The sequence below is a fragment of the Macaca fascicularis genome, chromosome 1 (genome assembly GCF_037993035.2).
Source record: "Macaca fascicularis isolate 582-1 chromosome 1, T2T-MFA8v1.1".
NCBI lineage: Eukaryota > Metazoa > Chordata > Mammalia > Primates > Cercopithecidae > Macaca > Macaca fascicularis.
Window position 1 is genome coordinate 199790030 of NC_088375.1, and position 144179 is coordinate 199934208.

At 43.3% G+C, this 144179-nt stretch overlaps 2 protein-coding genes across 14 annotated transcripts; one reads left to right on the plus strand and one right to left on the minus strand.

The window, feature by feature from the left end:
* Positions 1 to 1040: 1040 nt before the first annotated feature.
* SFPQ (splicing factor proline and glutamine rich) lies at positions 1041 to 65646 on the plus strand. 5 transcript variants are annotated; one of them, XR_012422768.1, is made up of 13 exons: positions 1041 to 1964; positions 2652 to 2840; positions 3195 to 3496; positions 3591 to 3686; positions 4795 to 4991; positions 5103 to 5187; positions 6405 to 6522; positions 7202 to 7250; positions 7332 to 7453; positions 16460 to 16507; positions 17104 to 17188; positions 51262 to 51424; positions 64609 to 65646. XR_012422768.1 is itself a non-coding variant. In XM_074012587.1 (10 exons), exons 1-10 carry the CDS (start codon positions 1137 to 1139, stop codon positions 10010 to 10012), a joined length of 2124 nt encoding a protein of 707 aa, XP_073868688.1. In that variant the 5' UTR covers positions 1041 to 1136; the 3' UTR covers positions 10013 to 10876. The 5 variants fall into 5 exon arrangements, 1 of the variants encoding a protein (XP_073868688.1); XR_012422767.1 differs by lacking the exons at positions 51262 to 51424; positions 64609 to 65646 and adding an exon at positions 17337 to 17789; XR_012422765.1 differs by lacking the exons at positions 51262 to 51424; positions 64609 to 65646 and adding an exon at positions 17695 to 17789.
* ZMYM1 (zinc finger MYM-type containing 1) lies at positions 63281 to 101235 on the minus strand. 9 transcript variants are annotated; one of them, XM_074012582.1, is made up of 11 exons: positions 101176 to 101235; positions 85376 to 85545; positions 83131 to 83203; positions 81462 to 81711; positions 74254 to 74428; positions 73954 to 74166; positions 69983 to 70152; positions 68913 to 69066; positions 67460 to 67600; positions 66929 to 66972; positions 63281 to 66166 (listed from the first exon to the last, which is right to left on the minus strand). In XM_074012582.1, exons 7-11 carry the CDS (start codon positions 69983 to 69985, stop codon positions 63884 to 63886), a joined length of 2625 nt encoding a protein of 874 aa, XP_073868683.1. In that variant the 5' UTR covers positions 69986 to 70152; positions 73954 to 74166; positions 74254 to 74428; positions 81462 to 81711; positions 83131 to 83203; positions 85376 to 85545; positions 101176 to 101235; the 3' UTR covers positions 63281 to 63883. The 9 variants fall into 9 exon arrangements, with proteins under 9 accessions (XP_073868683.1, XP_073868674.1, XP_065381362.1 ...); XM_074012573.1 differs by lacking the exon at positions 69983 to 70152 and adding an exon at positions 79227 to 79323; XM_065525290.2 differs by lacking the exon at positions 69983 to 70152 and adding an exon at positions 86019 to 86140.
* Positions 101236 to 144179: the final 42944 nt, after the last annotated feature.

Below are 144179 nucleotides of genomic sequence, written 5' to 3' on the forward strand. Positions count from 1 at the left end.
TCCCGAGTAGCTGGGACTACAGGCACGCGCCACCACACCCAACTAATTTTTGTATTTTTACTAGAGACGGGGTTTCACCATACTGGACAAGCTGGTCTCGAATTCCTGACCTCGTGATCCATCCGCCTCAGCCTCCCCAACTGCTGGGATTACAGGCGTGAGCCACCGCACCCAGTCAAATTTTTGTATTTTTTAGTAAAGACGGGGTTTCGCCATGTTGGCCAGGCTGGTCTCAAACTCCCGACCTCAGGTGATCTGCCCGCCTCGGCGTCCCAAAGTGCTGGGATTACAGTCGTGAGTCACAGCACCCGGGCTAACATTGTAATTTTTTTTTTTTTAAGTACCTTAGTCTGTTCGTAAAGTGTTGAGTGGAATATTTACATTCCTCCGGTGATTGGTGTTTGTGTGTACACACACACACACACACACACACACACACACACACGGCCTCTTTTTGAACAATGCGCGCTCCCACAAAAGCCTATTGAAAAGTTTATACTGCTACAACAAATCTGTATTCCTATGAGGTTCCATAATGAAATCAGTTAGGACTGTGTGTTTTTGAAATAGGTAAGATTTTACTTCTCTACTTTCATTGACTTGGCACTAGGTAGGGTAGATAGTAGGCACTAAATTTCTGACTTTGAATCGGAAAACATCTGTTTTTCTGGGCAAGGATAGCAGATTGCTCCTAGGGGAAATCAAGAAAGAAAAGAGACCTCCAACGCTTCTCCCCAGGAGCGGATAAGGCCCTGGTTATTTGCTTGCAAGTGAAAATTGCCCTGGCATACCCATTCAAATTTCTCCTAACAAATCATAGTGGTCTACAGTCAACGCCTTCTTCGCTTATTGGCCAACTGGAAACTTCAGTCCCTCCATGCCTCCCGCCTCTCACTCAGGGGCCAATAGGAAAGATGAGAGTTTCGCAACTCAGTGTCATCAAGCATAGTAATTGCAATTGGCTATTGGAGCTGTCGATCGAGGGGTAGGCGGGGCCGTGCCCACTGGCCTATATAAGAAGAGGACAAAGGCGGCGCGCCGCCTGTGTCATCCGCCATTTTGTGAGAAGCAAGGTGGCCTCCACGTTTCCTGAGCGTCTTCTTCGCTTCTGCCTCAACCGCCCCTTGACCACAGAGATGTCTCGGGATCGGTTCCGGAGTCGTGGCGGTGGCGGTGGCGGCTTCCACAGGCGCGGAGGAGGCGGCGGCCGCGGCGGCCTCCACGACTTCCGTTCTCCGCCGCCCGGCATGGGCCTCAATCAGAATCGCGGGCCCATGGGTCCTGGCCCGGGCCAGAGCGGCCCTAAGCCTCCGATCCCGCCACCGCCTCCACACCAACAGCAGCAACAGCCACCACCGCAGCAGCCACCGCCACAGCAGCCGCCACCGCATCAGCCGCCGCCGCATCCACAGCCGCATCAGCAGCAGCAGCCGCCGCCACCGCCGCAGGACTCTTCCAAGCCCGTCGTTGCTCAGGGACCCGGCCCCGCTCCCGGAGTAGGCAGCGCGCCGCCAGCCTCCAGCTCGGCCCCGCCCGCCACTCCGCCGACATCGGGGGCGCCGCCAGGGTCCGGGCCAGGCCCGACGCCGACCCCGCCGCCAGCAGTCACCTCGGCCCCTCCCGGGGCGCCGCCACCCACCCCGCCAAGCAGCGGGGTCCCTACCACACCTCCTCAGGCCGGAGGCCCGCCGCCGCCGCCTGCGGCAGGCCCGGGCCCGGGTCCAGGGCCTAAGCAGGGCCCAGGTCCGGGCGGTCCCAAAGGCGGCAAAATGCCTGGCGGGCCGAAGCCAGGTGGCGGCCCAGGCCTAAGCACCCCTGGCGGCCACCCCAAGCCGCCGCATCGAGGCGGCGGGGAGCCCCGCGGGGGCCGCCAGCACCACCCGCCCTACCACCAGCAGCACCACCAGGGGCTCCCGCCCGGGGGGCCCGGCGGCCGCAGCGAGGAGAAAATCTCGGACTCGGAGGTGAGTGTCTATGGGAGCGACGCGTCGGCTCCCCTAAGATGGCGGCGGCCCCCTCCTCGCCCCCGCCCCCGCGCTGGGCTTCCATTTTGTCGGCCGCCGGAAGGGGCGCCTGCGCGCGCCGTCGTGGGGGCGGAGCGGCCTCGCGGGCCCGTCAGTTGGCCGGGGATTGGCCGCCGCCGCGCCTTGCTCTCCTGGCGGGCGGAAGGCTAGGGGAGGTCCTCTTTCGGAAGGAAGCGCCGGGCTGCTGTGGTCTACCCTGCGGAAGGTAGCTTGTCCGTGGAACTGGCGTAGTGCAGAGCATGCGGCGTTTTGGAGAGAACGGGGAGGTTCCGTAAAAGCGCAGGCGCATATCGTGTAGGTTACAGTGGCATTTGGACTTAATGCTGTTTTCTTATTTTCATAATACGATTTAGATTTTGTTAGGGACTCTCAATATATGTGGCTGACAGTTGCTGATGGACGTCTGCTCTTTGGGGAAGTGTCTGTTCTCGAGCATTCTGGATGACGGGGCTCCTTTTTCGGTGTTAAGATAGTTGCTCATGTTAGAAATCTCACATAGTAAAACCTTGATTGTGACCAAACGGAACAGAAAGGCGACTGATAAGTTTCAGATAAGAAAATACTATCTTGGGGATTTTCACTTGCAAAGGTCTCTGGTGTTTGTAAACTTCTTTCCTTTTTCATTAGGGGTTTAAAGCCAACTTGTCTCTCTTGAGGAGGCCTGGAGAGAAAACTTACACACAGCGATGTCGGTTGTTTGTTGGGAATCTACCTGCTGATATCACGGAGGATGAATTCAAAAGACTATTTGCTAAATATGGAGAACCAGGAGAAGTATTTATCAACAAAGGCAAAGGATTCGGATTTATTAAGCTTGTGAGTGTAGTTTAATTTTATGTAGAATTAGAAGGGGTGGGGTGTTTTTGTTTTTGTCGTCACTGCAAACGCTGAAGGCTTGGTTTTTAAACTGGGGAGAATAAATTGGTCTTTTTGATTTTCACCATTCTTACAGGAAAAATATTCCTGTGGTATAATGCATTATTGTTGCTACCCAAGAGAAAAGAGGGGTAGGGTGGGTAAACTAAGTCGTGTTAGCGGGTGCTGCCTAAAGGTAATGCTCGAACTGAGCTGGAAGAAGAAAAGGAGTAGGAAGTAGGCTTATGACAATTTAAGAGTGTAGACATCAACCAATTTTGAGGTTATTAATATGAGTGTCTCTGATACTTACAGGAATCTAGAGCTTTGGCTGAAATAGCCAAAGCGGAACTTGATGATACACCCATGAGAGGTAGACAGCTTCGAGTTCGCTTTGCCACACATGCTGCTGCCCTTTCTGTTCGTAATCTTTCACCTTATGTTTCCAATGAACTGTTGGAAGAAGCCTTTAGCCAGTTTGGTCCTATTGAAAGGGCTGTTGTAATAGTGGATGATCGTGGAAGATCTACAGGGAAAGGCATTGTTGAATTTGCTTCTAAGCCAGCAGCAAGAAAGGCATTTGAACGATGCAGTGAAGGTGTTTTCTTACTGACAACGTAAGTTGTTTATTGTAATAATTTCTATCGACTTATATGAGACGGTGGCAATAAAAGTGAAACAAAGCTAAGATGGAACCATTTTTGTTACTAGAACTCCTCGTCCAGTCATCGTGGAACCACTTGAACAACTAGACGATGAAGATGGTCTTCCTGAAAAACTTGCCCAGAAGAATCCAATGTATCAAAAGTAAGATTGATGAAACTTTTTGGCAGTTTTTAATTTAAGTGTAAAGGAGAAAATTGTTTTAGTAATTTTCCAATTTTGCTTAAAATATGCAAAATTATTTGATGTAGATATGCTTCTTAGTAAAAAATCTGAAGCTGAGAAAGATTTGAAGCTGTTACTCAGATGGCTGTTTGTTTCTGAGGTGGGTACATTCACATGCAATCCTGTTTTGTCCCTACAATGATGGCATAAAGTCGTGTGTGTGTGACTAAAGTCTCTGTTGCCCAGGCCAGAGTGCAGTGGCATGATCTCACCTCATTGCAACCTCTGCCTCCCGGGTTCAAACGATTCTACTCCCTCAGCCTCCCAAGTAGCTGGGATTATAGGCATGCGCCGCCAGTCCCGGCTCATTTTCTATTTTTAGTAGAGATGGGCTTTCACCATGTTGCTAGGCTGGTCTCGAACTCCTGACCTCAAGTGAGTCGCCCACCTCAGCCTCTCAAAGTGCTGGGATACAGGCATGAGGCGCTGTGCCTGGCCGAAGTACTTCCTCGCCCCCGAGCTGGAGTTTCGCTGTTGTTGGCCCAGGCTGAAGTGCAGTAGCTTGATCTCAGCTCACTGCAACCTCCGCCTCCCGGGTTCAAGTGATTCTCTTGCCTCAGGCCTCCAGAATAGCTGGGATTGCAGGTGCCTGCCTCTGTGCCCGGCTAATTTTTTGTGTTTTTAGTGGGGACGGTGTTTCATCATGTTGGCCCAGTGGGTCTTGAACTCATGACCTCAGGTGATCCACCTGCCTCGGCCTCCCAAAGTGCAGGGATTACAGGGGCGAGCCACCGCACCTGGCTTGGAGTACATTTTTATGGGTGGAACAAATAAGCCTCAGTAAGGAATTTGGCTAGAGGAAAACAATTAGAAAATGAGGAAGGTAGGATTTACCTCCAGTGCCTGTATTCTCTTTTGCTGAGTATTCTGAGTATTTTTGCTGTGAAGATATTTTAAGATGAATCAGGATAATTTTTGCTTTTTGTACTCTTAAAGAAATAGAACAGGAAAAAGACCAGTACGAGGGCAAGTATTTTCTGGTGTGCATTCACAAATTGGTTCATGTTTAAATTTTGTGTATTGTTAGGGAGAGAGAAACCCCTCCTCGTTTTGCCCAGCATGGTACGTTTGAGTACGAATATTCTCAGCGATGGAAGTCTTTGGATGAAATGGAAAAACAGCAAAGGGAACAAGTTGAAAAAAACATGAAGGATGCAAAAGACAAATTGGAAAGTGAAATGGAAGATGCCTATCATGAACATCAGGCAAATCTTTTGCGCCAAGGTAAAAAGATACCCGCATGAACATCACTGCTACATCACTGCTAAGGTCAATTGTTTTTTCACCCTGTTAGAACCTTGTTAATGAGAATCCAAAATATTTTCCAATGTTCAGATCTGATGAGACGACAGGAAGAATTAAGACGCATGGAAGAACTTCACAATCAAGAAATGCAGAAACGTAAAGAAATGCAGTTGAGGTAAAATTGTGTTTAAGGTTTAAACCTTCATTTCTTTTTTTTCCTTAGAAATGTATCACTCTGGGCACAGTGGCTCACACCTGTAATCCCAGCACTTTGGGAGGCTGAGACGGGCGGATCTTGAGGTCAGGAGATAGAGACCATCCTGGCTAACATGGTGAAACTGAAAATACTCTACTGAAAATACAAAAAATTAGCTGGGCGTGGTGGCAAGTGCTTGTAGTCCCAGCTACTTGGGAAGCTGAGGCAGAGAATGGTGTGAAGCCGGGAGACAGAGCTTGCAGTGAGCTGAGATTGCGCCACTGCTCTCCAGCCTGGGCGACAGAGTGAGACTCTTGTCTCAAAAACAACAACAAAAAACCTGTATCACTGTTGCCCAGGTTGGAGTGCAGTGGTGCAATCTCAGCTCACCACAACCTCTGCTTCCTGGGTTCAAGCGATTCTCTTGCCTCAGCCTCCCGAGTAGCTGGGATTGCAGGCATGTGTCACGACACCTGGCTAATTCTTTCTGTATTTTTAGTAGATAACGGGGTTTCGCCACATTGGCCAGGCTGGCCTTGAACTCCTGACCTCAAGTGATCTGCCTGCCTCTGCCTCCCAAAGTGCTAGGATTACAGGCATGAGCCACCATACTTGGCCATTTTTTTCCTTCCTTTTTTGAGATGGTCCCAGGCTGAAGTGCAGTGGCGTGATCATAGCTTACTGTAGTCTCAAACTTCTGAGCTCAAGCAATCCTCCTGAGCAGCTGGGACTTCAGGCACAGGCCACCACCCCCCAGCTAATTTTTTTTTTTCTTCTTTTTTGTGGACATGGAGTCTAGGCTGGTGTCAAACTCGTGGCCTCCTGAAGTACTGAGATTATGAGATTACAGGCATGAATTACCAACCCTGGTCTTAAGCCTTGATTTATGCACTAACATTTATATTCTGACATTTAGGAAAAAGATGTACTTAGTTTTTCAGGTCAGGCAAAATACAAAGGTTAAATATTATGTCAGTGTTGGTTTAACACTTAAAGTGGAATACAGTGTGAGATTTTCCTTAATAAAGTCTACATTCTTTGCCAGAATGTCTTTAGTACTATGCCCCTAGACTCATTCTAAGCCTTTGTGTTTTTTAGCTCTAACCTAGTTCTTAGGCCAACTGCTATGTTTCTTCACATTGAATTATAAAAGATGTGGATAACACTTCAGTTATGTGCTTGATGGGTATTTCTAGGCAAGAGGAGGAACGACGTAGAAGAGAGGAAGAGATGATGATTCGTCAACGTGAGATGGAAGAACAAATGAGGCGCCAAAGAGAGGAAAGTTACAGCCGAATGGGCTACATGGATCCAGTAAGTCAACCTTTACGGCTTTCTAATTGGAGTTGTCTATAGAACTTGCAGGTACCTAGAAGGAAATACAGGAAATTTAAATATCAAATTACAGTGATTTTCTGTTTTATTTTTCTTTTTCTTTTTAATCAAGTATATTATGTTTGTCTTGTATAGGTCAGAGGATTTAATTGAATAGGAAGTTTTTGGTGTTTGGAGACAGAGTTTTGCTCTTGTCACCCAGGCTGGAGTGCAGTGGCTTGATCTTGGCTCACTGCAACCTCCATCTCCTGGGTTCAAGTGATTCTCTTGCCACAGCCTCCCGAGTAGCTGGGATTACAAGTGCCTGCCACCACGCTTGGCTAATTTTTTTACTTTTAGTAGAGACGGCGTTTTGCCATGTTGGCCAGGCTGGTCTCGAACTCCTGACCTCAGATGATCTGCCTGCCTTGGCCTCCCAAAGTGCTGGGATTACAGGCGTGAGCCACCGCTCCCGGCCTTGAATAGGAAGTTTTATAGGTCTTTGGATAATTGAGTCTAACTTAGTTTCCAGAATATTGATTTCAAAAATAATTCAGATGATGAACTTTTTGAACTTTGCCATGTTTTTTTATTTAACTCTTGAAAATTTTTCAGTTCTTCAGAATGCTTGGTATGGGTGTGGTACTGGTATATTGAAAGGAATATTTTTTTCTTGCAGAGGGAAAGAGACATGAGAATGGGTGGCGGAGGAGCAATGAACATGGGAGGTAAGTATGAAATTTAAATTTAACGACATAAGTAGAGAGTGGTGTTCTGGTGGAGTTGTAACCACCATTTTTGTTTTCTAGATCCCTATGGTTCAGGAGGCCAGAAATTTCCACCTCTAGGTGGTGGTGGTGGCATAGGTTATGAAGCTAATCCTGGCGTTCCACCAGCAACCATGAGTGGTTCCATGATGGGAAGTGACATGGTAATGTATCCTGTGGGACGTAGTACCAAGGAAAATCTCGTTTTCACAACTTAGGTTTTTTTGTTTTTTGTTTTTTTTTTTTTTAAATAGTAGGTGACTGGACCTCTTAGTTTCCCCTACCAATTTCATACATAAATATGTAATATTGAGGAATACTTTGGCAACATAGAAGAACTCGGTGTGTGGTAACCTAAACAGGTTGCCAACAAGGAGTCAATGCTGTTAGTAGTATGTGGAATTACCTTTGGCAATAAGTAGATTTAGGTGCTTTTGAACTGTAGTGCATGGCAAATCCAAATTCTAGATGCTAGATAATGTATCTGATTATTCTACATCCAAGTGAGAATAATCAAATGGCAAACTGTCATTCTTTAAGCTGGTATTTGCCATAAGTAGGAATCAGACTTGTAGTTTGAAGCTTTAGGCATGTTTTAGTGATGTGTAGGACTTTGACCTATATTTGGTGTGGCTTCTACCCTATGAAAAGGGAATTGAGTGTTTTGACTCGTCGTTTCCCACCTGTTGGGCCTGTCTGTAGGTATACCTTCTAAAATCAACTGACATCTCCATTTTGCTACAGAGTAGCAAAAATCAACAATGATTTTTAAGCATACTAATGGTGTGCATTTGATCTGAACCTTCTTGATGCTATCATGTTTCAGCTGTAAATATAGCCTGTCAGATGTTTAGAATAATCAGTTGAACTGGTGTGAGTGGCTGCGTTAGGGCTTTACAAATCGCTAGGACTGAATTTTGGTGGGTTTAGAGAGTGCATTTTTATAGCTGAATTGAATGTGATGAGTTCACTACAGGCTTTTGGCAAAGGAGGGGAGCTGCAGTGTGTAGCTCATAAGATTCATTTTATAAATAGAAACATAAGGATTTAGTAAAGGGCCTCACCTGTTTATAATCTACCTAAGACTTTTTGGGAATTAAAGTTAGAATTATAAATGGCTGGTTGGGTAAAATGTAATACTATGGGCTTTCTTCAGATTTTTCAGAGTATGTGGGTAACATTTTGGTTTAATAATAATCTTCCTAAAGACAGATTGTTAGGCAATGTGTAAAATCTAATTTGACCTTATGTTCTCACAATTAAAGGTTTATATTCTAGGTAACAGGTAGCTGATAGCTCCTGGGTTCTCAGCTGTTGTAATTAACATAATTATGAAAGCCCCAAATTTTTCTTTTTTTAGCTCTTAGAGGTAGAATACAGAACAATGAGCCAAAAACCCTGTAATTTGTAAGATTTTGTAAAAAATCTTATAAAAAAGATTACGGTTTAGTCATTTTGAGTAGCTCTATAGTATTTTGTTTTAAAGAAGTTGAAATTGTGTATAGGAACAGTTAAACCCTGCTGCCATTTTAGTTTTTTATTTGGAGTAATACTCACAGTAACTGGTCTGTTATAAATGGAATGAGAAAAACAGTGTAGGCTGCTGTGTTTGCATACCTGAGGGGTCTGCTGTTGAGGCACATATGTTTCTATTGAAAACTTCTGTCTCTAGAATTACGTAAAACGAGATGGGAATAATAAAGTCACTCACTGCTTTATTGCAGTTACTTTAGCTTGGTGTTTCACTGTTTGGGAAGTATCTAAAACATGGAATTACAGCAAAGTGTCTGTACTTTTCAAAGACCTAAGGGAAAAGATGGACTGATGAAGGTGGGTGGGGTTTGTTCATTCAGTTTGCAACAATATAGGATAGTGCTGAGAACGTAGTTGTCTCTGGTTATATAGTGATGGCTCTGAAGGTAGTATGCCTGTGAGAATTCGGCAACACAAGTTTTTTGATCAAGTTATTGTGCCGGTTAAGTGACTAAATCTATTAGTCTTTTATGCTTTTTCTTTTTGTAGTCTGGTAGCATTTTATTAAAACTTTCAACCTTTTAAGTTTTCTGCAACTTAGCAGATGTGTCTTAAGATCTTGAAAAGCACAAGGTTTCTTAAGCAGCACATGCCACTAACTGGTGAGTAGGTCTTTGTCACTTCATTGAGTGAATTGAATCTCTGGTTGGGCTTGTTAGGCTTACTTGGAAATTAAATTTCCTGTTCAGATGTTGAAAGTGAGAGTTTGCAAGCTTTTCATTGGGTTAATCTGATGTGAAATTTCTTAGAACTCATTTTGGAATGGATTTTCACATCTGCACTAATTCTTAAATTTTTTAGCACTACAGGGAAGATCTGTTCTTTGAAACAGGTGTATGAGAATGGCTCAAGTGGGAACATACCACAAGGCATGTATTATCGTAAACTAATTTTCAAATTACCCTTTTTTCCTTTCTATGTTCCCGGTACCTGTGGATCGACTCATTGGTGATTGTATCGACGAACGTTGACTACGGAACCTTCTAAAATATTTACTTAACACACATGGACATCAACTACTTATAATGAACTGTTAATTACTGTTCCAATAGCGTACTGAGCGCTTTGGGCAGGGAGGTGCGGGGCCTGTGGGTGGACAGGGTCCTAGAGGAATGGGGCCTGGAACTCCAGCAGGATATGGTAGAGGGAGAGAAGAGTACGAAGGCCCAAACAAAAAACCCCGGTTTTAGATGTGATATTTAGGCTTTCATTCCAGTTTGTTTTGTCTTTTGTTTAGATACCAATCTTTTAAATTCTTGCATTTTAGTAAGAAAGCTACCTTTTTATGGATGTTAGCAGTTTATTGACCTAATATTTGTAAATGGTCTGTTTGGGCAGGTAAAATGATGTAATGCAGTGTTTGGAACAGGAGAATTTTTTTTCTTTTTATTTCCTTTTTTTTTTTCTTTTTTACTGTATAATGTCCCTCAAGTTATGGCAGTGTACCTTGTGCCACTGAATTTCCAAAGTGTACCATTTTTTTTTTTTTTTTTTTACTGTGCTTCAAATAAATAGAAAAATAGTTATAATATTGATCTTCAACTTTGCCATTCATGCTTCTATGCACATTAGGCTAGGTATTCCACATTGAAAGCATGAGAGTGTCTAGGCCTTTGAATGGCATATGCCATTTCTGGGAAATTTATCTGGAGGCTAAGTATTGCTTTCTACAAATAACTGCCCCCTTTGTTTTAAAAAGAAGAAATGCATATTGAAGTAGTTTCATGATTTGTTTGGCATATAGGAAGCACGCTGGTGCTAAGTATTTTTTAAATGGTTATGTAAGCAAAGCTGAACTGTAAATCTTCATTCAGGAATATGTATTAAGATTGTGGAATGGGTGTAAGACAATTGGTAGGAGGTGAAAGTGGGTTTGATTAAATGGATCTTTTATGGCCCTATGATCTATCCTTTACTTGAAAGCTTTTGAAAAGTGGAAAGATCATTTTGTTGCATTTCCCCATTTCTTGTTTTTAAAAGACCAACAAATTTCAAGCCCAATAAATGGCTTGTATTGAACTTTTACATTTGAATTAAAGATTGTTAAACATGAAGCCTTTTCATGTATTCAAGTGATTTATAAAGATGGGGTGTAGTCTAAAAAATGAAACTTGAAAATAAGAAGGTTTAGTAACAGGGCTGGGCGCGGTGGCTCACGCCTGTCATCCCAGCACTTTGGGAGGCCGAGGCAAGTGGATCATCTGAGGTCAGGAGTTCAAGACCAGCCTGGCCAACATGGTGAACCTCTGTCTCTACTACAAATACAAAAAATTAGCTGGGCGTGGTGGCAGGCGCCTGTAATCCCAGCTACTCGGGAGGCTGAGCCAGGAGAATTGCTTGAACCTGGGAGATGGAGGTTGCAATGAGCTGAGACCGTGCCATTGCACTCCAGCCTGGGCAACAGAGCGAGACACTGTCTCAAAAAAAAGGTTCAGTAACTGAAGTAGGTTTAGTTATATATACATTTGTACTCTGTAACTTTTACATCTCCTTGTCCTACTTCTGTTGGGCAAAATCTATAGGACTATAAAAGTCTATTGGTTCTCTTCTAAGAGCTAGTGGTGACTGTTAACAAATAGGGTTGCAGATAATCATTCTTACTGTAAATTTGTTAACTTGTTTTTACTTAGTTTCCTTTTGATGTAGCACTAAATCTGGAGAAAGTTGCTCATGCTACACAGTACAAATATCCCTTCCTACCACCTTAAAGGCTTGGAATGTTTCCATGGTGTTGTCAGTTAATTGTCAACTTCATTGAACCCCCTTCCATTAGAACAAGAGACTTTGACTATTAAAGTAGATGGTTTATTGTTGCCTGTTAGTATAATAGGAGCCTGATTTACCAGTGTAAATATGTTAGAGGGACAACTTCCTAACAGTAGGTAAAGTAATTGAATGGTTTGGCTTTGTTCTTAGTTATGTTCCATTCAAATCTGTACATTATAGAACTCTTACTATGGAATGTGTCTTCCTCCTTTTCACCTCTGTTCTTGGTGCTAATTGGCAAAAGAAAAATTCTAAGTCAAACCTTTATTAACATGCTGAAGTTTAGTATTGTGTCTGTGTACAAAAGAAGACATTGTTGGAACAATCCGAGCACTTTCTGCATAGGAAACAGGATAATGCTGAAAGTAAACACTAGTGTATAAAAGCATCTCACTAAATTCTGGTTGTATGACTGATAGGTACATGGTGTGCTAAGGGAGAGAATCTCATTAGAAAATAATGCTCATTATTTCATTCACCAACACACTTGGAAATATGAGTAGTTTTACCATGGTTATATCAATGAGGAAGTTTTGTCCCAAAACAGATTATTAATTGGTGATACATAAGAGATTTTCTGTATGGAAACAAGGGTCTTGATTAGAAAGGAATCCATTACAGTTTGGTTGAATTATATAGTTAGGGACTCTACTAAAGACAAGGAAATAAGGGGTGTTCATGGGACACCCACAGAGGGTGAACTTTTTGAATGTGTGGGTGGGGGCTGGTTGGGAAATGGGAAAATCTGCCTATAAAATTAATGTTTCAGTTTATTTTTCAGATTACATGCCTTTCTTTATAAGGGATGCTGGCACAGACCCCCTAAAATAAGCTTTTGGTAGTACTGTACCTTTGAAGAGTGGTGAAGGATGCTAATGGATAATCTCCTGAAAGTTGTGGCTTTTGATACCCTTACTGTGGACTGTAGAGTTGCTAAACGTTGTTTAGCAAATAATGTTGCTTAGTTTCAAATGACATTTGACTTTCATCACTGAAACAGCAATGTACCCAGGGTTGTAAGCTTACTCAAATAGACTTTCAATAAGTCTTCAATGTATATATGATAGTTTTTAGCCTAATGTGAATTTAAATAATCTTAATAAGTAGTTTATCTGAAACTTGGGGTGGGAAAGGGGAGGTAGCAATTTTGAAGTATTTTAGCCATTTTTCTCATTTAAAGAAACCACTTGTCCCCATTTCCTCTTCTCCACTGTCTCATAATTTTAAGAGGAACACTGGTTGTGTTTTATACTACTTCTCCCAATCTTTACAAAGTACATACTCTTAAGACCTCAGTGTATTTAATAGGTATTTTATAAGCATAGCCCATTGGCTCATGTTAGTGAAACCATAATCCTCTTTGCTTAGAACATTAATTAAACTCCTAAGAAGTACTACAAAGCCCACCACTCTTTTTAGATGTATTGTACGACTAATATAAACAGTTAAAAAATGGGGAAATTGTAATGTTACGCCTGTGCAATTTTTAAGTGGCATATTATGGCAGATTAAAATTTAGATACTTGGCTTTTCTTGGGCAAGCCACTAAGTTGTGGCAGAATGTCTTCTGGTGTTCTTGGACTGCAATCATGCACTATTAAAGTAGTGGCCTGCTACATAACTGCATTTAGCCAGCATTTCTGCAGTGCGTAACTGTGAGGAACGTAGTACCGCAAATGGCAATGGACATTAGGACCCGGATGTAGTATTCCTGCTTGCTCCAAGATTCTCATTGCCGACTGCATACAGGTAGGTAACAAGCAATATAATCTAACTTGGTGACTTGCTATGTACTTTTATTCCGTGGGCATTCTGGCATCACACTTCTGACAATGAAATTACAGTGCAGCACCTAACACTTGTATGGTAAAGCTAGCTTACATCAAAACTGTGTGGGTGTGGGGTTAGAGCTGTAATTTGTTAGGCAGAATTCAGTGCTGTTGCAGTTCTCAGATAAAAAGTGCAAACTTGATTCTTTGGTATATCTGACTCAGTTGTGTGGTTTCCTTTAGTTGCATTGTAACTGAAGATAACATGGAACACATCAGTGGTGTGGGGGAGAGGGAACTAAACTACGTGGGAACTAGGGTGCTTTTAGCACCTTGACATGGGCCGTATAGCATGTGATAATTAGTCTTTATTGTAGCAAACTGACCTGCCCATAGATCGGCAATATCAGTAATTTCAGTATGCAATCTTGGTAATTCTACGAGTTGAGATGAACTGAAAGTACAGGTATTTTTGTAATGCGATTTAAAATTTTTAGAAACATGGGCTTCATGAAAACACCATTGTTACTAACTTGGGCTTAGATGGGAATCTAATGTGAATAGTTCAAGTTATGGGACTTGTCTAAATATGTCTATACTCTAAACCTGGGGGAAGGTGGTGTGGAACATTGACTTGACTACAGTCGAATACATTTTGGGAATCATTCCCAATCATAAGACATCGTCGTTTCTGTAGGATGACTGCATATGTTCAGAGTAGCTTTTTGAATTTGGTTCCCTTAGCTTTAGGGATGTGATGTTATAGTCCAAAATGTTTACAAGAAAACCTAAGTCTTCAAAAGCACTTCTTCTGTTGCTTAGGACTTTGCATCAACTGTTGTTCCAGACCTCACTTCAACTTTTTGGTCTCTGAACTGGTTTTTAGCTAGCATACATGAGAGACAGCTTTCATGTATAATGTTTCTGCTCTGTAACTGGAAAGCGGTTTACTTTGCATAAATGCTGATGAAACCTTCATGACTATGATAATTTTCTTCTGTGTATCAAGAAAAAGAGCTTGCTCGTTGGCAAGCAATTCACAAGGTGGGGACAGACTTGTACTTTAACATGTAGTCCATTCAAGCCAACGACTTTGGACTCTACTGATAGATGAAAGAGCAAATGATGACTAGTTTAGCTTCTGCATATCAATAATATAATGCAGATCAAGTATAATGCTCAATATTAGTAACATGAGTATCACTAAATTACATAGAACCCTGATTGGGGTTTCCTGTGTCGTAATCCATTAAATCGGTGGCCAGTGCTTGCTGCCGTGGTTTAGTGATTGGGTGTTAGAAATAAAAACTCAGGCCTATTTCTTAACCAGTCAGTAACAATTTTTAGAGAATGTACTTGCTATAATATATGGACTTCAGGAACTTCATTGGGGTGGGGGGTTAATTTTGCCTTATCCTGTTCACTTTAAGATGATTAGGCTTTTGCACTTTAGAATGAGAAACTTGTGACGTTAGTGTGTTCTTACTAGCTTTAATTTGTATCTATCAATGAATTGTGAATCTTAGTGCAGTGGGTTTTTCACAAAAACTCAGTCAAAAAGCTGGGAATTAAGTGGGTTTCAGTAATAATGCTATACTGAGGTGCTTGCATTGTGTTTCATAATCTTGTTACAAACCAAAATTATTTTTAATGAGAGCAGTCTTGGGTTCAGAGGTGTGATGCCAGAATGTATTTTCGTACTGTTAGGCCCTTGGAACAGATACCGGTGCTTTCTGAAAGATGAAAGAAATGCAATGGGTGCTCTTCATGCAAGGTTGCAGACCTACCAAGAATGCATAATAGTCTCACTTTTCCCCAATAAAGAGATGCGTGTGACTAGTTTTGGACTTTTAACCTTAATGGGGGTTGCATGTCTCCTATTGTTAATCATTGTCAGCTGCAGTGACATGATCCACAGTCCTGCATTTACTGCCTTTCCCTTAATGATTTTGGACAGGTTTTAGAGAGCCAGGATGTTGTTCTGGGCCTTTATTTGGTTTTGGCTTTAGCTGATAATGTTTTAGTGATGTCAGCTAGTGCAGTTCTCAAATGGCTGCCTATTAGGGAAAGAATTCAGAGGATTTGACTGCTCCTAATCATCTGTCATTGCTGCTAGATAATGATTGGCAATTTTTAAGACTCAACTGGAAATCTCAACAGTTGCTGGTAAACCATTAAACCATAAAAGCGTTGCTTTTCAACACCAGTGCTGAAAAAAAGATTGATTTTTTTTTTTTTTTTTTTTTTTTTTTTGAGAGTGAAAAGGGCTTGGACGTAGGATAGGATAATGTGGAGAATGGGGGGAAGAATGCAAAACGATATAGTATCCCTTATGGATGGTACATGTGCAACAGGGAACTCTTATTTCATATACCCTTTGCAGTAATCATTCAGGGAGGAAGAAAAACCTGGAACTTGAATGAAGGCTGATCTTTGTTTTGTGCACTGTGGCCCTGCCAGGCATATAGTGAAGGTGAATGAATGTCTTCTTCCTCAGAAAATAATTGGTTCCTTGCTGTCCCAGTAAGGCATAGCTTTTCCGGCCCTAACTTTAAAACTCAGTGAGGACTTAGACGGGAAAGAATGAGGTAAATACAAAGGATTGCAGGACAACTACTGCAGCATTGTGTACTGTGGGAAGGGGAGTTGGGCACTCTTGGAGGACTCCTGCTGAAGGTGGTCAGCCCGCCTGACAATGGAAGACATACTTGAATGGGGAGCAGGGTATGTGCTTTCATATGAAAGAGCTGATGTTAAAACTCATTTGGTGAGGTCAACGTTGTCACATACCTTCACATAAGGGATAGTATATTTTGGGTTGCAGTCAAACTTGTGCTCAGACTGGTGAAAATAAGAGTTAGGCTTTTACATTTTAAAGAAAATGCAGTTTTCATTCTAATTCAAGTGTCTACTTATTTTATGTAAGAATAATTTTAGATTTCCCCCCCATGAAGTTTCTTCCTATTTTTTTTAATGCTGTAACTTACCCCCAATCTTTATCTCTGGAATTTTACTCTTTAAATTTTGAAGTTGACTAGCATTTTCAGACCTTTATTTTTATACCCTTGTCTTTTATATTAACTTTTTCTCATTATTCTTTAGGTAAGAATGATTGATGTTGGCTGATACTGGAGTGCTCGTTCACATGAAGTAAGTTTCCTTAGAAATCTTAACCCCTAGAGGCTTTTGAGTTTGATTTAAATAATTTCATTTAGATATGTGGGGTGAAATTTTGGTATTTGAGATGTTTACCTTTTCTAAGGTAATATCTCTGTGTTTTGGTTTGAAAATAGGGATGTATGTGAGAAAGCAAGTGAGGCATTATACAAATGTCAAACAATGTAATTCAAAAATGGTGGATGGTTATATAACAATCATAGAACAGAAAAGAAAGCTTGACTTAAGTGGAAAGGCCATATTCTCAATACTCAATTCAATTTTAGACTCTATCTAAAATTCCCATGATTCTTTTTTTACTTACACTTAAGATGTAAAGAAAATACAGGAGAAGGTCAGGCATGATGGCTTTACACCTACATTCCTAGCACTTTGGGAGGCAGAAGCAGGAGGATTGCTTGAGCCCAGCCTGGGCAAAATAGTGAGCCCATGTCTCTACAGAAAAAAAAAAATAGCCAGGTGTGATGGTGTGTGCCTGTGGTCCCAGCTCCCTTGGAGGCTGAGGTGGGAGGATTGCTTGATCCTGGGAGATTGAGGCTGCAGTGAGTAAGTTACATTTTTTGTTATAGGTGGATAGATACTTCTCAAGACATCACACAGCGTGAGCCAATCAAGGAGGGAAGCCACAAGCAGTTAGACTGACAACGTTTCTAGGTAAGTTGAATGATTCTTAGCCCTGTTAAACTGTCTTCAGAAAGAAAGGCGCTTGGGTGGAACAAAAATAATATTAATGTGGGAACCTTTATTTATTTATTTATTTATTTTTTTGTTTTTGAAACGGAGTTTCACTCTTGTTGCCCAGGCTGGAGTGCAATGGTGCGATCTTGGCTCACTGCAACCTCTACCTCCTGGGTTCAAGCGATTCTCCTGCCTCGGCCTCCCGAGTAGCTGGGACTACAGGCGCCCACCACCACGCCCAGCTGATTTTTAGTAGAGATGGGGTTTCACCGTGTTAGCCAGGATGGTCTCGATCTCCTGACCTCATGATCCGCCCTCCTTGGCCTCCCAAAGTGCTGGGATTGCAGGCATGAGCCACCATGCCTGGCCAATTAATAAGATTTCTTTGGTATTAGTTCACTTGACAGTTATATAATGTTATGTTTGAGAATTTGGTAACTCTGATTCTTGTATCCTTTGGAGTAATCATACCCTTTAATTAGCAGGATCAGGTGAGCTGTGTCCAGAAAACCAACAAGAAGGAGTGGAAGGAGGAATGAACGTTTCATTCTCATTAATAAAGACATTATCCTAATTATCCTATGGTTTTGTTTTTGTTTTTTTTAGTACTCATTTTCTAGAATTTTCCTGACTTCAACGTATTCAAAGTGACATTTTTAAAAAAAAAGTCTGTATTACGGACACAGAACCAGATTAAGTATAATTCAGGATCCTATTGTGACTTGGCAGTGCTGCTCTCAGTCTCAATTACTGATCAATTTTTATGGTCCTTTTTAAGTATTTGCCTTCACTCTGTAATTTTTATTTCTAAAATTAGCATGTTATAATTTAGCAATTACTACCTACATACTTCTCCTTGATTGGATTTCAGACATAGCATTTTGTATTTCCAACTTCTGTATGTGCAAACTATCAGATGATGGTTATGAGATAGTCACACATCGCTTCACAAACAAGCATAGTCAAATAACAATATAGTCATATCCCCTTATCTGCAACCATGGTTAACCACAATCTCAGAGTTATTAATTTTTAAATTGTGTGCTTTTCTGAGAGGCATCCTGTCCTTCCCACCTTGGATGGGATACTGGGAATGTTGGATACAGTATATTCATGCTGAATATGCTATTTGCCATCCAAGAAAAAAAAAAAGGCCATGTAGGCTAGGCCAGGCTTTGGTACCATTTGTGGTTTTGGGTATCCACTGTGGGGGGATCTTGGAACGTATCTCCTTGCAGACAAGGGAGGACTCTACTGTGGTTTGATTGACCTGAGTAGTAAATGAAGGGCTGTCAATTTCTCGAAGTCAAAATTTGATAATGGAGTGTGATCTGGGTAATTTTTGAGAATATCTAAATGTAAGGAAAAATCTGGAATTGACTATAAAAACTGCTTAGTAGAAATTGTAGACAAATTACCTGTCCCCTTCACTCTTGGAGACCTTATACTAAAACTTGCCAAGCTGTTAGTCTCGTACACTAATTTTTTTTTATTTATTTGGGTTTTTTTTTTTTTTTTTTGGAGACTAAGTCTCCCTCTTGCCCAGACTGCTGGAGTACGGTGGCACCATCTCAAAAGGTTCAGTGCAACCTCTACCTCCCGCATTCAAGCAATTTTACTTCAGCCTCCTAAGTAGCTGCGATTACAGGTGTGCACCACCATACCCAGCTAATTTTTATATTTTTAGTAGAGATGAGGTTTCACCATGTTGGGCAGGCTTGTTTCAAACTCCTGACCTCAGGTCATCTGCCCAACTCGTCTCCCAAAAGTGCTGGGATTACAGGTGTGAGCCACTGCGCTTGGCCTCACACAAAACGTTCCAGTTTTACAGTATGTTCTGCCAAAGCAAGCGCTCACTAAAGCATTTGTTCAGGATCAGGATGAGATTTGAGGCTCACGCTTAAAGGTATTTGTGTTGCTGTGTTTACCTGTGGACTTTAATTTGGGGCCTCATTACTAATGTTGCAGAATTTCAGACAATTGTTTTGCTTCAGTTGAGCAAAATTCAGGTTTGCTTGAGATTATTTGAAATAGCCACAAAGGAAGAGTTAAGGTACATCATCCACTCATCCCATGAAATTTGAGAAGCTGTGTACCGTTACTCCCAGGAATGAGACCAAGATCTGGTCAATTTTTTTCATGCTTTGTATTTTTTAAATAATCAGGTCAGCTTACACCCAAATCAAGAATCTTCTTGGAGTCATTGGGCTCAATTCTGGGTTTTTTCTGTTTTGTTTTGTTTTTGAGACCGAGTGGCTCTGTCGCCTAGGCTGGAGTGCAGTGGTGCAATGTGGGCTCTCCGCAAGCTCCGCCTCCTGGGTTCACGCCATTCTGCCTCAGTCTCGAGTAGCTGAGACTACAGGCGCCTGCCACCACGCCCAGCTAATTTATTGTATTTTTAGTAGAGATGGGGTTTTCACCGTGTTAGCCAGGATGGTCTCAATCTCCTGACCTTGTGATCCGCCTGCCTCGGCCTCCCAAAGTGCTGGGATTACAGGCATGAGCCACCGCACCCGGTGGCTCAATTCTGTTAATACTTAGTTTTCCCTGTGGGTCTGAAGCCTTGTGGATCTCAAGGCAAAAACAATATGAAGTATATTATACTGGTTAGGGGTATGTGAGATCATACTACCAGAATTAATATATTATTTCTGCAATTTGCCTAGCTGTATTATCTCACAAATTTGTTTAGTTGTAGTTTGCTCATCTGCAAAACACCTTTTTCACAGGGTCATTGAGAGAAAATGATGCAAAACATTTAGCAGTGCCTAAGGGTGCAAAAGGAGCACATGGTATTTTCAAGTCTACCAGTGACCAAGGTTCACAGGCAAAAAGGATGTTTCCCTTAGTATACCATGTAATTAGAAGAGCCTGATTAGCAGTTTTTTGATAGCAAGGGAGGAAATTTAACTTTCAGATCATGTAGTCCATAGGGAACAATTAGAAAGAGCCTAAGTACTGAATGGCATGGAAATCCCAGGAGAGGCCATTCATTTGTTGCAAGTGTACTTAACCTCAAATGGTAAGTAGAATTAAGTCCAAGAATTGCTGCTTAGCAGGGTTGTTGATTAGTTGGTATGTTAAGTACTTGGCAATACCTCACTCAGGTGTTCCAGAACAATAGTCTTTAAGGGTGGAGAAGCCTAGAACTTAAAACATGGCAAAGCCCACATTTTAACAAAATGGCACATAATGTTTTGTATCTAAAACAGGTTTAGTTCTAAACAGACTTGAAGCAGCACAGCACTATTGAAATAACTAAAAGATTGAGAGGAAAAGAAATTGTGGAAAGAACACACATAATTGGGGAAATATTCCATAACAACATTGTTAACATGGTAATACTTCACAAACTAGTAGGCTACAGATTTCAGCGTAGTCCTAGCTGATTTCTTGAAATTGATAAACTGATTGTAAAAATCACATAGAATTTTAACAGCCAGAATGGCCAAAACAATCTTGGAAACAAATCTTGAACAAAGTCGAATTCACATTTCTGATTTCAAAACTTACTACGAAGCAATGGTAATCAAGGCTGTTGTATTAGCACAAGCATAGACTTACAGTAATAGAATTGAGAGTCCAGAAATAAACGCTCACGCATATGGTCAGCTGATTTTCAACAAGGGTACCAAAATCCGATGGAGAAATATGGTCTTTTCAACAAGTGGTGCTGGGAAACAAGGTAGCCACATGTAAAATAATAAAGTTAGACCCCACCTCACACCATACACAAAAATTGAAAAATGGATTGAAGCCCTCAATATGAGAACAAAACCCATAAATATTTGCAAATCATGCAGCTGATAAGGGACTTGTATGTAGAATATATAAAGAATACTTAGGACTGGCTGGGCATGGTGGTTCGTGCCTATAATCCCAGCACTTTGGGAGGCTCAGGCAGGAGGATCACTTGAGGCCAGGAGTTCAAAGCCATCCTGCACAACATGGCAAGACCCTGACTCTACAAAAAAATTTAAAAATAAGGTGCACGTGGTGACACCCACCTGTAGTGGCAGCTATTCAGGAGGCTGAGGTGGGAGGATCACTTGAGCCCAAAAGGCTGAGGCTGCAGTGAACTGTAATAGCACCACTGCACTCCAGCCTGGTGACAGAGCAAGACCCTGTCTCCCTGTCTCAAAAAAAATGAAAAAAATAAGAATATTTAATAAACACACTTAAGACATAGGCACTGATGCCTGTAATCCCAGCACTTTGAGAGGCCAAGGCAGGCAGATCACTTGAGGCCAGGAGTTCGAGACAAGCCTGACCAACATAGTGAAACTCTTGACTCTACTAAAAATACAAAAAATTAGCCAGGTGTGGTGGCTGGTACCTGTAATCCCAGCTACTTGGGAGGCTGAGGCAAGAGAATTGGTTAAACCCAGGAGGTGGAGGTTGTAGTGCACTCCAGCCTGGGTGATGGGAGTGAGACTCCATCTCAAAAAGAAAAAGGCAAAGAAGGTGAATAGATATTTCTCAAGGAAGATTAGTAAGTGGCTAATAAGCACATAAAAAGATGTTAGACATTATTAGTCATAGGGAAATCCAATCAAAACCACTTTACAATCACTAGAAAGGCTAGAATCAAGACCAGGCATGATGGCTCATGCTTGTAAAACCAGCACTTTGGGAGGCCAAGGTGGGTGGGTCACTTGAGGTCAGGAGTTCAAGACTAGCCTGGCCAACATGGCAAAACTCCGACTCTGCTGAAAATACAAAATTAGCCAGGTGTGGTGGTGCGTGCCTGTAATTCCAGCTACTTGGGAGGCTGGGGCAGGAGAATCATTTTATCCTGGGAGGTGGAGTTTGTAGTGAGCCGAGATCGTGCCACTGCACTCCAGCCTGGGTGACAGCGTGAGACTCCGTCTTGGGCCAGGGGAGCATGGGGCAGAAACGGAAACCCTCATATACCACTGGTGGAAATGTAAACTGGTGCAGCCATGTTGGAAAGCAGTCTTGCAATTCGGCAAATAAACATAGAGTCACCATGTGACCCAGCAATTCCAATGCCCAAGAGAAACGAAAACATATTTGCTTAATAACTTGTATGCAGATGTTTATAACAGCATGAATAGCCAAAAGGGCCAGGCTTGGTGGCTCACATCGGTAATCCCAGCACTTTGGGAGGCCAAGGCGGGAGAGTTGCTTGAGCCCCAGAGTTTGGGAGTAGCTAGCCTGGGCAGCATGGTGAAACCCTATCTCTACAAAAAAAACAAAAATTACCCAGGCATGGTGGCACTGTACCTGTAGTCCCAGCTACTCAGGAGGGTGAGGTGGGAGGAACACTTGAGCCTAGGAAGTCGAGGCTGCGGTGAGCTGTGATTGTGCCACTGCATTGCAGCTGAGGTGGCAGAGTGAGACCCTGTCTCAATGATAATAATATAATAATAATAATAACTAAAAGGTAGAAACAACCCAAATGTCCATCAACTGATAAACAAAATAATATTTTTAATCCATAACATGGATTAAAATAATGGAATATTATTAATCCATAACAAGGAATGAAGTACTGATAACATGCCACAATATGAATAAAGCTTGAAAACATGCTAAGTGAAAGAAGCCAGTCACAAAAGACCACATATTGTATTCACGTGAAATGGCCAGAACATGGAAATCTACAGAGACAAAGTCCATGAGTGGAAGTGGCTGAGAGAGTGATGGGGAATAATATAGGTGGATCATAGCTGAATGATGCAGAGTTTCTTCTTGAGGTAATGAAAATATTCTAGGCCAGGCACGATGGCTCATGCCTGTAATCCCAACACTTTGGGAGGCTGAGGTGGGTGGATCACCTGAGGTCAGGAGTTCAAGACCAGCCTGACCAACATGGTGAAACCCCCTCTCTACTAAAAATACAAAAATTAGCTGGGTGTGGTGGTGCATGCCTATAATCCCAGCTACTTGGAGGCTGAAGCATGAGAATCACTTGAACCCAGGAGGTAGAGGTTACAGTGAGCCAAGATCGAGCCACTACACTCCAGCCTGGGCAACAGTGTGAGACTCCATCTCAAATAAAAAAAAAGGAAAGTATTCTAAAATTGAGTGGTGATGGATGCACATACCTGTGAATATACTGAAAACGATTAAATTGTATAAATGGATGAACTGTTAGGTGTGTGAATTATATTTAAGTAAAGCTTTATTGAAAAAAGACTTTGGAGGCCGGGCGCGGTGGCTCAAGCCTGTAATCCCAGCACTTTGGGAGGCCGAGACAGGCGGATCACAAGGTCAGGAGATCGAGACCATCCTGGCCAACACCGTGAAACCCCGTCTCTACTTAAAAATAACAAAAAACTAGCCGGGCATGGTGGCGGACACCTGTAGTCCCAGCTACTCGGGAGGCTGAGGCAGGAGAATGGCGTGAACCCCGGGGGCGGAGCTTGCAGTGAGCCAAGATCGTGCCACTGCACTCCAGCCTGGGGCACAGAGCAAGACTCCGTCTCAAAAAAAAAAAAAGAAAGAAAAAAGACTTTGGGAGTGGTGTAAGAAGAGGCCTTGGCAGGGCATGGTGGCGTGGTGGCGCACACCTGTAATTTCAGCTGTTCACAAGGCTGAGGCAGGAGAATTGCTTGAACCTGGGAGGTGGAGGTTACAATGAGCCAAGATCGTGCCACTGCCCTCCAGCCTGGGCGACAGAGTGAGACTCCATCTCAATAAAACAAAAGAGGAGGTCTTATAGGCACAGGTGAGATCATAAAAGGCCATGTAGGCTATGCTAAGTATTTTGAACTTTATCTGAAGAGCAGTGGGAATCCTTTAACAAGAAGCACTGAGAGCACCTGGATTATTACAATCACTTCCTCACTGGTTTTATCCCCTGCTTTGCTGTGGTCTGTTTCTTAGCACTACCTCTAGTTCAGTTACCTATTGCTTCCTAACACATTACCCCTAAACTCAGTGGCTTTAGACAACTCATTATTTTTTTGAGGATTGGCTGGGCTCAGCCAGGCAGCTCCAGGTCAGAGGGAGGCCAGGTCTGAAGTCTTCTGAAGGCTATTGGTATCCAAGTTCAAGATGGCTACTTCTCTTGCATGTCTGACAACTCTGCTGAGATGGTTGGAACACTTTCTTTTTCCTTAAAGTGATTAGATGTGTCTCAATTCCTAAAGGAAAAGGGACTGGTGATTGTTTTTCAGGACAGTGAGGAAGGGTGCCTTCAGACCGGGTTCTACCCTGAAACTGTGGCATGGAGAGGGAAAAAACACCTGAATGACAGATTCTGTGGTAGTGATCACAATGGATTGGAAAGCCGACTTGCATCAAGAGAAAAGGGGAACAAAGGAAGCCAGTCTGTGTCTGAGAAAAGGGCTTTGAACTGAGCAGTAAAAAAAAATTTGTGTGATGACTTCTCCTTTGGCAAGACCTAAAGAAGAAGAATTCTTGCATCTGAGAATTTATCAATATTTTATCTTATGTCTTAGGTACTCTCCATTTACATTGGTTTGGAACCAGGAGTTTCTTTTAATCAAATATTAAGACAAAATAAAAACCTTTGGCTGGTGAATTTAACAAAACGGTGGTAGTACCACAAGGACTGCTGGAAAAAACTAAAGATCATCCTGATGATATACACCCAGTTTATTTTGTTTTCTTATTTTCTGTTTCAAACTTTTTTTAAATTTTTTGAGACGGGGGTCTCACTCTCTTTTTTTTTTTTTTTTTTTTTTTTTTGAGGCAGGGGTCTCACTCTGTTGCCCAGGCTACAGTGCAGTGGCATGATCACAGCTCACTGCAGCCTCAACTTCCCCAGCTCAAGTGATCTTCCTACCTTAGTCCCCCAAGTAGCTGGAACCACAGGCATGCACCACCACGCCTGGCTAATATTTTTATTTTGTAGAGATGGGTCTCACTGTGCTGCCCAGGCTGGTCTTGAACTTCTGGGCTCAAGTGATTCTCCCGCCTGAGCCTCCCAAAGTGTTGGGATTACAGGTGGGAGCCACCACACCCGGCCCTTTTACTTTTTTTTTTTTTTTTTGAGACCGAATCTTGCTCTGTCACCCAGGCTGGAGTGCAGTGGTGTAATATCGGCTCACTGCAACCTCCGCCTCCCGAGTTCAAGCAATTCTCCTGCCTCAGCCTCCCGAGTAGCTGGGACTATAGGCGTGCGCCAACACGCCTGACTAATTTTTGTAATTTAGTAGAGACAGGGTTTCACCATATTGGCCAGGCTGCTCTCAAACTCCTGCCCTCAGGTGATCCACCCACCTTGGCCTCCCAAAGTGCTGGGATTACAGGCGTGAACCATTGCAGGTGGCCTCCTTTTATATTTCTTAAATATCTTTACCTTGAGCATTTTTTGTACCTGCCAGCACAGTTTGAATTCAGTGTCTCAGTTTATATAACCCCAATGGACTCTACCAGTATCCCTTATCCCAGTTTTCCTGCCTTTTCTCTCCCTCTCTCTGCTGACAAATAAAAATTATATATATTTATGGCATACAACATGATGTTCTGAAATATGTATACATTGTGGAATGGCAAATTGAGCTAATTAACATATGCATCACCTCACATACTTATCATTTATTTGTATGAGAACAATTAACATTTCATCCTCTTAGTGATCTGCAAGTATGCAATACATTGTTATTAACTGTAGTCACCATGGTATACAATAGTAGAACTCTTGAATTTATTCCTCTTGACTGAAATTTTGTGTCCTTTGACCAATATCTCCCCAATCTTCCTTCTCATCCTCCATCCCCTGGTAAACACCATTATACTCTCTGCTTCTATGAGTTTGACTTTTTTAGATTCCACATATGAATGAGATCATGAGATATTTTTCTGTGCCTAGCTTATTTCGCCCAGATAATGTCCTCCATGTTCATCTGTGTTATCAAAGATGACAGAATTTCCTTCTTTTAAAGGCTGAATAGTACTCCACTGTGTATGTATCTTACATTTTCTTTATCTGTTCATCCGTCAATGGACACTTGGATTGATTCCATAGCTGCCTTCACTCCTGCACCTTTTGCTCATGACATAGTTTCCTTCCTAAAACACTCACCTGATCATTTCTCTTCTGCTTGGAATCACTTTCTCTTGTACAACAAAGTTCAAACTCCTTATCAGGTCACACAAATCTGGTTCTTTCTTTAGTTCATCTTGCGTTATGCCGTTAAAACTATGCTCTATGTAAACCAAACTCTCTCTCTTTTTTTTTTTTTTTTTTTGAGACAGAGTCTTGCTCTGTCATCCAGGCTGGAGTGCAGTGGTGTGATCTTGGCTCACTGCCACCTCCGCCTCCGAGGTTCATTCAAGAGATTCTTCTGCCTCAGCCTCCCGAGTAGCTTGGACTATAGGCGTGCGCCACCACACCTGGCTAATTTTTGTATTTTTAGTAGAACAGGGTGTCACCATATTGGCCAGGCTGGTCTGAAACTCCTGTCCTGGTGATACGCCCACCTCAGCCTCCCAAAGTGCTGGGATTATAGGCGTGAGCCACCGCGCCCAGCCCAAACTCTATTTCCCCGAGTTTATCTTGGGTTTTCTTCCTCTTTGCCTTTGAACACATTGCTCCAGCTTTGCCCTTCATTTGTCAGACTGGCAAAAGCCAACTTTTTTATGTATATATATAGACTTTTATATATCTATATATTATTTTCTAGGGTACTTTTGTTATAGCAAATGCCAACTTTTTTCTTCTTTTTTTTAATTGTAAATTGACAACTTGTAATTGTATAGACTTACGGGTTCTGTGAAGAGGGTGTTGTGTGGGGAAAACATTTATGGGGTACAAAATACTGTTACAATTTATGAATGCAATGTGAAAGAATTAAATCAAGCTAGTTAATATATCCATCACCTCAAATACTTAACATTTTTTGTGGCAAGAACACTTGAAATTTACTTAGCAATTTTGAAATTTGTAACACTCTATTATTAACTATATTCACCAGGCTGTGCAACAGAACACATAAAAAGAGAAAACATTCTCCTTGTTTGAAATCGTATACCCTTTGGGCCAGGCGCGGTGGCTCATGCCTGTAATCCCAGCACTTTGGGAAGCTGAGGTAGGTAGATCACATGAGGTCAGGAGTTCAAGACCAGCCTGGCCAACACAGTGAAACCCCGTCTCTACTAAAAGTACACACACACGCACACACACACACACACAAATTAGCTGGGCGTGGTGGTGCATACCTGTAATGCCTGTAGTCCCAGCTACTCGGGAGGCTGAGGCAGGAGAATCACTTGAACCTGTGAGGCTGAGATTGCAGTGAGCCAAGATCGTGCCACTGTACTCCAGCCTGGATGACAGAGCAAGACTCCCTCTCAAAAAGAAACAAACAAAAAAAAAACCCAGGAAATTGTATACCCTTTGACCATCACCTCCCCATTTCCCCCATCCTCCAGCTTCTGTCACCACTGTTCTAGTCTCTGCTTCTATGAGTTCATTTTTTTAATTCCACATATAAATGAGAACATGTGGTATTTGTCTTTCTGGGCCTGACCTATTTCACTTAGCATAATGTTCTCCAGTTCCATCAATGTTGTCACAAATGTCAGAATTTCCTCTCCTTTTCTTTTTTTTGTTTGAGGTAGAGTCTCACTCTGTCGCCTAGGCTGGAGTGCAGTGGCGTGATCTTCACTCTCTGAAACTTCTGGCTCCTGGGTTCAAGCAATTCTCCTGCCTCAGCCTCTGAGTAGCTGGGATTACAGACGTGCACCACCATGCCTGGCTAATTTTTGTACTTTTTTTTTTGAGACGGAGTCTTGCTCTGTTGCCCAGGCTGGAGTGCAGTGGCGTGATCTCGGCTCACTGCAAGCTCTGCCTCCCGGGTTCATGCCATTCTCCTTCCTCAGCCTCCCGAGTAGCTGGGACTACAGGCACCCGCCACCACGCCCAGCTAATTTTTTTTTGTATTTTTAGAAGAGACGGGGTTTCACCGTGTTAGCCAGGATGGTCTTGATCTCCTGTCCTCGTGATCTGCCCGCCTTGGCCTCCCAAAGTTCTGGGATTACAGGCGTGAGCCACTACGCCTGGCCTAATTTTTGTACTTTTAGTAGACAGGGTTTCGTCATGTTGCCCAGTCTGGTCTCAAACCCCTGACCTCAAGTGATCTGCCCACTTTGGCCTCCCAAAGCATTGGAATTACACACACGAGTCACTGCACCCAGCCAGAATTTCCTTTTTCTTTCTTGGAGACAGAGTCTCACTCTGTCACCCAGGCTGGAGTGCAGTGGTGTGATCTTGGTTCACTGCAACCTCCACCTCACAGGTTCAAGCCATTCTGTCTCAGCCTCCCGAGTAGCTGGAACTACAGGTGCACACCACCATGCCCAGCAAATTTTTTGTATTTTTAGTAGAAACAGGGTTTCACCATGTTAGCCAGGATGGTCTCGATCTCCTGACCTCGTGATCTGTCCACCTCGGCCTCCCAAAGTGCTGGGATTACAGGCATGAACCACTGTGCCCAGCCCAGAATTTCCTCCTTTTTTTAAAGGCTGAATAGTATTCCATTGTGTATATGCACTACATTTTTTTTTTTTTTTTTTTTAATTCTTTGTTTTGAGACGGAGTCTCGCTCTGTCACCCAGGCTGGAGTGCAGTGGCCGGATCTCAGCTCACAGCAAGCTCCGCCTCCCGGGTTCACGCCATTCTCCTGCCTTAGTCTCCCGAGTAGCTGGGACTACAGGCACCCGCCACCTCGCCCAGCTAGTTTTTTGTATTTTTTAGTAGAGACGGGGTTTCACCGTGTTAGCCAGGATGGTCTCGATCTCCTGACCTCGTGATCCGCCCATCTCGGCCTCCCAAAGTGCTGGGATTACAGGCTTGAGCCACCACGCCTGGCCTGCACTACATTTTTTTAATCCATTTGTCTGTTGATGGGCAGAGGTTGAATCCATAACTTGGCTACTGTGAATAGTGCTGCAGTGAACATAGGAGTGCAGATATCCCTTTAACAAACTTATTTCAAGTCTTTTGCATTAATACCCAGAAGTGGGATTTCTGGATCATATGATAATTCTATTTTTAGTTAGTTTTTTTTTTTTCTTTGAAATTTCCATACTGTTTTACCTGTTTTTGTTTTTGTTTTTGAGATGGAGTCTCGCTCTGTTGCCAGGCTGGAGTGCAGTGGCGTGATCTCGGCTCACTGCAACCTGACTCCCCAGTTCAAGCGATTCTCCTGCCTCAGCCTCCCAAGTAGCTGGAATTACAGGCACGTGCCACCACACCCAACTAATTTTTGTATTTTTAGTAGAGACGGGGTTTCACCATGTTGGCTGGGATGGTCTCGATCTCCTGACCTCTTGATCTGCCCACTGCAGCCTCACAAAGTGCTAGGATTACAGGTGTAAGCACTGTATGAGATGATATCTTATTGTGGTTTTAATTTGTATTTCTCTAATGATTAGTGATGCTGAGCGTTTTTTATTATCTGTTAGCCATTTGTGTGTCTTCTTTTGAGAAATGTTTTTATCACTGGAATGCAAGGATGGTTCATCATATGCAAATCAATAAATGTGACATGCCACATAAATAGAATGAAAGATAAATACCATGTAATCATCTCATTAGATGCCAAAAAGCAGCAAATACCAACTTCTAAGATACTCACAGTTTTCTTTTTCTTTTCTTTTTTATTTGACAGAGTCTCACTCTGTTGCCCAGGCTGGAGTGCAATGGCTTAATCTCAGCTCATTGCAACCTCTGCCTCTCAGGCTCAAGCCATCTTCCCACCTCAGTCCCCCAAGTAACTGGGACCACAGGGGCATACCACCACACCTGGCTTTTTTTTTTTTTTTTGTATTTTCAGTAGAGACAAGGGTCTCTCCATGTTGCCCAGGCTGGTCTCAAACTCCTGTGCTCCAGGGATCCACCCACCATGGCTTCCAACAGTGCTGAGATTACAGGCTTGAGCCACCATGCCCAGCCTCTTTGTTTTTTGTTGTTTTTCTTTTTTTTTTTTTTTTTTTTTTTTTTTTTTGAGACGGAGTCTCGCTCTGTCGCCCAAGCTGGAGTGCAGTGGCCAGATCTCAGCTCACTGCAAGCTCCGCCTCCCGGGTTCCCGCCATTCTCCTGCCTCAGCCTCCCGAGTAGCTGGGACCACAGGCGCCGCCACCTCGCCCGGCTAATTTTTTGTGTTTTTAGTAGAGACGGGGTTTCGCCGTGTTAGCCAGGATGGTCTCGATCTCCTGACCTTGTGATCCGCCCGTCTCGGCCTCCCAAAGTGCTGGGATTACAGGCTTGAGCCACCGCGCCCGGCCTGTTTTTCTTTTTTTTAATTTAAATTTTTTTTTTTTTTTTTAGATGGAGTTTTGCTTTTGTTGCCCAGGCTGGAGTGCAATGGTGCGATCTCAGCTCACCACAACCTCCGCCTCCCAGGTTCAAGTGATTCTCCTGCCTCAACCTCCCTAGTAGCTGGGATTACAGGCATGTGCCACCATGCCTGGCTAATTTTGTATTTTTAGTAGAGACAGGGTTTCTCCATGTTGGTCAGGCTGGTCTTGAACTCCTGACCTCAGGTGATCCATCTGCCTCAGCCTCCCAAAGTGCTGGGATTACAGGCATGAGCCACCACGCCCGGCCAATTTTTAAATTTTTAAAATTTTTATTTTCCCATAAGTTATTGGGGGTACAGGTGATATTTAGTTACATGAGTAAGTTCTTCAGTGGTGATTTGTGAGATTTTGGTGCACCCATCACCTGAGCAGTATATACTGCACCCTATTTGTAGTCTTTTATCCCTCACCAACCTCCCACCATCCCTCACCCCCTCCCACTTGTTTGTTTTTTTGATGTTCTTTCTAATTTTTACCTGCTTAAGGGGTGCACGCACACCCACACAGATACACACAAATAGAAATGATTATTAGTTTTTAAATTTTAAGAAATGGGGCTAGATTCCAACTCCTGGGCTCAAGCAGTGCTCCCACTTCAGCCTCCCAAGTAGCTGGGACAACAGGGCCTCGCCTCACTGCACCTGGCTGATTATTCTGTTTTGTGCTCCTCATTGTTAACCAGTCATTCTCTATTGGATTTATTTTTACCTTTTTTTTTTTTTTGAAACGAAGTCTCGCTCTTGTCCCCCAGGCTAGAGTGCAGTGGCGCGGTCTCAACTCACTGCAACCTCCACCTCCCGGATTCAAATGATTCTCTTGCCTCGGCCCCCCGAGTAGCTGGGATTACAGGCACCTGCCACCACGCCTGGCTAATTTTTATATTTTTAGCTGAGATAGAGTTTCACCATGTTGGTCAGGCTCATCTCGAACTCCTGACCTCAGGTAATCCACCTGCCTCAGCCTCCCAAAGTGCTGGGATTACAGGCATGAGCCACCACACCTGGCCTTATTTTTATCTTTCTTTAACAAATATATTTATATTTTTAAATCCATTTATTATATACAGTTATATTAATATATATTACTATATTATATATAGTTTATAAAACTAAACACATATTATATTCTTTTTTCTTTTTTGATTTACAACTTTAACTTTTTAAAAAATTTATTCATTTTTTTTTTGAGAGGGAGTCTTGCTCTGTCGCCCAGGCTAGAGTGCAGTGGCATGATCTTGGCTCACTGCAACCTCCACCTCCTGGGTTCAGGTGATTCTCCTGCCTCAGCCTCCTGAGTAGCTGGGATTACAGGCAACCCACAACCACATCCGGTTAATTTTTGTATTTCAGTAGAGATGGGGTTGCACTATGTAGGTCAAGCTGGTCTCGAACTCCTGACCTGAAATGATCCACCCGCCTTGGCCTCCCAAAGTGATGGGTATTACAAGCGTGAGCCACCGCACCTGGCCACAACTTTTATTTGAAGTTCAGGGGTACATGTGCAGGATGTGCAGGTTTGTTACATAGGTAAATGTGTGCCATGGTGGTTTGCTGTACCGATTATCCCATCATCTAACCCCAGTATCCATTAGTTATTCTTCCTGATGCTCTCCCTCCTCCCACCTGCTATATATATACATATAAAATAGAGACTGGGTGGGTTTTGCCATATTGTCCAGGCTGGTCTCAAACTCCTGGCCTCAAGTGATCCTCTTCCCTCAGCCTCCCAATGTGCTGGGATTACAGGTGTGAGCCACCGCTGGTGGCTCCCACTAAACTTTAGATGGCAGGAAGCATGTATCATTGGACTTTATATCCCTTGTGGTACACTTGACATTTAATAAATTCTAAATAGCTGGCCGAGTGCGGTGGCTCAAGCCTGTAATCCTAGCACTTTGGGAGGCCAAGACAGGCGGATCACGAGGTCAGGAGATCGAGACCGTCCTGGCTAACATGGTGAAACCCCGTCTCTATTAAAAAATACAAAAAACTAGCCGGACGAGGTGGCGGGCGCCTGTAGTCCCAGCTACTCAGGAGGCTGAGGCAGGAGAATGGCATAAACCCAGGAGGCGGAGCTTGCAGTGAGCTGAGATCCGGCCACTGCACTCCAGCCTGGGTGACAGAGCGAGACTCTGTCTCAAAAAATAAATAAATAGATAAATAAATAAATAAATAGATAGATAAATAAATTCTAAGTAGCCATATGATGAAAGAGCCCCTACTTCACTGAGGAGATAGCCTGAGAGAATGTGGATTATCCAAAGTCTCAGAACTAGTAAATAGCAGTCATACTCAGAGCTAGGATTTTTTATTCCAAGTTTAGTATCCTATCCTTCATGTACCTGAGATACTCTTTCTTTTTTTTTTTTTTTAGATGGAGTTCCGCTCTGTTGCCCAGGTTGGAGTGCAGTGGTGCGATCTGGGCTCACTGCAACCTCCACTTCCTGGGTTCAAGCGATTCTCCTGCCTCAGCCTCCCAAGTAGCTGGGATTACAGGTGCGGGCCACCACACCCGGCTAACTTTTTTGTATTTTTAGTAGAGACAGGGTTTCACCATGTTGGTCAGCCTGGTCTTGAACTCCTGACCTCAAATGACCCACCCACCTCAGCCTACCAGAGTGCTGGGATTACAGGCATGAGCCACAGTGTCCGGCAATTTTTTTTTTTTTTTTTGAGACAGAGTTTAGGTCTTGACGCCCAGGCTGGAGTGCAATGGTGCTATCTCAGCTCACTGCAACCTCCACCTCCCTGATTCAAGTGATTCTACTGCCTCAGCCTACCAAGTAGCTGGAATTACAGGCACCTGCCAACATGCCTGCCCAAGTTTTGTATTTTTGGTAGAGACAAGGTTTCACCATGTTGGCCAGACTGGTCTCAAACTGCTGACCTCAGGTGATCCACCCGCCTCAGCCTTCCAAACTGCTGGGCTTACAGGCATGAGCCACCACGCCTAGCCAGTATTTTTTATTTTTAGTAGAGGTGAGATTTCTCTATGTTGCCCAGGTTAGTCTCCAACTCCTGAGCTCAAGCAATCCTCTTGCCTTAGCCTCCCAAAATGCTGGAATTACAGGTGTGAGCCACTGCACCCAGCCAGGTTTGCATTATTTCTAATGAGAAATTAGTTGTCATCTTTCTAGCTGCTTGTAAAGTTTTACCTTTGTCTCTGATTTTCAGCATCCTTATTACGATGTGCCTTGGGATGATTTGCTTTCTGTTATTCTGCTTCAGAATTGTTGAGATTTTTGAATCTATGAGGTTATAGTTTCATCACATTTTAAAAAGTTTATCCCAGCACTTTGGGAGGCTAATGTAGGCGGATCACCTGAGCCCAGGAGTTTGAGACCAGCCTGGGCAACATGGTGAAACCCCAACTCTACAAAAAAAAAAATATATATATATATATATAAAATTAGCCAGCCATGGTGTTGTGTACCTGTAATCCCAGCTACTTGGGGGGCTGAAGTGGGAGGGATCACTTGAGCCTGAAGAGGTCGAGGCTGCAGTGAGCCATGATTGCATCACTACCCTCCAGCCTGGGTGACAGAGTGAGACTCTGTCTCAATACAAAATAATAATAATAATAATTAAAAAACAAAAACTGGCCATTACTTCTTGGAATATTTTTCTTGCCCTCTTCCTTTTTGTAGACTCCTATTACATGTAAGTTAGATTGCTTGACATTTTCCCACAGGTCACTGAAACTCTGTTCATCTTTTTTATTTATTTTCTTTTCCTTAGGTCTTCAGTGAACTTGAAGACATGGCAGTATGATTTGCTATGTCTTCAAGTTCATTAATCTTTTCTCCTGTAGTGTCTAATCTTCTGTATCCCCAGTAAGTAACATTTTCATTTCAGATATTCTATTTTTCATCTCTAGAAGTTCAATTTATGACCAGGCACGGTGGCTAACGCCTGTAATCCCAGCACTTTGGGAGGCTGAGGCAGGTGGATCACCTGAGGTTGGGAGTTCGAGACCAGCCTGACCAACATGGAGAAACCATATCTCTACTTAAAAAAAAAAAAAAAAAATGCAAAATTAGCTGGGGTGTGGTGGTGCGTGCCTGTAATCCCAGCTACTCAGGAGGCTGAGGCAGGAGAATTGCTTGAACCCAGGATGCGGAGGTTGCGGTGAGCCAAGGTCATGCCATTGTACTGCAGCCTGGGCAACAAGAGCAAAACTCCATCTCAAAAAAAAAAAAAAAAATTAAAAGAAGGTCAATTTATTTTAATATTTTCTCTTCACTATGTTCACGTTTTCCTTTGTATATCTGTATATAGTCTTATTAACTGTTTTTTGCATTATTGTCTGCAATTCCATCATCTTTGTTATCCTGGGTCTTTTGTTTTTGTTTTTGAGATGGAGTCTCACTCTGTCACCCAGGGTGGAGTGCAGTAGCACAATCTTGGCTCACTGCAACCTCCACCCCCTGGGTTCAAGTGATTCTCCTGCCTCAGCCTCCCTAGTAGCAAGGATTAGAGGTGCGTGCCACCACGGCCAGCTAATTTTTGTATTTTTAGTAGAGATGGGATTTTGCCATGTTGACCAGGCTGATCTTGAACTTTTGACCTCAGGTGATCCTCCCACCTCAGCCTCCCAAAGTGCTAGGATTATAGGTGTGAGCCACCATGCCCGGACTTTTTTTTTTTTTTTTTTCCCCTATTAGCTGATTTTTTCTACTGCTATGGTTCACATTTTCCTGCTCCTTGACATATCTAATAATTTTTTATTAGATGCTGGACATTGTGAATATTATGTTGTTGAATGTCTTACTTTTAAGAGTATTAGTTTTGTTTGGCAGGCAATTAGATTTGATAGAGCAAGTCTGGAGTGACCTTTTCTCTAGGCCTAATTCTAGTATTTCCACTGGATGCCTTAGATGTGTAACAAGGTTCTTCTATTCTGAATAGTCAGAATGTGAATGTCTCCCCAGCCCTTGTAAGCTCTAGGAATTGTTCAACATAAAACTCTCTAGTCGTTGTTCCTTTTTCAATCATTGTTTTTTCTCTGACCTTGTGGAGTCTCGTTCTATACATGCCCAACTTAGTATTCTGCCAATAACTCCAAATCATTTTATGCAGATTCTTTTTCTGTATAGCTCCCTTCTTTCTAGTATTTTGTTCTGCAAGTTCCAGCTGCTTCAGCCTTATCAAACTCCAATCTCTGGCTGAGCTCAGTGGCTCATGCCTGTAATCCCAGCACTTTGGAAGGCCAAGGTGAGTGGATCACCCGAGGTCAGGAATTTGAAACCAGCCTGACCAACATGGTGAAACTCTGTCTCTAATACTAAAATTAGCCAACTATGGTGGCATGTGCCTGTAATACAAGCTACTCAGGAAACTGAGGCAGGAGAATCACTTGAACCTGGAAGGCAGAGGTTGCAGTGAGCTGAGATTGTGCTGCCACTGCACTCCAGCCTGGGCAACTGGAGACTTCGTCTAAAAAAAAAGAACAACTCCAATCTCTGTCTCCTCAATGCAGCAAGAACTCCATGCTCTTGTTTGGGTCCTCTTCTCTATGCCATGGATCAGGTAAAGCTTCCAGGCAGATATCATGTGACAATCAGGAGTTTCACTCTTTCACCCAGACTGGAGTGCAGAGGTGCTTGCCTCATTTACTATCCTTTTTTTCAGGAATCACAATCCTGTATAGCCTATTTTGCAGTGTGTTATGGACTGAATTGTGTCCCCCCAAAATCCAACTGAAGTCTTAACCCCTAGTGTACTGCATCTCAGAATGTGACTATATTTGTAGATAGGGCCTTTCAAGAAGTAATTAAGGCAAAATGAAGGCATATGGGTTAGGCCTTACTCCATTATGGCAAATATCTTTATGAGAAGTGGAAGAATCACCATGAATGAGTGGACCACGTGAGGACCAGGAAAGGACACAGCAAGTAGACAGCCCTCTGCAAGCCAAGGAGAAAGACCTCAGAAGAAATTAAACCTGCCAACACCGCCATCTTGATCTTCTACCCTCAAGAACTGTGAGAAAATACATTTCTGGTTTTCTTTTTTTTTTTTTTTTTCTTTTCTGAAACGGAGTTTCAGTCTTTCACTCAGGCTGGAGTGCTGTGGCACGATCTCAGCTCACTGCAACCTCTGCCTCCCAGGTTCAAGTGATTCTCCTGCCTCAGCCTCCTGAGTAGCTGGGATTACAGGTGCCCCCCACCATGCCTGGTTAATTTTTGTATTTTTAGTAGAGACAAGGTTTCACCATGTTGGCCAGGCTGGTTTTGAACTCCTGACCTCAAGTGATCTGCCCTCACCTCGGCCTCCCAAAGTGCTGGGATTACAGGTGTGAGCCACTGTGCCCAGCCTATTTCTGTTTTTTTTTTTTTTTTTTTTTTTTTTTTGAGTTGGAGTCTGGGTCTGTTGCCCAGGCTGGAGTGCAGTGGTGCAATCTCAGCTCACTGCAAGCTCTGCCTCCCGGGCTCATGCATTCTCCTGTCTCAGCCTCCCGAGTAGCTGGGACTACAGGTGCCCGCCACCACGCCCGGCTAATTTTTTATATTTTTAGTAGAGATGGGATTTCACCGTGTGAGCCAGGATGGTCTCGATCTCCTGACCTCGTGATCCGCCCGCCTCAGTCTCCCAAAGTGCTGGGATTACAGGCGTGAGCCACTGCGCCCGGCCCCTATTTCTGTTTTTTAAGCCACTAGTCTGGTATTTTGTTAGCAGCTCTAGCAAACACACATACCATGTATGAACAGCAGTTGTTTCATATATGTCATGCAGTTTTCTAGTTGTTTACAGCACTGAGGAAAATCTGGTACCACTTTTCTGTCTGAGCTGGAAGCTGAATACAACAGATTTGTTTTAACAGAGACAGAACAAGTTAGAAAAAGTTATAAATAGTCACACAAATCTCTGTTTTTCACAGGAAAACATAATGAACATTTTAAAAAACAGCTTAAATGAAGTAATTGATATACAATAAACTGCACATATTTAAAGTACAAATTTGATAAAGTTTGACATATGTATACACGAATAAGATCATTACCACTGTCAATCTAAATAATAAACAGAGAGAGGCTCTCTAAAAGAAAAAGAGATTTATTCAGGAGTTAGGCATTGCAATGGGAATATGTGTGCCACAGTAAACTATGTGTATGTATTGAATAGGTAAAGAAAGACAAAGGTTTTGACTGGGTGTGGTGGCTCATGCCTGCAATCCCAGCACTTTGGGAGACTGAGGTGGGTGGATTACATGAGGCTAGGAGTTCGAGACCAGCCTGGTCAACATGGCGAAAACCTATCTCTACTAAATATACAAAAATTAGCCAGGGATGGTGGTGCGTGTCTGTAATCACAGCTACTCAGGAGACTGAGGCGTGAGAATCAAACCCAGGAGGCAGAGGTTGTGGTAAGCTGAGATCACACCACTGCACTCCAGCCTGGGTGACAGAGCAAGACTCTGTCTCAAAAAAAAAAAAAAAAAAAAGAAGAAAAGAAAAGAAAAGAAAAAAAAAGAAAAATGAGAGACAGAGAAACGTTTTCAAAGGAAAAAATGAAGAGGATTACATCATTGTTTTGAAATGATATCCTTGGCTATAAAAATCCTTAACAAGGGTGTTGCCTGGCTGAGGTTGGACAGGCAGTTGCTTGGTAGATGTCTTTGCAGATGAATTTTATTATTTTTTTGAGACGGAGTCTCGGTCTGTTGCCCAGGTTGGAGTGCAGTGGCGTGATCTCGGCTCACAGCAAGCTCCGCCTCCCGGGTTCACGCCATTCTCCTGCCTCAGCCTCCCAGGTAACTGGGATTACAGGAGCCCACCAGCATGCCTGGCTAATTTTTGTTTCTTTAGTAGGGACAGAGTTTCACCATGTTGCCCAGGATGGTCTCGCACTCCTGGCCTCAAGTGACCCACTTGCCTCAGCCTCCCAAAGAAATATCTAGTTTTTGTATATGTGTAATGCAATGTATTGTAATAATTTTTCTCTTTTTTTTTTTTTTTTGGGACCAAGTCTTACCCTCTCACCCAGGCTGGAGTGCAGTGGTGTGATCTGAGCTCACTGTAACCTCCTCCTCCTGGGTTCAAGTGATTCTCGTGCCTTGGCCTCCCAAGTAGTTGGGATTACAGGCACCTGCCACCACACCAGGCTAATTTTTGGTATTTTTAGTAGAGATGGGCTTTCACCATGTTGTTCAGGCTGGTCTCAAACTCCTGACCTCAAGTGATCCACCCGTCTCAGTCTCCCAAAGTGCAGGGATTACAAGCATGAGCCACCACGCCTGGTGCTCTTTTTTAAATTTTAAATTTGGCGATGTCCGAAATTTAAACATTGGTTATAATATTCAACATAATATTAAATTTCAATCCCGAAAAGCTCTATGAAAGAAAGAATCAATACTTAATAGTCACATTTCTATCTAATGCTGTTTTTCCTTCTAGTGAGAATAAAGCTTTTTTAAAGCTCTGACCATAGCTGTTGAAGTTTCTGGTTCTGATTGTTGATCTCTGCTCACCTCCTGGGGGCAAGTGATTCTCCTACATCAGCCTCCCAAGTAGCTGAGACTACAGAGGTGTGCACCACCACCTCTGGCTAATTTCTGTATTTTTAGTAGAGATGGGGTTTCGCCATGTTGCCCAGGCTGGTCTTGAACTCCTGAGCTCAAGTAACCTGCCCTCCTGTGTCTCCCAAAGTGTGGGATTACAGGCATGAGCCACCGTACCTGGCCTTGATTGTAAAATTACCTTTCATTAGGCACTCTGCTTATTACAGGACTGGACTTTTCAGCTCTTCCATACTGTGGATTACTGAGCAAATTTCATCTAGCAGGTCACCACCTTCTACCAAGAAAATTTGCCCAAGCTGCTCAGAGTGAAACAGAATTCCAAAGTCTGTGACTATTTCTTCATTTCTGTGTATGTAGTTCTTAGAGCATTAAGTGTAATTTTCTACATTTCCATGTTCCTGAATTAATGTCACTTTAGAATAATATGTTACTTCCGCTTTCAAACTTCTTAGATTTCCTCATAAAGACCTTTTAATTGAGGAGTTTATAGATTCTAAAATTCTAGAAGCTTCAATTTTCTTCAAGGCTAAATAATGTGAGTAGCTACTTGAAAGAACATCTGAAGGCCGGGCGCGATGGCTCATGCCTGTAATCCCAACACTTTGGGAGGCCGAGGTGGGCAGATCACGAGATCAGGAGTTCGAGACCAGCCTGGCCAATATGGTGAAACGCCGTCTCTACTAAAAATACAAAAATAAATTAGCTGGGCGTGGTGGCACATGCCTGTAATCCCAGCTACTTGGGAGGCTGAGGCCGGATAATAGCTTGAACCTGGGAGACGGAGATTGCAGTGAGCTGAGATGGTGCCACTGTACTGCAGCCTGGGTAATGGAGGGAGAGTCCATCTCAAAAAAAGAAAAAATATGTAGTATAGAAGATTCTATTATGCCTCGTTCCTGTAGACAACTACTATTTAAACATCATTCATTATTTTACAAAGACCAGACCAGGTCGTTTTCAAAGCCTCAAGAAAAAGCAAGTTATCTTTTTTGTTTGTTTTTGTTTTTTTGAGACGGAGTTTTGCTCTTGTCTCCCAGGCTAGAGTGCAGTGGCGCAATCTCAGCTCACTGTAGACTCCGCCTCCCAGGTTAAAACGATTCTCGTCCTTCAGTCTCCCAAGTAGCTGGGACTACAAGCGTGCACCACCACATCTGGCAAATTTGTTTGTATTTTTAGTAGAGAGGGGATTTCACCCTGTTGGCAGGCTGGTCTCGAACTCCTGACCTCAGGTGATCCACCTGCCTCAGCCTCCCAAAGTGCTGGGATTACAGACATGAGCCACGGCACCCAGCCCATGCCTGGCTAATTTTTTTTTTTTTTTTTTTTTTTTGAGACAGAGTCTCGCTCTGTCACCCAGTCTGGAGTGCAGTGGTGCGATCTTGACAATCTCACTGCAAGCTCCGCCTCCCGGGTTCACGCCATTCTCCCGCCTCAGCCTCCCGAGTAGCTGGGACTACTACTATGTGGGAAGTTATTTCTATTTTATTTTATTATTATATTCTATTTATTTTAGAGATGGGGTCTCACTCTGTCGCCCAGGCTGGAGTGCAGTGGCAGGACCACCGCTCATTGCAGCCTTAACCTCCCAGGCCCAGGTGATCCTCCCATCTCAGCCTCCCGGGTAGCTGGAAACACAGGTTTGTGCCACCATGCCCAGCTAATTTTTAATTTTGTTTTGTAGAGACAGGGTCTTGCCATGTTGGCCGGGCTGGTCTTTAACTCCTGGGCTCAAGCAGTCCTCCCACCTTAGCTTCCAAAAGTGCCAGGATGAAAAGCCTGAGTCACTGCACCCAGTTGCTATTTCATTTGAAAAAAAAAGAGCTTTACGTGTCCCAGGTGTGTGTATTGATTTTTCCAACACTCCTGGACATGATTACCGTAGATAGTTTTATTGCTGTCTCCTGTGTAAGGACACTTTGATGTGGTAATGTCTTCACTAGAGTCACACACTGAATTTGTGAAGAGGATCCATGAGCTCTCCTCATGCTGAAATGTTTGAAGATCTGGTGTAGTTTGGGTCTTTAGTATCCTATGGTAGACATTAGAAATTCCCAGAATAGCGTATGTAGTCAGGGGTTAATAAATAGGAATAGTTTTTAAATGTTCTTGGTCAGAACAAGAAAATAACAGTTTATTTCACCCCTCAATAAACCTATCCAATATTTTTTTTTCTCTGCTTGCTTGGTTGTATAAGGTTTCTTATATTTAATATTGGCATTAAATATGGAGTATTTGGGAGGGGGGAGGGATTGCATTGGGAGTTATACCTGATGTAAATGACGAGTTGATGGGTGCTGACGAGTTGATGGGTGCAGCACACCAACATGGCACAAGTATACATATGTAACAAACCTGCATGTTATGCACATGTACCCTAGAACTTAAAGTATAATTTTAAAAAAAAGTAAAAAAAGTAAAATAAAATAAAATAAAAATAAAAAATAAAATAAAAAAATATGGAGTATTTTAGTACAACTAGATATAAAAGTGGTTTCCCCCTATTTTTTTTTTTTAAAGAAAATTAAATATGGCTTTGTTCTTAAATATGCTGGAAACATATTACTTAAAACAACATTTTATTTTGTTTCGGTCTCAATAAATTGAACGAATAGGAGACTTTTTTTTTTTTTTTTTTTTTGAGACGGAGTCTCGCTGTGTCGCCCACGCTGGAGTGCAGTGGCGCGATCTCTGCTCACTGCAAGCTCCGCCTCCCGGGTTTACGCCATTCTCCCGCCTCAGCCTCCAAGTTGCTGGGACTACAGGCGCCCACCACCTCGCCCGGCTAGTTTTTTGTATTTTTAGTAGAGACGGGGTTTCACCATGTTAGCCAGGATGGTCTCGATCTTCTGACCTCGTGATCCACCCGCCTCGGCCTCCCAAAGTGCTGGGATTACAGGCTTGAGCCACCGCGCCCGGCCGGAGACATTTTTAAAAAGATTTTTGGGCCAGGCTCGGTGGCTCACGCCTGTAATCCCAGCACTTTGGGAGGCCAAGGCAGGCGGATCATGAGGTGTCAGGAGATCGAGACCATCCTGGCTAACGCGGTGAAACCCCGTCTCTACTAAAAATACAAAGTAGCCGGGCGTGATGGCGGCGCCTGTAGTCCCAGCTACTCGGGAGGCTGAGGCAGGAGAATGGCGTGAACCCGGGAGCCGGAGCTTGCAGTGAGCAGAGATCGCGCCCCTGCACTCCAGCGTGGGCGACAGAGCGAGACTCCATCTCAAAACAAAACAAAAAAGATTTTTGATGTGCTTCTCTCTCTTTTTTTTTTTTTTTTTTTTGAGACGGAGTCTTGCTCTGTCGCCCAGGCTGGAGTGCAGTGGTTACATCTCAGCTCACTGCAACCTCCACCTCCCAGGTTCAAACAATTCTCCCTGCCTCAGCCTCCCAAGTAGCTGGAATTAAAGGCGTCTGCCACCATGCCTGGGTAATTTTTGTATTTTTTAGTATAGAGGGGTTTTGCCATATTGGACAGGCTGGTCTTGAACTCCTGACCTCAGGTGATCTTCCCACCTCGGCCTCCCAAAGTGCTGGAATTACAGGCATGAGCCACCGTGCGTGGCTGGTGTATTTCTTTTATAGTATTTAAGAATTATGATTAGTCTTAAAAGTACTTAGCTTGATTTCCTTATCCAGGAACCTACTTTTCTCTCAGACTAGCCACTTTGGTCAGTCTCCTTTTTCTGTCCAGTAAAATTTTTGTACCCTATGATTTGCTTTTGTCTTCAAAACCCACGATTAATTTGGTAAGAATATCCTGAGTGATGAGGAAACTTTGCCCTTTGAGGGTAGGTAAAGTTATCTGGAATCTTCTCTGATGAATAAAATACATAATTGAGTTGATTGTTACCATGTGGCAAATACTGTGCTAAGCACTTGATATGCATTATCTAAATTATTGTTGCGGTCGGGCGCAGTGGCTCATGTCTGCAATCCCAGCACTTTGGGAGGCTGAGGCAGGTGGATCACCTGAGGTCAGGAGTTCGAGACCAGCCTGGCCAACATGGCGAAACCCCCTCTCTACTGAAAATACAAAAATTAGCTAGTGTAATGGTGGGCGCCTGTAGTCCCAGCTACTCGGGGGGCTGAGGCACGAGAATCGCTTGAACCCAGGAGACAGAGGTTGCAGCGAACCGAGATTGCACCACTACACTCCAACCTGGAGAAAGAGTGAGACTCCATCTCAAAAAAAAAAAAAAAAAAAAAAAGTTGCTTAGGCTCAAAGTACAAAATGATGGAACTGAGATTTGCATTAGGGTTGAATGACTCCAGAACCTGTGCTTTTAATCACTTTTATAGTCTTGCCTCATCCACTTAAGAGGCTCACTTGAGTGCAGCTTTGATCTCTGTATGGAAATTCTCACGTACTTATCATCATCCCACATCAAACAAGGGCTATGGGGGCATCTCTTTTCCTGCTTCGGGGGTACTGCTTGCCATTTGGAGGCACAACCTGTAAGTGTGGGGGAATTAATATCCCAGGGGAATTCTCAGTTAGAATTGGTGGATAAATGCCCCAACCTCCCTGCTCTTCAGTAGGACGGTCCAAAGTACTGTCTACATGGTTCCTTAGAGAGTCCCAGTAAGATTGAGCCCCAGTTGTTCTTTGCATGGTGACCACTTTAGTAACACCCTTTATTGGATTTTTTTCCCCTTTCTTATTTCTTTTCCTTTTTTTTTTTTTTTTTGAGACAGAGTCGCTCTGTCGCCCAGGCTGGAGTGCAGTGGCGGGATCTCAGCTCACTGCAAGCTCCGCCTCCCGGGTTTACGCCATTCTCCTGCCTCAGCCTCCCGAGTAGCTGGGACTACAGCCCCGCCACCTCGCCCGGCTAGTTTTTTTTTTTTTGTATTTTTTAGTAGAGACGGGTTTCACCGTGTTAGCCAGGATGGTCTCGATCTCCTGACCTCGTGATCCGCCCGTCTCGGCCTCCCAAAGTGCTGGGATTACAGACTTGAGCCACCGCGCCCGGCCATCCCTTTCTTATTTCTTTTTTGAGACGGAGTCTCGCTCTGTCACCCAGGCTGGAGTGCAGTGCCCGGATCTCAGCTCACTGCAAGCTCCGCCTCCCGGGTTTACGCCATTCTCCTGCCTCAGCCTCCCGAGTAGCTGGGACTACAGCCCCGCCACCTCGCCCGGCTAGTTTTTTTTTTTTGTATTTTTTAGTAGAGACGGGTTTCACCGTGTTAGCCAGGATGGTCTCGATCTCCTGACCTCGTGATCCGCCCGTCTCGGCCTCCCAAAGTGCTGGGATTACAGACTTGAGCCACCGCGCCCGGCCATCCCTTTCTTATTTCTTTTTTGAGACGGAGTCTCGCTCTGTCACCCAGGCTGGAGTGCAGTGCCCGGATCTCAGCTCACTGCAAGCTCCGCCTCCCGGGTTCACGCCATTCTCCTGCCTCAGCCTCCCGAGTAGCTGGGACTACAGGCGCCTGCCACCTCGCCCGGCTAAGTTTTTGTATTTTTAGTAGAGACGGGGTTTCACTGTGTTAGCCAGGATGGTCTCGATCTCCTGACCTTGTGATCCGCCCGTCTCGGCCTCCCAAAGTGCTGGGATTACAGGCTTGAGCCACCTCGCCCGGCCCCCTTTCTTATTTCAATCATATTCTCCACTCCTTCACTTCCACTTCCTGGGGTCACCTCCCAAATAAACAACCCCAACCATGTCTTTGTCTCAGGCTCTGCCTTTAGGGAAAAAATACCTAAGAAATCTATGAATTCTGCCTCTAAGAAATGAGACTTAAAAAGTAATTGAACATGAATATAAAAACAAGAAGATGGAACAAGATGTTCTATATATAGATGTTCTTATATTACTTGTCAGTTGTTCCTGAAATGTATATCTGAGCCTCTATAGAATTCCTAGTGTCTGTGAGTCACTAATTCTACCCACATTTATTGAGGGATACGTGATACACAATAAAATGCATATATTTAAACGGTATAATTTGATACTTTTACATTTTTTTTATTTTTTTAGAGACAGGGTCTTTCACTTTATCACCCAGGTTGGAGTGCAGTGGTGCAAAGATAGCTCACTGCTGCCTTGACTTCCTAGGCCTGAGAGATCCTCCTGGCTCAGCCTCTCGAGTAGCTGGGAGTATAGGCATGTGCCACTATGCAGGGCTGATTTTTCTTTTTTTTTTTTTTTTTTGAGACAAAGTCTGGCTTTGCTGCCCAAGCTGTAGTATAGTGGTGTGATCTTGGTTCACTGCAGCCTCCGCCTCCCGGGTTCAGGCAATTCTCCTGCCTCAGTCTCCTGAGTAGCTGGGACTACAGGCACACACCACCATGCCTGGCGAATTTATTTATTTATTTATTTATTTAATTGGTTTTTGAGATGGAGTCTTGCTCTGTTGCCTGGGCTGGAGGGCAGTGGACCGATCTTAGCTCACTGCAACCTCTGTCTCCTGGTTCATGCAATTTTCCTGCCTCAGCCTCCCAAGTAGCTGGGACTACAGGCACCCGTCACCACGCCTGGCTAATTTTTGTATTTTAAGTAGAGACAGGGTTTCACCATGTTGACCAGGTTGGTCTCGAGCTCCTGACCTCGAGTGATCTTCCCGACTTGGCCTCCCAAAGTGCTGGGATTATAGGCATGAGCCACCGCACCCGGCTGTGTTTATACTTTTTAGACAAAGGATGATGAACTTGAGAAGCAATGACAGAATAAAGAAAATCTGGCGAGGGGTAGTAAATTTCTAGGGGAGTCACTAGGCAATGTAGGGGAGGGTGTAAAACTAACAGAAGACAAGAGTTACTTGGTTGAGTATGTTTATTTGGGTCTATGGCAGCCTCACCGTGTGTCTCTGATAATGAGGGCCATTTTCTCACCCTGGTATGGGGAGGGTACTCCTCCTGGAGGAATCCTTATGGCTTGCTGCGTGCAGGAAGGGACAGGTCAGCTAGTTCTTCCCGAAACTACAATTTCGCTAACATTTTGTTTTGTTTTTGTTTTGAGACAGTCTCCCTTTGTTGCCCAGGCTGGAGTGTAGTGGTTTAATCTTGGCTCACTGCAACCTCCACCTCCCGAGGTTCAAGCAATTCTTGTGCCTCAGCCACCCAAACAGTTGGGATTATAGGTATGCACCACTATGCCAAGCTAATTTTTGTACTTTTTGTAGAGTCAAGGTTTCACCATGTTGGCCAGGCTGGTCTCGAACCCCTGGCCTTAAAGTGTTGGGATTGCAGACGTGAGCCACCACCTCTGTCCTCACCAATGTTTTTAGCTAGAAATAATCAATATACCAATCCAGCATATTTTGGGATGGCATGTCCTTCACTCCTTCAACATCAAGGTCTTTAAATTTGTACCAGACGTCCAGGTATCTGCAGAGGGCCTCCCTCAAACATTCAGCAGAGTGCTGATCAGTGCATGTGTGAGAGAAACTTCTGAAACTGAGATAAAACCATTAGAATGGATTGGAGAACAGTGCCTGGCACTCATACAGGACTGAGAATAGTGCCTGTTCTCAGCAGCTAGACTAGGAAAATTCGTAATTCACCAGGCACTGGGAAGATACTCAGGTAGGGCTTGCTTTGTCTAATTAGCCCCAGCTTGAGCACTACTTCAGACCTGCTGGACAAATGACAAAAGTAGTAACAAAATGATCAAACTCTTTCCATGTAAGTTAACTGAATCCCCGAACAAAGAACAAGAAGTTGTATAAGAATAGAAAATAGGCCGGGCGCAGTGGCTCAGCCTGTAATCCCAGCACTTTGGGAGGCTGAGGCAGGTGGATCACGAGGTCAGGAGTTTGACACCAGCCTGGCCAACATGGTGAAATCTGGTCTCTACTAAAAATACAAAAATTAGCCAGGCATGGTGGTGCACACCTGTAATCCCAGGTACTCGGGAAGCTGAGGCAGGAGAATCTCTTGAGCCTTGGAGACAGAGGTTGCCGTGACAGAGCAGGACTCCATCTCAAAAAATATATATATATTGTATGACTCCACTTATATGAGATCTCTAGGATAGACGATAGAGACGGAAAGACGAGAGATTATCAGACGTTAGGGTAGGGATGAATGGGAAGTTTCTGTTTGGGGGTAATAAAAAATATGTAAATAGATTGAAGTGATGGTTGGATAACATTGTGAATGTAGTTAATGCCACTGAACTGTATACTTCAAATGGTTAAAGTGGCAAGTTAAAAAAAAAAACACTCAATAAAAGAAGAGCTCCCCCAACACTTTAAGGAGCTTAGAGGGCAGATATACATGCAAATAATTACAATACAGCGTGCTAAGGTTATAATTGTGATGTATACAGAGTGTGATGAGTTTTGGGAGAGAACTCATATGTTTGTGGGTGTCGGGAATTTGGAATACTCATGGTGAGTGCCGGAACCTCTCTCAGCTCAGTGTTAACAGGGTGTGGAAGGAAAATATCTTGGGCCCCCAAAATTACTGAGCTAAAGGGAAAAGTCAAGCTGGGAGCTGCTGAGGGCAAACCTGCCTCCCATTCTATTCAAAATCACCCCTCTGCTCACTGAGATAAATGCATATCTAACTGCCTCTTTTGGAGAGGCTAATCAGAAACTCAAAGGAATGCAACCCTTTGTCCCTTATCTACCTATGACCTGGAAGGCCCCTCCCTACATCGAGTTGTCCTGCTTTTGCTTTCAGTTGTCCCACTTTTGCTTCGAGTTGTCCCGCCTTTCTGGACCAAACCAATGTTCATTTTACATATGTTGATGGCTGTCTCATGTCTCCCTAAAATCTATAAAACCAAGCTGTGCTCTGACCACGTTGGGCACATGTCATCAGGACCTCCTGAGTCTGTGTCATGGGTGTGCATCCTCAACTTTGGCAAAATCAACTTTCAAAATGAACTGAGATCTGTCTCAGATTTTCGGGGTTCGTTTTGGTAACCATGAAGGGATTCTGAGTGGAGGTGCCCCTGACCTTGACAAACCTCCTGTTGGTGCCTGGTACCAGCTTGATCTATCTTTATGGCTCAAACCAATAGGACAACTTGCTGAGGCCTGGATCACCCACTCCAGAGAATCCCTGATTTCCCAAGATTTGGTTGAGATCTAAAGGATTATTTTGCTGTACAACTTCCTTTTTTTTCTTTTAGTTTTACTTGCTTCCAACAAGGCAGGCAAGTTTTCCAGCTTCCATGATGATGGAATGCAGGTTAACTCCTCTACGGAGTTTGAGCTTGCTTCCAATAGGGAAGGTGAGTTTTTTTTTTTTTTCTTCTTGCTTCTAGGATGGTAGGGAGCAGTCTTCAGCCTGAGATCCATCCCTAAATAAGTAGATGAATTGGAGTTTTGTCTTGTCTAAAGGTAACAACCAGCTGCTCTTAATTTCTCCTTACCATTAGAGCACTCAGTTGTGCGGTCGTTTGTTTTGCTTAACTGTTTTTTGTTGTTGTTGTTTGTGTCCATTTTTGTTGCTGTTTTGGTCCTTTTCCCATTGGGTTTGACCAACTTTATCTGTCTTGATCAAATCCGAAGGAAAGTTCCAAATTATGGGGAACAAGGCCCTGAAATGGTTAAATTCCCCCTCCACCCCCACAACACAAAAGTGGTATGGTGGGGGAGAAAAAACAGCCAACAAAAGGAAAAAAAAAAAGGAAAGATTTTTTTATTTTGACTACTAAGGGGTTTATTTACATAACAAGGACACCTTTTTGCTAGCCAGGCCAAACTGAAAGAGCAATGACTATACTTCCGAAATAGCAGCAATTTGTCCTAGCTGAAATATGGTAATGAGGTTAAAAAATTTTTTTTAAAGGAACTCAATAGTTAAAAGTCAGCTAATTAAAAGCTAGCATCCAAGATGTCTGTGTGATGGCTGGGTGCAGTGGTTCACGCCTGTAATCCCAGCACTTTGGGAGGCTAAGGCAGGCAGACCACCTGGGTCAGGAGTTTGAGACCAACCTGGCCAATATGATGAAACCCCATCTCTACCAAAAACACAAAAATTAGCTGGGTGTGCTGGCGGACACCTGTAATCCCAGCTACTCAGGAGGCTGAGGCAGGAGAATTGTTTGAACCTGGGAGGCGGAGGTTTCAGTAAGCTGAGATTGCGCCACTGCACTCCAGCCTGTCAACAGAGGGAGACTCCATCTTTAAAAAAAAAAAAAAAAAAAAAGTTAAGTGTACTTTAAAAGCATCGCGTGGTCTAATCTCATAACAAGTCTCCCTTTTTAGAGACCCAGGATTCACTGCTAGCACTGCCCAGAGCTCAGAGATCCAGTTAAAAGATATCCCTATCTAAATAAAATTGACCTCCTTATACAATCCTATGATAGATTTCTAGAATTTTATGTTTGATTTGATATCCATCTTTAATTTCCCTCTAGCACCACCAGACTTTTTCTTTCTGTACCTTATGATGTACATTTTGCTATTTGATTTTCACCTGAGTTGTTTCCTTGAATATGCAAATTTAAGGCTATTTAGCTGACAGCTGCTTAGGGTTGTGAAACAGGTTATTAAGAATCTGAAAGTTTAAGATGGCAAAAAGAAAGGTTTTTATAAATCAAGATGTACTTCTATTGGCATACCTAATACAGCTGTGTATTCATGTATTGTGTACACAATGTTTCACTCCTGAAAATATATAAAATAGTTCTATTAATTGGCTTAAAGAAAAACAAAAGTGTATAAATCAAATACTTTATCTGAACATGGAAAGACTAGTCAAATGGTTTTTCAAGTTTACGTGACGTAAGTAAAATCTTTAATAAATAAGGTAGCTTTAAAATTATTGGTAAAGTAATATCAGAAATGTCTTAAGATTGCCAGCATACTTTTTTTTTTTTTTTTTTTTTTTTTTGAGACAGAGTCTCGCTCTGTTGGCCAGGCTGGAGTGCAGTGGCATAATCTCAGCTCACTGAAACCTCCATCTCCCGGGCTCAAGCAATTCTCCTGGCTCAGCCTCCTGAGTAGTTGGGATTACAGGCGTGCGCCACCACACCTGACTAATTTTTGTGTTTTTAGTAGAGACAGGGTTTCACCATGTTGGCCAGGCGTGGTCTCAAACTCCTAACCTCAGGTAATCTACCTGCCTCGGCCTCCCAAAGTGCTGGGGTAACAGGCGTAAGCCACTGCGCCCAGCCCAGCATATATTTTTGTTCACATTTATTAATCAAGCAATTTTATACTCATCCCTGCCAAATACTATAAGATGTCAAAATTTGGCATAGGGTTACAAAAGTATAAACATAGCCCATAACAGAATGATCTTTGCTTGTGTATTTTTAAATAAATAACACATTGATATTGGTTTAATGAAAATAGCTACATCTTGAATTTACTAAGATTACCATAACTTCTAATGCTTGGCTTTAGGCAGTCTAGGCTTTAGGCAGTCTAGTCCATAGGTAGTAAGGAGGTTTGCTCTGGGAAAGGACTGTTCGTCTTTTCTTCAAAGCTAAACTATAAACTAAATTCCTCCCAAAGTTAGTTTGCCTGACACCCAGGAATGAACACGGACAGGTTGGAGGTTAGAGGCAAGATGGAGTCAGTTAGGGCAGATCTTTTTCACTGTCTCAGTTATAATTTTGCAATGGCAGTTTCATAACTTTAAATGATGACAATTGCAATTTTCACAAATAATATAGGTAAATGATTAAAATAAAATAAGGTAAATGTAATGGGATAAATACTTGTAGACAAACTTGTCATAATTTAGAATCTAAAGTTATATTAAATAATACATATTTTGGCCAGGCATGGTGATTCACACCTGTAATCCCAGCACTTTGGGAGTCCAAGGTGGGAGGATCAACAGAGGTCAGGAGTTCAAGACCAGCCTAGCCAACATGATGAAACCCCATCTCTAAAAAAAATTAGCTGGGCGTGGTGGTGGGTACTTGTAATCCCAGCAACTTGGGAGACTGAGGCAGGAGAATCGCTTGAAACCGGAAGGCGGAGGTTGCAGTGAGCTGAGCTTGTACCACTGTACTCTAGCCTGGGCAATAAGAGCAAAACTCCGTTTCAAAAAAAGAAACCAAAAAACAAAAACAAAACAAAAAAAACCAACCAAACAAAAAACGTTGCTGATTCTTTTTTTTTCAGAGTCAGTAAAATTTTTCTTTTAAGCTATTTACAGCTTTTAACAACTGAGTAAAGTATACTCCTATGAACAAAATTTGGAGCATATTTGTTTCTCTCTACCTGATTTCTACAGAATTTGGAAAGTGTGAGTATTCTTAAATTATGACAATACAATTATTTGCATAAGTGCAATAAGAATCTGTTTTCATTTGTAACAGGACACAATTGGAGAAACTGGATATTTTACCAAGGCTTTGACTGGAATGGTGTGCTTTCCTTTAAGGAACTGAACATGACTTATGGAGCCAATAAAAGCCCCTTGGAAAAAACTGGCCTCATACTTTTGTCTACACAGTCCCTGTACAGGGTTCCTGACCTGTGGTAAGTAAAGAATGTCACTTTCTGACAGGCCCAGGAGCCCCAGGTTTATCTTGGAACCTCAGAGGAGATGAATTCACCCAACTCATAGGTATTTGATGATACAAATCCATGGCTGGGCTCACCTTTAAAAAAGTCTTATCTGAGATTCCTTCTATTGAACAAAGTTCCATCAAAGCCACTTTAAAAGCCTATGGAAAAAAATAATTATTATTCTTGCTGCAGTGTATACAAATAATCAGGCCAAGTATAACAAAGCACATCAGTCCTGAAACTGGAGAGAGAATAATTGTGTTTCAGAAACTTTACTACACCTGTTGTTAGATTCTAGTCTTGCCTAATGTTTACCAATTTTTATTTTTTTCTACAGTTTGGACTGAATTCTAATTTTCTTGACTATGAGCCTGCAAAATAATATTTTCAATTTTTTTCTCCTTCTTCTTCTCCATTTTCCCTAATTTGGAGTCACTGAAAATTAAGCTGTGCTTTCTTTTCTTTTATTTTCTTTTTTTGAGACAGAGTTTCGCTGTTGTTGCCCAGGCTGCAGTGCAATGGCACGATCTCGGCTCACCGCAACCTCTGCCTCCCAGGTTCAAGTGATTCTCCTGCCTTAGCCTCCCGAGTAACTGGAATTACAGGCATGCACCACCATGCCCAGCTAATTTTGTATTTTTGGTAGAGATGCAGTTTCTCCATGTTGGTCAGGCTGGTCTTGAACTCCCAACCTTAGGTGATCCGCCCGCCTCAGCCTCCCAAAGTGCTGGGATTACAGACGTTAGCCACTGCGCCTGGCCTAAGCTGTGCTTTCTTAAAGCCCTGAGAACTGAAGCTAGACAACTTAAATTTCAGAAGAAAATAACAGCAACCTATTTACATAGATAACCCACTTTCATACCTGCCTACTGATGTACTGACTTCAGAGTATTGTGGCCTATATTGATTTTCCAGGATAGTTCTTTGTTTGTTGTTTTTCTCCCTTCCTCCTCTATTTTCTCTTTACAGGACATGAGACTTCGCAACCTTTTAAAAATAAGCTTTCTGGCCAAGTGCAGTGGCTCATGCCTGTAATCCCAGCACTTTGGGAGGTCTAGCAGGGTGGATCGCTTGAGGTCAGGATTTCAAGACCAACCTGGGCAACATGGCAAAATCCTGTCTCTACTAAAAATACAGAAATTAGCCAGGTATTGTGACATGAGCCTACAGTCCCAGCTACTTGGGAGGCTGAGGCATGAGAATTGCTTGAGCCCGGGAAGTAGAAGTTGCAATAAGCCAAGATTACACCACTGTACTCCAGCCTGGGTGACAAAGCAAGACTCTGTCTCCAAAAACAGTCTGGGGGGAAATGGAATTGTCATTTTATCTCTGAAAGGATATTATATTAAACAAAGAAAAGGGGATACAGAGCTGCTTTACAGCCTCCTTGGAGGACTGAACAATAAGGAATATCATAGGCAACAGGAAGAGCTGAGATTTAAACAAAGAAAGAACTTTCCCAGGCCCTGGAACTAGTGGACAGGGAGATTTGAAGCATCTACTTCCCCAGGGCATTTCACTTCTTCTTTTACATACTGTGAATGGAAGCAACATTTTTTTTTTTTTAAAGCAGCCAGATGGATCACCTGAGGTCAGGAGTTCAAAACCAGCCTGGCCAACATGGTAAAACCCCCATCGCTATTAAAAATACAAAAATTAGCCAGGTGTGGTGGCAGGTGCCTGTAATCCCAGCTACTTGGGAGGCTGAGGCAGGATAATCGCTTGAACCTGGGAGGCGGAGGTTGCAGTGAGCTGATATTGTGCTACTGCACTCCAGCCTGGGCGACAAGAGCAAAACTCTGTCTCAAAAAAAAAAAAAAAAGAAAAAAAGAAAAAAGAAATAGGAAAGCAGCCAGAGAAAAAAGACACAGCATGTAGAGAATAAAGATAAGAATGACAGCCAAGTTCTTGAAGAAAACAATGCAAGCAGAGGTAGTTAACTCCTTTAAAGTACTGAAAGAAATAAAAAAAAAAATCCAAAAACTATTAACCTCTAATTCTATATCCAGCAAAAATATCTTTCAAAACAAAATGCAGGCCAGTTGCAGTGGCTCATGCCTGTAATCCTAGCACTTTGGGAGGCCGAGGTGGGCAGATAACCTGAGGTCAGGAGTTCAAGACCAGCCTGGCCAATATGGCAAATCTCTGTCTCTGCTAAAAATACAAAAAGTAGCTGAGCATGGTAGCTCGTGATTGTAATCCTAGTTACCCAGGAGGCTGAGGCAGGAGAATCGCTTGAACCTGGGAAGCAGAGGTTGCAGTGAGCTGAGATCACACCACTGCACTGCAGCCTGGTGACAGAGTGAGACTCCATCTCAAAAAACAAACAAAAAGACATACCTGTTCTAAACACTACACACTTAATAATAAAGATTCAAAATAGGCCGGGCACGGTGGCTCAAGCCTGTAATCCCAGCACTTTGGGAGGCCGAGACGGGCGGATCACGAGGTCAGGAGATCGAGACCAGCCTGGCTAACACGGTGAAACCCCGTCTCTACTAAAAATACAAAAAACTAGCCGGGCGAGGTGGCGGGCGCCTGTAGTCCCAGCTATTTGGGAGGCTGAGGCAGGAGAATGGCGTAAACCTGGGAGGCAGAGCTTGTAGTGAGCTGAGATCTGGCCACTGCACTCCAGCCTGGGTGACAGAGCGAGACTCTGTCTCAAAAAAAAAAAAAAAAAAAAAAGATTCAAAATACACAAATCCAAAACTGCTAGAACTGCAGGAAAAATAGAGAAGTTCATAATTAAGGTTGGAGATTTGGTATCCCTTCATAATCAATATTATGTAATTATTGAGAAAATCAGCAAGGAATAAGAAAATTGAGCAACACTATCAGCCAACCTTATCTGATATTTATTTATTTATAACTTTTTTTTTGGCTGGGTGCGGTGGCTCACGCCTGTAATCCCAGCACTTTGGGAAACCGAGCTGGGTGGATCACCTGAGGTCAGGAGTTCAAGACCAGCCTGGCCAACATGGTGAAATCCCATCTCTACTAAAAATACAAAAATTAGCTGGGCCTAATTTTTTTTTCTAGAGACTGAGTCTTCCACTGTCACTCAGGCTGGAGCGCAGTGATACGATTATAGTTCACTGTAACCTCAAACTCCTGGGCTCAAATGATCCTCCCAGCTCAGACTGCCAAGTAGCTAGGACTATAAGTGCATGCCACCATGTCCAGTTAAGCTTGTTTTTGTTTGTTTGTTTGCTTTTGGTGGAGAGGGTCTCACTATATTGCTCAGGTTGGACTCGAACTCCTAGCCTCAAGTGATTTTTCCAGCCTTAGCCTCCAAAATCATGCGGATTATAGGCATGAGCCACCATGCTGGCCTAATTGATATTTATAGACTACTCTACCTAACAACAACAGAACACATGTTATTTTTAAGGGCAGATGAAAAATTTACTAAGATAGACCACAGTCTGGACTGTAAAATAAGTCTGGTGATAAACATAAATTTTAAAAGATTCAAATCATCCAGTGAATGTTCTCTGACTACAATGGAATTACATTAGAAATTAATAACAAGATACCTGGAAAATACCCCCAAATTTGGAGATTACATAATATACATTTAAATAACTCATAAAGGAGAAATCAAAAGGAAAATTAGAATTTTTTATTCTTTTGAGATGGAGAAATGGCCAATTTTTTTTAAAAAAATATTTTTTATGGTTAAATATTACTTTTATGTTTTAATTAATTTTTTTTATTGAGATGGAGTCTTGTTCTGTCACCCAGGCTGGAGTGCAGTGGCGTGATCTTGGCTCACTGCCAACCTCTGCTGCTGGGTTCAAGTGATTCTCGTGCCTCAGCCTTCGGAGTATCTGGGATTACAGATGCACGCCACCAGACCCGGCTAATATTTTTTATTTTTTATTTTTTATTTTTATTTATTTTTTTATTTTTTTTTGAGATGGAGTCTCACTCTGTCCCCCTTGCTGGAGTGCAGTGGCCGGATCTCAGCTCACTGCAAGCTCCGCCTCCTGGGTTCAGGCCATTCTCCTGCCTCAGCCTCCCGAGTAGCTGGGACTACAGGCGCCTGCCACCTCGCCCGGCTAGTTTTTTTGTATTTTTTAGTAGAGACGGGGTTTCACTGTGTTAGCCAGGATGGTCTCGATCTCCTGACCTCGTGATCCACCCGTCTCGGCCTCCCAAAGTGCTGGGATTACAGGCTTGAGCCACCGCGCCCGGCCAATATTTTTTATTTTTAGTAGAGACGGGGGTTTCGCCATGCTGGCCAGGCTGGTCTCAAACTCCCGACCTTGGGTGATCTGCCCGCCTTGGCCTCCCAAAGTGCTGGGATTACAGGCGTGAGCCACCGTGCCCGGCTACTTTTATTTTTCCACCTATTTTGGTTTAGGACAGATGCCTCTGACTTGAACAGACCATCAGAGATGTGCAACATGAATTTTAGAAAACCAGTCAGAGAGTGCTGAGCTCACTTAGGAAACAACACAAGTTTCTGCTTTCCCACCACCCATGCTTTTGGGCCTGTGCTCGCAGAGAAGTCCTCTGTTATCAGGCTGGCTTCATAAGTCAGTCCCAGCATCTTTGAAGGCATATTGATGCTGAAATGGAAAGGGTTTCAGTGCAATCTCTTCCAGTTTCATAGATGAAGCTCTAGGACAGAAGTAAACTTTCCTATTTACAGAAGGTCTTTGAATAATGTTTTTTTTCAACATCATTTGGTTATAACATTGATGAGAAAAAAATCTGACTCCTGGCTGGGGCCACTGTCTGTTTGCATGTTCTCCCATGTTGGCGTGGGTTTTCTCCGGGTACTCCCACATCACAAAGCTGTGCATGTTTGGTTAGTTGGCATGTGTAAATAGTCCCAGTCTGAGTGTGAGAGTGTGTATGAGTAAGCCCTGCGATGGGATGGCGTCCTGTCCAGGGTAGGTTCCCACTTTGCACTCTAAGCTGCCAGGATAGGCTCTGGCCACTCATGACCCGACCCTGCACTGCTTATTCATTTCTGTGATGTTTATTCAGACTTTGTTCAAACTCATGTCTCCAGATCCTATCTTCTCAAGTTGTTTTTGCTTGCTGAGTAGTTTTTCATTAATTTTGGGGATTTCTTGGAATGAGTTTTTCTGATTAGATTCCATTGTTCGAAATTTTTCCTTGAGGGCATCCAGATCCTCCTTGAGAGCAACCTGCATCCACACCAAGCCAACATAGGCCACAACACAGGCAGCGAGGATGACAGAACCACAGAGCAGATAACAGATCTTGCAGCATCCTAAATAGCCTCCCTTGGCAAAGCGAGAGCCATTTCCAACCACACCGAATTCCTCTTCCTCCTGGGAGCTGGACTCAGAGTCTGAGTCAGGAGGCTCAGGGCGATGACTGCTTGGACCTTTCTTGGGCTTCTTTCTCTGGCTGTCCCCAGCCAAACCAATCAATGCATTGAGCTCTTTGGGCATTTTCATTTTCTTGTGTGGGGTAAGTGGAGCCCCGACTCCTGAGCTGCCAGGTGCGCATCGGATGCCCCATTCTCTTCCTGCCTTGGCAGCTGCCTTCCAGGGTTGGGGATCCTGGGCCAGAGGCCCCTGGTCACTCCCACCTAGGGGTGGGACTGACCGGATCCGCCAGGGACTGGAGATTGAAGCCCAGAGGAAGCTGGATGGGGGAAGACACATAGAAATGGCCAAGGAGCTGATGACCCCAAAGGATAAGGCCTTGGGCGCAGAGCGTTAGTAAAGAGGGTGGAAAGGGACCTTTATCTCCCAAAGCCGGGAAAAAAGCCAAGTCAAAAATGAAGGGTTCTCAACCCTGATAAGTAGGCAATACTTCTAAGGGTGCTGCTCCAAGAGCTGGGGAAGGGCACACAAAATAGATGTTTTGGACCTCCGGGGCAGAGTTTTCAATGGAGAGGGAAGAGAAACTTATTCTTGAGTGGGAAGAGTGGGGAGGTGTAGAGCAAGAAGGTGGGAACGCGTCAGTCCCTTCCTAGCAGGAGAGGTGGCGGCAGGAGGGAGCTCCCAGCGGCTACAACCCCAACACTGCTTGGCCGCGGAGAAAATGCCCAGGCCAGGAAGCCGGACGGGGTGTGTGATGATCACCGTTCTCTGGCCTCTGGCCTGAAAGTGAAGGGGGCCCGAGGCCGAGGAAGATCTCGAGCCGGGCTCTAAGGGCTCACTCTGAGAGAAGCCAGTCCCGCGCCTGCTAGACCTTCGCCCCGCGGTCTGGGCCTGGGGGGCGCCGCGCCGCGGGCGACGGCTGCTCAGCCCACCAATAACGCTTCCGCCTGGAGTTTGAGGTCTCCGGCAGGGGCAACTCTCGGCCACTCATACGCGCAGGCCCCACGCTAGCCGCAACTCTGGCCCCTGCTCAGTCTCCGGCCGCCGCTACTCCCTACACGTTGTTGTTGTTGGCGGTGGCGGCTGCTAGCTCCAGACCGGGGCCATCGGCCCCGCCCCCTATTTTTTAAATATTTATTTATTGAGACAGTGTCTTACTCTGTCATCCAGGCTGCAGTGCAGTGGTACAGTCACAGCTCACTACAGCCTCGACCTCCTGGGCTCAGGCAATCCTCCCACTTTTGCCTCCCAAGTAGCTGGGACTGCAGGTGTGAGCCACCATGTCCAGCTACTTTTTTTATTTTTTGCAGAGACGGGGTCTCACTATGTTGCCCAGGCTCTTTTAGCTTGTTTTGAAACATCATGTTAATTTTCACCTGTTTGGTAGGGATTTACTTTGCTGTTTTCTATGCAATTTTGTATTATATTTCATAATCCTTTTTTGTCGCTTACTTTCATGTGAAATGCATTTTCCTGTACTTATTGGGAGAGACGGGCCAGAATAGCTTTTCTAGCCTCAAGGCTCATGAAGTTCCATTATTTTCACAAAGTGACTAAAATAGCCTAATACTTTGAGATGTTTCCTCTGCTTCTCTCTCACTTCTGTCTGTACCTTTTCTTTCCTTTACCTCTTACTGTCACTGTCCTGCTCAATTTGGAGTCTACAACCTCAGAGGAGTTTTGTTTTGGAATGAAGCTCAAATTTGTTAGTTTCAAGACTTCATGAGAACCTAGACCACTACAACATCTTCAGAACTTAGCACTGTCGGCCGGGCGCGGTGGCTCAAGCCTGTAATCCCAGCCCTTTGGGAGGCCGAGACGGGCGGATCACGAGGTCAGGAGATCGAGACCATCCTGGCTAACACGGTGAAACCCCGTCTCTACTAAAAAAAATACAGGCCGGGCGCGGTGGCTCAAGCCTGTAATCCCAGCACTTTGGGAGGCCGAGACGGGCGGATCACGAGGTCAGGAGATCGAGACCATCCTGGCTAACACGGTGAAACCCCATCTCTACTAAAAAATACAAAAAACTAGCCGGGCGAAGTGGCGGGCGCCTGTAGTCCCAGCTACTCGGGAGGCTGAGGCAGGAGAATGGCGTGAACCCGGGAGGCGGAGCTTGCAGTGAGCTGAGATCCGGCCACTGCACTCCAGCCTGGGCGACAGAGCAAGACTCCGTCTCAAAAAAAAAAAAAAAAAAAAAAAAAAAAAAAAAAGAACTTAGCACTGTCCCCAAACTCACGGGCAAATTGGAGTCGATAGAAACTTTCCGTGTTTCAGCTGTTGCTAGATTTTTTTTTTTTTTTGAGATGGAAGTCTCGTTCGTTCTGTCGCCCAGGCTGGAGTGCAGTGGCAGGATCTCGGCTCACTGCAACCTCCACCTCCTGGGTTCAAGAGATTCTCCTGCCTCAGCCTCCTGAGTAACTCGGATTACACGCGCCTGCCACCACTACCTCTGGCTCATTTTTGTATTAGTAGAGATGGGGTTTCACCATGTTGGCCTGGCTGGTCTCGAACTCCTGACCTCAGGTGATCCACCTGCCTCTGCCTCCCAAAGAGCTGGGATTACAGGCATGAGCTACCACACCTGGTTCCAATTTTTTAAATTTTATTTTTGGCCTACCATGCTTTCCAGTGAAAACATGTTGACTTGGGGGCTCTCCTATTCTTAAGGCCATCAGATGTCCCACTGCCTTTCCTCCATGGCTTTCTACACAGATGTCCCAAGCAGATCTTTTTTTTTTTTTTTTTTTTTTGAGACGGATTCTTGCTCTGTCTGGAGTGCAGTGGCCGGATCTCAGCTCACTGCAAGCTCCGCCTCCCGGGTTTACGCCATTCTCCTGCCTCAGCCTCCCGAGTAGCTGGGACTACAGGCGCCTGCCACCTCGCCCGGCTAGTTTTTTTTTTTTGTATTTTTTAGTAGAGACGGGGTTTCACCGTGTTAGCCGGGATGGTCTCTCGATCTCCTGACCTCGTGATCCGCCCGTCTCGGCCTCCCAAAGTGCTGGGATTACAGGCTTGAGCCACCGCGCCCGGCCCCAAGCAGATCTTATAGCTGCTTTTGAGTTTGTCACTATCTGATCATATTTTGGAATTGTGGATACCTTGTCACAAAGATTAGCAGTAGATGCCGTGCATGGATTTCTGCTTTAAGTCTCCTAGTTGCTGTTTTTATGAAGGGATTTGGGGAGATTAACAAATGACACAACTATTTCTGACATCTACTTTTTTTAAAATTTTTTTCTGCGCCAGAGTCTCGCTCTGTCACCTAGGCTGGAGTGCAATGGTGCAATCGTGGCTCACTGCAACCTCTGCCTGTCAGGTTCAAGCAGTTCGCCTGTCTCAGCCTACCAAGTAGCTGGGAATACAGGTGTGCACCACCACGCCTGGCTCATTTTTTTGTATTTTTAGTAGAGATGGGGTCTCACCATATTGGTCAGACTGGTCTTGAACTCATGGCTTCAGGTGATCCACCCGCCTTGGCCTCCCAAAATATTGGGATGACAGGTGTGAGCCACCATGCCCAGCCATCTATTTTTTAATGGACTTCTGGTAATCTTTTATTTAGGAATATTTATAAGTGATAATGGTTGTCTAAGAGGTAGTACAGCATGGTGATTGATAGGATGGGCTTTGGAGTCAGGCTACCTGGGTACAAATCCTAGTTTCCCCCGTATTAGTTATGTAATCTATAATGTCTGTTTTTTTTAAAGTTTCCTCTGTAAAATAATAGGTTGTTGTGAGAACTAAATGAAATAATATATGTAAAACACTGAGGGAAGTACTAGGTTACTTAATAGGCTAATAGGCATTCAACAAAGATAGCTGTTATACTTAAGTTTATTTTTTTACATTATTGGCTTTATAATAGACTACAAAGAGTAGAAAACACTTGAAAATGAAAATAAGAACACCAACCTCTTGATTTTATGACAAGGTAGAAACTACAACTAAAAACAGCTGGAAAATGATGAAAAACACACATGGTTGACCAAGGTGACTTTAGAGGAAAGTTCATAGTCTAAAGCACTTCCATTAAAAGACTGAAAATATATGCAATAAGCATTCAATACTAGAGTTAATTGTCTTCTATTTTCTTTTCTTTTTTTTTTGAGACAGAGTTTCACTCATTGCCCAGGCTGGAGTGCAATGGCGCGATCTTGGCTCACTGCAACCTCTGCCTCCTGGGTTCAACTGATTCTCCTGCCTCAGTCTCCTGAGTAGCTGGAATTACAGGCACCCACCACCATGCCCGGCTCATTTTTTTTTGTATTTTTAATAGAGATGGGGTTTCACTATGTTGGCCAGGCTGGTCTTGAACTCTTGACTTCGTGATCCGCCTGCCTTGGCCTCCCAGTGTTGGGATTACAGGCATGAGCCACCATGCCCAGCCTATTTTATTTATTTTTACCTTTTTTTGAGAATTTCGCTTTTGTCACCCAGGCTGGAGTGCAATGGCACGATCTCGGCTCACCACAACCACAGTCTCCGGGGTTTAAGCTGTTCTCCTGCCTCAGCCTCCGGAGTAGCTGGGATTACAGGCATGTGCCATCACGCCTGGCTAATTTTGTATTTTTAGTAGAGACGGGGGTTTCTCCATGTTGGTCAGGCTGGGCTCGAACTCCCAACCTCAAGTGATCCGCCTGCCTCGGCCTCCCAAAGTGCTGTGATTACAGGTGTGAGCCACTGCGCCAGGCCTGTTTTCTCTTTCTTAAGGTGGAAATCAGTTAGTTAGGGCTGGGCATGGTGGCTTATGCCTGTAACCCCAGCACTTTGGGAGGCTAAGGTTGGTGGATCACTTGAGGTCAGGAGTTCGAGACCAGCCTGGCCAACATGGTGAAACCCCATCTCTACTAAAAATACAAAAAAATGAGCCAAGTGTGGTGATGGGCACCTGTAATCCCATTTACTTGGAGGCTGAGGCAGGAGAATCGTTTGAACCCGGGAGGTGGAGGTTGCAGTGAGCTGATATTGCGCCACCTTACACACTCCAGCCTGGGCAACAGAGGGAGACTCCATCTTTAAAAAAAAAAAAAAAGAAAAGAAAGAAAGTAAAACAGGTATATAGAAGATACTAAGAGAATTTTTTCTACAACTCTAGGCAAATGCATTTGAAAGAAAGCCTCAATGAAATGGATGTTCTCCTAGAAAAAGTATAAGTTTTCAAAATTGATGAGAGGGTAAAGGAGAAACAGCTGGAGAAAAGTGCCAGAGAAATAGTCTTTAAAAAAAAATTCCAGGCCTAGATATATACACCATTTGATTCTTTCAAATCTTTGAATAACACATTTTCTTTGTTATTTAAACTTTTCTGGCCAGGCATGGTGTCTCATGCCATAATTCCAGCACTTTGCGAGGCCCAGGCGGGCGGATCACCTGAGGTCAGGAGTTCAAGACCAGTCTGGCCAACATGATGAAACCCCATCTCTACTAAAAATACAAAAATTAGTTGGGCATAGTGGTATGCGCCTGTCATCCAAGCTACTTGGGAAGCTGAGGCAGGAGAATCGCTTGAACCTGGGAGGCAGTGGTTGCAGTGAGCCGAGATCACACCACTGCACTCCAGCCTGGGCAACAAGAGTGAAACTGTCTCAAAAAAACCCCTCTTCTCTAGTATAAATAGTCTTTTCTTTTGAGGTTACTTAAATATAGTTATATTTTCATAACGTGGCTTAGTAATTTATTGTGTCATCCAGCTGAGATGTATAAACCAAAAACACAGCAATGACTTTAACATTTAAACAGGACAGTTTACAAAAAAGGAAATACAAATGGCTCAAACAAATAAATAGATACCTAATTTTATTCTTGTTTTTTTAATTTATTTTTATTTTTATTTTTATTGTTTTTGAGACAGAGTCTCGCTTTGTCGCCCAGGCTGGAGTGCAGCGGCGCCATCTCGGCTCACTGCAAGCTCCGCCTCCCGGGTTCACGCCATTCTCCTGCCTCAGCCTCCGAGTAGCTGGGACTACAGGCGTGCACCACCACGCCCGGCTAATTTTTTGTATTTTTAGTAGAGACAGGGTTTCACCGTGTTAGCCAGGATGGTCTCGATCTCCTGACCTCGTGATCCGCCCACCTCAGCCTCCCAAAGTGCTAGGATTGCAGGCGTGAGCCACTGCGCGCGGCTCTTGTTTGTTTTAAAGAGATAAGGTCTCACTCTGTTGCCTAGGCTCTGGAGCATAGTAGTGCAATCATGGTTCACTGCAGCCTCAAATTTCTGGGCTTAAGCAATCTTCCTGCTTCAGCCTCCCAAGTAGCTGGGACTTCAGGTATGCACCACCACACTTTGCTAATTAAAAAAAAAAAAAAAAATTGTAGTTTTGGGGTCTTACTATGTTGCCAAACTGATCTTGAACTCATGGTCTCAAGTGATCTTCCTTCCTGCGTAGGCCCTCAAAGAGCTGAGATTATAGGTGTGAACCACCATGCCCAGTCCCCAACCTTATTCTTAATATACAAAATTCTACTGAGATTAAAATGCCATTTTTAAAGTAAGAGATTGGGAAAGATCAAAACATTTGATAACACTTATAAAAATTTAATAGGCACTCTCATGCATTGTGGGTGGGACTGTAAATTGGCACAATACTTATAGATGGCAACTTGCCAATATCTATCAAAAGTAAAAATGCACATATCTTAACCTAATAATTCTAACTTTAGATTTCCAGCTTACAGTAACTCACTCGAGTGCAATATGACCTATATAAAAGGTTAAAAAATGAATCATTATTTATACTAGCAAAAGGTTAGGAAAAAACATGTCTGTCAGCAGGGACTGCTCAAATATATTATGGTACATTCATACAATAACATCTGCAGTTATAGACCAAGAATCAAGAAACTCTTCATGTAACGACATGGGACAATCTCAAAAATATGTTACACAGAGAAGACAAGCTAAAAACAGTATACACTGTACAATACCACTTAGGAAAAATATCTCTAGAGGGATATTTAAGGAAAAGATAACACTTTCTGGGATGAGAAAATGAGTTCTAAAGGAGGGAAGAAAACTTCACTGTATATCATTCTGTGTCTTTTGAATTTTGAACAATTTTGAAATAAAAACATTCCAACAGATATACAAGTCTTTTAGGTAAGTTCAAATGAACAAGTATTATATTTCTTTCATCTGACTGATAAACTTTTCCACAATTTCATTGAGTCTTTCAGGCTCCATTAGTTTATTTACCAACTCCTGCTCAACAGCCATTAGGGCTGGGCCAGTAAGCTTCTCTTGTCCCAAGGTATTACATAAATATGTCTTAAGACGAGGCAGGGTAGAAAATGAATTCTCAGTACTTGCTGAAGTAATTGGCCAAGACAAAGCAATATACAATAGCTTTGAGAGACAAGGAATATTACTGTGAAGACCATGCTGAATAAACAAACAGCCGAGACTGACGAAGTTTATGCAATTATCATCTATGACAAAGTTGAGCTTTGCATAATGTCGATAAAATCTAAGTTCTGGGATAATGTCCTCATCCAGTTTATAAAATTCCTGAACATGTTTTGCTGTTGATTCATTTAATGGCTCATTCCATTTAAATAACAGTTCTGAAATTTGCTTTATTTTGCAATAATCAAACTCTGAAAAACATAACTTTAAATTTTGTAATATAGTATCTAATCCTTGGTAATAGATATTAATTTTATATTGTTCTTCTGTTGAAGTAGGAAAAAACGTATTATCTGAATTGCCAAGATCTACTGATTTCTGAATTTTTCTTCTTTTCTGAAGAGAAGGTTTTTCAACTTTAAAACCTTTACAGGTTATTTTTTGACATATTTCCTCTGCTCCATCCCAGATTGTTTTAAAGTATACATCATTTCTTTCAGATGATAAACATTCCAAAATTGCTTCTATTTTTGAAGACAAAGAAAAAATGTCTATGGTTTTATTTTGAAGCTCTTTGGAAAGAATTCCTGTAACACTCAGCACTCGATACAGGAATTTCAAACAAAAGACAAATTCAAATTTGGAAACCAATGTCAGCAAATGACTCAATTCATCAGCGAAACTTGTATTTGAAGAATGGCTTGCTATAACTTCCAATGTTTCAATAATCTCTGGAAGAGTGTCAATCACAGATAGTAATGTACGATCATGGACTGTCCAACATGATTGTGATATATGTTTCTTGCATGTTTTGTTTTGACTTAGCCTACAAATGTTTCGAAAATTTGCCAACATTTCTCCAGACATACAAATAGTGTTGAACAAAGAACTGAGAGTTTTTAGAGCACTTCGGAGTTCTTTTACTTCTTTACAAAACCTAATTATTGATAAATCCAAAAAGTGTGCATAACAATGTATGTATAAAGCTCTTGGTTCTTCTTTCTTGAATTCTGCTGCTACCTTATTAAATTTTATTCTCAAATTAGTGGTGCTATCATAGGCCTGGCCATGTATTTTATCCATATCTATTCCAATTTGCTGCAGATAAGTTTTGATGGTGCTATGTAAGTGGGTCCCAGTCATCTCCTCAGTATCAACAAAACCCAAGAATCTTTCCTTAATTAAGATAGCCTTTGATGATTTTTGTGGGTATCTTACACAAATTGAAAGCTGTTCTTTCATGGCACTGTTGGTTGTCTCATCACATATTATTGAAAATGCTGAGGAGTCATTGATCTCATTCACAATATCCTGCAACATTTCAGTCTTTATTATTTCAATAATATCACTTTGAATTTGTGTACTGTTATAGAAGTCAACTTGTGAATTCATAAGTCGAAATGTTTCTTCTCCTTTATCTTTTGCTCTCATTTCTAACAATTCTAAAAAATTGCCTTTATTCGCAGATGAAACTGACTGGTCGTTTCCTCTTAAGGGTAAACACTGCTTTCCAAGAAATAAAATATTTTCAATTATAAGCTTTAGGTACTTTTTATTTCCCTCAATCTGTTTCGAATGAATAGATAAATCATCAGTGACAGCTCCATCACAAAATTGGTATTCTCTCCAAAATTCCAGTGACTTCAAATGCATTTCACTTTTTTCATGCTTTCTGAATTTTTCCAGAGTTTTTTTCCAATTAGAGGTTCCATGCGTTGCAAATGACTCTCTTCCACAGCTAAAATATTTTTGGCAGAACAACTGGCATGAATAACAGAATGCCACATCTTTTTTACTGTTTTCCAAACACTGAAAATCTGCACAACAAGATTTTTTAATACTTCTTGATTTACCTTTAACTTTTTGTACTTTGGATGTACATTTTGGGTGACATAGTTCATCACTTATTTTCATAGATTTCATATTGTCTTTTTGTACTTCTATACTGGAACCAATTGCATGCTGACTGAATACTGATGAAGATGGTGAAAGGCTTGGCTGTTCCATACTACTACTAGCAATAGCACTGCTGGGTTCACTAGGTGAACTCTTAGAAAGCTTTGGGAGAAAATGGGAAAAGAACATTTAAGAGTTTTCAAATATTAATTAAAATATCAAATATATCTACTCTAATAACATAGTAAAATAAATGGCTGAGTTACAGTATGAGCTCCACTAGGGGGAAACATTAACAATTACGTATAACTTATTTATTTGCAATCTAGATTCAGCATTAAATGTTTGAAGGACCTTTTGGTATGTAATTGTCATAAAAATAATTTTTATTGCTCAGATGACTCAAATTGCATAGTATTTTTTTAAACGAAGAACCCAGAGGAAAAAAATCCTTCTGTTTAAAACAATCTACACACATATAATACATATATTTAAAAACATATAAGAAATATATAAAATATAGAAATATATTTAAATATAGAAATATATATTAAATATATATATAAAAAACATCTGGGCCAGGTGCAGTGGCTCACGCCTGTAATCCCAGCACTTTGGGAGGCTGAAGTGGGCGGATTTGAGACCAGCCTGGCCAACATGGTGAAACCCCTTCTCTACTAAAAATACAAAAATTAACTGGGCATGGTAGCAGGTGCCTATAATCCCGGCTACTCAGGAGGCTGAGGCAGGAGAATCGCTTGAACCCAGGAGGTAAAGGCTGCAGTGAGCTGAGATCATGGCACTGAACTCCAGCCTGGGTGGCAGAGCGAGACTCTGTCTGTAAACAAACAAACAAACAAACAAAAAAATTCTGCTTATTAAAAACAGACAGTGGTAAAAAAAAAAGGTTAAAATAAAACCTACCTCCACAATGACATCTGCTGTTGCTGTTACTGAAGAAACTGTATCTGTTAAAATAGAGCATAAATTCAAGATCTTACATACTATAACCTATAAAATAGCATCATAAACTATAATTGCTTATTTCATACAAGAAACAAAAAGGAAATTTAGCATATAGACAGATTTATCAAGTGTGACAAAACAATATTTATGTCAAATATCTTTTTTTTTTTTTTTTTTTGAGACGGAGTCTTGCTCTGTCACCCAGGCTGGAGTGCAGTGGCGCGATCTCGGCTCACTGCAAGCTCCGCTTCCCGGGTTTATGCCATTCTCTGGCCTCAGCCTCCCGAGTAGCTGGGACTACAGGCGCCCGCCACCTCGCCCGGCTAGTTTTTTGTGTTTTTAGTAGAGACGGGGTTTCACCGTGTTAGCCAGGATGGTCTCGATCTCCTGACCTTGTGATCCGCCCGCCTCGGCCTCCCAAAGTGCTGGGATTACAGGCTTGAGCCACCGTGCCCGGCCTATGTCAAATATTTTAACGTCAACTTTTACCTTGCAAGACATCAGTGTTCATGATGGGCAAGGCAACATCGGTGTCTGCCAATGACACTATATTGCTTATAACTGGAGTCGTATCTTTCTTTGGAGAGAGAAGCTCTGTTGAAGTATTGTGCACCACGGAAACAACATTTACTGACAAAAACAAAAAGATTTCTTATAAACTAAGCGAAAACAATCATCAGAAAGTACTGTTATAGTAATACTGTTTCAAGAAATAATGCAAGCATCTAATAGCTTAAGGAATTGGTAGTTACTGAAGTAATTTTTATTAGGGCTTAGGAATAGCCAGGTTCTTTAGTATCATATTTATAATTACAACACTACACTGAAAATTTACACTTCTCCAATATTTTATGTCTTTTACCTTTGTGCACAATTTCCCAGTCCTTTTAAACAATTTAAAAAGTTTAAATTATGAGAAAATTTTTCTGTGAAATTTCTCATGAAGAAAAGAGATTCTGATAGAATCTCCTAATGGGCATCAATTTCAAACTCTTTCAGGATTCATAAACCTTAACATCAATAGAGTGCTAGGTTGGTGTCCCAGCTATTATTGCAGAAATTTCTGTAACAAGCCAGTTTGTATGACTTACAAATCCCAGAGGCAGCAGTCACTCTATGGTCTATGTAAATAGCACCACTGGTCCTATCCTGGGGCTTTTTGATGGAATACTTAGTTGGCTCAGATTATTTGTGCTTTTTAATTATTAAGTCCTAAAGCATTTACAATCACCTCTATTTCATGTGAAAAATGTAATGAAAACTCTTTTTACAAAGCAGGGCTAAGTAAAACATTCTATATTCTAATAAAAGCAGTCTTGTAAATGGATTAAACTCTATATTGAGTGTCTCCTATGTACCATGTTTTGCAGTAGTTGCTCAATATATATTGATGTAAACATACATATGTTCATTTACTAAAGAATCTAAATAAAGACATGTATCTTTTAATTTTTATTATTATTATTTTTGAGATGCAATCTTGATCTGTTGCCCAGACTAGAGTGCAATGGTGCGATCTTGGCTCACTGCAACCTCCACCACCTGGGTTCAAGTGATTCTCCTGTCTCAGCCTCCTGAGTAGCCAGGACTACAGGGACCCACCACCACGCCAAGCTAATATTTTTGTATTTTTAGTAGAGACGGGGTTTCACCATGTTGGCCAGGCTAGTCTCAAACTCCTGACCTCAGGCGATCTGCCTGCTTTGGCCTCCCAAATAGGCATGAACCACCGTGGTTGGCCTACAAATATTAACTCTCTGGTGGTAAAGTAGCCTTCCTTTTATACAAAAATACTGAAAAATAGTTCTTTGCAACAGGTTTAGATTGTTTTGACTTTTAAAAGTCAGTTTAATTTGAAAATGAATCAAGGTTATAAATTAAAGCCAAATAATAGTATTTATTAATAATTACTAAACCCCTACAATTGCTAAACAAACATTACCTGAAGAAGATTCCATCTTAGCTTTACTGTATGCAGAGAAACAATTAATAGAGCAGAAAAGCTCTGTCTTCCCCAAATCACTGGTAGTCTCAATCATTTCATCTGAGGGCTTCAATGGTTTGCAAGGAACAGATATAAGTGGTTTGGCAGGTTTCTGTTTAGAGATTAAAATAATATTCATATTTCTGGTATGTGATATATTGTTAATGAAGAAGAACCTATCACCACTGCTTTTAGTTGGAATATTAAAAAGAATAACAAGATATTTTTTACATTTTCTTAAAAAAAAAGACACTACAGATTGCAATAACTAAAATGAAGAAAATTGGCAAATTTGAAAATGATCTTTATTATTTATCAGATATATTTAACAGCAATTATAATAATAATACCTATGAAAGCAATAAGGCCGGGTGTGGTGGCTCACGCCTATAATCCCAGCACTTTGGGAGGCCAAAGCAGGCAGATCACCTGAGGTCAGGAGTTTGAGACCAGCCTGGCCAACATGGTGAAATCCCGAGTCTGTACTAAAAATACAAAAAATTAGCTAGGTGTGGTGGTGAGCACCTGTAATCACAGTTACTCAGGAGGCTGAGGCAGGAGAATCACTTGAACCCGGGTGGCAGAGGTTGCAGTGAGCTGAGATCGCACCACTGCACTCCAGGCTGGGCAACAAGAGCGAAACTCCATTTCAAGGAAAAAAAGAAAAAGCAATGAAGAAAGTGGTCACAGAAGAAGTTAATCATTTCAGGCAGTCAAAGCCTATTGGATAAACAAAGGCCTTTTATAGTTATAGATCTATCCTCAATGGTAGCTTGGGAATTAACTTGGGAAGATGTCTACTGATGCTGAGGAGGAGCCAGGAAGGAGTGCTTAACACACTTTATAAGATACTGTGGGATAACTGTTTTTCTAGGCTAACTTCATGGTAAAAATTACAAGCATATTGTAAGAAAGCAGCATACAAGCAATAGACAGTATAGAGTATTCTGAGTTGAGTAAGTAGTAACTGTGCAAAAGAAAGGATATAAGCTTTGAAAGGCAGGCATTACTGCAAAGATTATGCTCACCATCTATTCTTTCTAGTCAAACAGGAACCAATATTCCTGGATTTCAGAATATGTCAGAGCCTAGGCACAGTGGCTCACGCCTGTAATCTCAACTTTCAGAGGCTGCAGCGGGAGTATCACTTGAACCCAGGAGTTTGAGACCAGACTGGTAAAATAGTGAGACCTCATCTCTAATAAATAAATAAATAAATAAAAATAAAAAATTAGCCTAGTGTGGTGGCCTGCGCCTGTAGTCCCATTTACTTGCGAGGCTGAGGTGGGGAGGATCATTGAGCCCAGGAAGACAGAGGTTGCAGTGAGCTGAGATCATGCCATTGCACTCCAGCCTGGGCAACAGAGTAAGCCTCTGTCTCAAAACAAGAAAAAAAGAAAAATTAAACATCAGGCTGGGTATGGTGGCTCCTGCCTGTAATCCCAGCACTTTGGGAGGCTGAGGCAGGAAGATCACTTGAGCCCAGGAATTCGAGACCAGCCTGGGCAACAAAGTGAGACCCATCTCTACAAAAAACACAAACATTAACCAGGTGTGGTGGCGCATGTGTGTGATCCCAGCTACATGGGAGGCTGAGGCAGGAAGATTGCTTGAACACCTGAGGTTGGGCCTCCAGTGAGCTTTGCTCACACCACTGCACTCCAGTCTCCAGCCTAGGTGGAAAAGCAAGACTCAGTCTAAAAAAAAAACAAAAAACAAAAAAAGTCACTGATGGAATAAAACTGCTTTCGGAGATACAAAGTACACAGACAGGCTGGGTGCCGGTGGCTCATACCTGTAATCCCAGCACTTTGGGAGGCCAAGGCAGGCAGATCATCTGAGGTCAGGAGTTCAATACTAGCCTGGCCAACATGGTGGAACCCTGTCTCTACAAAAATACAAAAATTAGCTGGGTGTGGTGGCGGGCACCTGTAACCCCAGCTACTTGGGAGGCTGAGATGGAAGAATTGCTCGAACCTGGGAGGCGGAGGCTGCAGTGAGCTGAGATAGTGCCATTGCATGCCAGCCTGGGCAACAGAGCAAGACTGTCTCAAGAAAACAAAAACAAAAACAAAACAAAAAAAACTCCACCAAAGTACAAAGACAAAAAAATACATATATGTTTTTCTGTGAGAGAACGGGATATTGGCAAAGGCACAACAAAACAAAAAGGATAATTTTGAAAATTTCTATTTTTATCCTTTATTAGTATGAAAAACTTTTATATTTTGAGAAATCTTAACAATTCACTAATCTTTGACATTAATCAACAATAGTGGCGTCATTTATTTTTATTTATTTATTTATTTTTGAGACAGAGTCTTGCTCTGTTGTCCAGGCTGGAATGCAGTGGTGCGATCTCGGCTCACTACAGCCTTTACCTTCCCCAGGTTCAAGCAATTCTCCTGCCTCAGACTCCTGGGTAGCTGGGATTACAGGCATGTGATACCATGCCCAGCTAATTTTTGTATTTTTAGTAGAGATGGAGTTTCACCATATTGGCCGGGCTGGTCTTGAACTCCTGACCTCAAGTGATCTTCCTGTTTGGCCTCCCAAAGTGCTAGGATTACAGGCATGAGCCACCGCTTCTGGTCCAATGTATAATTTATAATTAAGTTAGTTTATTATTCATAAGGGAAGGCTAACTTAATATACTCTATTAACATATGGCCAAAATAATTATAATTGCATCTAATAATCCACTTTTTAAAAATAAAAAGCTATCCCATTTTTAGATTCACATATTTGGACATTTTTCTAATTCTGGATTATAGTTCCCTAACATTGTAGATTTACTCCAGTATCACTGTCACATGATGTCTTACATTCAGATGTAAGAAGAAAGTGTTAGGTTGTGCTTGTTAACTAACTTGTTTACCCAAATCAGTCCTGCCCCATCACATAAGCTGAACAACTGGGTACTCAATACAGGCTTTTAAAAACAGAACAAGGCCTATTTATTGAGTGTCAAAAATAAAGAAAAAAAAAAGGAGTATTATTTCCTGCCTTTGGGAGAAGTCTTCTGTGCTTTCCATTCTGGTCCCAAGGCAGGATACTCTCAAGATGGGGGCATTCTGCCATAGAAAAGATGTGAGTCACAAATGATCTATTTGAATTATGGCTTGTTTTCACTCCCATCTTCAACTGCTTTTTTTTTTTTTTTTTTTTTTTTGAGGCAGAGTCTCACTCTGTCGCCTAGGCTGGAGTGCAATGGTACCATCTCGGCTCACTGCAATTTCCGCCTCCCGGGTTCAAGCAATTCTTCTGCCTCAGCCTCCTAAGTAGTTAGGATTTCAGGTGCCCGCCACCATGCCCAGCTAATTTTGGTATTCTTTTTTTTTTTTTTTTTTTTTTTTGAGACGGAGTCTCACGCTGTTGCCCAGGCTGGAGTGCAGTGGCGCGATCTCGGCTCACTGCAAGCTCCGCCTCCCGGGTTCCCGCCATTCTCCTGCCTCAGCCTCCTGAGTAGCTGGGACTACAGGCGCCCGCCACCGCGCCCGGCTAATTTTTTGTATTTTTAGTAGAGACGGGGTTTCACTGTGGTCTCGATCTCCTGACCTTGTGATCCGCCCGCCTCGGCCTCCCAAAGTGCTGGGATTACAGGCTTGAGCCACCGCGCCCGGCCTAATTTTTGGTATTCTTAGTAGAGGCAGGTTTTCGCCATGTTGGCCAGGCTGGTCTCCAACTCCTGACCTCAGGTGATCCGCCCACCTCAGCCTCCCAAAGTGCTGGGATTATAGGCGTGAGCCACCGCACCAGGTCAACTGCTTGTTTTTAAGGAAATCTGTATAGCGAAAGAGTTGGGTCTCAAAACATGATATGAACAAGCAACATATCTAAGAAGTCCCACCTCATCTCATTTGCTCTTTCTCTGTTCTCAGAAGCACCCACCCAGAGCTCGTCTCATCAGAAATAGGGACAAATAATCCAAATCTCATTGGATTATTTCCTCCTATGACTGATTCAGAAAAAGCATGTGATATTTTTTGTTTGTTTTTTTAAAGATGGGTTCTTGATATGTTGCTCAGGCTGGTTCTGAACTCCTGGCTCAACTGAACCTCCTGCCTTGGTCTCCCAAAGTGCTGGGATAACAGGTGTAAGCCACCATGCCTGACCACATGTGACATTCTTGATTCATCTTTGCATTGTTTGGTATAAGAGTTAAACACGTGGAATTAAAAACAAAAACATGGCTAGGTTCACATCTGTAATCCCAGCACCTTAGGAGACCAAGGCAGGAGGATCAGCTGAGTTCAGGAGTTTTAAGACAAGCTTGGGCAACACAGTAAGAGCTTGTCTCTACAAAAAATTTAAAAATTAGCCAGGTGTGGTGGCGTGTGCCTGTAGTCCCAGCTACTCGGGACGCTGAGGTGGGAGGATCACTTGAGCTAAGGAGGTCAAGGCCACAGTGAGCCATGATTGCCACTGCACTCCAAGCTGGCTGACAGAAGAGAAAGACCTTATCTCAAAAAAATAAAAATAAATAAAAAAAAATAAATAGCCGGGCACGGTGGCTCATGCCTGTAGTCCCAGCTCCTTGGGAGGCTGAGGCAGGAGAATTGCTCGAACCCGGGAGGCAGAGGTTGCAGTGAGCCAAGATTGTGCCACTGCACTTCAGCCTGGGCAAAAGAGTGAGACTCCTTCTCAAAAAAAAAATAAATAAAAATAAAAACAGAAATACTTTCATGTTTGGGTTTTATTGACCAGCAGACTTGTTATTTTTGCTATACTTATTTGTAGTTTATAAACTGGCTCCAGCCTGCTTGCCTTTTCTTTAAGATAACATAATCAATCTGATATTATTTAGGAAAATCTCCATATAGCATTTATCATGAATTCTTATGCAAGAAGAAACTGTTAAAAAGTCTTCTATTTCATCTTCATCAACTTACCAACTGACATTATTCCAAAGGGTACCAAAAACTACTTCCCACATTTTCCTAGAGTGAAACCATTCATAGGCCAGTTAATAGAAGAAACCATAGGTCTTTATTCATACCTGCTTATATGCTGTAATGCTCTTTGAACTATTAAAGTAATGAGACTGTCCTTCCATCTGAAGTATGTGAGACAGACTAGAGCTGGTGTAACAGTAAGTGCCACAGTTCTCACAGCAGTTCATGATGAAGTTGTTAGCAGAGTGAAACTTTGAAAGGCAGGCATTACTGCAAAGATTATGTTTCACATTCTGGTATTTTACTTCATACTGAATCTAGGATTTAATAAAAAGATTCAGTAAAAACTCTGATATTTAAGCAGAATCATCAGAATCCCTGTAAAGGTTATAATTGGAACTTACAGTAGCAGTCTTCTGGCACATGCTGCACTTGGTCATAATGCTATTAGTACATATGGTAACAAATGGTTTTCTTTTTTCTTCATATGATGAAAGACAAGATAGGCTGCAAAAAGTTTTGCATGAGGTAGTGTCTTCCAGTTGAACACTGATCACATCCTTTGGATTTAAAATGTCTCTAAGAATAAATAACAAGGACACCATTAAACAGTTTAAACACAATTATAACTTCTTCCTCTTTATAAACAAAATAACCTCTCAAAATAGAGTAAGAACGTTAGCCTTGAGATGAGAAAACCTGAATTTGGTATCCAGTTCTGTCACATTTATACTCCCTAAATTTTAATTTTCTCATATATAAAGCACATCTAATAGTGCAGTTTTGTTTTTTTTTAAGAGATAGGATCTTGCTATGTTGCCCAAGCTGGCCTCAAATTCCTGGGCTCAAGAGATTCTCCCACCTCAATCTCCTAAGTAGCTAGGATTACAGGCACATAATGTCACCATGCCTGACTTTGATGGTGCAGTTTTGGAGACTAGCCAGCCTGTAGTATTAGGTGGTGCTAGTGAAAACCGAGGGATCACATATTCACACGAGCAACTCTAGAATCTACAGGACAGATAATCTCAAAGAATAGTCTTCAAATCCCTGGGCGGGGGGAGTCCCCAACATCAAAACTATTTTCATAAGATGTTATTTGCCTTTTCACTGTGTTGATGTTTGCAACATCACTTTGCCACTGATGTTGCAAAGCTAACAGTAGGACCTTGCAATCCCGCTCCTTGGTAAACACCCAAAAAAACTAAAAACAGGTACTTAAACAAGCACATGTACATGCAAAACAGCACTATTCACAATAGTCAAAAGATGAAAACAGCCCAAATGTTCATCAGTAAGTGAATGAATCAATAAGCACATTGTGTTACATACGTACAGTGGAGTATCATTCGCCTATTAACAAAAAGAATAAAGTACTGATACATGTTACAACATGGACAAACCTTGAAAATATTATGCTAAGGGAAAGACCCAGACACAAAAAGTCACTGCACTCTAGCCTGAGCAACAGAGTAATAATACCCTGTCACAAAAAAAGTCATATATGATTCCATTTATATGAGATATTCAGAATAGATGAAATCTATAGATATAATGCATACTGGTGGTTGACAGGCACTGGGGGTAGTGCGAACTTGGGAGAAACTGCTTAGTGTTTAAGGTGTTTTACTTTGAAGTGATGGAAATGTTTTGGAACAAGATAGAGGTGATAGTCACCCATTATGAATATACTAAATGCCAATGAAATGGTTAATTTCTTGGTATACAAATTTCACTTCAATGAATTTGGAAAAGAAAAAAGGCAATGGTGGGTAAAACTGTCAGAGCCTTAGCAGAAATCAAGGCAGTGGCATCAAAATGTACTAATATTCATGTTACTCCCTGCTACACATTCGCTGCCAAAAAAAATTTTTTTTGAAGTTTCAGTTTCACTTAAGGATGTACTCAATGAAACAGCAAAATATTTTAGATTATTTAAACTTCATCCTTAAGTACATTTAAAAAATATTCTGTCTTGGCCAAGTGGTAGGGTGAGGAAAAAAAAATTCTGTGTGACAACATGGGACATAAGCATAAAGTACTTCTGCACACCAAAGGATGATGGTTGTCTCAAGGAAAAGCCCACACGGAAATGTTGAGTTATAAATGAATTAGCCACTTTTTTCATGGAAAACATTTTTACTTCAAAGTACTATAAACAGTTTACTGTAAATAGTTTAAAGACAAACTATTATCCACAAGTGGGTATCTGCAGATATTTTCTTGAAAATGAAAAAAAATGAGACTGCCACTTCAAGTAAAACAACTGACAGTATTTATCGCCAACAACAAAATGTTGGCTTTCAAGTGATAAGTAGAATTTGGAAATCTTGTATCTTCCAAATTAACTTGATCGATACCCAAAACTTAAAAACTTTTCTGAGACTAGTGGTGATTTTTAAAATACTGCATAATAAAATATGAGAACACTTAGAAGATCTGCAGAACTCGGTGAACCAGTATTTTCCAAATTACAATAGCATATTATAAAAATCATTCACGTGTAAAAGATTCATTCAAAGTACAAGATAAATTAATGAATTTTAACATAACAGAGTGCAAAAAGTTCACTGATCCACATGGTACAAAAAGTTTGATCCCACATTGCAACTAGCCTTTAAGAAACTACCACTTGATTTTTGGTTGTAGTATCAAAAGTATCAAAGAACGCCCACAACAATCTAAAAGCCTACTAAAACACTCCCTGCTTTTCCAGTCACATATTTCTGAGGCCAGATTTTCTTCAGACTTCAACCTAAACGACATTTTGCAATAAAGCGGAGGCAGAAACAGATACAAAAATCCAGCTAGATGTAAAGTGATTTGCAAAACTGATAATGATATTTATCAATTTTTTAAAAATATGGGTATTTTTCATTTAAAATGTCATTTAATTTTTGATACAGTTAATATTCATAATCTACATAACTAAAGCTCTTTGGGTCTTCAATAATTTTTCAGGGTATAAGAAGTCCTGAGACCAGAAAGTTTGAGAACTGCCACTATAGAAAATACCTATATACTTAATAGCCAGGCGTGGTGGTTCATGCTTTTAATCTTGGGAGGCCAACGCGGACGGATCACTTGAGCTCAGGAGTTCGAGACCAGCCTGGCTAACGTGGTGAAACCCCATCTCTACTAAAAATATTTAAAACCATTAGTATTTTGTGATCAGTGTTTTGGGAGTTATGAACACAACACTGTAAAATCACAGACCACAGAAGAATTAATTTGGGGAGTGGGTGGTTGTAAGAAGAGAGTGAGGAATGGTGTGGGAATAGACAAAAGGTAAAGATATTTGAGGCATACCTTTCAGACAGAATAAAGACACCAGCCAGATGGGAAGGGAGAAGAAGAAACTACATCAACGACGCATGGACGTCTGAAAATGCTTCCTAGTTTTATTGTTATCAGCATACTAGATTGCTGGCTTCTAGTGATCTACTAAAGCTTTATAAAAAATTAAAAAATGAATGTTGGTCAGGCACGGTAGCTCACATCTGTAATCCTAGCACTTTGGGAGGCCGAGGCAGGCAGATCACCTGAGGTCAGGAGTTAGGGACCAGCCTGGCCAACATGGTAAAACCCCGTCTCTACTAAAAATACAAAAATTAACTGGGCATGGTGATGGGCACCTGTAATCCCAGCTATTAGGGAGGCTGAGGCAGGAGAATCTCTTGAACCTGGGAGGCGGAGGTTGCAGTGAGCCGAGATCCTGCTATTGAATTCCAGCCTGGGCAAAAGAGGGACACTCCGCCTCAAAAAAAGAAAAAAAAAAAAAAAAGAGAATGTTGGCTGGGTACAGTGGCTCACGCCCATAATGCCAGCACTTTGGGAGGGCAAGGCAGGAGGATCACTTCAGCCCAGGAGTTCAAGACCAGCCTGGACAACATGGTGAAACCATCTCTACAAAAAAATACAAAAACTGGTCAGGCAGGGTGGCATGTGCCTGCAGTCCCAGCTACTCGGGAGGGTAAAGGTGGGAGGACTGCTTAAGCCCAGGTGATCGAAGCTGCAGTGAGCCAAGATGGTGCCACTGTATTCCAACCTGGGTGGCAGACAGAGATCTTGTCTCAAAAAAAAAAAAAAAAAAAAACAAAAGAAAGAAAGAAAGAAACGCCAACAAATTAGGAACAACTTTCTGATAAATAAATCAAACCTAGTGCAGGGGCCGATTTTGGGCTTTATTGATTGCATTCAGGATTTCTGGTTGGTTCCAACTGAGACACTAAAGTGAAGAAATGACACTTAAATACACAGTTCCCAAGAACAAGTCACATCGTTTTTTTTTTTTTTTGAGATAGGGTCTCGCTCTGTTGCCCAGGCTGGAGTGCAGTTGCACAATCTCAGCTCACTGCAACCTCTGCCTCCTGGGTTCAAGCAATTCTCCTGCCTCAGTCACTGGAGTATCTCAAACGCCTGACCTCCAGTGATTCTCCTGTCTTGGCCTCCCAAAGTGCTGGGATTACAGGAGTGAACCACCTTGCCTGGCCCACAAGTTGCATCTTTCTAGTAAGGTTTAAAATGTTATCTTCAAAGTGATCTTCCATTTAGTCCATGAAATAGAATAAAAACTGCATTGACTCAAAACAGATATTAAATCATTCCTATAACAGAAATCTTAAAAAGTAATTAAAAATCAGGCAGGGTGTGGTGGCTCATGCCTGTAATCCCAGCACTTTGGGAGGCCGAGGTAAGCAGATCACCTGAGGTCAGGAGTTTGAGACCAGCCTGGCCAACATGGCAAAAGTGCATCTCTACTAAAAATAAAAAAGTTAGCTGGGCACAGTGGCGTACGCCTGTAATCCCAGCTATTTAGGAGGCTGAAGCAGGAGAACTGCTTGAACCCAGGAGGTGGAGGTGGCAGTGAGCTGAGATTACACCACTGCACTCTGGCCTAGGTGACAGAGTGAGACTCTGTCTCAAATGAAACAAAACAAAACAAACAAACAAAACTGAAAACCAGCATGGTGGCTCACACCTGTAATCCCGGCACTTTGGGAGACCAAGGCAGGAGGATCACTTGAGCTCAGGAGTTTGAGACCAGCCTGGGCAACACAGTGAGACTCTGTCTCTGCAAAAATAAATAAATAAGTAACTGAAATTTATTTTCAGTTCAGGATAGTTTCACTGGAAGATAAAAAACCCCAGAAGACTAGCTAAAATTTATATAAAAGGCTAATTAATGTGGAATTTTTAAGTTTTGAAAAAAGCACAGTCTACTCTGAATCATGGATGGCGTTTCCCAGCCTAAAATTTACTACCATCTTTCTACCCACTACAATATAGTATTTTTAATTTAAAAATTTTATTCTAGAGGAAGTAAAACTTATCTTATTTTTACTCATATTGGATTTTCATGCCTAGGAGAACTTACACACTAAATCTTTCCTGCTTCAGCCTTTTTCAATCTGTCTGGGACATCTGCTGAAGATGTGTAGTGAGTCTCTAAGGTCCCTTCCAGTTTTATGATTCTGCAGGAAGAGAAAGCAGGCTGAAGAAAGTACTATATGGCCCATAGCAAGAAAGTAAAAAGACAAAAGGCTAGTATAGTATTGAAGGGTTGAAAAGCAAAAGAGAATGTAAGTAACCTTCCATGGAATAAGACCTGAAGCAACAGATAAGAACTGAAGCAGCAGCCAGAGGAGCTGAAGCAACCCATCAAAAGGGTTTGTGAGTTTGTTAAGAAAATAATAAGGCCGGGCGTGGTGGCTCAAGCCTGTAATCCCAGCACTTTGGGAGGCCGAGACGGGCGGATCACGAGGTCAGGAGATTGAGACCATCCTGGCTAACACGGTGAAACCCCGTCTCTACTAAAATACAAAAAAAATTAGCCGGGCGTGGTGGCGGGCGCCTGTAGTCCCAGCTACTCGGGAGGCTGAGGCAGGAGAATGGCGTGAACCTGGGAGGCGGAGCTTGCAGTGAGCTGAGATCCGGGCACTGCACTCCAGCCTGGGTGACAGAGCGAGACTCCGTCTCAAAAAAAAAAAAAAAAAAAGAAAATAATAAGTTAACATTTATTGAGTTCTTATTACCTGCTAGTATTATTCTGACCACTTAAATGTACTATTTAATGCTCATAATTCTTTTGTACATTTATAAAAACAGATACGAATACTAAGTAACAAAGAAGTTCTCAATAGTGATCCAAATTTGGCATGTATAGGAATCACATGGGGATAAATGCAGTTATGAATCAGTAGGTCTGGGTGAGACCTGAGAAAGTGCATTTCTTGTTTTTTCTTTTTGAGACAGAGCCTCACTCTGTCGCCCGGACTACAGTGCAGTGGCCCGATCTCAACTCACTGCAACCTTCGCCTCCCGGGTTCAAGCAATTCTCCTGCTTCAGCCTCCCAAGTAGCTGGGATTACAGGCGCACGGCACAGCACCCGGCTAATTTTTTGTATTTTAGTAGAGACAGGATTTCACCGTGTTGCCCAGGCTGGTCTCAAACTTGAGCTCAGGCAATCCGCCCGCCTCGGCCTCCCTAAGTGCTAGGATAACAGGCATAAGCCACCGTGCACGGCCTGAAAAAGTGCATTTCTAACAAACTCTTGGGTGATGCTGATCTAGCAACTCAGGTATGAAACTTTGAGTAGTAAAATATAACTAAACAGAAGCAGCAAAATTCAAATTATGGCAACCTGAGTCCAAAACAAGTATTATTTGGAAGAAATTTGTTATATTTAGAAGCACTGTGGTTGCCTATGAATTTTCTTGTTCTGAACAAGAACATTTAAAAATTAGCATATCCTAAGTGCTAACAATCATAATTATACTGCCTTAGGACTCTCAAAGCCAAAATGACACTGATTTTTCACATATTCTCACATAAGTTTTTAAAAGATTACATACAGTCACGTAGGTTTATCTATGGCCATCAATTTTTCAAAAGAATCACTTCATTTACCATTATAAAAGAAATGTAGTATTATTCTACATCTTGGAAAATCCAAAATAACTGTCATAGGATTAATTTTGTAGTAGGTTGCTCCCTATACAGTTAAATAGAACAGAATGGATAAACAATAATCCCACTTACAGAGAATTTCAAACGAAAAGAGTAGGAAAGTAAGTTTTGGAAGTCACATTACTTAAAGGTGAACAGAAACAGAACTTTTCACATGTTAAATTTCTGCAAAAAAAAATATTTCTAGAGAATCCATCAGAGGAACTAAAAGTAGAAAAAACTTTTTACTAAACCAAGACGACGTCTTCAAAAGAAATGAAAATGGCCGGGCACAGTGGCTTACACCTGTAATCCCAGCACTTTGGGAGGCAAAGGCTGGCAGATCACCTGAGGTCAGGAGTTGAAGACCAGCCTGGCCAACATGGCGAAACCCCATCTCTACTAAAAAATACCAAATTAGCCGGGTGTGGTGGTGCATAGCTGTAATCCCAGCTACTCAGGAGGCCAAGGCAGGAGATTCTGGTTGAACCCAGGAGGAGGAGGTTGCAGTGAGCTGAGATGGTGCCACTGCACTCCAGCCAGGGCAACAAGAGTGAAACTCAGTCTCAAAAAATAAAAAAAGGAAATGTAGAAATTACAACTAAGACTATGATCAAGAACAAGGTAGGGAAATAAAAAGGGGCATAATTTAGAATTATATACTTTGAGCAGTTTGAACAAGTTCTCTTAGAAGGAACTGATGAACTGGCAGATGAAATGTATTCAGTGATGCATGGTATGGAGCAGAAAAGTTGAGCAGATCCTTTCCTCTGATAAGCAGTTTGCCCCTTCTGAAGAATTTTTTTACAACCAGCACAGGAAACCTGAATAGCTGTGGTTGAAACTGAAGGAAGCATTTTATTCATGCCAGATGATGCCAGAGAAAGCTGAATGCCTGTAGTCAACTGTGAAGCTATAAAAACAGAAGAGGGAGAAAAAAAATCGAGTTACACAAAATTAAGTAGGCATTCTTTTATTTTCTTTCTTTCTTTTTTTAGAGACAGGGTCTTGCTCTAGTTGCCCTCTTTTGCACTCTAGGCAGTGTAGTGATATGATCATGGCTCACTGCAGCCTTGACACCCTGTACTCAAATGACCCTCTCGCCACCTGGTGCGGTGGCTCATGACTATAATCCCAGAACTTTGGGAGGCCAAGGCGGGTGGATCACCTGAGGTCAGGAGTTCAAGACCAGCCTTGGCCAACGTGGTGAAGCCCTATCTTAATAAAAAATACAAAATTAGCCAGGCGCGGGGGCTAACACCTGTAATCCCAGCATTTGGGGAGGCCAAAGTGGGTGGATCACAAGTTCAAGAGATCGAGACCATCCTGGGCAACATGGGAAAACCCTGTCTCTACTAAAAATACAAAAATTAGCTGGGCATAGTGGCACACACCTATAGTCCCAGGTACTCGGGAGGCTGAGGCAGGAGAATCACTTGAACCTGAGAGGTGGAGGTTGCAGTGAGCCGAGATCACGCACTGCCCTCCAGCCTGGCAACAGAGCGAGACCGTCTCAAAACAAAATTTTCTGGGTGTGGTGGCATGTGCCTGTGATCCTAGCTACTTGGGAGGCTGAGGCAGGAGCACTGCTTGAACCTGGGCAGCGGAGGTTGCAGTGAGCCAAGATCATGCCATTGCACTCCAGCCTGGACAACAAGAGTGGAAACTCCATCTCAAAAAAAAAAAAAAAAAAAATCCTCATGCCTCAGCCTCCCAAGTAGCTGGGACTACAGGCATGCACCATCACACCTGGTTTATAAATCTTCTGTAGAGACGGGATCTCACTATGTTGCCCAGGCTGGTCTCAAACTCCTGCCCTCAAGCGATCCTTCCACCTTGGCCTCCCAAAATGTTGGGATTACAGGCATGAGCCACCATGCCCAGGCTCTTTCATTTTCTTCTTTTTTTTTTTGAGACAGAGTCTCGGTCTGTTGCCCAGGTTGGAGTGCAGTGGTGTAATCTCAGCTCACCACAATCTCCACCTCCCAGGTTCAAGTGAATCTCCTGCCTCAGCCTCCTGAGTAGCTGGGATTACAGGCATGCACCACCACGCCTGGCTAATTTTGTATTTGTAGTAGAGACGGGGTTTCACTATGTTGTCCAGACTGGTCTCGAACTCCTGACCTCATGATCCGCCTGCCTTGGTCTCCCAAAGTGCTGGGATTACAGGTGTAAGCCACCGTGCATGGCCTCTCTTTAATTTTCTTACAGGTTACTTCTCCTGGACTTGAAACCCAACACAAACAGAGCAATATTCAAAGGCATTAAAAAAGAATGAATCAGCTATCATATTGGTCTGAATAAACATAATTAACTTAAATCATTCTATTACCACTCTCTGAAAACACAGCGTTTATTTTCAGTTCATTCTCCTGAGTTCTGGATTGTTGCCTATGACAATACTCCTAAAAAGAAAAAAAGAAAAGAATTAAAAATAATGAATACAATGAATTTAAGACAACCACTCATTCAACAGAAAATGATAAATTGTGGTCAGGTCTGGTCAATGAATTGTAAACTGAATTGAACCAAAATACATGGGTATGCACTACCCTTTTGGTGCTCTTTGGCTGACAATACCAATCACCTAATACATTATTTTCTGTGGTATCCAGGTGTGACATCAGATTCTTTTGTCAACAAAATCCTTCCAGTCACTACCAATAGGGAGCAGACATATTGAATTACAACTATTTTCCCTACTTTTTTTTTCTTTTTTTTTTGGAGACAAGATCTTACTCTGTCACCCAGGCTGGAATACAGTGACGCGATCTCGGCTCACTATAACCTCCTACTTCTGGGTTCAAGTGATTCTCATGCCTCAGCCTCTGGGACTACAAGGACGTGCCTCTATGCCCGGCTAATGTTTGAATTTTTAGTGGAGGCATGGTTTCACCATGTTGCCCATGGTCTTGAACTCCTGGCCTCAAGTGATCTGCCTGTCTCACCCTACTAAAATGCTGGGATTACAGGCATGAGCCACCACACTCAGTCTTCCCTGCTTGTTCTAATCATTAACAGCCAATTGTTTTCATAAAGACCTTAACCCCAGAAATTGTTAATTGGACAGAATGATTCTTACAAAGGACAATTTTTTCAGAGCAGGAGGCAATTTCATAGCTGCTATATCTAAACTTGATCTATGTATGAAAGTCCACGGGATGACGAAGCAATAGATAGTTCCTAGATTAATAACATTCCCCAGTGTCAACAACTCAATGGTAAGCATACCCTTATTAATATTAAATATTAATATTTAATTATTTAATTAAATATTATTTAATATTAATATTAAATTTATTTATATTTAATATTTTAATTAATCTTATTTAATATCAATCTACTTTAGGCTATTTCTAAATAGAATACTACAAATAAATTACTCTTTTTAGCCATTTTTCTTTCATTAGAACTTTCAGCTGGTTCACAGTTCATATACAAACATTCTTCTTTTTTTTTCTTTTTTTTAAGAGACAGGGTCTCGCTTCATCACCCAGGCTGGAGTGCAATGGCACAATCATAGCTCACTGCTTCCTTGAATTCCGGGGCTCAAGCGATCCTCCTGCCTTAGCCTCTCAAGTAGCTGAGACTACAGGTGTGCACCACTATGCCTGGCTAATCTTTGTATTTTTTATACAGACAAGGTCTCGTCATCCGGTTGGTCTCAAACTCTTGGGCTCAAGTGATCGTCCCGCCTTGGCCTCCCAAAGTTCTGGGATTACTAGTGAGCCACTGTGCCCGGCCATATATTACAAACATTCTAAGGAATGTTTTCCCTACTTAAACAATACTCACAGCTCAAGTCAGTTCATCCTTTATGGGTTCTTTAGTAAGCAATATGTATAAAATTTTTTTTAAATTTACATAAAAAATTAATTTAGATTAAAAATTGTAATTTGTATTGTTTCAAGTTAAGAAAAACAAAAATAAAATGTGTTAACCTCTGGAAGTAGACTCTGGCGGAAAAAAAAAAAAAAGTGTTAACATTAGCCAGGCCCATAACACCTTAAACAATCCTTTTATCTACACAAAAACCCAATTCCAGGCCGGGCGCGGTGGCTCAAGCCTGTAATCCCAGCACTTTGGGAGGCCGAGACGGGCGGATCACGAGGTTAGGAGATCGAGACCATCCTGGCTAACATGGTGAAACCCCGTCTCTACTAAAAAATACAAAAAACTAGCCAGGCAAGGTGGCGGGCGCTTGTAGTCCCAGCTACTCGGGAGGCTGAGGCAGGAGAATGGCGTAAACCTGGGAGGCGGAGCTTGCAGTGAGCTGAGATCCGGCAACTGCACTCCAGCCTGGGCCACAGAGAGAGACTCTGCCTCAAAAAAAAAAAAAAAAAAAAAAAAAAAAAAAAAAAAAAACCCAATTCCAAACAGTCTAATTTTTCCTCAAATCATTTTCTTACATATACTTGTAATGGCACTTAACACCATATACCTTGTATTATTTCATTAACTGCTTTGGAGGAGACAAAGATTTGAGTTTTTCAATGAATAATTTCAGCACCTTTATAACCAAAATTTATAATTAAATGCTGCTCTAGAAATAATGGAAATAAGGGAAAAGTGTTTACTTGAGCATTGTCGGGTTCTGTCTTAACTTCATCTAGCAGCCCCAGCTGTGATGCCACTGACTTGTCACATTCACCACCTAACAGTGGTTCTTTCATTTTAGTATCTGATGCAAAGGAATTCTCCAGTTCCAAACTAATGGGTTTCTTCCTGAAGAACAGTTTCCAGATTCCTAAAATAAAATATTGGTAAAGAGTTTGATTTTAAAATTAGTCCTTTTAAATACAGTAATTTTCTGGAACCACAAAAGGGTCTTTAGACAGCTTGGCATCAAGGTTCCTTCACTGTAAGAACACTGGCTTCTTTCCTTTCATTCATTATTCTTCAATATAGTTTTGCTGTATACTTCTCTGGTAGCTACTACCAACTCTGTGCTTTCTTCTGAAATAGTCTCCATTTCTGTTCCCCCAAGCCTGAATGCAGCATAAAACCACCAAAACTTACAAGTTTATTTTTAACTTTTCAATAGTAGAAAACGTAAAGCTTTCAGCCGGGGGCGGTGGCTCACGCCTGTAAACCCAGCACTTTGGGAGGCCTAGGTGGGTGGATCACCTGAGGTCAGGAGTTCGAGACCAGGCTGGCCAACATGGTGAAACCCCATCTCTACTAAAAATACAAAAATTAGCCAGGTATGGTGGCACGTACCTGTAATTCCAGCTACTTGGGAGCCTGGGGCACGAGAATCGCTTGAACCTGGGAGGTGGAGGTTGCATTAAACAGACACTGAGCCACTGTACTCCAGCCTGGGAGACAGAGTGAGACTGTGCCTCAACAAACAAACAAACAAACAAAAAAGAAATGTAAAGCTTTCTATCTGAGGTTAACCCAATCTGTACTCACTACCCCTCTCTGCCCTCCAGTTATCCTTGTCATTTGCTTCTTCGATTTCTCTTCCATTCCAGGATATAAGCATTTAAATACATTCTAGAATCTAAAGCTACCCACCGTCTCTCTGACCACCCCTTTCCCCATTCTTGAAATTCCTTTGATTTTTCTTTTTTTTTTTTTTCTTTTTTTTTTTGAGACAGAGTCTCGCTTAGTCGCCCAGGCTGGAGTGCAATGGCGCGATCTCGGCTCACTGCAAGCTCCGCCTCCCGGGTTCACGCCATTCTCCTGCCTCAGCCTCCCGAGTAGCTGGGACTACAGGCGCCCGCTGCCTCGCCCGGCTAATTTTTTGCATTTTTAGTAGAGACGGGGTTTCACCGTGTTAGCCAGGATGGTCTCGATCTCCTGACCTCGTGATCCGCCCGCCTCGGCCTCCCAAAGTGCTGGGATTACAGGCGTGAGCCACCGCGCCCGGCCCCTTTGATTTTTCTTACTCCGACGTCTCCTGTTTCTCATTTTACCTCTTCGGCAGTATTTTTCACAAATACTTATTTTACCGCTTCTGAAATGTTTGTGTTCCTCAAAAACACAATTTCCCAGCAGTCTTCTTGCCTGCTCTATGATCTTGAACTCCTGGCTTTTAAAAAATAACCAAGTTGGCTGGGCGCAGTGGCTCACGCCTGTAATCCCAACACTTTGGGAGGCTGAGGAGGGTGGATCACGTGAGGTCAGGAGTTTGAGACCAGTCTGGTCAACATGCTGAAATCCCATCTCTACCAAAAATACAAAAAATTAGGCTTGGTGGCATACACCTGTAATCACAGTTACTCGGTAGGCTAGGGCAGGAGAATAGCTTGAACCTGCGAGCAGAGGTAGCAGTGGGCCAAGATCACGTCACTGCACTCCAGCCTGGGTGACAGAGCGAGACTCTGTCTCAAAAAAAAAAAAAAAAAAAAAAAAAGAAAGAAAAGAAAAACCTGTTATCTGGGTGCGGTAGTTCACACCTGTAATCCCAGCATTTTGGGAGGCTACGGCGAGTGGATCACCAGAGGTCAGGAGTTTGAGACTGGCCTGGCGAACAAGGCGAAACCCTGTCTCTACGAAAAATACAAAAAAAAAAATCAGCTGGGTGTGGTGATATGTGCCTGTGATCTCAGCTACTCGGGAGGCTGAGGCAGGAGAATCGCTTGAACCCAGGAGGTGGAGGCTGCAGTGAACTGAGATTGTACCACTGCATTCCAGCTGTCTCAAACAAACAAAAAAACCAAGTCTTTGGCCAGGCGCGGTAGCTCATGCCTGTAATCCCAGCACTTTGGAGGTCAAGGCAGGTGGATCACCTGAGGTGAGGAGTTCGAGACCAGCCTGGTCAACATGGCAAATGCCTGTCTCTACTAAAAATACAAAAATTATCTGGTCATGGTGGCAGGCGCCTGTAAGTCCAGCTACTCGGGAGGCTGAGGCAGGAGAATCACTTGAAAATGAGAGGCAGAGGTTGCAGTGAGCCGAGATCGTGCCATTGCACTCCAGCCTGAGAGACAGAGCGAGACTCCATCTCAAAAAACAAAACAAACAAAAACCAAGTCTTTTTAAATTTTTTTTTTTGAGACAAAGTCTCGCTCTGTCACTCAGACAGTGGCACTATCTCAGTTCACTGCAGCCTCACCCTCCTGGGATCAAGCAATTCTCCCACCTTAGTCTCCCGAGTAGCTGGGATCACAAGCATGCGCCACCATGCCCAGCTAATTTTTTTTTTTTTTTTTAAGAGAAGGGGTCTCACTATGTTGCCCAGACTGATCTCGAACTCCTGGCTCAAGTGATCCTCTCACCTCAGCCTCCCAAAGTGCTCAAATGACAGGTGTCTATCTGCGCCCGGCCTATGATCACAACCACAGATTCAACTATCACCTATGGGCTGTTTCTCCCTTACGTTCCTAAGCTGCGGTCCATATACCTAATTGCCTATTAAATATCTCCATTTGGCCGGGGCGGTGGTTCACGCCTGTAATCCCAGCACTTTGGGAGGCTGAGGCGGGTGGATCATGAGGTCAGGAGATCGAGACCATCCTGGCTAACACGGTGAAACCCCGTCTCTGCTAAAAATACAAAAAAAATTAGCCAGGTGCAGTGGCAGGTGCCTGTAGTCCCAGCTACTTGGGAGGCTGAGTCAGGAGAATGGCGTGAGCCTGGGAGGCGGAGCTTGCAGTGAGCAGAGATCGAGTCACTGCACTACAGCCTGGGTGACAGAGCAAGACTCCGTCTTGATAATAAAATAAATAAATAAATAAATAAATAAATATCTCCATTTGAATGTTCCACAGGTCCCTCAAACTCAAGGGATTTGAACTCTGGTCTCAAGCAATCCTCTTGCCTCAATAACACTATATTCTTTTATTACCCCCACAAACCTGCTTTACAGATATTCCCTTTCTTGGTAAATAGCAGTGTCATATACCTAATTTCCTATGCCAGAAATCTAGGATTAACCTAGAATTATTCTTCTCCCTAAATCTAATCATGAAATTAGATCAATCTACCCCCTTTAAATAAGTCTTTTTTTTTTTTTGAGACAAGAGTTTTGCTCTTGTTGCCCAGGATGGAGTGCAATGGCGTGCATCTTAGCTCACTGCAACCACAGCCTCCTGGGTTCAAGCGATTCTCCTGCCCCAGCCTCCTGAGTAGCTGGGATTACAGGCATGTGCCACCACGCCCAGCTAATTTTGTATTTTTAGTAGAGATGGGGCTTTTCCATGTTGGTCAGGATGGGCTCACTCTCGACCTCAGGTGATCCGCCTGCCTTGGCCTCCCAAAGTGTTGGGAATACAGGCGTGAGCCACCACGACCAGCCAAATAAGTCTTAAGTCTATTTTCCCATCACACATGCCTGCCTGCTTCTCACTATCCAAATCAGTAGATTCATTTTTGGTCAATAGGCAGCTAAAATCCAAACTCACATTATAAAAGACTGTTGTGCATTCAGGTTTTAAAAAAATTCCATCTTACAATTTTTGAGGAACTACGAAAGCAAGGTCTCTTTTACTTTTTTCATTATACTTTAAGTTCTGGGGTACATGTGCAGAACATGCAGTTTTGTTATACAGGTATACACATGCCATGGTGGTCTGCTGCACCCATCAACCTGTCACCTATATTAGGTATAGCTCCTAATGCTATTCCTCCCAGCAAGGTCTCTTTTTCAAAGACAGATTGGTTCCTTATTTTCTCCTTTTTCCTTGACTGAGGCCTACTTTCCACTTTTCTGGTAACTGCCACCTCTGATTCTAAATCCTTTGGAACTCTTTCCTTTCCTGCTACTCTAGCTTGGCTTCAGAGTGCAAGTCTTCCTGTCTCCTAGATCCTTAAAAAAGAGCCTTGAGGCCGGGCATGGTGGCTCACGCCTGTAATTCTAGCACTTTGGGGGGCCGAGGTGGGCAGATCACCAGGTCAGGAGATAGAGACCATCCTGGCAAACACGGTGAAATCCCGTCTCTACTAAAAATACAAAAAAAAAAAAAATTAGCTGGCCGTGGTGGCAGGCGCCTGTAGTCCCAGCTTCTTGGGAGGCTGAGGCAGGAGAATGGCGTGAACCCGGGAGGCGGCGGAGCTTGCAGTGAGCGGAGATTGTGCCACTGCACTACAGCCTGGGCGACAGAGTGAGACTCCGCCTCAAAAAAAAAAAAAAAAAAAAAAAGAGCCTTACAGCAGGCATTTGTAGTCCCAGCTACTCGGGAGTCTGAGGCAGGAGAATAGCATGAACCCAGGATGCGGAGCTTGCAGTGAGCCGAGATTGCGTCACCGCACTCCAGCCTGGGTGACAGAGCAAGACTCTGTCTCAGAAAAATTAAAAAAAAAAAAAAGCCTTCATTATGGAGGGCAGATGATAACTAACACAAATGTGGAGAAGCTGAAGTTCTTACAGGATCACTTAGAATAATGGGCTCCAAAAAAGAAAAAAAAACAAACAAAAAAATCTCTTATAGGAGTAATTCCAGGACTACGGTTTTATTCTGGGTTAGTACACGAAAGACCCAAGTAATCCTGCCATTATTTTTTATTTCTGTGATTGGGGCTCAACCACCTTCCCTCATTTCCATCTTTAGCTCAACTTTTGCTGAAAGTTCCTATCCCAACACAGAAAGTTAAATAAGGCCTGAGTGTCAAGTGCAATAAATAGTTCATACAGCCTCTGTCCAGCCGATTTGAGCACTACACACAAGTAGTAAAGCAAAACTCACTAATAATTAACTATTTGTCATTAGGTAGATTCCCTTCACCTGGAAGTACATACGCCATGCAAGTCTAAACATCAGTTAAAAAGAAAGCACCAAGTTTTGTGCAGTGGTGGTATCATAGCCAATGAAGTTTATGTGAGGTACAATTACTGCTATTTGTAAGACAAAACAAAACAAAGTAAAACAAAACAAAGTACCTATGAGCTTTGGCATCTGGCAACCCCTTCAAACATGTCATCATACAAACATAAAAATAGTGGAGACTGAGCGCAGTGGCTCACGCCTGAAATCCCAGAGCTCTGGGAGGCTAAGGTGGGTGGATCAGGAGGTCAGGAGTTCAAGGCCAGCCTTACCAACATAGTGAAACCCCATCTCTACTAAAAAATACAAAAAATTAGTTGGGCGTGGTGGTGGGCACCTGTAATCCCAGCTACTCAGGAGGCTGAGGCAGGAGAATAGCTTGAATCTGGGAGGCGGAGGTTGCAGTGAGCCGAGATCTCGCCATTGCACTCTAGCTCAGGCAAGAGTGTGAGACTCTGTCTCAAAAAGAAAAAAAGGAAAGCATCCTGAAAATTTCTGAGGCAAGGGAAAATGCAATGCAACATATGGCTATAAGAAGAGCAAAACATGTATTAGTGACAGATCCATTACTTCCTTTTCCAACAAGATGCACATTAGAGTAAAATAATTCCTACAGACTTCCTTTTAACATAGCCCTACTCATCTTTCCAAACTAGGGCTAAATCATAGTATGACAGAGTACAGGTATTAATAGTCAAAGGATGAATGCTGCACATCTTCCTGCTGGGCAATACTACTTGGTAGTAATATAAAATATATATACATATATACACATACACACATTTTGAGATGGAGTCTTGCTCTGTCACCAGGCTGGAGTGCAGTGGTGTCATCACGGCTCACTGCAACCTCTATCTCCCAGGTTCAAGCGATTCTCCTGCCTCAGCATGCTGAGTAGCTGGGATTACAGGCATGCGCTACCATGCTCAGCTAATTTTTGTATTTTAGTAGAGACGGGTTTTCACCATGTTGGCCAGGATAGTCTCTATCACCTGACCTTTTGATCCGCCCGCCTCGGCCTCCCAAAGTGTTGGGATTACATGTGTGAGCCACCGCGCCCGGCCATAAAATATTTTAATTTAAACCGAAGAGAGAAATATGATAGAGCACACAACAAAATTCACATTCATTCTTTCTTTTTTTTTTTTCCGAGACGGAATCTCTCTCTGTCACCCAGGCTGGAGTGCAGTGGCACAATCTCAGCTCACTGCAACCTCCGCCTCCCAGGTTCAAACAATTATCTGCCTCAGCCTCCTGAGTAGCTGGGATTACAGGCGCCTGCCAGCACGCCTGGCTACATTTTGTTTTTTAGTAGAGACGGGAAGTTTTGTTTTTTCAGTAGAGACGGGGTTTCACCATCTTGGCCAGGTTGGTCTCGAACTCCTGACCTCATGATCCACTGGCCTCAGCCTCCCAAAGTGCTGAGATTACAGGCATGAGCCATCACACCCAGCCCACATTCATTCTTAAAGTAAAACAGGAGATCACAAAGAAATTGGAAGTTTCAAGACCAGGCACGGTGGCTCATGCCTGTAATCCCAGCACTTTGGGAGGCCGATGCGGGCTGATCACCTGAGGCTGGGAGTTCAAGACCAGCCTGACCAACATGGAGAAACCCCGTCTCTACTAAAAATACAAAAAATTAGCCGAGCGTGGTGGCACATGCCTGTAATCCCAGCTATTTGGGAGGCTGAGGCAAGAGAATCACTTGCACCTGGGAGGCAGAGGTTGCAGTGAACCGAGATTGTGCCACTGCACTCCAGCCTAGGCAACAAGAACGAAACTCCATCTCAAAAAAAAAAAAAAAAAAGAAAATGCAAGTTTCAAGAGTTATTTCCAGATACACATATAGACCTCCAGGGGATATCATCCAGATTCTTCCTGGAAAATTAGTAAATAATATTTATATAACCCTGATGGTTCAAACTACTGTTAAAAAATGAATTTTTGGGCGGGCACTGTGGCTCACCTCTGTAATCCCAGCACTTTAGGAGCCTGAGGTGGGCAGATTATCTGAGGTCAGGAGTTCGAGACCAGCCTGGCCAACATGGTGAAACCCCATCTCTACTAAAAATACGAAAAATTAGTCAGGTGTGGTGGCACACACCTGTAGTTTCAGCTCTTGGGAGGCTGCGACAGGAGAATCTCTTGACCTGGGAGGTGGAGGCTGCAGTGAACGGAGATCGTGCCACTGCACTCCAGCCTGGGTGCAACACAGCAAGACTCCATCTCAAAACAAACAAACAAACAAACAAAAGGCCGGGCGCGGTGGCTCACGCCTGTAATCCCAGCACTTTGGGAGGCTGAGGTGGGTGGATCACGAGGTCAGGAGTTCAAGATCAGCCTGGCCAAGATGGTGAAACCCCATCTCTATTAAAAATACAAAAAAAATTAGCCGAGTGTGGTGGTGGGAGCCTGTAATCCCAGCTACTCGGGAGGCTGAGGCAGACAATTTCTTAAACCCAGGAGGTGGAGGATGCAGTGAGCCGAGATCAGGCCACTGCACTCAAGCCTGGGCAACAGAGCAAAACTGCATCTCAAAAAAAAAAAATTTTTTTTCAATTGAAAAAAAAATTTGCATGAGATTTCAATGAAATATAAGGCAGCTACAATAATGAAAGGAAACTGCATGACGATGAGTAAGATGCACAGACATATAATCTCAAAACTAATTTATATAGAGACTATTTTTTTACTGCTACAGATAAAGTTATAATCTTGATTGGAGAGAGATCTGAACAAATTTAGCAACAAACTTTCTGGGTTTTTTTTGTTTGTTTGTTTGTTTTTTTTTAGACGGAGTCTCGCGCTGTCGCCCGGGCTGGAGTGCAGTGGCCGGATCTCAGCTCACTGCAAGCTCCACCTCCCGGGTTTGCGCCATTCTCCTGCCTCAGCCTCCTGAGTAGCTGGGACTACAGGCGCCTGCCACCTCGCCCGGCTAGTTTTTTTGTATTTTTTAGTAGAGACGGGGTTTCACTGTGTTAGCCAAGATGGTCTCGATCTCCTGACCTCATGATCCGCCTGTCTCGGCCTCCCAAAGTGCTGGGATTACAGGCTTGAGCCACCGCGCCCGGCCAACTTTCTGTTTTTTACAAGTCATAGCCCAGACTGTAGTCCCAGCTACTCAGGAGGCTGAGGCAGGAGGATCACCTGAACCTGGAAGGCAGAGGTTGCGGTGAGATACGATTGCGCCACCGCACTCCAGCCTGTATGACAGAGTAAGATTCCATCTCAAAATAAATAAATAAAATAAACTAATAACCCAATATTGAAAATTTTGGGGAAAAACCTTAAATTCTGTATGACTATAAATATAACTTGAAGAAATTATTTTTTAAAAAGTCATATTATGGATGACAGTGATTTATATAATGAAATTCAAATCTTCTATATTTTCTGTGATAACAATTTACCATGAGTGACCCAAATACAATGTTTAAACATAATACACAAAATTGAATTCTGACATCATTGATAATTTGCTTACTTTCAGTCCTGAAAACCACAGCTTTACATGTATTTTTCTATTTGGTCATTACAAAGGTGTATTTGTCACAGTAGGAGGATGGAACTCATTTTATTCCGTGATGTGTTAGCTTAATTTATAACTTTTAAATATTTAGACACAGAGTTCATAATCTTAGCAAGGACCCCACAAAGGCTAGGGGCCAGTGTGAACCTAGCACCCCAACCACAAGTATGTTTCAAAACTAGACTGGGAATGAGGGGTGCAGAATACTGATTAACAACAATTCCCTATTAGAGCTAGGTGGCTGGCATGTGCCACACCAAAGGCAGGAATGGGCAGGCCCAGGAGAGCCCCAGGAATGACTGTTCAAGGAAGGAGGCTATTGTCCCTCAAGCTGGAATGTAGTCAAGGAGATGCTTTCAGCGTCAGCAAATGACAGCTGCAGCTAAAGGGAGATCTACAACAACCACAGGAGAAAACACCATCCTCCTCTTTGGGCCAGAGGGAAAGAGAGACAGATGTCAAGGCAAAGAATCAGCTGCACCTTAATCTCCTCACTTTACTTGTCCCCATACTGCTTTCCTTCCTGCAAGTCATTTCTGCCTAATCAGATCCTACGCAGTTTGTAAATCAACTGAACTCCAGATTTTATCAGACTAGCAAGAATTAAAAATAATGTGGGGGCTGGGTGCAGTGGCTCACACCTGTAATCCCAGCAATTTGAGAGGCCGAGACAGGTGGATCACGAGGTCAGGAGATCGAGACCATCCTGGCTAACACGGTGACAGCCCGTCTCTACTAAAATTACAAAAAATTAGCCAGGTGTGGTGGCAGGCGCCTGTAGTCCCAGGTACTCGGGAGGCGGAGGCAGGAGAAGGGTGTGAACCCTGGAGGCAAGACCGTACCACTGCACTCCAGCCTAGGCACAGAGCGAGACTGTCTTAAAAAAAAAATAATGGGGCTGGGCATGGTGGCTCACACCTGTAATCCCAGCACTTTGGGAGGCCAATGCGGGTAAATCATCTGAGGTCAGGAGTTTAAGACCAGCCTGGCCAATATGGTAAAACCCTGTCTCTACTTAAAATATAAAAAAAATTAGCCAGGGCCGGGCACAGTGGCTCACACCTGTAATCCCAGCACTTTGGGAGGCAAAGGTGGGAGGATCACTTGAGGTCAGGAGCTCAAGACCAGCCTGACCAACATGGTAAAACCCCATCTTTACTAAAAATACAAAAATTAGCAGGGCATGGTAGCACATGCCTGTAATCTCAGCTACTAGGGAGGCAGAGGTTGCAGTGAGCTGAGACTGTGCCAGCCTGGGACTCTGTCTCAAAAAAAAAAAAAAAAAAAAATTGGGCATGGCGGGAGGCACCTATAATCCTAGCTACTTGGGAGGCCAAGGCAGGAGAACTGCTTGAATCCAGGAGGCGGAGGTTGCAGTAAGCCGAGATCACGTCACTGCACTCCAGCCTGGGCAACAGAGGGAGACTCTGTCTCCAAAAAAACCCAAAAAAAACAAAACAAAACAAAAAATGGATAAATCCAGGCATAGTAGAGTAGCCTTTAGCATACTAAATCCTTTCACTAGAATCAATTACAAAATTTAACAGACTTTATTTACTGGTAAGGGGACTTTCCACGACAAAATAGTGGAAACCCAAGCAGAAAACAGCAGGAGACAGTTAGCAGTACTGGATTCTAAAGTAGCTGGAACTCAAGAGGCACAATCTGGGAGAGGAGGAAACCACAGAAAAATAATGTGCATACAAATCTCCTCTCCTCCAAGTCATTGGCTGACTCCTAAACTGCACATTTACAGAGTGAAACTTCAAAAACTTAACAGTTAAATGTCAAAGAGCAGTTAAATGTCAAAGAGCTGATAAGATTATAGCAGCTACGCTGAGTTGAGAGTTGAAATTTAAGACTAGCAAGATAGAGGGGTTTTGGTAAAGACCTGGATTTCTGGTTGAGACTCAAGGAGGGCCTTGCTCTAGGAGTAATGGCCATGCCCCAAGAAGAAAAGAGACCACTTCCAAGAAGAAAGGACAAACTGAAATAGAACAGCCTTAACAAGGCCTGTAATCAACAGGATCAATGTCATCTGCTACTACTATCCACCTGCCTAATGGCAACCTTAGCCTGAAGGAAGTACATCCAGATGCTAATAATGTCCATCCAAAATATCCAGAATCTAATAACAATTTATGGACCAAGAGGAATTTTTAAAATCCCAAAACTGACTGAAAAAAAATGGCAACAGAAACAAACCCACAGGTGACTCAGATATTGTTCTTGTCAGACAAGGACTTGGTTATGTTTGAGAAAATAGAGGAAAAGATGGAGAAGTTCTGCAGTGACCTGGAATCCATTAAAAAAAAAAAAAAAAAAGAGAGAGAGAGTTAAATGGAAAATCTAGAATTGGAAAACACAGTGAGGAAATTAAGAATTCAATAGATGAATATCAAATTAGTGAAGACAAGCTAGAAGGTAGACTGATGCACAGAGATAAAAGGATGGAAAATTGAAATAATGTGCCATGTGGGATTCCTATTCAGTTCTAGAATAAGAATCTAGAATAATGTGCCATGTGGGATCTCTTATTCAGTTCTAGAATAAGAGAAAATAGACAATGCAAAAGAAGCAATATTTGAAAGAAAATACCAGGCAAGGTGGCTCACGCCTGTAATCCCAGGACTTTGGGAGGCCCAGGCAGGAGTTTGAGTCCAGGAGTTTGAGACCAGCCTGGGTGACATAGTGAGACCCTCATCTCTATAAATAAATTAGAAAAATTAGCTGGGCATGGTGGTGGATGCCTGTAGTACAGGCTACATGGGAGGCTGAGGCTGGGGGATCACTTGAGCCCAGGAAAGAGTTCCAGGTTATGGTGAGCTATGATCGCACCACTGCACACCAGCCTGGGTAACAGATGAGACACTGTCTCGAAAAAAAAATAACAAAAAATACCTACCATTTTTTGGGACAATTTCCCAAAACTGAAGAAAAACATCAAACCACATGAATTCAAGAAGTTCTGTGAATCACAAATAAGACAAATATAAAGAAAAAAGCAAGTAGGCATATCATAGTCACACTGGTGAAAACCAAAAAGAAAATCTTAAAAGCAGTAAGAAGGTTGGGTGTGGTGATTCACACTTGTAATTTGAACATGTTGGGAGGTATTGGACAGAGGACTGCTTGAGCCCAGGAGTTCGAGGCCAGCCCCTGGCAGCATAGTGAGACCCCCCCATCTCTAAAAACAAAAATTAGCTGGGTGTGATGGTGTGCATCTGGAGTCCCAGCTACTCAGGAGGCTGAGGTGGTAGGACTGCTTAAGCTGGAAGGGTGAGGCTACAGTGAGCTGTGATCATGCCACTGCATCCAGCCTGGGGGACAGAGTGAGACCCTGTCTAAAAAAAAAAAAAAACGAAAAGAAAAGAAAAGAAAAGAAAACAATGAAACTTCAGAAGCCAATGTAGTATCTTTAAAGTGCTGGGGAAAATCTACCTAAAATTCTATATTCAGTAAAAATATCCTTCAAGATTAAGAGCAAAATAAAGACACTTTCAGATAAATGAAAACACTGTAGAAATGCTAAAGGAAATTCTTTTTTTTTTTTTTTGGAGACAAGAGTTTTACTCTTGTCGCCAAGGCTGGAGTGCAATGGCACAATCTCGGGTCACTGCAACCTCCACCTCCCAGGTTCAAGGGATTCTCCTGCCTCAGTCTCCTGAGTAGCTGGGATTATAGGCGTGCATTACCACTCCCGGCTAATTTTTTGTGTTATTAGTAGAAAAGGGGTTTCACCATGTTGGCCAAGCTGGTCTGGAACTCCTGACCCCAGGTGATCCACCTGCCTCGGCCTTCCAAAGTGCTGCGATTACAGGCGTGAGCCACCATGCCCGGCCACTAAGGGAAATTCTTTAAGCTAAAGTAAAATAGTAGATGGGAATTTAGCATAAAAGTTCGAAAGGAGGCCAGGCATTGTGGCCCATGCCTGTAATCCCAACACTCTGGGAGGCTGAGGCAGGCGGATCACTTGAAGTCAGGAGTTCGTGACCAGTCTGGCCAATGTGGTGAAAACCCATCTCTACTAAAAATACAAAAATTAGCTGGGTATGGTGGTGCACGCCTGTAATCCCTCGGGAGGCTGAGGCAGGAGAACTGCATGAACCCAGGAGGTGGAGGTTGCAGTGAGTCCAGATCACACCATTGCACTCCAGCCTGGGTGACAGTGCAAGATTCCGTTTCAAAAAAAAAAAAAAAAGAAATTGGAAAGGAAGAAAACTGTTTTTATTTGTAGGCATGACTGCATATAGAAAACTCTAAGGAACCTCCCCCAACTCAATCCCGGTAAAAGAAACTACTGGAGTAAGTGAATTCAGCAGAATCATAGGATAATACAAGATCTGCGTTTTAGAATTTTTCTTATCGCTGATCTTCAACATTGTAGTAGAAGTTCTAGTCAGATCAATAAAGCAAGAAGAAATAAAAGACAAACTTTGAAAAGTAAGTAAAATTGTTATTATTCATGGATGACATGATTCTGTATAAAGAAAATTCAAAAGAATCTCCAAATTATTAAGCTTAGCAAGACATTTGAAAATTAATTTTGGCCAGGTACAGTGGCTCACACCTGTCATCCTAGCAATTTGGGAGGCAGAGGCGGGTAGATTACCTGAGGTCAGTAGTTCAAGGCCAGTCTAACATGGTGAAACCCGTCTCTACTAAAAATACAAAAAAATTAGCTAGGCGTGGTGGTGGGCACCTGTAATCCCAGCCACTCAGGAAGCTGAAACAGGAGAATCACTTGAATGTGGGTGTCGGAGGCTCCGGTGAGCCATTGCGCCACTGCACTCCAGCCTGGGCGACAGCGCGACTCCGTCTCAAAAAAAAAAAAAAAAAAATCAATTTTATTTATTTGCACTAGAACAGAAAAATATAAAAATAACCATTTCTACAATATCATAAATATCAAGTATATGGATAACTCTAATGAAAGCTATTAAAGCTACAGTGAAAACAAAACATTGCTGAGTGAAATTAAGGAAGATCTAAATAAATGCTCATTGATGGAAAGAGTCAATATTAAGTTAATTTTTCTCCTAATTAAGCTGTAGAAGAAAATCCCAGCAGAGGTTTTTGTGGAATTTGCAAGGTAATTCTAATGTATATATAATGTGCATACAGAGCCTAGAATAACCAAGACAATCTCAAAAAAAAAAAAAAAAAAGTTGGAAGGGCTTATAAAGCTACAGTACATTAAGATAGTGTGGTATGGACACAAGCAAAAACAAAACATAAGAGTCCGGAAGCAGATATACTCCTCTTATTTCTTTGCATTATACCACTTCTTTATACATTACACTTTGCTAAGATTTATTTTATTTAGCCAGGCACGGTGGCTCCTGTCTGTAATCCCAGCACTTTGAGAGGCCGAGGCAGGTGGATCACTTGAGGTCAGGAGTTCTAGACCAGCCTGGCCAGCATGGTGAAACCCTGTCTCTACTAAACCAAAATTAGCCAAGTGTGGTGTAATCCCAGCTACTTGGGAGGCTGAGGCAGGAGAATCACTTGAATTTAGGAGGTGGAGATTGCAGTTAGCTGAGATCGCGTTACTGCACTCCAGCCTGGGCGACAAGAGTGAAACTGTCTCCAAAAAAAAAAAAGAAAATTATCTTATTCAACTGAGTTCTGCAAGGTCTTTTACTAGCCTGATGGGAAGGCTGGAGGCAGAAGGCTATATGCTTTTCAAACCAAACTAAAATGTCCATGGTTAATTCTGCAGGCAATGGGGAGCCATCATTTCTGAAGTGCCTCAGTACGGGGTTACACTGATGAGCAGGATGTCCCAACCAGTAAGTATATACAAGGTACTGAGAAGAAATGAGAGGTGAAATTTGAGCTGGGTTTTAAAGTGTCTACTACCAACCAATAATGCGGGATATTCCTGGTATAGAGACAGTAGGTACAGAACCACAAATAGTCGGGCACAGTGGCTCAAGCCTGTAATCCCAGCCCTTTGAGAGGCCGAAGCGGGTGGATTGCTTCAATTCAAGAGTTCGAGACAGCCTAGGCAACATGGAGATAACCTGTCTCTACAAAAAATATAAAAATTAGCTGGGCATAGTGGGGAGCACCTGTTGTCCTAGCTACTCTGGAGCCTCAGGTGGGAGGATCGCTTGAGCCCGGAAAGCTGAGGCTGCTTGTGAGCCGTGATCTTGTCACTGCACTCAGCCTGGGCCAAAGAGCGAGACCCTGTCTCCAAAAAAAAAAAAAAAAAAAGAAAAAGAAAAAAAGCACAAATACATGGGAACTAGAAGGAGCGGGACTATTGTTGCAGATAAAGTACAAATGCAAGAGTGCCAGTAAAAGGAACTGGAAAGCTGGGAAAGTAGACATGGGTCATGGGTCATGTCAGGAAGGTCCCTGATACCAAATACCTTAAAATTAATCTTGTAAATCAGCAGCGTTCAAACTGTGTTTTGGGGTTCAGCAAACATTTCATTCTTTTTTTTTTTTTTTTTTTTTTTGAGACGGGGTCTCGCTCTGTCGCCCAGACTGGAGTGTAGTGGCGCGATCTCGGCTAAATGCAACCTCTGCCTACAACTCAAGCGATTTTCCTGCCTCAGCCTCCTGAGTAGCTGAGATTACAGGCGCCTGCCACCAAGCCCAGCTAATTTTTGTATTTTTAGTAGAGACGGGGTTTTCTCCATGTTGACTAGGCTGTTCTCGAACTCCTGACCTCAAGTGATCCGCCCGCCTCGGTCTCCCAAAGTGTCAGGATTACAGGCGTGAGGCACCGCGCCCGGCCAGAGTCAAACTTTTGAAAAATCACTGCTTAATGAAGGAGAGCTACAGGTGTGATGAGGGCTTTTGAAACGGAGGCTGCGGAGGGAGACCAAAGTCTGAAGGCCCAGTTACGACACAGGGGCAGGAGGCGGCGAGAATCGCTGGAAGCGGGGAGCAGTAACCCCCCGAATCTGTGAGGGTAAGATTAAAGGGGGCGACAAACACAATCCAGGTCAGGGCCTGGCCCGGAGTTCCCGACCCCCATCTGGCGGAATCTGCACTCAAAGTCCCGTCTCTAAAACCCCGACCCGACGCCTCATCCTCCCTCCGACCGACAGGAGAAACCCTGCCCCTTTCGAGTAAGGCGCAGGAGTAAAGACCGAAACCAGAGCCGCATGAGGAGGCTTACTAATTTCTCTCAGAGACGCCCGCCGCGCAAAGCTTCTCAATCTCGAAGCGAAACGGCCCCGCCGGCCCCGCCCCTCTCCCGTCGTGCTCTGCGGCTGAGCATGCGCAGAGCAGCTGGCCCAGGGTGGTCCCAACTCCCTGCGTTGGGAAGGGCGACCTTGGGATTGAAAACGTGGGAGAGAGGGAGGGGAAGAGTCCTTACGGCCTGCATAGGATTTTACCCTTGAAGTTGTCGCTGGCTGGCAGCCAAAGTGGGACCCTTGACTCAGAGCTCAGGCAAGGCAGTTAGATTTCCTGTATTTGAGAGATGGCTTTACCACTTATTAGCTGTGTGCTAGTAAGCGATTTGACAACTTCTATAAATCTCAATTTCTTCGTCCTTGAAATGGGGATAATTGTAGTGGCTGCATCGTAGTTTTGTAAAGATTCGGCAGGCTTCTGCAGAAGCTGGACTGAAAAAAGGGCAATGTTAGTGAAGTGCCAGGTGCAGAGTAAATTTCCAGTAAAAGGAAATTATCCTCAGAGGTAGGGAGTTCAGACTTCTTTCATTAGTACATTAAAATTAAAATGACCCCAGGCTGGCCGTGGTGGGTCACGCCTATAATTCCAGAACTTTGGGAGGCCGAGGCGGGTGGACTGCTTGAGTTAAGGAGTTCAAGACCATCCTGACCAATATGGTGAAACCCTGTCTCTATTAAAAATACAGAAATTTGCAGGGCATGGTGGTGCGCGCCTATAATCCCAGCTACTTGGGAGTCTGAGGCAGGAGAATCGCTTGAAGCCAGGAGGCAGAGGTTGCAGTGAGCCGAGATCCCACCATTGCACTTCAGCCTGAGCGACAGAGACTCTGCCTCAAAAAAAAAAAAAAAAAAAAAAAAAAACATTAAAATAACCTTAAACTGCATGTCAAAAATAATGGTATATTTTAAATGTTTTTAACAATACTTTCAACATCTAAAAAAATATAGGATCAACTGTGCCATTCCTAAAGGCATAAGAGGATTCTAAAATATATTTATATAAAGTTGAATGATGAACTTATTATAATCATATTTGACAATTACTTTTAAAGGAGATATTCTCAAAAATCTAAATTTGAGGCCCTTGTGAAGGTGAGGTACAGACCAAAAGGGCCTCCTGATCCTTGCTGCTATGGTCCTTAAACATCCTTTGGAGTTAGCCTCAAATCTAATATAAACCCTTTGATAATTTGAAATATTATACAAGTAACTGAAGTTAATTTCTTCAACATTTATTATTACCTTCTAATATTCATAATAATCTATTTAGACTGTTAGGATTAGAAGGGACCTTACTGAAATGATCTCTCCTCTAATACTCCCTTCTTACCAAAGGAAAAGCTGAAGGCAAGAGGATAAAGGTAATTTGCCCCAAGTTACACAGCAACTCAGTGACTGGGATTAGATTGGAACCCAGAAATCAGTCCTGGTTCAGTGGGCATCCAAAGGCAAGTGATGTCATTGTAACTGCCCAGTGGGCTCACCTTGCCTGCTACCTGAACAGAATCCATTTATCAAGACGGGAATTGCAATAAAGAGTAATTCACGTAGAGTCAGCTGTGCGGGAGACTGGAGTTTTATTATTATTCAAATCAGTCTCCTGGAACATTTGGGGATCAAGAGTTTTTAAGAACAGTTGGTGGGTGGGGGGAAGCCAGTGAGCCAGGAGTGCTGATTGGCTAGATAGCAGATGAAATAATGGGAAATTGAAGCTGTCCTCTTGCGCTGAGTTAGTTCCCTGATGGGGGCCACAAGATCAGATGAGCCTGTTTATCGATCTGGGTAGTACCAGCTGATCCATCAAGTGCAGGGTCTGCAAAATATCTCAAGCACTGATCTTAGGAGCAGTTTAGGGAGGGTCAGAATCTTGGCCTCCAGCTGCATGACTCCTAAACCATAATTTCTAATCTTGTGGCTAATTTGTTAGTCCTAAAAAGGCAGTCTAGTCCCCAGGCAAGAAGGAGGTTTGTTTTGGGAAAGGGCTATTATTGTCTTTGTTTTAAACTATAAGCTAAATTCCTCCCAAAGTTAGTTCAGCCTGTGCCCAGGAAAGAACAAGGACACTTTAAAGGTTAGAAGCAAGATGGAGTCCTTTAGGTTAGATCTCTTTCATGGTCTCAGTCATAATTTTGCAAAGGTGGTTTCATCATCACTACTAACTTCCTTGGGAGTTGAAAAAAATGATAGGATTCATGATATCACCAAAAATTGAAAGGATGTGTGATAATTCTGAGATGTGATATTCCAACCACCCCCACAGATAGATCTGAAAATTTGTCTCAATATTTCAAGCAGTAGATGTAAGTCACAAGTTACATGTGTCTTTCTTGCCCTGAAGTCTCAATAGTTTATACTGGCTGAAAGATTAAGTCCTAAGGAATAGGAGGAGAGCTCTGGGAGATAGGAAGCTTGATTCATTCTTTTTCTTTTGTTTTTTTATTTTGAGATGGAGTTTTGCTCTTGTCGCCCTGGCTGGAGTGCAATGGCATGATCTTGGTGGCTCACTGCAACCTCTGCTTCCTGGGTTCAAGCAAATCTCCTGCCTCAGCCTCCCAAGTAGCTGGCACTACAGGTGTGTGCCACCACGCCCAGCTAGTTTTGTATTTTTAGTAGAGATGGGGTTTCTGCCATGTTGGCCAGGCCGGTCTTGAACTCCTGACCTCAAGTGATCTGCCTGCCTCGGCCTCCCAGTGTGCTGTGATTACAGGTGTGAGCCACCGTGCCTGGCTGATTCATTTGTTTTCTTTCTTTTTCTTTTTGTGATGGAGTTTCGCTCTTGTTGCCAGGCTGGAATGCAATGGCGCAGTCTTGGCTCACCATAATCTTCGCCTCCCTGGTTCAAGCGATTCTCCTGCCTCAGCCTCCTGAGTAGTTGGGATTACAGGCATGTGCCACCATGCCCAGCTAATTTTGTATTTTTAGTAGAGATGGGGTTTCTCCATGTTGGTCAGGCTGGCCTCGAACTCCCAACCTCAGGTGATCCACCCGCCACGGCCTCCCAAAGTGCTGGGATTACAGGTGTGAGCCACCGCATCCAGCCAGAAATCAAACCTTGTTTTACTGGGGGCATATGGGTAAAATCAATTTGCCAGTCCTGTCCTGGGAGGTGTCCCCTGGCTTGATGGGTTGGGAAAGAAGGGGGTCTAGTGTTGCAGTGGGGTGAAGCTTTCTGGCAAATAGAGCATTGATGGGGGATGACTTTTAACTGTTCCTTTATATGTGGGGTTATGCCTGCCTCCCTCCCTCCCTCCCTCCTTTCCTCCTTTCCTCCCTTCCTCCCTTCCTCCCTTCCTCCCTTCCTCCCTTCCTCCCTTCCTCCCTTCCTTCCTCTGTTGCTCTGTTACCGAGGCTGGAGTGCAGTGACGCGATCTCAGCAACCTTCACCTCCAAGGCTCCAGCAATTCTCATGCCTTAGCTCCCTATCGCCCACGCTGGAGTGCAATGGCGTGATCCCCTGCCAGCCTCCTGAGTAGCTGGGCTATGGGGTTCTGGGTACTGGCTTCAAGCAATTCTCCTGCCTCAGCCTCCCAAGTAGCTGGGACTATAGGCGCCCGCCACAATGCTGGGCTAATTTTTTATTTTTAGTAGAGACGGGGTTTCACTATATTGGCCAGGCTGATCTGGAACTCCTGACCTCAGGTGATCCACCCGCCTTGGCCTCCCATAGTGCTGGGGTTATAGGCATGAGCCACTGCTCCCAGCCTTTTTTGTATTTTTAGTAGAGATGGGGTTTCACTGTATTGACCAGGCTGGTCTTGAACTCCTGGCTTCAAGAGATCTACCCTCCTTGGCCTCCCAAAGAGCTGGGATTACAGGTGTGAGCCACCATGCCTGACCAAGAAGAAATATTTCTAATTAACTACCTAACCATGCACCTCAAGAAACTAGAAAAACAAGAAAAAATGAAACCTAAAATTGATAGAAGGGAGGAAATAATAAAGCTCAGAGCAGAAATAAAAACATAGAGACTAAAAAAAATTCAAAAGATCAATAAAATGAAGAGTTGGTTTTTTGAAAAAAAAATTAACAAACTTTCAGCTAGACTAACCAAGCAAAAAAGAGAAAAGACTCAAATAAATAAAATGACAGATGAAAAAGAAGACACTGCAACTGATATCACAGGAATACAAAGGACCATAAGAGACTATCATGAACAACTAACTATATGCCAACAAACTTTAGAAGATTGAATTCCTGAACAAATACAACCTGCCAAGATTATATGATGAAGAAGTAGAAAATCTGAACAGAGCAATAATGAGTGGAGAAATTGAAACTGTAATAAAAAGTCTGCCATCAAAAGACTCCAAAACATAAATACATGCAGGACCCAATGGCTTCACTGCTGAATTCTTTTTTTATTTTGTTTTATTTTTTGAGATGGAGTTTATCTCTTGTTGCCCAGGCTGGAGTGCAATGGCATAATCTTGGCTCACTGCAACCTCCACCTCCTGGGTTCAAGCAATTCTCCTTCCTCAGCCTCCCAAGTAGCTGGGATTACAGGCATGCACCACCATGCCTGGCTTATTTGATATTTTTAGTAGAGACAGGGTATCACCATGTTGGTCAGGCTGGTTTGAACTCCTGACCTCAGATGATCTGCCCGCCTCAGCCTCCCAAAGTTCTGGGATTACAGGCATGAGCCACTGCACCCAGTCTTCACTGCTGAATTCTACCAAACATTTAAAGAAGAACTAATGTCAATTATTCTCAAACTATTCCTGAAAATTGAAAAGAAAGGAATACTTCCAAACTAATTTTAAGATGCCACCTTTACCTTGATTCCAAACCATACAAAGACAAAACAACAACAACAACAACAACAACAAAACTACAGTTCAATATCCCTGATGAACATAGATGCAAAATTCTCAAGAAGATACTAGCAAACTGGAAGGCTGGGTGCAGTGGCTCATGACTATAATTCCACCACTTTGGGAGGCTGAGGTGGGAGGATTGCTGGGGCCAGGAGTTAGAGATCAGCCTGGGCAACATAATAAGACTTTGTCTCTACAAAAAATTAGAGAAGATGCACCTGCAGTCCCAACAACTCAGGAGGCTAAGGTGGGAGGATCACTTGGGCCTGGGAGGTCAAAGCTGTGGTAAGCCATGATTGCACCATTCCATTCCAGTCTTGGTGACAGAGTAAGACCCGACCCTGACTCCAAAAAAAAAAAAAAAAAAAAAAAAAAAAAAAAAAAAAAATACTAGCAAACTAAATTCAAAAGCACATCAATAATATAGTTCACCATGAACAAGTGGGATTCATCCTAGGGATGCAAGGATGGTTCAATATATGCACATCAATATGATATATCACATTAACAACAACAAAAAAAAGGTTGGGCTTGGTGGCTCACACATGTATTCCTAGCATTTTGGGAGGCTGAGGTGGGCAGATCATCTGAGGTCAGGAGTTTGAGACCAGCCTGGCCAACATGGTGAAACCCCATCTCTACTAAAAATATTTAAAAATTTGCTGGGTGTGGTGGTGTACACCTGTAATCTCAGCTACTTGGGAGGCTGAAGCACAAGAATTGCTTGAACCTAAGACGTGGAGTTTGCAGTGAGCCAAGATCGTGCCACTGCACTCCAACCTGGGCAACAGAGTGAGACTCCGTCTCAAAAAACCCAAAAACCAAAAACCCATTATTTTAATACATGCAGAAAAAGTATTTGACAAAGTTCAACATCCCTTCATGATTTAAAAAAAAAAAAAAAAAAAACCTCAACAAATTAGGCATAGAAGGTATGTAACTCAACACAATAAATGCCATATATGACAAACCTACCACTAACATCATCATATATCACAAACCCACAGCCTAATATTAGTGTCAATGAGGATATGGAGAAAAGGGAACACTTACACACCATGGTGAAACTGTAAACTAGTACAGCCACTATAGAAAAATGGATAGCAGTTCCTCAAAATATTAAAAATAGAACTTCCAGGCCAGGTGCTGTGGCTCATGCCTGTAATCCAGCACTTTGGGAGGCCGAGGCAGGCAGACCACCTGAGGTCAGGAGTTCGAGATCAGCCTGGCCTACATGGTGAAACTCTGTGTCTACTAAAAAAACCCATCTCTAAAATTAGGCAGGCGTGCCTGTAGTCCCAGCTACTTGGGAGGCTGAGGTAGGAGAATCGCTGGAACCTAGGAGGCAGAGGTTGCAGTGAGCCAAGATCATGCCACTGCACTCCAGCATGGGCGACAGAGCAAGACTCCATCTCGGAAAAAAAAAAAAAAAAAAGAAAAGAAAAAGAAAAACAAAAGAAAGAAAAAAAGGACTGCCACATGATCCAGCAATCCCACTACTGGGTACATAGCTAAAGGAAATGAAATCAGTACATCAGGGAGATATCTGCACTCTCATGTTTATTGCAGCCACTATTTACAATAGCCAAGATATGGAATCAATCCAGGAGTCCCACAATGAATAAATGAAGAAAATGTGGTATATGTACACAATGGAATATTATTCAGCCATAAAAAAGAATGAAATCTTGTCATTTGCAACAACATGGATGGACCTGGAGGCCATCATGTTCAGTGAAATAAGCCAGACACAGAAAGACAAATACTGCATAATCTCACTCCTATGTGGGATTAAAAAAAAAAAAGTTGATATCGTAGAAGCAGAGAGTAGAGTTACCAGAGACTGGGGAGGGGAGGAAGGCGGGAAGATGGGATAAGTTGGTCAACAGGTACAAAGTTACAATTAGACAGGCAGAATAAATTCTGGTGTTCTATTGCAACAAAGGTTAATAGTATGGTATTGTATATTACAAAATAGCTAGAAGAGAGGCTTTTGAATGTTCTCACCACAAATAAATGATAATGCATGGGGTTGTGGGCACACTCAATACCCTTATTTGATCATTATAAAACATATATATGTATGTTATATATATGGGGTATAATTATATGTATATATAATTATATACAATGACTTATACATATGGTATATTATTTATATGTATGTACTTATATGTATACCATACATATAAGTAATATACCATACATATAAGTATACCATATGTATGTATACTTATATGTACATAGAAGTAATTGTACATATCTATGGGCATAATTATATGTATATATATGGTATAATTATATGTATATATGTATGCATACATATATACATATACAATTATATGTACATCATACATATACATATACAATTACGTGTATACCATGCATATAATCACATATAATTGTACCATACATATATATACACACACACACAACATATATATTGAAATGGGAAAAATTCCCTTATCCCCCTCACAAGGCATGCAATGGGAGAGTGGCTCGCTTCTTCAGTGCCCTGCTGCTCAAACTCCTAGGGGGAGCAAGCAGATGGGTTGGTTATGGGGCTCTCCCCTATGGCGGTGTCCAGGGTAAGTGTTTACCGCTCCTGCGGCCCCAGTGGGCATGTGTTACTGTGTCCTCTTTTACTTTAGTCGTCCACAGGGGGCTTGTGTTTGCTCAATTAGATCTCCTGCCTTATCACAAGGACAGAGGGCTTTCTGTGTCCTGGGGTTTCTTGCCTTGGCGTACTAGAAGAATCCGAGGACACGTAGGCTTGGAGAATGAGTGCAAGATTTTATTGAGTGTAAGTAGCTCTCAGCAGATGGGGGAGCCAGAAGGCAGATGGAATGGGAAGGTGCTTTTCCCCTCAGCCCGCGCTCTCCTCCAACCGCCCTGGCAGCCAAACTCTGAGTAGTTCCGTGGTCGATGGTCTGCTGGTGTCTGTCGGCAAGCTCTTCAACTGTTGTGCTCCTCTCGACGTCCAGCCACATGTGTGTTCTGCTGATGTGATCCTCTGATGTCCAACCACTTGTGTACCTGCCTGCTAGGGTCTTGGGGTTTTCATAGGCACAGGATGGAGGCGTGGTGGGCCAGGATGGTCTTGGGAAATGCAACATTTGGGCAGAAAAACAGAAATGCTTGTCCTCACCTAGGTCCGCAGGCACAGGCCCAGGGATGGAGCCCTAGTTAGGGACCACGCCCTTCCCTTCCCTGCACTTCCCTGCCCCTCCCAGGCTGGAGTGCAATGGTGTGATCTCAGCTCACTGCGACCTCTGCCTCCCTGGTTCAAGCAATTCTTGTGTCTCAGCCTCCTGAGTAGCTGGGACTACAGGCGCCTGACACCACACCCAGATAATTTTTGTATTTTTAGTAGAGACGGAGTTTTGCCATGTTTGCCAGGCTGCTCTTGAACTCCTGGCCTTAAATGATCCTCCCATCTTGGTCTCTCAAAGTCCTGGCATTACAAGCATGAGCCACCGCACACAGCCAACACAATTTCTTTCTCTTTTTTTTAGACGGAGTTTCACTCTGTCGCCCAGGCTGGAGTGCAGTGGCGCCATCTCGGCTCGCTGCAGACTTCGCTTTCTGGGTTCACACCATTCTCCTGCCTCAGCTTCCCAAGTAGCTGGGACTACAGGCGCCCGCCACCATGCCCAGCTAATTTTTTGTATTTTTAGTAGAAACAGGGTTTCACCATGTTAGCCAGGATGGTCTCGATCTCCTGACCTTGTGATCTGCCCGCCTTGGCCTACCAAAGTGCTGGGATTACTGGCATGAGCCACTGTACCCGGCCACAATTTCTTGATTACAGTAGTTATACAGTAAGTCTTAAAAATTTTAGGCTGAGTTCTGTGGCTCACGCCTGTAATCCCCACACTTTGGGAGGCCAAGGAGGGAGGATCACTTGAGACCATGAGTTCAAGACCAGTCTGAGCAAAATAGTGAGAACCTGTCTCTACAATTTTAAATTTTTTTAAAAAAATTTTTCCATAGATACAGGTGGTGTTTGGTTACATGAATAAGGTGGTTTTCTTTTTGGACAGAGCTTTCCTCTTCTTGCCCAGGCTGGAGTGCAATGGTGCGACCTCAGCTCACCACAACCTCCACCTTCTGGGTCCAAGCGACTCTCCCGCCCTAGCCTCCCAAGAAGCCAGGACCACAGGCGCACATCACCACGCCTGGCTAATTTCTGCATCCCTAGTAGAAATGGGGTTTCACCATATTGGCCAGGCTGCTCTCGAATGCCTGACTTCAGGTGATCCACCCACCTCTGCCTCCCAAAGTGCCAGGACCACAGGCATGAGCCACCATACCTGGCCATGAGTAAGTTCTTTAGTGGTGATTTGTGAGATTTTGGTGAACCCATCACCTGAGCAGTATACACTGCAACCCTATTTGTGGTCTTTCATCCCTCACCCCTACTCCCAACCTTCCCCCCAAGTCCCCTCTACAAAATTAAAAAAAAAAAAAATTAGCCAGACATGGTGGTGCATGCCTGTAGCCCCAGCTACTTGGGAGGCTGCAGCAGAAGGATTGCTTGAGCACAGAAGTTAGAGGTTGCAGTGAGCTGTGATCACACCACTGCACTCCAGCCTGGGCAACAGAAGGAGACCTTGAGTTTTATTTTTATTTAAATAAAAAGATTTAGGCCGAGTGTGGTGGCTCATGCCTGTAATCCCAGCATTTTGAGAGGCCAAGGTGAACAGATTACTTGAGGTCAGGAGTTCAAGACCAGCCTGGTCAACATAGTAAAACCCCATCTCTACTAAAAATACAAAAATTAGCCAGGCATGGTGGTGCGTGCCTGTAATCCTAGCTACTCAGGAGGCTGAGGCAAGAGAATTGCTTGAACCTGGGAGGCAGAGGTTGCAGTGAGCCAAGACTGCACCACTGCACTCCAGCCTGGGTGACAGAGTGAGACCCTATCTCAAAACAATTAAATAAGTAAATAAAAATATTTAAATACTTCGATCTTTTTCAAAATTGTTTTGACTATTTTAGTTCCCTTGATTTTCCATAACATTTTAGAATCAGCTTGTCTACATTTACAAAAACATTCTGCTGAGATTTTCTTTTTGAGATAGGGTCTTGCCGTGTTGCCTGGGCTGGCCTTGAACTCCTGGGCTCCAGTGATCCTCCTACTTTACCTTCCTCAGTAGTTGGAACTGCGGGTTCAATAGGTGCAATTACTACCTTTGCTGAGATTTTGATTGTGTGAAATTTATAGATTAATTTGGGAAGAATCAGTGTCTTTAGTACATTAAGTCTTTCAATCATGAACACCTATAGCTCACCATTTATTTAAATCTTCTTTTAATTTCTTTCATTATTCTTTTCAGCATACAACACAGAACATATTTTATTAGATTTGTATCTAATTATTTCATATTTTGAGCTATTGTAAATGCCATTTAAAAATTTTTATTTTTGGCCAGGCGCAGTGGCTAATACCTGTAATCCCAGCACTTTGGGACGCCCAGGCCGGGGGAGCACCTGAGATCAGGAGTTCGAGACCAGCCTGGCCAACATGGTGAAATCCCATCTCTACTAAAAATGCAAAAATTAGCCGGGTGTGATGGCGTATGCCTGTAATCCCAGCTACTTGGGAGGCTGAGGCAGGAGAATTGCTTGAACCCAGGAGGTGGAGGTTGCAGTGAGCTGAGATCAGGCCACTGCACTCCAGCCTGGGCAACAAGAGAGAGACTCCGTCTCAAAAAAAAAAAAAAAAAATTATTTTCGAATTGTTTGTTGCCAGTATATAAAAATACAATTGATTTTTGTATGTTAACCTTGCAACCTTACTAAGCACATTTATTAGTTGTAGGAGGTTTTTTATAGATTCCTTGGGATTATGTGCATATAAAATCATGTCACATGAGAGTCTCTCTGCACCTATTATGGCTCAGGAGGCTGCTTGATTTGAAAAAAGAAAAGAAAAGAAAAGTGGCCGGGCGCGGTGGCTCACACCTGTAATCCCAGCGCTTTGGGAGGCTGAGGCAGGCAGATCATGAGGTCAGGAGTTTGAGACCAGTCTGGCCAACATGGTGAAACCCCGTCTCTACTAAAAATACAAAAATTAGCCAGGCGTGGTGGCAGGCGCCTGTAATCCCAGCTACTCGGGAGGCTGAGGCAGGAGAATTGCTTGAACCCGGGAGGCGGAGGTTGCAGTGAGCTGAGATTGTGCCCTGCACTCCAGCCTGGGCAACAGAGCGAGACTCCATCTCAAAAAAAAAAAAGAAAGAAAGAAAGAAAGAAAGTTGTATTTATTTCTTTCCAGTATGCCTTTTATATTGGTTAGGACTTGCAGTACAATGTAGAATTAGAGTGGTGAGAGTAGACAATCCCGGTTTATTGACGTTAGGGGAAAAGCATTCAGCTTTTTGCCACTAGGCATCATGTTAACTATAGGTTTTTGTAGATCCCTGTTATCAGGCTGAGGAAGTTCCTCTTTATCCTACTATTCTGAGAGTTATTTTTCTTTTTTAAAATTATGGACGCTGAATTTTGTCAGATACCTAGAAAGGTATCCGGTGCAGAACATCAACTGCGGAAATGGATATGATCATGTGGTTCATCTTTAGATTATTAATATGTGATTAGTAACAATCTTTAGATGATTAATATGTGAGTAATAACAATCAATCTGATTGATTTTCAAATATTGAACCAGGCTAGGTGAGGTGGCTCACACCTATAATCCTGAGGCCGACATGGAGGATGGCTTGAGCTCAGGCGTTCAAAGATGCAGTGAGCTAGCTATGGTTGCACCACTTTACTCCAGTCCAGGTGACAGAGTGAGATCCTCTCTCTTTAAAAAAAATTTAAAAAAAAATGCACATTTATATATACATATACACATATATTTATATATAAATATATATAATATAGAATTATATAAATTATATAAAATTATATTATGTTATATAAAATTATATAAAACCAGACTTCCTGGAGTAAACCCCAATTAGTCATGGTGACTTAGTCATGGTGTGTTATTCTTTTTATGTATTATATTTAATAATATTTTAAAGATTTACTAAGATTATTTGTTGAGGATTTTTGTGTCTATATTGATGACAGATATTGGCTTGTAGTTTCTTTTTTTTTTTTTCTTTGAGACAGAGTCTCGCTCTGTGGCTCAGGCTGGAGTGCAGTGGTGCGATCTCGGCTCACTGCAACCTCTGCCTCCCGGGTTCAAGCAAGTCTCTGCCTCAGCCTCCCGATTAGCTGGGATTACAAGTGCCCACCACCATGCGAGGCTATTTTTTTTTTTTTTTGTATTTGTAGTAGAGACAGAGTTTCACCATGCTGCCCAGGCTGGTCTCAAACTCCTGAGCTCAGGCAACCTAACCACCTCAGCCTCCCAAAATGCTGGGATTACAGGCATGAGCCACTGCGCCTGGCCGGCTTGTGGTTTCTTATCTGTCTTTGTCTTGCTTCAGAGTCAGGATAATTCTGGCTACATAGAATGAGATGAGAACTGTTTCTTTTTCTTCTACTAGAGGCTACTTTGAAGATTTAAATGTTATTTTTTTCATTAAATGTTTGGTAAGGTTTACCAGTGAAATTATCTGGGCCTGGAAATTTATATTTTAGAAAATTTTTAGCTATGAAATCAATGTATTTAATTTGTATAGAACAGTTTATCTGGTTTATCTTGGATGGGTTTTGCTAGTTTTTGTTTTCTGAGCTCTTGGCCCATTTCACCTAAATTATTGAATTTTTATGGGTAGAGTCGTTTGTGGTATTTTTGTCCTTTTAATGTTTGTGTGCCCTGTAGCAATATCCCCTCTTTCATTCCTGATATTAATAAGTTGTGGCTACTCTAATTTTTCTTTCTCAGTCTTGCTAGAGGTTTATCCATCTTATGATCTTTCCAAAGAGCCAAGTTTTGGTTTTATCAGTTTTCCCTATTTTAATTTCATTGATTTCTGCTCTTTATTTCCTTCCTTCTGTTTGCTTTGGGTTTATTTTCCTTTTCTTTTTCTAATTTCTTAAGATGGAAGCTTAGATTATTTATTTGAGATCATTCTTCTTTTCTAACGACTTAATGCCATAAATTTCCCTTTAAATACAGGAAATACAGGTGGTTGACTCTTGGCCAACCACCCTGCACAGTTGAAAATCCATGTGTAACTTTTGAATCCCCCAAAACCTAATTACTAATAGCCTACTGTTGACCAGAAGCCTTCAATTAACTATATTTTGTATATGTATTATGTACTATATTCTTACAATAAAGTAAGCTAGAGAAAAGAATATGGTATTAAAAAATCAAAAGGAAGGGAAAATATGATTATTATTTATTATGTGTAAATGAGTCATAAAAGTCTTTTTTTTTTTTTTTTGGTGCCGAAAGCTGGGAATGAACCAGTCATAAATGTCTTCATCCTCCTCATCTTCAGGCAGAGTAGGCTGAGGAGGAGGAGAAAGGGAAGACAATGGTCTAGCTATCTCAAGGGTGGCAGGGGGAAGAAAACTTACGTATAAAAGTGGACCCATGCAGTTGAAACTCATGTTGTTGAAGGGTCAACTGTACTGCTTTAGTTGTATCCCACAAATTTCGATAAATTATATTTTTTTGTTCAATTAAAATATTCTAATTTTGCTTGAGTCTTCTTTAATCCATGGTCAGTGTGTTTAGAAGTTTTAGAGCTGGGCGCGGTGGCTCACGCCTGTAATCCCAGCACTTTGGGAGGCCGAGGTGGGAGGATCATGAGGTCAGGAGATTGAGACCATTCTGGTTAACACGGTGAAACCCCATCTCTACTAAAAATACAAAAAACTAGCCGGGCGAGGTGGCGGGCGCCTGTAGTCCCAGCTACTCGGGAGGCTGAGGCAGGAGAATGGCATAAACCCAGAAGGCGGAGCTTGCAGCGAGTGGAGATCTGGCCACTGCACTCCAGCCTGGGCGACAGAGCGAGACTCCGTCTCAAACAGAAAAAAAAAAAAAAGAAGTTTTATAAATATGTTGTTTAATTTCCATGTGTTTGGAGATTTCCTGTTATCTTTCTGTTATTGATTTCTTAAATTAGAAATTAAATTAAATTAAATTATTTCTTTATGACCAGGGAAAATGTTTATTATCTAAATTATTTTAAATTTGTTATGGTTTGTTTTATAACCCAGGATATTGTCTATTTCGGTAAACGTTCCTTGTGTACTTGAAAGAATGTATGTTCTACTGTTGTTGGGTGGAGTGTCCTATAAATGTAAATTAGATCCAATTGTTTGATGTTATTCATTTTTTCTATTTCTTTGCTCATTTTCTGTCTACTATTTCTATCAACTACTCTGAGAGGAGCGTTGACGTTTCCAACTATAATTGTGGATTTGTCTGTTTCTCCTTTCAGTTATTTTATTATTATTATTATTTTTTGAGACAGGATCTCACCGTGTTTCCCAGGCTGGCGTTGAACTCCTGGGCTCAAGCAATCCTCCTGCCTCAGCCTCCCAAAGTGCAGGATTAGAGGCATAAGCCACCACCATGCCCAGCCGGTTCTGTCTGTTTTACCTTCGTTTATTTTGAAGTTCAGTTAGTTATTAGGTGCATATACGTTTAGGATTATTATGTATTCTTGGTAAATTGACCCTTTTATTACTGTGTAAGGCCCCCTTTTATCTCTGGTAATTTTCTTTGCTCTGAAATTCTACTTTGTTTGATATTACTATAGTTACTCCTGTTATATTTTGGTTAATGTTTGCTTGATATATCTTTTTCATCCTTTTACTTTGAACTTTTATGTAACATTTTATTTGAAGCATGTTTCTTGTAGGCAGTATATAGTTGGGTGATTTAAAAAATTTCATTATGATAGGCTGGGCGCTGTGGCTCATGCCTGTAATCCCAACACTTTGAGAGGCTGAGGCAGGCAGATCACCTGAGGTGGGAGTTTGAGACCAGCCTGGCCAACATGGTGAAATCCTGTCTCTTCTAAAAATACAAACATTAGCAGGGTGTGGTGGCTCATGCCTATAGTCCCAGCTACTTGGGAGGCTGAGGCAGGAGAATTGCTTGAACCTGGGAGGTGGAGTTTGCAGTGAGCCGAGATTGTGCCATTGTACTCCAGCTTGGACGACAGAGTGAGACTTTGTCTCAAAAAAATCAAACAAATAAATAAGTAAATAATTCCATTACGATAATTTCTTTTGCTTAATTGACATTTGTAGATCAGTAAAATTTAAGGTAATTATTGATATGGTCAGATTTAGGTGTACCATTTAATTTATTTGTGCTCTACTCCCTTTCCTCCCTTTTTTTTTTCTAATTAAACATTTGGGCCGGGCGCGGTGGCTCAAGCCTGTAATCCCAGCACTTTGGGAGGCCGAGACGGGCGGATCACGAGGTCAGGAGATCGAGACCATCCTGGCTAACACTGTGAAACCCCATCTCTACTAAGAAATACAAAAAACTAGCCGGGTGAGGTGGCGGGTGCCTGTAGTCCGAGCTACTCCGGAGGCTGAAGCAGGAGAATGGCGTAAACCCGGGAGGCGGAGCTTGCAGTGAGCTGAGATCCGGCCACTGCACTCCAGCCTGGGCGACAGAGCCAGACTCTGCCTCAAAAAAAAAAAAAAAAAAAAAAAAAAAAAAAAATTTGTAGGTATTCCATTTTAATTCTTCTGTTGTGTTTCTCCTTCCTTCCTTCTTTCCTTCCTCTTTCTTTCTTTCTTTCTCTCTTTCTCTTTCTTTCCCTCCTTCCCTCCCCTCCTCTCCCCTGCTCCCTTCCTTCCTTTCTTCCTTCCTTCCTTCCTTCCTTCCTTCCTTCCTTCCTTCCTTCCTTCCTTCCTTCCTTCCTCCCTCCCTCCCTCCCTCCCTCCCTCCCTCTATCTCTCTTTCTCTCTTTTCTTTCTTTTCTTTTCTTTTCTTTCTTTCGAGATAGAGTCTTACTGTGTTGTCCAGACTGCTCTGAAACTCCTGGGCTCCAGCGATTCTCCTGCTTTAGCTTCTCAGTATCTTGGATTACAGGGGTACATGGGTACACCATCATGCCTGGCTGATCTATTGTGTTTTTCACATATCCGTGTATCTTTTTTTAGTGTTTGTTTTAGGGATTACAATAAACATATTAACTTTTTATAGTCTACTTAAGAACCAGTATTTTACCACTTTAGGGGGAGTATAGAAATGTTATCACTATATAAGTTCCTTTATCTCCTTCCCCACACTTTATGTTATAATTACCTTATACAGTAGAATTGCAAGCCCCATCAGATAGTGTTATAATTTTTGTTATAATTTTGTTATAATTTTTGTATAATTTTTGTTATAATTTTATATAATTTTGTTATATTTTGTTATATTTGTTATAATTTTGTATATATATACACACACATACAGACATACACATACACACACATACTTTTACATATGTATTTATGTGTGTGTATATATATATACTTTTATATATGTTTAGGTATATATACTTTACATATATATATAAACTAAAAAGAAGAATAATCTATTATATTTACCCAGCTATTTACCATTTCTGTTATTCTTCCTCATCAGGTTCCCTTCATTGGAGGAATTCCATTATCCTCTGATAACTTTTTATAGTCCACTTGGGAATCAATGTTTTACCACTTTAGAGGAATCTGATATCCTCTAATAATGGATATTCATTATTCTCTGATACTGTCTTTATTTTACTTCCATTCTTGAAGGATATTTTCACTGGATAAGAGGTGTATGTCCTAGTAGTTTAGGGGCAAAAATTTTCCGCAAGGTGTTGATACCATATAATGACTACCACTTACCTAATCACAATACCTGGGAGATGGAGTATTCGGATTCATTAGTCTAGATCATATAATGACACTTTTGATACCCACCCTTCTATCCCCTTGATCTAGCCGTTTGTGAAGTCTAGCTTTTTTTTTTTTTTGAGATGGAGTCTCACTCTGTCACCAGTCTGGAGTGCAGTGGTGTGATCTTGGCTCACTACAACTTCTGCCTCCCAGGTTCAAGTGAGTCTCCTTCCTCATCCTCTCAAGTAGCTGGGACTACAGGTGTGCACCACCACTCCCAGATAATTTTTGTATTTTTTTTGTTTGTTTTGAGACGGAGTCTTGCTCTGTCACCCAGGCTGGAGTGCAGTGGTGCTACCTCTGCTCACTGCAAGATCTGCCTCCCGGGTTCATACCATTCTCCTGCCTCAGCCTCCCAAGTAGCTGGGACTACAGGCACCCACCACCATGTCCTGCTAATTTTTTTTTTTTTTTTGTATTTTTAGCAGAGACAGGGTTTCACCATGTTAGCCAGGATGGTCTCGATATCCTGACCTCGTGATCTGCCCGCCTCGGCCTTCCAAAGTGCTGGATTACAGGTGTGAGCCACCGTGCCCGGCCTAATTTTTGTATTTTTAATAGAGATGGGGTTTCACCATGTTGGCCAGGCTGGTTTTGAACTCCTGACTTCAGGTGATCTGCCCGCCTAGGCCTCCCAAAGTGCTGGGATTACAGGTGTGAGCCACAGTGCCCAACTGTGAACTTGTAACTTCTGTGAGCCAATAGATTCTCTCTTGTACTTAACCTACTTTCACTTGGTTTTCTGTCATTTGCAGCCAGTCATCCTAACAGTCACATGCTGCATAAGGACGTTTTTATCAAGGACAGACTACATACACAATCGTGGTCCCATAGGATTATAACATTGTATTTTTCACTGTAACTTTTCCATGTTTAGATATGTTTAGATACACAAAAACTTACCATTTTGTTATAATTGTCTATAGTATTCATTACAATAACATGCTGTAATAGGTTTGTAGCCCAGGAGGAATAGTCTATACTGTATAGCCTAGGTGTGTAGTAGGCTATACCATCTAAGTTTGCGTAGGTACCCTCTATGATGTTCGTGCAATAACAAAATCACCTAACAACACATTTCTCAGAACATATTCCCATCGTTAAGCCACGCATGACTATATGTGTGTGTGTGTGTGTGTGTGTATATATATATATATATATATTCATGAGTGATTCCTGATAGCAAGTATGCTTTAGTTTGTAGATTAATAGAGTTTGTTTCACTAAGCAAGATAAAGCAGTTGACCCTATAAGACATGTAGGCTCCTGTTTCCAATAAATGAATAGTTCTTGCAAGTAAAAAATATCAATGAGAGATAAGCCCTAGCACTTTTGCGTAACGCCTTTACACGAAACAGGAGAACTAGAGTAGTGAGCATACATCCCTGCCTCTGATGATAGGAGCGAGAGGGAACAAATGCTATAAAAAAGATAGAAACCTGGTTCCAGGTGAGGACTTCCATTGGATATAAGCTGCTTGTTCATGGGGCAGGGTATGTTTTCAGTTTTGTTGTTGTTGTTGTTTTGAGATGGAGTCTTGCTCTGTCTCCCAGGCTGGAGTGCAGTGGCATGATCTTGGCTCACTACAACCTCCGCCTCCTGGGTTCAAGTGATTGATTCTCCTGCCTCAGCCTCCTGAGAAGCTGGGATTACAGGCAAGCACCACCACACTCGGCTGATTTCTGTATTTTTTTTCTGGGGGCCGGCAGGGATGGAGTCTCGATCTGTCTCCTAGGCTAGAATGCAGTGGCGTGATCTCGGGTCACAGCAACTTCCTCCTCCCGGGTTCAAGTGATTCTCCTACCTCAGCCTCCTGAGTAGCTGGGATTACAGGCACGTGCCATACCCAGCTAATTTTTGTATTTTTAGTAGAGATGGGGTTTCACCATATTGGCCAGGCTGGTCTCAAACTCCTGACCTTAGGTGATCCGCCCACCTTGGCCTCCCAAAGTGCTGGGATTACAGGTGTGAGCCACCAAGCCCAGCCTAATGTTTGTATTTTTAGTAGAGATAGGGTTTCAACCATGTTGGCCATGCTGGTCTTGAACTCCTGACCTCAAGTGATCCTCTTGCCTCGGTCTGCCAAAGTGTTGGAGTTACAGGTGTGAGCCACTGTGCCTGGCCATAAGTTTTGAAATATTATTTTTTGTTGTTTGCTGTGTACCATTCCTCCCTTGCATCCTTGTCTTAAGGGTTTTGGTAGGACCAAAAGCAGAAGCTGTTGGAAGTCAAGAGCTGGTCCTAAATTTTGCAAAAATTTTAGCTGACTGAAAACATTATGAAAGTATCCAAGGAGGGAGGGAGTGTGTGTGTGTGTGTGTGTGTGTGTGTGTGTGTGTCTGTGTGTGTTTGCATGTGTGTGTTGGCCTAGGAGATAGGCAAGTATTTTTGAGAAAACTAAGGGAGAAAATATTTCAGAACGGTAGGAGGAGGGTGAAGTTCTATAGGTTGTGTGATTTGAGGGTACCTGTGCCATGTTCTTTAACAGCATGGTGGGGAGAGGGCTGAACCCTGAGCACACAGAGTCCTGTTCTTGATGAAGATGCTCATGCCCCAGGCCACTGATCCTGATAATAACATGTAGGCTGGAGCAATGGCCATCTTTGATGTAACCAGGCTAGAGGCTAGACTATTGAGCCAATGGCTACAGAGCCTCTGGGATGCTTTGGTGGTGAGACTCACTGTGGGACCTGTACATAACCCTAGTGGTAGTCTTCTTAGGAATGCCAATAACAACTGAGATTAAATTTTCTGCCAGTATACCAGCACAAGGTCTCAGATTCTAATTTAATTTTAATATGAGAAAAGGAAGAAATACGTTTTTTCTTCCATACCTGAGTCTGCCCCAAAATGTATATTTTACTTTATTTATTTATTTGAGATGGAGTTTCGCTCTTGTTGCCGAGGCTGGAGTGCTATGGTGCGATCTCGGCTCTCTGCAACCTTCACCTCCTGGGTTCAAGTGATTCTCCTGCCTCAGCCTCCCAAGTAGCTGAGATTACACGCATGCACCACCACAACCAGCTAATTTTGTATTTTTAGTAGAGATGGGGTTTCTCCATGTTGGTCAGGCTGGTCTCGAACTCCGGACCTCAGGTGATCTGCCCACCTCGGCCTCCCAAATTGCTGGGATTACAGGCTTTAGCCACCACGCCTGGCCTATTTTACTTTAGAATGAAGCATTGGAACCCAACTTGGTTCCTTGATTTATCTCTTTTGAATAAGTATCTGAAGAGAGAGGCCAAGTAGCAGCCAAACCATAATCCAAGAAGGGTTCCCAGGATCTCATGCATCATCAGTGACATTCATACTCTTAGGAGAATACACAGACATTAAGAGTACACTCTTGGCCGGGCGCGGTGGCTCAAGCCTGTAATCCCAGCACTTTGGGAGGCCGAGGCGGGTGGATCACGAGGTCAGGAGATTGAGACTATCCTGGCTAACATGGTGAAACCCCGTCTCTACTAAAAATACAAAAAACTAGCCGGGCGTGGTGGCGGGCACCTGTAGTCCCAGCTACTCGGGAGGCTGAGGCGGGAGAATGGCGTGAACCCGGGAGGCGGAGCTTGCAGTGAGCCGAGATCATGCCACTGCACTCCAGCCTGGGAGACACAGTGAGACTCCGTCTCAAAAAAAAAAAAAAAAAAAGAGTACACTCTTTTGAGGGCAGGTGAAGTGGCTCATGCCTGTACTCCCAGCACTATGGGAGGCCTAGGTGGGAGGATCACTTGAGGTCAGGAGTTTGAGATTAGTCTGGGCAACATGGCAAAACCCCAGCTCTACTAAAAATACAAAAATCCGCTGGGTGTGGTAGTGGGCGCTTGTAGTCCCAGCTACTCCCAGCTACTCAGGAGGCTGAGGCAGGAGAATCGCTTGAACCTGGGAGGTGGAGGGTGCAGCGAGCAGAGATCACGCCATGCACTCCAGCCTGGGTGACAGAATGAGACTCCGTCTAAAAAAAAAAAAAAAAGAAAGAAAAAAGAAAAAAGTAAAAGAGTATACTATTTTGAGTTCACAACTAGTAGAGAACTAATGGAAGTTAATACTACCGTTTTATTCTTTGTATTCTATATCCACAAAAATAGTCTTCATCTACTTTTTAACAGCCTAGTGCTAAAATTTCTTCATTTGATTATCCCGTGTGTGTGTGTGTGGGGGGGTATATCTGTTTAGCATGCTTGGTTGCCACTAATATATAATTCAACTTTAATAGATTTAAAGAATAAAGGGAATACATTGACCCATTAATTGAAAAATAGGAAAAGAGGACAAGCTCCAAACTTGGCTCAACCTGGGCTGGGCTGCATTTTTCTGTAATTCTCTCAGCTCTGCCCTCTTCGATTGTCTTTATTCCCAAGTTGGCTTCTTTGTGGTAACAAGGTGGTTATCATGGAATATATACCTCCTCATTCACAACCAGGAAGAACGAGGGTATTTCTTTCGACAACGGTTTGATTAGCTGGCCTGTCTGGGGTCTTGTGCTGCTTCTGAATCAATTAAGTGTGATAAGGAGGTTGAGACACTGTTACTGAATTGTACCAATCAGGTCCCACCCACGGACTTGGATGGAGGTAGTGTCAGTCCCATTCAAAGCACATGGCTGTCACAGAGCGAGAAGTGTTGGAATGGAGGATTGCACAAGTAGCACAATTTCAAATATTTTATTTATTTTATTTTTTTGTTTTTTGAGATGGAGTCTTGCTCTGTCACCCAGTCTGGAATGCAGTGGTGTGATCTCATCTCGCTGCAACCTCCGTCTCCTGGGTTCAAGAGATTCTCCTGCCTCAGCCTCCTGAGTAGCTGGGATTGCAGGCATGCAGCACCATGCCCGGCTAGTTTTTGTATTTTTAGTAGAGATGGAATTTCGCCATGTTGGCCAGGCTGGTCTCAAATTCCTGACCTCAGGTGATCCACCCGTCTCAGCCTCCCAAAGTGTCAAATACATTTGAAAAAACAACTCATGAAAGAAGATGGGGGGCAGGTGCCGGGCATGGTGGCTCATGTCTGTAATCCCAGCACTTTGGGAGGCTGAGGTAGGCGGATCACTTGAGGTCAAGAGTTCGAGATCAGCCTGGTCAACTTGGTGAAACCCCGTCTCTACTAAAAATACAAAAATTAACAAGGCGTGGTGGCACGTGCCTGTAATCCCAGCTACTCGGGAGACTGGGGCAAGAGAATCTCTTGAACCCTGGAGGCAGAGGTTTCAGGGAGCCAAGATTGTGACACCACACTCCACCCTGGGTGACAGAGCGAGATCCGTCTCAAAAAAGTAAAAAAGAAAGAAGATGGGGGCGGGAGGGAAATACATTAAATCTAAAGTGTCTTTGAGACAATGAAACTGAGGGTGGATTTCTCTTTCTGTTACATTTTAACTTACAAATCTGTATATCTATACTTACATAGTTATAGATAGATAGATATCCCTGACCATAATAATGTACCACCTTTATAATGGAAAGAAACACCCCACACATTTACTGGGGGAAAAAAACAAGAGCTGGAGAATGATGCAAAATAGAGATATAAGAATTCACCAGATAGCACACAGCTAATTGCCAATAAGTGGAACAATCTGCAATAGGGAGAGTAAGAATGAGTCATAATTCTGTTTGTCTCCTTGAAGAACCCTTCTCTCTCTTCAAGGCTCTTTATGCTAAAGAAAAAACTAAAAAGCACTGTAATTATGTGTAACATCCCATCTCAGGACAGCATTTGAAAGGTTTTTTGAGTTTTATTTGCTGGCTATCAAAGCCAAATGAAACTTTCTGTATAGGTCTTGCTCTACACTTCTGCCTGACATACACTGTCGGTTTTTTTTTTTTTTTTTTTTTTTTGAGACAGAGTCTTGCTCTGTCACCCAGGCTGGAGTGCAGTGGTGTGATTTCGGCTCACTGCAAGCTCTGCCTCCTGGGTTCAGGCCATCCTCCTGCCTCAGCCTCCCGAGTAGCTGGGACTATAGGTGCACACCGCCACGCCTGGCTAATTTTTTTGTATTTTTAGTAGTTTTTTGTATTTTTTGTATTTTAGATTTCACTGTGTTCGCCAGTATGGTCTCAATCTCCTGACCTTGCGATCCACCTGCCTCAGCCTCCCAAAGTGCTGGGATTACAGGCATGAGCCACCGCACCTGGCCAATAGTACTTTCTTTATGGGGCTGCTGAGAAGATCAAATGGAATAATATATGGAAAGCATATCTGCCCTGCGAAGAGTACTGAAAAAATGTCAGTAATTATTATTATTTAACATCCATCTGTAGAGTGTTGTCTGTGTGCTAGATAGTGGGGATTTTTAAATTCCCATCACTATACTAGATGGTGGGGATTTTTTAAAGAAGAAGAACCAAGATAGATATAGTTTATACCCTCATGGAGCTGGTCCAGAGGGGTATTTGAACATGTAAATAGGTATTGCCGACATGAGACTATGAGAGTAGAAGCACAGTGTGCTAGGAAGCCCATTCAAGGACCACTTATTCTGAGCTTGGAGGTTAAGGAAGGCTTCCAGAAGAAAGTGACATAAAAAGTGACACAAGAAGGCTGAGTAGGACTTAGCCAAGTGAAGAGAAGGATATTCAAAGGCTTAGAAACCGGAAAAAGCTTGAAGTGTTTGAGGAATTAAATTTGGCATATTGTAACCTATCATGCAAGGTGGAAGTAGTTGCAAGAATTGAGGCTGGGCTGGGTGTACCTGTAATCCCAGCACTTTGGGAAGCTGAGATGGGAAGATCACTTGAGGGCAGGGGTTAGAGACACTCCTGACCAACCTGGTGAAACTCCATCTCTAAAAAAAATACAGAAATTAGCCAGGTGTGGTGGCACATGCTCTAATCCCAGCTACCTGGGAGGCTGAGGCACAAGAATCACTTGAACCCAGGAGGTGGAGGTTGCAGTGAGCCGAGATCGCATCGCTGTACTGGGCAACAGAGCAAGACTCTGTCTCAAAAAAAAAAAAGAGGCCAGGTGCAGTGGTTCATGCCTGTAATCCCAACACTTTGGGAGGCCGAGGCGGATGGATTACGAGGTCAGGAGATCGAGACCATCCTGGCTAACATGATGAAACCCCGTCTCTACTAAATATACAAAAAATTAGCCAGGCGTGGTGGTGGGCGCCTGTAGTCCCAGCTCCTGGGGAGGCTGAGGTGGGAGAATGGCATGGACCCGGGAGGCGGAGCTTGCAATGAACCGAGATCGCATCACTGTACTCCAGCCCGGGCGACAGAGGGAGACTCCATCTAAAAAACTAAAAAAAAAAAAAGAATTGAGGCTGGAGGCAGATGAGGTCACAGCATACTGAACCTTATAAGCCACATTAGGAAGTAGGAAGAGTAGTGGGAAGACTAAGAGAGCTCTAATCGAGAAAGTGACTTGATCAGATTTGCATTTTAGAAAGACTGCTCTGGCTGTTTCTGTTAGGGGTTAGGGTGGGGAGGGCAGAAAAACTATGCCACAGAGAACACTTCTGAAGATGAATTCAGAGACTGTTGTAATCTAAATCAGAGATGATGATGGCCTGAACATGGAGGGTGGAAGTGGGAATGGAAAAATACATACAGATTAAAGAGACATTTGAGAGAAAGAGTCACTGTGGATGAATGTGGAGTTGAGGGGGTTTACTATGATGATCAGAAAACTTGGTGGATGGCAGTATTATTCCATGAGATAGGAAACAAGGAGGAGGAGCAATTGAAGGGGCAGGGCCCTGGGGCAAATAATGGGTTCAATTTTAGATCTATTGAGATGAGGTGCCGTGGAATAACTGAAGGGAAATATTTAATAGGCAGTTGGAGAAACAATTCAGAAGAAACGCCTGGGAAGGGGTTATAGCTTTGTGAGTCATTCCATAGGGTTGATTATAGCCACAGAAGTGTACCCCTATTATGGGCACAGTGAGGTGAAAAGAGGGCCAAAGAGAGAAATCTTGAGGAACACTGATAGATAAAAAATTAGTATAGATATGGAAACGCAGAAAGAGATTATGAAGAAATGGGATATTTCTTCATAAGCCAAGGGATATGAGGAAAACTTGGGGAATAGAGTATCACAAAGCCAAGTGGAGAGGTTGATTAAAAAAGATAAGGTCAATCCTGGTGCAGTAGCTCACACCTGTAATCCCAGCACTTTGGGAGGCTGAGGTGGTTGGATCACTTAAAGTCAGTTGTTCAAGACCAGCCTGGCCAAGATGATAAAACCCTGTCTCAAAAAAAAAAAAAAAGAAAAAAAAATAGTAGAAGAAAAAAATAAATTGACTGAGAGACCAGGATGTTAGAAGTATCCATGAGAATAGTTAAACTGTGGCAGGATTTGGGGTGGAGAGGAAAACAGGAAGCAGCAACATTTTTGTGGGTGTGTTGCAGAGCAACGAGGAGATGAGTAGAAGCCAAGTAATAAGGAGAGGTAGAAGTAGGGTCTGATAAAGCCTGATGGAATAACCTTTTTTTAAAAATTTTTTTGTTTTTTTTTGAGACAGGATCTTGCTCCGTCTTGTAGTTCAGTGGCATGAACACAGCTCACTGCAGCCTCAACTTCCTGGGATCAAGCAATCCTCTCACCTCAGCCTCCTGAGTAGCTGGGACTCCAGGTGTGTGCCACCACGCTTGGCTAATTTTTTATTTTTATTTTTTGTAGAGATGGGATCTCACCATGTTGCCAGGCTGGTCTCAAACTCCTGGGCTCAAACAATCTTTCCACCTCAGCCTCCCAAAGTACTGGGATTACAGGCATGAGCCACTGCACCTGATGGAATAAACTTTAAATGAACATGAATTTTTGCTTAAGAGCAGCAATGGGGAGCAGAAAGGACATAGACTCAACTTTAGAGAATAAGCAGATGGTATAGGAGTATTCTCCACTTGACAGAGCTGCAGGTCAAGTAGTTATCACTAGAAATAAACACAGTCAAGAGACCACAGAGGACTGTGTCTAAATGAAAAAAGAACAGGAACTGGATCCATACAGTATTGGTGTCCACATTCTATGTCTATCACTTACAACCTGACAGAACCTGGGGAAGCTGCTTACTATCTCTAAGCCTGTTTCCTAATTTGTCTGTAATCAGCATTTCTTGGGCTCTTTGCCTAGTAATGTGGATCTCTGGATATCTGGAATAAAGTGAAGAGGCCAGGTGTGGTGGCTCAAACCTGTAATCCCAGCACTTTGGGAGGCCAAGGCAGGAGAATCGCTTGAGTCCAGGCGTTGGAGATCAACCTGAACCACATAGAGAGACCCTGTCTCTACAAATAATTTTTTTTTTTTTTTTTTTTTTTTTTTTGAGACGGAGTCTCGCTCTGCCGCCCAGGCTGGAGTGCAGTGGCCGGATCTCAGCTCACTGCAAGCTCCGCCCCCCGGGTTCCCGCCATTCTCCTGCCTCAGCCTCCCCAGTAGCTGGGACTACAGGCGCCCGCCACCTCGCCCGGCTAGTTTTTTTGTATTTTTAGTAGAGACAGGGTTTCACCATGTTAGCCAGGATGGTCTCGATCTCCTGACCTCGTGATCCGCCCGTCTCGGCCTCCCAAAGCGCTGGGACCACAGGCTTGAGCCACCGCGCCCGGCCTTTTTTTTTTTTTTTTTTTGAGACGAGTCTCGCTCTGTCGCCAGGCTGGAGTGCAGTGGCGTGATCTTGGCTCACTGCAACCTCTGCCCCCTGGGTTCAATCAATTCTCCTACATCAGCCTCCTGAGTAGCTGGGATTACAGGCACCTGCCACTGTGCCCTGCTAATTTTTGTATTTTTAGTAGAGATGGGGTTTCACCATCTTGACCAGGCTGGTCTTGAACTCCTGACCTCGTGATCCACTTGCTTTGGCCTCCCAAAGTGCTGGGATTACAGGCGTGAGCCACTGTGCTTGGCCTACAAATAATTTAAGAATCAGGCAGGTGTGGAGGTGTGCACCTGTGGTGGTCCCAGCTACTTGGGAGGCTGAGACAGGAGGATCACCTGAGCCCAGGAGGTTGAGACTGCAGTGAACTGTGATTGCGCCACTACGCTCCAGCTTGGGGGACAGAGTGAGACCCAGTCTCTAAATAAATAAATAAATAAATAAAAGTGAAGAGATGATCTCTTCCAAATTTGGCATCACACTCTATTAGAGGGATTCCCAGGTAATGTTAATACCTGTCAGAATTTTTAGGAAATCTTCCATTTCAAATGTTGATTCTTGCTTTTTCTTGCTTCCTCTCTTCACTCCTCTGTTCTCTTCCATTCTCTAGATCTAGATATAACTCCGTTTGAGCTGAGGCTGAATTAGATCCAAGTGACAGACACTGTACTCTGTTCATTCTGTTCTCAGTCCCTGTGTCTCTGTTACTGACCAGGTTTATTTTGCTGGCTTATTTTTTTCCCGCCTGTTAGGGAAGCAGGGGGCTAGGAGAGTCAGAGTAAGGCCATTTTAAGTTCAGCTCCATCTTGAGACTAACAAGGCACATTCCTTGCTGGTCACTACCCGTAGTCACAAGATATTTGCATTTGAGGAAACAGCCTAAAGATACCTACAAAGACACACTCCTACAACAATAGAAAGTCCAGATGTCCCTATATTCATCACAGTGTATGTTTTCAAGATAATTATAGTTATGCTTTGATGTATTCACACACACTAAAATGTCAAGGATAGTTTTTTTTAAATCAATAGAATAATAAACTTTGTCATGCTGTCAGCCCACCCACACGTAGGCACAGTTTACTTTAGTCTTTACATAGACAAGACCCTATATAAGAAAAACTTAAAGATGATGTGTTCCTCTGCTTGCTTTCTGAGAACACTTCACTCTGTAATGGAGTAACTTTCAACAAACTCTCTTTTCACTGCACTCTGCAACTCATCTTGAATTCCCTCCTGTTTGAGATCCAAGAACCTCCTCTCGCGGTCTAGCTCAGATTCCTTTTCCCATAATACCTTCACATCAGTTTTCTCCCGGAAGTCCCTCAGCAAACAGATTTCTTGGCCATCCTACCAGTTAGTTAGGCCTCGGGGATATGTCTAGATCCCAGCCGTGGGGACACAGCTAATCTGGTTTCTCTTCATTGTGAAAAAGACTTGTCATTGGAACTGATGTGAGGTTTCCATGATATTTGGTTATAAACATCTCGTCAATCACATAGTATTTTATAATGTACTATGTCTTGTTAGAAACAAATGCTTGGTGCTGCAAAGAAGAATCAGCACTCCAGCAAAAAGATTTCTCAGCAAAGCAATTTACTTCTGCAGAAGGGTGCCACTCGTGCTGGGTATGGTCACAAGGGCACACCGAGTGGGGTGGGGCAGGGGTTTTTATTCCTAACACAGCAGCTCCTGTACATGTGTCCTTTCCCCACTGGCTGGAGTTGGACTGCACAACCTAAGCTGACCCGAGTGGCTACTGTTTAAAATTGAATAGGGCTAACTAGGCGGGAATGGAGAGGCTGTCCGTTACAGTTTTAGGGTGCAGTAAAGACGGGAAGGACAGTTTCAGTGGGAACCAAGGAAATCGATGTGTTATAGATTAGGACTGCCAGGAAAGTTGTTTACTGTAAACAGGGAAAAGGAGGCACAAAGAACGAGGAAGTTAGGCTTGGAAAATCGAGATCAAAGAACAAGAAAGGTGAACAAGCTGACTCTTTGAAGAGGAACCCATAAAAGATACATAGAAAAGGTTATTTCTCTCTTTTCCTAACCATCCCAGGCTGGGTTAACTCCTCTTCCCTCTGTGCTTCCAGAGCATCCCTTCTGTAACATTCACCACACCATAGACTAATCACCTGTTTGGCTGTCTTCTCAGAAATTATACATGCCACAGTAACCCTCATTCCAGTTCCCTTAAGTGGTAAGTCTCCAGACTCATCACTTCCCCTTCTTCCTAAGAAGTGGTAAAAACAAATTATCTATTTGGTGCCTTGTGACTCAGTATTTTTGATGGATTTTTTTTTCATGTCCAAAGGACTTTTGTGCATGGACAGGAATACTAATAGCTATTTTATTGTTTAATGCCCAATTTACTAGTTATATTTCTAATACATGAAACATTGAAACCCTTTTTTTCTTGACCATTAAACATGTAATAAATTTAATTTAATTATATTAAACAATTTAAACTGCAATTACAAAATTATTAGGTCTGATACAGTTGAATACTTCAAATGCCTTAAACATTAGTAAAGCATGCACAAATGCAAAGATTACAAAATGACTACACATATTTAAGTCAATGCCATAGGTTAAATAGTCCTGCATTATTTTTGCAGTTTTTATACCTATATTTACTTTGATATCTTCTTAAAGTTTCAGTAATATTATTTTGGTTATTTTCTGGGATTTTTGGAAATCTTATCAAATCTAATAGAAAAAATAAATACAATATTATACCAGTTGAGATTACAGAACCTGTGATATCAACTAATTCTTTCTTGGTGGGCTATAAAACATAGTTTTGCTGTCCAAGGTAATTTAGACTGGGCTGAGTGCAGTGGCTCACCCCTGTAATCCAAGGCAGGAAGATCTGTTGAGGTCAGGAGTTTGAGAACAGCCTGGGCAACATAGTGAGACCCCTGTCTCTCCAAAAAAAAAAAAAAAAAAAAAAAATAGCTTAGCTGGATAAGTTGATAAAACTACTAAAGACCAAATTTAGGTTTTCGGTGTGTGCATGAGTAAACGTTGGGCAAAAATGTTAGACCTGCTATTGGGTCTCTTTTAGTAGTGACAAACCTGGAAAAAAAATTGTAAGTTTCTGAACTTGCAGTCCTGTTTCCATTTTAATGTTTAGTTACTGAATCACACTTTTCTTATGGTATATGGTTTTATTGGCCATTAATGCTTTCTCATACATTGACAAATATTATCCTTTCTTTTAATTATTTGCTCTTCTGAAAGTGTGGGAGGCCCGCAGGACTCAGGGAGGGCCATTGTCCCTCAGTAGAACTCTCTGGACACCTATATTTTTAAAAATTCTTGCATCTGAATAATAAACTACTACAGTTGAAAAAACCCTCAGAAACTTTCTCTTTTTTTGTTGAGACACAGTTTCACTCTGTCGCCCAGGCTGCAGTGCAGTGATGCCATCTGGGCTCACTGCAACCTCTGCCTCCTGGGTTCAAGTGATTCTCATGACTCAGCCTCCCAAGTAGCTGGGACTACAGCTGCGTGCCACCACACCCAACTAATTTTTGTATTTTTAGTGGAGACAGGGTTTCATCATGTTGGCCAGGCTGGTCTTGAACTCCTGGCCTCAGTGATCTGCCTGCCTTGGCCTCCCAAAATGTTGGGATTATAGACGTGAGCCGCTGTACCTGGCCAGAAACTTTCTTTTATTCTTTCTTTTTTTGTTTTTTGAGATGGAGTCTCATTCTCTCGCCCAGCCTGGAGTGCAATGGTGTAATCTTGGCTCACTGCAACGTCCACCTCCCAGATTCAAGCAATTCTCCCGCCTCAGCCTCCTGAGTACCTGGGATTACAGATGAGGACAGCCCAGCTGATTTTTATATTTTTAGTAGAGACAGGGTTTCACCATATTGGTCAGGCTGGTCTCGAACTCCTGACTTCGTGATCCACCCGCCTTGGCCTCCCAAAGTGCTGGGATTACAGCTGTAAGCCACACGCCCAGCTGAAACTTTCTTTTTTTAAATCCATGCAGATTACAGATGTACTGGATATCTGTCATTTCGGGCTATCTGGCGTCCATCTCTTCACCTATCTGTAAACACCCTGATCTCCCTTTTAGGGAAATTCTCCATTATGAGTGAGGGCAATTCTTCTGCCTTCCCTCTTACTGCCACCTCTCACAGTGGAAGTAAAGAGGGACAGATCCTTCCTATATTTCTTTCCTGATACAACTAGTAGCTTAGCATGTGACCTAAACTTGTCCAATCAGGTGATCCTTCTCAGAACTTTGAACCTTGTTCAGGTAATATTGTGATAGAGACCGTCAAATGTTCAGCAAACCCCATTTCCTTATCTTCTTGGGCATACAGATGGACTACATTTGTTGTTGTTGTTGTTTTGAGTCGGAGTCTTGCTCTGTCGCCCAGGCTGGAGTGCAGTGGCGCGATCTCGGCTCACTGCAAGCCCCGCCTCCTGGGTTCACACTATTCTCCTGCCTCAGCCTCTTGAGTAGCTGGGACTACAGGCGCCCGCCACCTCGCCCGGCTAGTTTTTTGTATTTTTTAGTGGAGACGGGGTTTCACCGTGTTAGCCAGGATGGTCTCGAACTCCTGACCTCGTGATCCACCCGTCTCGGCCTCCCAGTACATTTTTTTTTTTAAAGTTAGCTGTGGCCTTATGTCTTGAGTTCCAGACAATAAAATTTAGATAGAAACTAGGTTCAGTGGCTTGTGCCTGTAATCCTGGTTACTCAGGAGGCTGCTTGAGGCCAGGAGTTCTAGACCAGCCTGGGCAACATGGTGAGACCCCATCTCTAAAAAAATATTTAAAAGTTAGCCGTTGGTTTGTGCTGGTGGTCCTGTAGTAGGATGAGCCGCAGACAAAACTCCTCAGACACCGGATTAAAGAAGGAAGAGGTTTTTTATTTGGCTGGAAGGGTCGACAGACTCGTGTCTTAAGAGCTGAGCTCCCCGAAAAAGAAATTCTTGGCTTTTTAAAAGGCTTACAACTTTAAGGGGTCCACGTGAAAGGGTCGTGATAAATCGAGCAAGTGTGGGAAATGTGACTGGGGGCTACATGCATCAGCTAACAGAACAGTAAGTTTTACAATGCTTTTTTCATACAGTGTCTGGAATTTACAGATAACACAAGTAGTTTAGGTCAGGGGTTGATGTTATTACTATTACTTTTTTTTAACTTCTAGGGCCGGGTGGTGGTGCCAAGGTTGTCTGGCTATTTATCTTACTTTTGTTTCTTTCTAACTTTTTGCTTTTTCTCTTTCCTCCTGTCTTGTGAACTAGGGAAGGTAGGGGGAGGAGGGCAGCAGGAGTAGTAGTGGTCTCCTTCCTTAGTCCCAGATACTCAGGAGGCTAAAGTGGGAGGATTGCTTGAACCCAGGAGTCTGAGCCTGTGGTGAGCCAGGATCATGCCACTGCACTGTAGCCTGGGTGACAGAGCAAGACCCTGTCTCTTAAAACAAAACAAAACAAAAGAAAACACCACAAAACTTAGCTGAATGTGGTGGCACGTTCCTGTAGTCCCAGCTACTCCAGAGGCTGAGACTGAAGAACCACTGGAGCCCAGGAATCTGAGGCTGCAGTGAGCTATGATGGCACCACTGCATTCCAACCTGGGTGATAAAGTGAGGCCCTGTCTCTTAAAAAAAAAAAAAAAAAGGCCTGACCTATTAAAACCTCCCACATTTGATCTTTGCCCTCTCTTTTCCTAACCATTGGCTGAATGGAGAGGACACCACATACAGAGAAGCACGGAGCCATAAGATGGCAGGAGTCTGGGTCCCTGAGTCACTGCCTGGAGGAGAGCTGCCAAGAAAGCCGCTAGACCAGAAGCACCCATGCTGGACTGTTGTGTGAGACAGAAATAAACTTCCATTGTGTAAAACCTCTGTGATTTGGAAGGTTATTTTAGCATTTGTTCTTACCCAGATTAAAAGACAGTATGTTTGGCATAAGGTTTATTTTAGCATTAGCAGTGATGTGGATCAAGCTGTTCTTACTGACAGATCTTGGGAGGTCCTTGGTTCTGTCTATTGTCTAAACCTTTTATCTTAGTTTCTCATCTCTTTGCAAGCCATCAGTATCCTTATTACACATTTCCCCTTTTTGGCTTAAAATAACCAGACCTGGTTTCTGTTGCTATAACCAAAAATTTAGATGTATTTATTAGACAAGAATTTGAGGCCTTAAATGGCAAGTGATTTGCCCAAGGACACAACTGGTTAAGTGTCAGATTTAGGATTACAAACCTGGCCTGGTATCTCCTGCTTCAGTGTACTTTCTACTGTACTACTGGGAGTTCAAAGGGAGCCCAGTAATTAACACTGCTCTTCCCCACTCACTTCTAAACCAATTGAGAAATAAGAGTCAATAGAAATGGCAAATAAAAGGTAGCATCACCTTCATTACTGGAAAAAGCTAGGTTGGAGGGTAGAACCTTCTTACTGTTTTCTGCTCCTGTGAGATTTAAGGCAGAAAAGAGCAAAGAATAACTAGTGTTCCCTGTTGACAACTTGCTTCTAAGTAGAAAGAAAAGAGGAAGAGGGTGTACTACACACAATGAGTTTCTCCTTCCAAAGTTTCCATTTAGAGAAGTCACTACCTCAACTGGGTAAGAATGAGAGGGTGGACAGGAGCCAGGACTAGAATGCTAATAATTGACCCTTTACATAAAAAAAGTGGGATATAACGCCGGGTGCAGTGGTCACACCTGTAATCCCAGCACTTTGGGAGGCCGAGATGGGCAGATCACGAGGTCAAGAGTTTGAGGCCAGCCTGGCCAACATGGTGAAACCCCATCTCTATTAAAAATACAAAAAAATGGCTGGGCGCAGTGGCTCAAGCCTGTAATCCCAGCACTTGGGGAGGCCGAGACGGGTGGATCACGAGGTCAGGAGATCGAGAACATCCTGGCTAACACGGTGAAACCCCATCTCTACTAAAACACAAAAAACTAGCCGGGCGAGGTGGCGGGTGCCTGTAGTCCCAGCTACTGGGGAGGCTGAGGCAGGAGAATGGCGTAAACCTGGGAGGCGGAGCTTGCAGTGAGCTGAGATCTGGCCACTGCACTCCAGCCTGGGCCACAGAGCGAGACTCCGTCTCAAAAAAAAAAAAAAAAAAAAAAAAAAAAAAAAAAATTAGCCAGGCGTGGTGGTGTGTACTTTTAGTCCCAGCTACTCGGGAAGCTGAGGCAGGAGGATCACCTGAACCTGGTAGGTGGAGGTTGCAGTGAGCCAAGGTTGTGCCACTGCACTCCAGCCTGGGTGACAGAGTGAGACTCCATCTCAAATAAATAAATAAATAAAAATAAAAGGGAAATAATATGTCTATGTTTCTATCTATCTATGTATCTATCTTACTATGTCTATCTATCTTGACTGACAGATAATGTTTTGGCTGTTAGAAATACTTTATTTCTGATGATACATGATTGGGTTAAACATTGAAACAAAGTCCCCTAATATTCTCCCCATCACATTTAAATGTTATTAACAGTTTAGTAGTATGTGTCCTTCTTTATGAACATGCTGAAGTTGAGTTATGGTGAGTGATGGTTGAGTTATTAATCTGTGTGAGGCACCCAGCGTGGTGCCTGTACAGGAGGAATTCACTTGCTTCCTTTCTTCCTTTCTAGTGCCCCAGAGCCTTCTCTAGTCTAAGAATCCATGACTAGTGTTGGATGAGGCTGATGTGACCATAGAGTCCAAGGTGTGCCCTGGCTTTTGGGGGTGCTGACAGACTTAGGCCTGGAAGTACTGCCAGAGAACAGTAGTTAGGGGCTCAAGGCCATGGCAAGTGTCTACTGGGCAGGAGCTGTTCAGCCCAGCCAGGCCCCTGGCCTTTCCTACCCTCTGTTCCAGCTGGGCCCAGAGCTTGGGACTGCCTCCTGGATTAGCACACTGTCCCATAAGCTATCTGTGTGAGCTAGGACAGTAGTTTCAAGCACCAGGGCCAGTCTCCTCCTTCTAGGCCTCTCTCATAGGCACAGGGCTGGGCCCTATGAGGTCCCACAAAGGCCGGCTGGTCGGCTGACTGCTGAGTTCACGTGGTGCCACCTGCCCTCCCTCAGCTCTGCCTGAAATGCTGCCTGATCTTGCCCCAGCCTCAGAGATGTCCAAGCCCCTGCCCTCCTTTGTAGATTTCTGGACTTAGCAGGAGAAAAGATATCTGGGAGCTGAGGACACAGCAGGAGAGGAGGGACGAGGAGACAGCACAGACTGAGAGCTACCTCTGCCTGCCTTTGCGCTCTGACTTAGTTCAGAGGTCTTCCTTCCTCCAGGAATTTCTCCTGAAGCCACCTCTCTTTCCCCTAGGCCAAGTTAATCAATCCCTCCTCTACTCTTGTTAATAGTTTTTTTCCAGCTGGGTGCGGTGGCTCACACCTGTAATCCCAGCACTGTGGGAAGCCGAGGTGGGCAGATCACCAGAGGTTGGGAGTTCGAGACCAGCCTGACCAACATGGAGAAACCCCATCTCTACTAAAAATACAAAATTAGTCAATTGTGGTGGCGCATGCCTGTAATCCCAGCTACTCGAGAGGCTGAGGCAGGAGAACCCAGGAGACAGAGGTTGCAGTGAGCCGAGATCATGCCATTGCACTCCAGCCTGGACAACAAGAGTGAAACTCCGTCTCAAAAATAAATAAAATAATAATAATAGTAGATTTTCCCCCATGTTTGTCCCTCCACTAGGGTGTGAACTTTAAAGGCCAACATTTATTTCATCCATCTATATGTATCCATCTATATGTATGCTCAGCACTGGCTCTGGCTCAATAATACTCAATGACTTGAGACTCAGTGATCTAGAAAAGGAAAGGTGGCACCCTAGAGCTGAATTATAAAAGTAAGGGTGAGGGCAAGAGAGAGAAAGGAGGCTGGGCGCAGTGGCTCACCCCTGCAATCCCAGCACTTTGGGAGGCCGAGGTGGGTGGATCACGAGGTCAGGAGATCAAGACCAGCCTGACCAACATGGAGAAACCCCGTCTCTACTAAAAATACAAAATTTAGCCGGGCATGGTGGTGGGTGCCTGTAGTCCCAGCTACTTGGGAGGCTGAGGCAGGAGAATGGCGTGAACCCAGGAGGTGGAGCTTGCAGTGAGCGGAGATCGCACCGTTGCCCTCCAGCCTGGGCAACAGAGTGAGACTCCATCTCAAAAAAAAAAAAAAAAAAAAAAAAGAGAGAGAGAGAAAGGAAATACCTTTTTGTGGCTGGGCCAGGTTTTGTAATCAGAACCTCTCTGACAGCCAAGTTATTCGCTGTGGAAGGAGCTGCAAGGAAGAAGTCAACTTCCAGTCTTGAAAACTGCAAAGAAAGGCTGGAGACTCCTTTAAGAATGCTGCCATGAGGATTCAAGTACGACACAAACCTGAGATCATGTAACCACCAAGCTGCATTGCAACTCTGAAATCTAAGAGTTTGGAAGAATACAAGACTGGTCCCAGAGATGCAAAGACTCAGAAGATTACATATCTGTTTTGTTGAGGTTAAGGTTGCCTGGAGGACACTCAGGATTATGTCACAAGCTAATCAGCCTCTACTCCTTCTATCCCTTGCATGCAAATACATATTCACAATTTAAATAACAAAAAACTGGATGTGGTGCCTCATGCCTGTAATTCCAGTACTTTGGGAGGCCAACGTGTGAGGATTGCTTGAGGCCAGGAGTTCAAGACCAGCCTGGGCAACATAGTAGGACTCTAAAGTCTATAAAGTCTTTAAGTCTTAAAAAAAAAAAAAAAACACACATAAAACTTACATAATCACCTGCCTGTATATACATGTTGCAATGAATTTTTTTGGACTGTCAAATTATCTTTTATTGAACTTTTTTTGTGTGTGTACATTTTAACTAGTGGAACATTCTGTTGCACCACTGTTGATGTCATCTATGATGTCATGAGGGTGGTTGACAATCAACTGTTATGCCCAGACCGTTTATTCCCCGAAGAAGACCACCAGAGTCCAGAGTCAAAGCTAAGCAGCAAGGATCTTTATTACAGGTTCGAACCTGGAACTCTCCCTCGCCCGTGAAACGAGACGGGCAGGAGAGCTCCCCTACTGAGCTCCAAGCAGTGTTATATAGTCTAAGAAAAGTGGGCATAGAGTTATTATACAAATCAGATATATGATTGGCTAGTGTTTGAACAAGGCGATTTGGCTAACTATGATTGGTTCCCGCCATTTCTGATATTTTGGTTCAAACTTTGAGGCGGGAGAGCAGGTTTATGGCAGCAAGAGTTTATCTTACTTAAACACGTCTTGTGACCTTGCCTCAGAACTTACAAAATCTCTGGTATGTGCAAAACAAAATCTCTGGTACGTGCAGAAAACCAGGTACTCACAGAACTTACGAAATCTCTGGTATGTGCAAAGATTAGAGAGCAGAACAAGGGTGTAGCGGGTGGGGGGCAGGTACACATCTATCTTTGTGTCCTTTCATTTCCCCCTTCTCATAAGTAACTGGATGTCCAATCTTGGATTTCCAGAGTCTTATAATATAGCCTCACTTTCTGGGTGCAGGAGAGGCTGGTGATGGCTACAGAGGACCATTAGTTGGATGGTATCAAACCTTTCTCTGACAAATTGTAAAATTTTATTTACCACACAGGGGCCTATAGTGAATAGAAGTAGTAAAGACATTAGGGGGCCTAAAAGGGGTGCCAAAAGGGAAAACATTGAAGAGCTCCACCAATTGTTAGCGGCTGTAGTGAATTGTTGCTTTTTCATTTCTTTTTTTTTTTTTTTTTTTTTTTTTGAGGCGGAGTCTCGCTCTGTCGCCCAGGCTGGAGTGCAGTGGCGCGATCTTGGCTCACTGCAAGCTCCGCCTCCCGGGTTCCCGCCATTCTCCTGCCTCAGCCTCCCGAGTAGCTGGGACTACAGGCGCCGCCACCACGCCTGGCTAATTTTTTTGTATTTTTAGTGGAGACGGGGTTTCATTGTGTTAGCCAGATGGTCTCGATCTCCTGACCTCGTGATCCGCCCGCCTCGGCCTCCCAAAGTGCTGGGATTACAGGCTTGAGCCACCGCGCCCGGCCGCTTTTTCATTTCTAAGCTTAGTTCGTGTAGGCGTTGGACTCTTTTCTCAACTAACCCTGACTCATTTATATAGAAACAGCATTCTTCTTTGAGGAACATACAGGTACCTCCTTTCTCAGCCGTGAGTAAGTCTAAGGCTCTGCGGTTTTGAAGGGTGACCTGTGCTAGGGAGGTGAGCTGCCGCTGAGGGAGGCTAGGGAATAGGCGGAGTCTCCCATAGCAACAGAGAACTGTTGTAACAGCTTGTCGTTTTCTATCATGGAGTGTTGTAGGGCCCCTCCTGCTAACCCCGCTGCGACGACAGAGGTGGTTAAGGATATTCCGGCAATTAGTGCTCGTCTATGTCGCGCAGTTTCAGTTGGGGCAGTCCCTGCCCAGCCTATGAACTCTGCCGGGGTCAGCAGGGTCAGTCGGTGAACTAGTGTAACAGGGATGCACAACTGTCCGTCAGAGATGCTTTTGGACAGAGTTTTTAACAGAGTCATATTACACCAGAAGAACACACCAGGGGGAGCACGTATGGGGCTATTAGGGTATGTAGCCGTCTGGTTGCATAGGCTGCTACTAAATGCTGAATAACAGTAGGGGTATTTCTCTTGGTATGGGTCACGGTACAGGGCTACATCAGGTATTGCAACTGTTGATGAATTAGAATCTGGCATATAGTTTGTGGGTGGGGAGGAAAGGGGAACAGCGGTTAATGGTGGTCTTCCTAAGGTTGCACACATAAAGCAAGAGGACAGGTCGCCTAAACCAGTGAGGTTGGCGAATGCTAGCCCTTCTTGTAATAGGGTTAGCCAGGAGAAGGGCTGCAAGTCTTGTGATAGCTTGGTTTCCTGTCTGTGGATTTGTGTATGGATTAAGGGTCGAATCTGGACTAGACTCCGCCACAAGTACAGGTGCCTACTAGGCCAGCTACTACTGGCATCGTAGTAGACTGCCCCATGTTGGGGCGATGTCCACCGGGAGTGCCCTGGATCTGTTATTATCCAAGTGAATATGTTGGGAGTCCCTGTCGGGTAGCGAGTCCTGAGGAGGTTAGACTTTCTCGGGTATTCGTCCCATACCCTGGCTGAGTGCATTTTACAATAGTGGTATGGGCAACCCGCATTCTGGTGCCACCAATAATTCTTACAATTATATTCAGTCTGATCATATTCAAAACAAATCATGGGTATCCCCGGTTGGGCAATTTGGAAATTAGTGAAATTGAGGTAAATTGGAGTATTGCACCCGGAGGGGGGGCAGTCTGCACTAGCTAGCAGTTTACCCGCTTGGGGGGTTTCCCCGGGGTGAGTTTTGTTCTCATAGAGCCAGAACCTCCAGACATAGGGATTAGACGGCGCAGCAGTTAGGAGAGTCAGATGTATAAGGCATAAAAGCATAGGCAAGCTAGACATGGTTACGGCTATGTGGGTGACGGCGCAGGGTTAGCTTTAAGGGATTGTTCTTAGCTTTGTATACAGTCCATGTAACCGGTGCTCCAGACGGCTCGAGAAGGTCGGATGTTGGGTCCACTGGTTTGACGTGTGTGTAGTGGATCCACGAAGCGATGCCTTCTACTTTGAGAGCGGTGGGAGTAGTCAGGAGTACTTGCAGTGGTCCCTTCCACCTGGGTTGAAGAGTTTCTTGCCGGTGGCGCTTGACTAGGACCCAGTCTCCCGGCTGGAACGGATGAGGCATCGGCGGAGGTCCTGCCTCGTACAGTTCTCGTAGTCTGGGCCAAATTTCCTGGTGAATTTTCTTAGCAACGAAGGCTGGTCCATTGTCTGACCCTATTTGGACGGGAAAGCCATACCTGGGGAGGATTTCTTTCAAAATTTTCTTTGCTACAACCTGAGCAGTTTCTCTCTTAGTTGGGAACGCTTCTGTCCATCCTCAGTCTCTGACGTTACAGCCGCTCCTGCATACCGCTGGCCTTGGTGGACGTAGCTGCTGCCATCAGTGAACCAGGTGAGTTCTGTGTCGGGGAGCGGACGATCTTGCAGGTCCTCCCGCACCCCATGCACCTGAGCCAGTATCTCAGTGCACTCATGGAACGGGGCGTCCAAGTCTGGATTTGGCAGCAGTGAAGCAGGGTTTAAAGAGGTTGGGGGCAGAAAAGTTATTCTGAGGGGGTTTAACAGCAGTCCTTGATAGTGGGTGAGCCGGGCGTTACTCATCCATCGGTCCGCGGCTGCCAGAGGACGCCTTCAATGGCATGCGGGGTTATAACGCACAACTCTTGCCCCATGATAAGTTTATCAGCGTCTTGGACCATTAGGGCGGTCGCCGCAATTATCCGCAGGCAGGGTGGCCAGCCAGCAGCCACTGAATCTAATTTTTTTGACAAATAGGCAACTGGCCTCTGCCAGGGGCCTAGGTACTGTGTTAACACGGCTTTTGCAACACCCTTACTTTCATCTACGTATAAGTGGAAGGGCTTGGAGACATCAGGGAGCCCCAGCGCGGGGGCTGATAACAAGGCAGTTTTGATTTGTTGAAAGGCCAGCTCAGCCTCTTCTGTCCAATTGAAGGGCTGCCGTTCCTTTGTTGCCTGGTATAGGGGCTTGGCTAACTCAGCAAATCCGGGTATCCATAACCTACAGAACCCTGCCGACCCCAGGAATTCTCTCACTTGCCGTGTCGACTGGGGTCTAGGGATGCGTAGGACTGTTTTCTTTCGGGCTTTGGTTAGCCAGCGTTGCCCCCCTTTTAATAGGTACCCCAGATAAGTTACCTCCGACTTGCAGATCTGTAGCCTAGCTCCCCCAGAGTCTTCAAGAGGTCCTCAGTCCCTTGAACACAAGTTTCCGGGGATCTGGCTGCTATTAAGAGATCATCAACATATTGCAAAAGAGTTATTTCAGGGTGTTGCCGCCGGTACTCACCCAGATCTTCATGAAGGGCTTCATTGAACAGGGTTGGCGAGTTCTTGAACCCTTGTGGCAGCCTGGTTCATGTTAGCTGACCGTTGATGCCCCTCTCAGGATCCGTCCATTGAAATGCAAAGAGTCCTTGACTTTTGGGAGCCAGAGGAAGGCTGAAGAAAGCATCTTTTAGATCAAGAACGGTATACCACTGTTTTTCGGGATGTAAAGCACTCAGAAGGGTGTATGGATTGGGCACAGTGGGATGTATGTCCATGACCCTTTTATTAACTTCTCTTAAATCCTGTACTGGCCTGTAGTCCGTACTGTTGGGTTTACGAACAGGTAACAGTGGAGTATTCCAGGATGAGTGGCAAGCCCGTAGGACTCCCTGGTCTAGGAGTCGGCGGATATGGGGTGTAATTCCTTTTCTTGCCTCCAGGGGCATAGGATATTGCCGAACCCGAACCGGGTCCGTCCCTGGCTTAACTTTTACAAATATGGCAGGTCGATGTTTAGCTAGCCCTAAGTCCCCAGTTTCTGCCCACGCTTCAGGGAAATGCTGGAGCCAAGAGTCAATTTCCTGATCGGGGGGCTTTTGCTCTTGATGGAGTCGGTACTCATCTTCTAAGGTGACAGTCAGGATAGATATTGGCCTGTTTTGGGAATCAGTTATCTTGGGCCCTTCTGGCTCAAAGTGGATTTGGGCCCCCATTTTTGTCAGCAAGTCCCTCCCTAGTAGAGGGCAGGGGCTCTCTGGGATGACTAGGAAGGAATGGGAGACTTTTCCCGTTCCTAAGTCTACAGTCCTCTGGGTTGTCCAGGGGTATTTTTTGATACCTGTGGCCCCGTGCACCCAGGATGTTTTCTTAGACATTTTTCCAATTGGTTTGGTTAGGACTGAGCGTTCCGCCCCAGTATCGACCAAGAAGCGAACTGGGGACCCCTCCACTTGCAAAGTTACCCTGGGTTCGGGGAGGGGGTCCGAACCCCGTCTTCCCTAGTCAGAGTCCTGGGTAACGAGTACGGAGGTAGGGTTAGCTGGTCTCCGTTTCTTTGGGCAGTCTTTAATCCAGTGACCACGTTCCTTGCAATAAGCACACTGATCCTTTTTTAATCCTTGCCTAGAGCCTTGCTTTGTCTGCTTTCTGTTTTGGCCATTACCTGCCTGGGGGAAAGCTGCTACTAAAACTTTGGTCATTTCTTTTGTTGCCTTGAACTGTTTTTCTTCTGGAGTATCCCTATTATTATAAACTCGCTGGGCCATCTGAAGGAGGTCCTGAATCTGCTTTCCCTCTAAACCTTTTAATTTCTAGAGTTTTCTTCTAATATCTGATGCTGCCTGGTTTACAAAGGACATTACTACCGCAGCCTGATTTTCTGGTGCTTCCGGGTCCATAGGGGTATACTGTCTGAAAGCTTTCATTAATCTTTTTAAATACACAGCGGGGCTTTCTGTCTTACCTTGTAACACAGAATATACTTTAGCCAAATTGGTGGGCTTGCGAGCTGCAGCCCGGAGACCCGCCATTAGAGTCTGGCGATAAATGAGCAGTCGTCCCCTACCTTCTGCTGTGTTGTAGTCCCATCTGGGCCGGGTCAAAGGAAAAGCCGCGTTAATGAGGTCAGGATTTGCAGTTGGCTGGCCGTCATCTCCTGGAACCAGCTTTCTGGCCTCAACTTGGATTCTTTCCCTCTCCTCCATTGTGAACAGGATTCGGAGGAGCTGTTGACAGTCATCCCAGGTTGGCTGGTGAGTAAACATGACACTGTCTAACAACGAGGTTAGATCTTTGGGATTATCGGAGAACCGAGCATTTTGGGACTTCCAATTGTATAAATCACTAGTGGAAAAAGGCCAATACATGAGACGGGAGAGCCCGGTATCATCGAGCGATTCTATTTCTCTGAGAGGCAGGGCTACGGTGGAGTCAGGGAGTCGGGAAGCTTGGTCCTGCAGTACGCGGCCTCGTGTTCGGCTGGCCGGCCCCCCCCGGGTTACTTTCGCTCTCGGCTGCTTCCGCTTCTCGGTTTCCCTCTACGGAAGCACCACCCTGGGGGACTGGGTCCTGCGGGATAAGGTGCGGATATGGTGGGGGAAGTGTGGGTTCTAACGTTAGGGGGTCCTGGCTGTCTGGCAGCACAGGGGCCGAGGGAGCAGAGGGAGTCCTTTGTCTTGTAGGTCGCATTACTAGGACCTTGCAAGGCTCAAGGATGAATGGAGTTATCCAGGGCGGTGGGTCTTCCACAAGATTTTGCCACACTAGAATATAAGGAATTTGATCAGGATGTCCTGACTGCCCTGGCAGGAAAATCTTAGTTTTTACCTTAGTAATAATAGAGAGACAGAAAGTTCCTTCGGAGGGCCACCCTACGCCGAAAGAGGGCCACTCCGAACGGCAGAAAGTAACTAGCTTTCCCTTCTTTAGTTCTACGCTTAAGTTACGCCCCCGAGCCTTTACATCCTTAAAATTGGTAACAAGGAGTGAGAGCGGCGTGCTCTGGTTGTTGCCCATCTTTGGACTGCTCCTACAAAGAGAAGGAAGGACGAAAATGAGTGTGAAGCAGAGTGTGAAGACAGGTCCGGTCCTGGAAGGGGAAGAAAAGGTTTTATGTTTCGTTTTGGACTTACACTTAACACTTAACAATAACGGACAGACAGTGAGAAACGATGAGCCTTCGCGAGCGCGTGTCGGACTTCTGACCTGAGTCAGATGGGGCAACCAAGGATGGAGGCCCCCAGATGGGCACTGGGGGACGTCTCCCACCAGTCCCGAGTGGCTGTCTTTTAGCGTGTCCGCCAAGACCATGCCACTTATAAAACAGACCAATACAGATTACAGATTACGGATTTCGCGAAATTTCAGGGAGACAGACAGAGACAAAGAC

Coding starts and splice junctions, on each gene's coding strand:
- SFPQ (XM_074012587.1), top strand. CDS start 1,137: ATGTCTCGGGATCGGTTCCGGAGTCGTGGCGGTGGCGGTGGCGGCTTC. Junction 2,841..3,194: donor GATTCGGATTTATTAAGCTT/GTGAGTGTAGTT, acceptor TGATACTTACAG/GAATCTAGAGCTTTGGCTGA. Junction 5,188..6,404: donor CGTAAAGAAATGCAGTTGAG/GTAAAATTGTGT, acceptor GGGTATTTCTAG/GCAAGAGGAGGAACGACGTA.
- ZMYM1 (XM_005544007.5), bottom strand. CDS start 85,471: ATGAAAGAACCACTGTTAGGTGGTGAATGTGACAAGTCAGTGGCATCA. Junction 83,204..85,375: donor CAGAACCCGACAATGCTCAA/GTAAACACTTTT, acceptor TTTTCTTTTTAG/GAGTATTGTCATAGGCAACA. Junction 66,973..67,459: donor GAACACTGATGTCTTGCAAG/GTAAAAGTTGAC, acceptor CTATTTTAACAG/ATACAGTTTCTTCAGTAACA.